The sequence below is a fragment of the Manihot esculenta genome, chromosome 6 (genome assembly GCF_001659605.2).
Source record: "Manihot esculenta cultivar AM560-2 chromosome 6, M.esculenta_v8, whole genome shotgun sequence".
NCBI classification, from domain to species: domain Eukaryota; kingdom Viridiplantae; phylum Streptophyta; class Magnoliopsida; order Malpighiales; family Euphorbiaceae; genus Manihot; species Manihot esculenta.
In genome coordinates this window covers 29,898,620-30,008,012 of record NC_035166.2, presented here as the reverse complement: position 1 = coordinate 30,008,012, position 109,393 = coordinate 29,898,620, and the positions used below count along the sequence as shown (strand labels likewise).

Below are 109,393 nucleotides of genomic sequence, written 5' to 3'. Positions count from 1 at the left end.
TCTCCTGATTGATACTTAGGAGCATCTAACTTTAGGTAATCTGTCATCTTTACCTTGCTCCTCACAGATGGGCCAGGTTGAGGTGTTTGGATAACTGGGGCTTCTGGTTGTACCACTGGTGGTGGTGGGGGAGGTGCAGAACTTTCTGGTGTAGAGTATGCTGGACTGGGGTAAAAAGGTGAGGGTGGATACATGGGATATGGTGGATATGGGGGGTAATACGGTGGATAAGGCATATATGTGGGATATGGGTGAAAACTAGGATAATCCGATGTACCTCCCATCGAATATCCTGGGCCCTGTGGGTAGGGCTGATAGTGGGGTGGATAACCATACCCCGAGGCCTGACCGCCTCCCTGTGATGATCCCACATCCTCCTCTGTAGTGCCAACACCTAACCCTCCATCCCTTCTTGGATCCACATCCATCTCTTCCCTTGTATCACTAGATCTTCTTCTCTGTTCTGTCTCCCTCCTGCTTTCATCAAAAGACCTTCTAGGGTCCCTTGATGATCTTTCTCTGCCTGCCCTTTGGGACATAGCTCTTGGCAAAGCAGGGGGACGCCCTTCCATACCCTCATTCTCGGGCGGAGCTCCAGTCAATCTAGCTGATCGACGGGTTCCTCTCATCTTAGCTTCTGAAAACATAACATGAACTTTAGCATCATAGGATCCATGTAACAACATGAACACTCAACTCATAGCATAGCATATCATAGCATATCATTAAATGCACATGCATAAAATCATGGCATTACACATCAAGACAGGACTCAACATCCTATCCTAGTGGACATGATCTTCCTATTGTGCTTGCCCTCTAAAACAACCTCTTTCCGATGTGAGATATCTTTAATCCCTGAGCATCTTAGCTCAGCACACCGTACTCTAGAGGCCCTATGCTCTGATACCAATCTGTAACAGCCCGCTTACCGGACCATCACCGGCACTAGGATCCAGATCGGCTTAAGGCCGCCGGGACCCGTAGTAAGCCTACTGTCAACTCTGTGTACCTGATAAAACCCATACATGATCATACTTAAGCTTAAAACTGTTACTTACTCTTCTCTTTTTTTTTTCTTTTCTTTGCTTGCCTATCTTTTCTTTTCTTGAAACTTTTCTCATCAACTAAGCCTGGACTATGCATGCTCTGTCTGTATGCACTCGAAGAGTGATACCTGCTATGGTACCATACAGTAACTACAGAGATAGAAAGACTACCATGCACCAAGCCTAGCGCATCATAACAACATTATCTCAATCATAAAATGATCATGTGCAAAGGGATAAACATACACTAGGGCCAAGCACAATTCTATAACTCAATACATAACTTGCTATTACATCATTTCTATACATTACATAAACTCTGTACTGTACATCATTATCATGTCCACTATTCTATACTATTACATATGCCTTTACCCTTGCTTTCTCTTTCTCTTTCTCTTCTCTGAGGCCCTGAAAAATGGGGTTAGGGAGAGGGATGAGCTGCTAAAGCCCAGTGAGCGGAATTTATAAAATAAATCACATTTAAAACATGCTATCATATGATGCATCACTGCACAAACATTTCACATCTCGGATTGGACATGATCCCAAAACTCCCTCTGTCAGTGCCCGGCCCCCAAAGGAGCTCACACAGGTCTTTCACTAACTACTCATGGTACCCGACCCTATAAGGGCTCTCACAGGACTCATCCAAGGTAAATGCCCGGCCCCAAAAGAGCTCACACAGGACATACAATAATGACAGACTTATGGGCTATTGAGATCGCCTCGGTCCAATCCACATATACAAGTAATAATGCAATGCATCAACTTGGTGAATACTAATGCAAAGCATCCTACATAAACATGGCATTAATGATGCATGAATCATGCTAAAACAGTTCTTAACGTTTAAAATAAAGTTCTGTTCCACTCACCTCTGTCAACTGCTGAGCAGTCTCTGTGTAACTCTAACTCTGTGGGCCTCCTTGGTCTCTCGGGTCCGTACCTACACAGGTGGACTCAAATGAGGACCAAACGTACTTAAACATAACTCCTACTATCTCCCCAAAACCCCTCTAAAACATCATAGGCATGCATGGAAAAATGGGCAAAAGAAGGCTGGACTGGGCACTTTCGGCGGCACTTTCGGCGGCCGAAACCCCTCTCCAGAGACGAAACTCAGGCATGTTCGGCGGCACCTTCGGCGGCCGAAAGTCTCGTCCAGAGACGAAACTCATGCACTTTCGGCGGCCGAACTCCCTCTTTCGGCGGCCGAAAGCCCCTTTCTCACCCAAAAGCCAAGCTTTCGGGGGCAAAGTTTGGCAGCCGAAACTGCCTCCACAAGGGGTTCGGCGGCCGAACCTTACTTCGGCGGCCGAACCTGGATTCTCCAGAAAGGCAGAATCCGAGCACAACTCATGCTCTCAGCCTCCAAATCCTATCAAACACCCATAACATGCATACCAACACTTCTCAACTAACATATAACATAACTCATGCATATAGAGGCCTAAAAACTAGTTCAAGCCCCAAAAACAACAACAAAACGCATATGATCAACATATGCTCAAACTCATGCTTATACCCCAAAACATGCCATAAAACTCTCTTAAACCTTCTAAAACTTGCTTTAAACATAAGGGGAGGTGAGGATCCATGCTTACCTCTTGAAGACCTAGAGGATTGATGATCCAAGCTTGGAGATGGGGAAAAACTCAATCAAAATCTCCAAGTGCTCAACTTTGCTTCCTTTTGCTCAAATCTCTAAAACAAAGCTCAAATCAAGTTAAAACATGCAAGATTTGAGGAAAACATGAGAAATCACACCAAGGAGAGCTTGAACCTACCTTTGACCCGTTAAACAGAGTGTTTAACACTCCAGTCTCGGGCAAAGGGGCTTTTGTAGTGGCCAACCGACTCTTCCTTCGGCGGCCTAACGTGCATGCGAAACCATGCAACTTTCGGCGGCCGAACTTCACTTTCGGCGGCCGAACTTCACCTTCGGCGGCCGAACCTGGCTTTTGTCCCCTTGGCCTTTTCATTTCAAAACTCAATTTTCTTAACTCAAAACATGCAAACATGATAAAAACACTTAAAAACATCTTAAAAACCTTTCTTATACCCTTAGGGCAAGCTCCGACATCCTCGAATCCCGACTTCCAACGGAAAATCCGCAGGAACGTAGGAATTCCGATACCGGGGTCTAGCCGGGTATTACACTATCAACCCCGGCTCTTCACCAAATTACTCCCCTGAACGTGTGCAAAGCCGAATTGCTCGTGGCGGTCCAGGACGAAGACTTCATACAATAGCCCAAGCCCATGAAAGCAGAAGCAAACAGAAGAGACCCGAACAAATATTGCCAATACCACAAGACTTATGGCCATGACACAAATGACTGTTACTAGCTGATAAATGAGATAAAAAGACTCATCAAATCAAATGGGAAAATGAAGACCTCAATAAGGTGGGTGATCGATCTCAAAAACAAGACCACCGGCATCATAAAATCGGTTGAGGAGATAGAGATAATATTGAAGGCCCACCCTAGCAAGGCTATAAGCCAAAAGAAATGAAACAAAGGCACAATTCCAACCTCAAGAAAAGACCTCGGCGTTTACAAGGTCCAAATAAAAATAAAGCTAAGGCATGGTGCCTAGCTCACAAAAGAGCTTGGCACCCCTAAAAGCCTAAAAGGAAATAAAAGAAAACTTGATTCCAGCCTCACAAAAGAGCTCGACACCCCTAAAGCCTAAAAGGAAATAAAGAAAGCTCGATTTCGACTTCAAAAAAGAGTGGAGTTCATAAGGAAATAAGGCTAAAGTCTGATTCTAACCTCACAAAAGAGCTCAGCTCGCAAGACAAATGCAATACTCGATTCAACTCTAGCGTCGAAATTCCAACGTTCTGATTGAATCTTCGTTGAAATCTGAAATCTCAAAACTGGAATCTTTAGAAGGGTAAAATAAGGTTTTTATGAAATGAATTTGAAGCTTTTCTTGGTGTATTTTTTTTTTAAAAAAAAAAACAAAGAGTTTTGTAAAGGTTTTAAGGTTCAGCCGCCGAAGGTGACTTTTCCAGCCACATAAAAGGCCTTCAGCTTGAAAACGTGAGAGCTCTTTCTCCATTTTTGAGCAGAGATAAGTCCATGCCTTTTTCCAAATGTTTTTGTTGAAATTACTTCAAATCTCTTGGAGAATTCATGAGTTTTTACTTTGTTTTTGAAGATTTGAGTTTGGATTTCAAGCTTTAACCTTTGGAGACCTCCAAAAATCGATTTCCCTCTTCTCCAAGTCTTGGTTGCTGTGTTTTTCGTGTTCTTCAAGAGGTGAGTTCAATCCTTACTTTTCTTATATTTTATAAAGGTTTTAAACCAGTATTACAAGGCGTTAGGGCGTGCATGATTGATTATTCTAAAGTTTTAAAGTTTGAGTTGGATGACTTTCTCTTGGAATTTTGTTGATGCATGTTGAGTTTAGAATAAGTTTTTAAGGTCTCTTATGCGTGTTAAGTGTGTATGGTAGTCTTTAGACTGTTGCATGTAAGTTTGGGTTTGTTTCTTGGCTGTGAGCATAGGGCAGAATCGGGTTCTGCCTTACTGGAGAGCCCAGGTTCGGCCGTCGAACCTGCCTATGGAGGCAGCCATTTGGCCGCCTAACCTATCCCGGAAGGATTGACCTTCAGATTTGTGAAGAGACCTTTGGCCGCCGAACTTGCCTGCAAAAGTCCCATGTCCAGCCTTTCTCTGTTTGTTTCTTACGAGTGTTCTTGTGTGTTCTTAGGGGTTTCTTGGGGGTTGTTTTAAGTGCTGTAAAAGTTATGTTTGGTCTCTTATTTAAGTCCATCTGTGTAGGATCGAACTTGGGTGTAATACCCAGCTAAACTCCAGCATCGGAATTCCCATTTTTCGATGAAAATCTCCATTGAAATCTAGAATTTCGAAGCCGGAATGTTTATAAGCATAAAATAGGATTTTCATAAGGTGAATATTTCAGTTTTGGCAAGGCTTAAAGGTTCGGCCGCCGAAGGTGGCTTCTCCGGCCGCCGAAGGTGGCTTCTCCGGCCGCCGAAGGTGGCTTCTCCAGCCACCTATAAAGGGCCTTCAGCATGAAAATCGAGAGAAACTCTTCTCTATTTTCAGGCAGAGGTAATCTCATGCGCTTCTTTGGTTCTTCTTGTCGTTTTACTTCAACTTCTAGAGAATTCATAAGTTTTTAACTATGATTTTGAAGATCCGAGTTGCATTTCAAGTTTTAAAACTTGGAGACCTCCGGAGATCGATTTTCCTCTTTCTCCAAGTTTGGGTTGTTGTCACCATAGTTGTCTCCAAGAGGTAAACCAAAACCCTTGCTTTTCTTTTGTTTTCGAAAGGTTTTCAGCTTGTGTTTTGAGGGTTTAATTGTTTTAGTTGCATGCTTGTCCTCATTGTTCGTTGAAGGGTTTGAGTTTAAATGTGCTTAATGCACGCTTCTTCTTGTGTTTATGTTGTTGCATGTTGGGTTAGAGGCAGTCTTTGAGGTCTCTTAGGTATGTTAAATAGGTTTGGTTGTTGTGAGGTCCTTGCATGTGAGTTTTGTGGTGTTTTGGGAGGCTGAATGCTAGGGCAGAATCGGGTTCTGCCTAAACTGGAGAACCTAGATTCGGCCGCCGAAGCTAGGTTCGACCGCCAAAGCAAGGTTCGGCCGCCGAACCTGTAGGTAGAGGCAACCTTTTGGCCGCTTAAACTGCCCTTGAGAGTATTGACTTTCGGATCTGTGAAGGGTTTTAGGCCGTTGAACCTGCCCCTGGAAGTTATTGACTTTCGGATCTGTGAAGGGTTTAGGTCGCCGAACCTGCCCCCGAAAGTTGTTGACTTTCGAATTTGTGAGGGACCTTCGGTCGCCGAACTCGTCGCCGAAAGTCCCGTGCCCAGCCTTCCCTTTCTTGATTTATATGCATGTTTTGGTATGTTTTAGGGGGTTCTTGGGGAGTTGTTTAGAGTCTTGTAAAAGTTATGTTTGGTCTCTCATTTGAGTCCATCTATGTAGGGTCGGACCTGGGAGACCGTAGAGGCCTGCAGTGAGATAACTGCGTCAGTTTTAGGTGAGTGTCAGCCAGAGATGAGTAGAACTGAAGTAATCTATTTTTTTAAAGTAATAAAGCCTTTTAAGCATGCTCATGCATCACGAATGCTATGCATATGTATTAGGTTGTTTACATTAGAATTCACAAATATGATGCATTGCATAATTTACTGTTGTGGATGGATGTTGGATGACCCACTAGCCCTCGAGTATGATATGTTGTGATGTATACAGAAGTCCAGGTCGAGACCCATTCTATGCCCCTGGCAATATGTAAGAGAGAGTCCAAGTCGAGGCCCATTCTACGCCCCTGACGCTATAAATTTATTATGTTATGTTATGTTTAAGAGGAAGTCCTGAGGAGCACCCATCGTGGGCTGGGCATTATTGGAATTTGTAGAGGGTTACTGGTGACAAATCTATCTTGATGTGAATTGTTTGTGTTGTGACGCATTTCATTCGATCATATGTTTATTGAACTGTTTTTATATTCTACTCACTAGGCTCTTGTAGCTTATCCTTTTCCCCTAATCCCAGGTTTGCAGAATCAGAGTTAGCTCAGGAAACTCGGCTGAGTTGCTAGTACAGTCTGTTGTAATAGTATAGATGTGGACATGTATTGTTTTATGATTTTAGAATTGTGCTTTGCCCTAGTTTTTATCCTTGTAATCTCTGTTTACATGATCCTTATGTAAAAGTTTTAAGTATGAGTTTATGTTTGAACTAAGCTTGAGATATATGATGTTTACCATACTGGAGCATTTGATGAGGGCTCTAGTACGGGTTTTATGTTTTCAGTTTTGATACATGCACAGGTAGAGCCTTGGTTCATGGAATGTTTATGTTTATGTTTTGATGTGATCATGTATGGGATTTTATCAGGTGTAACATGATGTCTAGTAAGCTTGCTATGGGTTCCAGCGATCTTAAGTCGATTTGAACCCTAGCGCCGGTAGCGGTCCAGTTTCTCAGTCGTTACATTGAGAGACTATAGAGGCTTGCAGTAAGATAATTGCTTCAGTATTAGGCGTGCATCAGTCAGAGGTGAGTAGAACTAAACTGATCTATTATTTTAAAAAAATTAAACTTTTTAAGCATGTTCATGCACCACGAATGTCATGTATATACGATTAGGTTGTTTTGCATTAGAGTTCACGAATATAATACATTGCATAAATTATTTATATTGTGGATGGACGTTGGATGACCTACTAGCTCTCGAGTATAGTATGATATGTTATGACGGATATGGAAAGACTAGGGTTGCCCATTCTACGCTCCTAGCACTATGGACATATTATGTTATGTTTAAGAGAAAGTTCTGAGGAGCACCCGTTGTGAGCTGAGCACTGTTGGAACCTATAGAGGGTTACTGGTGACAAGTCCATCTTGATGTGAATTGTTTGTGTTGTGACGCATTCATAGATCATATGTTTTATTGAACTGTTTTTATGTTATGCTCACTAGGCTCTTATAGCTTATCCCCTTTCCCCTAACCCTAAGTTTGCAGGGTCGGAGTTAACTCGGGAAGTCGGCTGAGTTGCTGGTATAGCCTGTTGTAATAGTATAGCTGTGGACATGTATTAATTTGTGGATTAGAATTGTGCTTTGCCCGTGTTTCTCCTTGTAATCCCTGCTTCATGATCTTTTTATGTAAAAGTTTTTAAGTATAAGTTATATTCGAACCGAGCTTAAGACATGTTATGTTGACCATACTGGAGCATTTGATGAGGGCTGTAGTATGGATTTTATGTTTTTAGTTATGATGCATGTACAGGTCGAGTTTTGGTTCATGCAATAATTATGTTTTTGTTATTCGTGTGATCATGTATGGGATTGTATCAGGTGTAACAGAATGTATAGTAGGCTTGCTACGGACTCTGACGACCTTAAGTCGATTTGAACTCTAGCGCCGGTAGCTGTCCGATTTTTGGATCATTGCAACAAATAAGGCTAAAAGTCTTATTTTGACCTCATAAAAGAGCTCAGCTCACAAATAACAATAAATAAGAATAAGGCATAACACCGACTTAGAAAAAAAGCTCGAACACCTTTAAGGTTTAAAGAGAAGTAAAACCAAGGCATAATCAAAATCAAATTAAGACCTGTTATTAACTCCGAGAAGAATTTGCGAATGCCAGAATATGAGTAAGTAAAAGGTACAACTTAGGAGAAAAATAGAGATAATAACAAACAAAAGTCCGGCCAGCTAAAGGCTCTAGAGGAACAAAAGCCATGAGACATTCAGGTATTTGATAAATAAAGTATAAAATATAATAAGTTAGGTGCTTTACAAATAAAATGTCAAATGACTAACTAGCTTGGCACAGACAACAAACATAAAAATAATCTAAGTATGAAAAAATAAATAAAATTTAAATAGACAGGAAAAGAAAGGCGAACAGATGGAAAATAATTAAAAAATTTAAAATTTTATTAATCCAACTAGTTATTAGAGTGGATTACAGAAGTAGTAGAGGAAGGGAGAGCAGAACTAACTAAATCATTTACATGGTTATTATTTACAGAATCACCCCTTGCAATCTAGAGGACAAAGGAGGAGAGTTATTGGGAAAGGGGTTGTCATCCTCTCCGTAGCGGACCTCCTCACCATCAGAGTTGAGTTCAGGGGCTTACAGGTCCACCGACGGAGCAAAAGGGGCATCCCGAGCTGCTTTAAGGCCCTGGTTGAAGGCTGAAGCGAACATGCGGAAGGCCTTTTTGTATGCCCTCTCCTTTAGCTCTGCTGAGGACTTATACTCCTCTAGCCACGCTTCACAGGCCTGTTGGATTTTGTCGTTCAATTCTGTAGAGTCTTTATACTCCTGTAATCGCTCTTTGCAAGCCTGCTACACCCTGTCCTCTACAGCTCGGGCATCCCTCAGCAATGAAGTACACCTCTCCTCCAAGGCAAAAACCTTTTGGGGAGTTGCTGTTGCTGAAGTCGTGACTCCTCTGCCGCCAAGGTCATGCCCCTCAGCTCCTTAATATATTTGTTGAGCTCTTGTTGGAAGATGGCGGCACAAGCCAAAGCCTCATCACGCTGGGCCCCGGCCTCATTGCACTGACGGCGGGTCTCCTCCAAGGCGGACAATTGAGCAAAGGCTTTATCTCGCTGAGACTCCACTGCAGAAGGTTGTTGGGAAGCCCTGGTGACCTCTTCCCTCATCTCCCTCAGCTGCTTGGTGAGGTCCTCTATTTGCCCTTGGAACTCGATAATGTGCCCGTGGGCCTCACCAGTGGCACTATATTTTCATCCCGGTGTTCTTCAACGATACGCTGTTCCACTGAACTCTAGAAGGATCGATTCCGGGCATTGATCTCCATAAACACGCCAAAGCCTGCCACAGAAAAGCAAAAGCGAGGTTAATAAAGCTAAAAGATTAAAAATACTCTCAAAAGGCAGATAACTTACCATGAAGAACATCTCCCTCAAGCTGTCCCCAAGGTCCTCTAGAGAGAGCGAGCTGAAGGCTGCCTGTTGCTTGGTGGAGTAGGCTAGATGGCTGATGAGGCCTAGGAACCAGGGATCAAAAGCGTCTGAGACCCCTTAAGCATCCTCTCGCACATCATCCTGGCTGCAGAGTCCAACATGGACTCAGCAGTCACCTCAATGGCATTCAACAACTCGTTGTCTAGGGCAGATGACAAGTGGTCCATCGCCTTTTTTCCTTTATCGGCAGGGAGAGATGGGGTTGTCTCGGCAGGTCCCGAGGTCCGGCCGAGCTTAGCAGCCTTGCCCTCAATCGCAGGTTTAGAAGTCCGGGCCCACTTGACAACATTGCCCCTAATCACGACAGCTCCCACGACCTGGATAGGTGGGACATCCAGGGGAGTAGTTCTGGTGCCCTCTTCTGAGCTACTCTCAACTGACTCGCTAAGCGTGATGGGCTCCTTAGGGGTTTCCTTAGGAGTAGGAGGTGTCTTGGCAGAAGACGATGCTTTAGAGGGGACTGACGTCCTCGAGGCGACGGAGCGAGAGCCCCCTGCCATAGGCACCAAAGCCAGAGAAAGCACAGGGGCAGGGGCAGAATGACGAGCTGCAGAAGTAGGACCTGCGGCCTAGAAGACCTCCTGCGTCACATCAGCTACAGTCTTATTGGCCTTAAAGGCGGCTAGAGTTGCCTTCATACTCTCCCGAGATAGAGTGAAATTCTTCGGGAGCTTTGTGGAGTGCATTAACACCGTAGAAGCTGAAAAGAAAATGCAAATTTAGTTAGAGTTCGAAACAACAAAAGGAAAGCATAAAGAGAAAGAAAATCAGAAAAGAATACCAGCTTCCCGGTAGTCCCGTAGGTTGGACATAAACATGCACTTCTCAATGTCATACTTCTTCTTTACAGATGTCAGTCGGAGAAGGCAAACTTGATCCACTAGGCTTAACCTAGAAAAGTCATTGCAGCCTTAAAAGACCTCCCCCCAGGAAATGTCGACATCCCAATCGATCCCAGAACTCTCTTTTAGCTCGACGACAATGAAAGCCTTAGTCCAACCTTTTATTGAGTCCTTATACCCAACAAATATAGACAACTCAGCCTGAGGACCAAAATAGTAGAATTCATGGGTAGACCTAACGAGTTGAAAAAATGTGTAGAATAACTCAATAGAAGGGAAAAACCCCAGTATAGGCAAACAGACTCGAAACAGCACATGAACAAGATGGAATTAGGGGAAAACATCCGAAGAGTCACCCTAAAATGACGGAAGACCTCAATGAAGAAAGGGGTAAAATAAAAGGTTAGCCCAAAATCACGCTGTTTGACAAAAAAGACCAAATTGCGTCCTTGCTGGGTGTCTATCAGACCCGCTGACGGTGGATAAGGGAGAACAATACTCTCATTAGGAAGGGGTGCTCTAATCCTATAGATGATGGTGTCAAAATATTCGCTGGAGAAGTAATGAGAAAGAGAGGAATGGATGATGGAGACACTAGACTCACTACTTAAGAAATTTCAGTAGAAGCCATGAGAAGAGTAAGACGTACATCAAATCAGAAAGGCAGGAATCACAAGGAAGAGAAAGGCCAAGATAGTAGAAGTAGCACAAGAGGCAGAGCAGCGAGTGAAATCAAAAGGGAAAGTTTGAAATGGGTAAAGGCGAAAAGGAGACGTTTTGACAAGAACTCTCCTAGAGCCGCGCAATAATAATTAGAGTTTCAAGATTTGCCCCTCATTAATCATGGAATAATTAATGAGCAGGTAAAGGGGTACTTGATGATGACTGGGTCCTGGACATTCCGACTCAAGCTAGCCCCGCACTTGAAAGGCAAAGTATCAACTATATTAAGGCCCAACAGTCAGACATACCTCATGTATAAGCCCAAAACTCTCGTTGATGAGCCGGACTGGGCTCGAGTCTACGCGGGGGAGGCCTGATCCCGTTTATCTCTTTGGCCCCGTGAAATAACAAATTTCGTAACGCTCAAGATCGTGTCCACACGATGTCGGATGGAATAAATGGCCGCTTGATGATAGGAAAAATTATAGTACATCCATACATATGGTTAGCATGACTGTGGCAGGAGAATACAAACGCAAAACAGTGATTATGCGTTATTAAACGATAAAAAAATAAAAAAACAAAAAAAAAACACACAAAATCAAACTTATCAAAATACACGAGAAATTTATCTCTTACTGAATCTCAAGACATCAGAATTGTATAATTTAAAATATAAAATTTAGTTGAATTTTATATTTCTCATATTTTTATTTTTTGAACAACTTTAAAAGTAAAACACAAAAATAATTTTATTTTATTAAAATTTTTTATATTTATTAAATTTATAACTAACAAAAATATAAATTTATTAAAAATATATTAGTAAGTTTAAGATAAAGATAAATTTTTATGCGCCAAAGTTTTATATAATAAAATAAATAGTATTACTAGTAAGAAAAAAAATTTTTAATATTATAAAATTATAAAAAATAAAATATATTATATAATTGTCTAGACATAAAATAATAAATAAATGAAAATTAGTTTCATATTTTTCTTTTATAATTAATAAAGTTTAATTAAATATAAGGAGATAAATTATTGAGAGAAAATTATTTGATATAGGTATTTTAGTTAAAAAAGATATTATTATGTAAATTTTGTAAAATTTATTTTAAATTCTATGAAATTTATAAGGAATTGGTTTTAGTTATAATTAATTACATAAAATTAAATTCTAATTTTATTTAATCCAAACGCCACAAAATATAAAATTAAATCAAATTTCATAAAAATTTAAGAATTGAAATTAAACCAAAAGTTAACATGTCATTTTTTTTTATTTACCATGCAATTATTATTATTGCATTGAACAAAGTTTTGCGAGGAAAATTATAGCCATACACATGAAGGCAAAAGACAAATGCAACCCATGTATAAATTTAGCTCTCCGAGAAGCTTTTGGAAGCTTGAATCAAGAAAATATATTGGTAACTGACCGAGAAAATCACAGGCTCAAAAACCACCAATGAAGCTCACCATCGTACACAGAATCCACTGAAAAACAGAAGAAGAAAAAAAAAAACCGTTCAGCCACCAACACTAGAAAGCATGAGGGAAAATCCTAACAGAGAAAGAAACAACCAGTTTCTAGAAAACAACCAAAGCAAATTCATAAGAAAGCCACACCAACAAAACATAAACCACGAATCAAACTTTAGTCAGGAACCATGAGCAGTGTGAGAGGAAACAAGCGCCATAGGTCATAGTCTTGTATAGCTGTGGAGGGGTCGAATCACGCTCTTTTAAGCTCAGTGCCTATTCCACCAATCATCTACAATCACACGTTGGCGGTTATATGACCTAAAACACCAACAACACATATCCAGAGAAAGAAAACCCCACCAATCCTTGGACCTGCAAAACCACATACCCCGCTCTAATGGTGAAGGGAGCCAAACAAAACTCTTCAGCTTTGCCGAAGAAGAAAATGGAAACTCATTAACATATAAATGTTGCTATTTTATATAAGATTAATATAATTAGTTCATATGTATTCCTAATAATTTATATGAAATTATACTATAATTAACCATAAAAGTATAAAAAACTATTGAATAATTATATTTTTAGTTTCACTTTTTTTTTTTTTATTAAAAACGAACAGAATATCATCAAATATCAAAATAAAATCATAAATACTGAAAGGATATAACTCATTTTATGAAGATCATATATAAATAAAGTATAAGGAAATTAGTTGATTTTAATAAAATACAATTAAAATAAATAGAAATATTATAACACGGGAAATTGGCTTTAAAGTAGTGAAACAACTCCTTAGATTTTTTCACCAGCCTAATAAATACATAACTTCTTGTAAATAATGAACATAAATATTCAAATACATTAATCTTTTCAAATTAATTTTAAGTAAAGTCATTTAAAATTCAATTGAAATAAATCTTTTCTATATTATGGAGTTAATTTACATTCAGAACTCTAATCAATTCTAAATTTCATATTTTAAATTCTCTCATCCAAACACTATAAATTTTGAAAGGTAAGGTTGGTTAAAGACCTTAGCCTAATAGCCTGAGACTGAGAGTAATATACAGTTTAGGATTAATAAGCAACCCAATACAACAATAGTAAGCCCAAATAGATAGTCTAGCAAACAGAGCAGACAGAATCCCCCTATTAGCCCAATCTACTACACGGCAAAGGAATAGAACCAACATCGTTGGTTAGGTAGGGAAGGGCTCTCCTTTAGAAGCTGCTGGATAGGCTCAGTGAGAATGGCAAATTAGAAAAACAAGTCACAGAGAAACATTGGCACTCCAAAACTCATTGTTCATATGGGATGACTATAAGATAGTGATACTTGTCAGTAAGGCACCTGGGAAAAAGAGTGAAATTAAACCCCATCAAAAGGCTCAAGGTTTAATCCAATTCTGCATGAACACTTTAGACGGTGAAAATGGCAACTTAGAAAAATAGAACACATATATAACTGGATTGCAAAGCAATAACATTCCAACCATCCAACTCAAGAGCAAACCCCCTGAACATGCTCAAGGGAAAACATTTATTTACTCAATTCTACAGCCTAAGCTCAGAGCTCTATACCATAACTCTAATCCACTCTGGCTGTGAAACCAGCCATATTACAGAACTAAAGTTGCGCAAAAAAGGCAAATGAGAAACTCAGCTCAAGCATCATCAAGAGCAAGGACTCCAGGAAGAGTTTTCCCCTCGAGAAGCTCTAAGCTGGCACCACCTCCAGTTGATATGTGACTCATCTTGTCAGCAAGCCCAACCTTCTCCACGGCAGCAACCGAGTCACCACCTCCAATGATTGTTGTTACTCCCTTGCCGCTGAGCTCAGCAAGCTTCTTCGCAATTGCCTGCAAAAGGAAAAGATAAATTTCAAGTTCATTGCTGACACACCAGTGCTATAATTTCATGTTCAAGTCAAAATGAGATACCTCAGTTCCCACAGCAAACTTATCAAACTCGAAGACACCCATTGGTCCATTCCAAATAATTGTTTTGGTGGTATCTAATGCTTCACAGAATGTCTTGATGGCATCAGGTCCAACATCCAAACCCATCCAACCATCTGGTATTGCGGAAGCTGGCACTACCTGCAAAAACATCACACTGAACTTTCTGAAGATGTATTTACAAAGGTTAATGTTGTATCTTCTAATTCTGTCTTGGGGGCTTTGCCAAGAAAAAAAAAATGTCTTGTGTGTGTATATGTGCAAATGTGAATGCAAGAGAAGTACGAGGGAGCGTTTGTGTGCATGTGTCTAAAGAAAATAAATTTTGAAATAGATTCTCATAACAAATTCAAGAAAGTTTCTCTTGCTCAACGTAAACTGGGTGAGAAATCACTCAAAACAGCCAGTGAAAAAGCATACCTTGCTGTTGGCCTCAGCTGCAAACTTGTCAGCAATCACCACATCAGTGGGCAGCAGTAAAGACACTCCCTTAGTCTTGGCCTTTTCAATAAGAGAAGTTGCAAGATCAAGTTTGTCTTCCTCGACAAGTGATGACCCAACTGAGTACCCTTGAGCCTTATAAAAAGTAAATATCATTCCTCCACCCAATACAAGGATGTCAACCTTTGCCAAGAGTGATTCTATCACTCCAATCTTCGTTGATACCTTTGAACCACCAACAATTGCAGCAAATGGCTTCTTAGGATTTGCTACAGCTCCAACAAGATAGTCAAGTTCCTAATAGCAAAAAGCACATCAGCATTCTTTCATTAAAGAGAACTTCAAATGAAATGAACAGGCATCTAATATACCTTCTGCATTAGAAAACCAGCAACAGAAGGTTTTAAGTATTTAGCCACACCCTCTGTTGATGCATGGGCTCTGTGAGCAGTGCCGAATGCATCATTCACATAGACATCTGCAAGAGCAGCTAGTTTCTTGGCAAATTCAGGATCATTCTTCTCCTCCTCCTTGTGGAACCTCACATTCTCAAGAAGCAAGACACCTCCTTCTGAGAGCTCAGCCACCAGTTTCTCAACTTCTTCGCCAATACAATCATTAGCTATTTTAACCTATTATAGAAAGATGAAAAAAACTAACCAACTAAAGCAATCCAAGAAAAGCAGGATAAGAGAGAGTAGAAGATGGGGGAGAAAAGGGGAAGTACATGTTATATACACATGTGTACATGAAGACAAACCTGGACACCAAGAAGTTCAGATAGCCTAGGTACAAGAGGCTTCAAGCTGTACTTAGGTGTAACACCCTTAGGGCGTCCCTGAAAACCACAATGAGAGAGAATAATTATGAAAGTGCTTATTTCAAAAAATTGGCACAGAAGAAAAATCATATCTATCACACATGAATTTATTCTACTACACACAGATATATGATTGAAATGCATCATGCTGTTAAGCAAATCATCAAAATATATCATAGGTCATTTTCATATTAAAAAGCTATGAACTTGATTATCCGCTCGTTTCTTTGGCCTGCAATACTTCAGCATTTTTACCCATCCTTTGACGCTTAATCCTTGTACACAGCTTCAACTTTCAAAACAGTAATGCATGTTCCACAGTAATGGATATCTTTTATCAATTCCAATTACTGTCAAACAATTTTATGCATTCCATACCACCTCATATACACATCTTGGCAATATACACTTCAAGAATAAGGCACAGGCGCCGGTCTGAGTCTGTCTGACACCTTTATTTTAATTATTTTTTTTATTTAATGTTAAACAAGCACATCCTTGACGAAGAAAAGTTAATACAAAATTTTCAAAGTGAAAATGAATATTCCATAAAAATAGACTGCAGAGGTCATGAATAATCTTTTCTTTTTATGATAATTATCACGAAGGTATATCTAATGGGCCTACATGCTCACACTGAAGGAGAAGAGAAGAAGGAATATCTCACAACAAACTCTATTAGAAGTTGAGCAAAAGGAAATACAACCTTAATTTTCCAATTCATGAATGTTGACTATGTAAATTCAATCAACAACCACAACATTAAAAAAAAAAAAAAAAAAAAACAAGAATCCAAACTGGAAGATACAAAATTCACTTGCAGCAGCAAAACCCAAAATGATGATGCAAATTACAACGAAACAAAGAAACTGATAATTCCAACATTCCAAGAAAAGCTCTCCACGGGAAGGTCAAAATAGTTAAGCACTACACCAACCACATTAACTTTGTGATGCCTTATTTTCTTCAACCCTAATGTGGTAATACCATCCCAATTACTGCTATAACTACACCAAAGAAAATCAATTTATGCGTCTCTATGAATGCAAGTACCATCTCCCAGTAATCAAATATAATACAAAACAAGCCACAAAAAATCTATTCTCAAAGCTGCATTATTCTAATTCACAAATAATGGCACCAAGAAAAAATTACTGCCAAAAAATATAAGCCCAATAAAGAGCCAATAACAGTATATTCAAACAGCTAAATGTAAAAACAAGCTGAAAGCTGATCAAATGGGTAAACAGGTAATGCTGAAAAATAAAGCCGAGATCAAGAACTTGTAACAGCATATTTATGAGATATCAGAATCACGTGATACAGATGCACATCTGCAGACATAAAAAACCAAAAAGGCAGATACAGATGACGCAAGTATATAAAACAGAAAAATTGAAGGATCGGGCAAACGAGCAATGAAAGCATCAGAAGAATCTGCTGGGTAGAAATGAGAGATCTAAAAGGGAGAGATAAATCCAGAAAAATATTCCAACAAACGGTAAAGATGAGGGATTGCAAGCATATACCAAGTGGGTGCAAAGAATAACTTTGGAGCCATGATCCTTCAAGTACTTGATGGTGGGGACAGCAGCTCGGATCCTGGTATCATCAGTGATATTGGAGTTATCATCCAAAGGGACGTTGAGATCCACCCTCACAAACACCCTCTTCCCCTTCAAATCTGCTTCCTTTAGACTGCTGACGCTCTTCTTTGTAGCCATATCTGAACACAACAACAATCACTGAAAAAAAAAGGAAAAGAAAACCAGATCAGTAAAACGCAAATACAAAAATAAACAAGCGATATCTACAAAAGTAGATGCGAGAGAGAGGAGCATACAACGAGAAGCAAGTAAAGATCAACGACAGCTTTCAGGTGAGATAAATTGAAGGCGAGAGGAAATGGAGAAGGTTTTAAAAGGATTTATAGAGAAAGATAAAAGTGGGTTTATTGGGTTGTGGTTTTTCTTGAGAAACTCACTGGCCGAAGATGTGTGTAATGAGACTGAGTGGGTTGGGTTTGTCTCTGTGGTCCAGCCTAAAACCTTGGGCTGCCAGTTGACGGGTTTTCATGTTTTTGAAACATTAATAAACCCGTCACATCCAAGAATTTTGCATGATTTTTTTTTTCAGAAGAGAATTTTCCATTATTTTATAATTTCAAAGTAAAAAAAATTACAATATTTGTGAATTAAAATTCACAGTTAGTCGTGAGATTGTGATTGAATTAATTGAAAAGTATAATTTATAAATCACTTGATATTTTTAATAGAAAATAAAATTATAAGTTTATTAATAACAATATTATTGTTATTATAATATATTTTAATAAAATGTAAGTATTATTAGAATTAAATGAAATCCATACTTTGGCATAAATTGATTGGAGAGGCCTCATCTATGTCATATGCTTATTATGAATAATCCTTCAATTCCAAAGGATGATTTCATAATTAATATTTAATCAGTCTCTCTCTTTTTATTACGTTTTTCCCTTATATATATATAAAAGAATGCACCTAATTTGAGATGTATTATTCCAAATCATAAATAATAATAACTTATTTTCCTTAACACACATGGCTTTCCACAAACCTCACAATCCAGGGGCTTACTTGCAACCACAAAAATTGAAACAGACATAACATTTAGACCACATAAGACTAGATTTTTTCAAAGATGTATGCATCTACAAAAAGTTTTTTATTGCTGTCAAAGAAACAAAAAACTAGAAAAAGCTGTCAAGGATCAGGAAGGAACACTCATGGCCTCACATAAATTATGTGACCTGGAAACTAGAGTCATTCTGTGATGATTTTTGTGTGCATGTCACTTGGGGGTCCCTTCTCTCTCTCTCTCTCTATGTGTGTGTGTGTGTGTGTATATATATATATGTTCACAGTACATTTTAACTGCATAATTAAAATTTTGGGCATACATTCTGCTAACTGAAATTGCTTCAAGCATGGGACTTGCAATGAAATTTCAGAAAAAGAATAAAGGTAGGGATTGTATTTACATTCTTGTATTTCTCAATCAAAATAAACTTCATTTTTTGGAAGCTATGAATAAAACAATGGATAACAATTAATAAAATGGAACTTTATTTAAAAATCTGGCTGCCTCTCTTTGCTCTTGCTGTTTGTTTTTGGCAATTTTAAAATGAAGAAACAAAAGGGAGAGATGGAATGACACCTCTGGCATTGAAGGCAAAGAGAAAAATTTACAACATGAACTCATATCTCTCCACAACAGTTCTTTCTCGTTTATGAAGAACAATAAAGAGCACTAAATGCAGGGATGGGGAAAAAATCAGACTAATCTTACACAGCAACTGGTATGGCTTCATCAAGAGCAAGGACACCTGGAAGCTCTTTGCCTTCCAACAACTCCAAACTGGCACCACCACCGGTTGATATGTGGCTCATTACATCAGCAACTCCTACTTTTTCTACAGCTGCAACAGAATCTCCACCTCCGATAATTGTTGTGACACCCTTGCCACTAAGCTGCGCTAGCTTCTTTGCAATAGCCTGAAACCAGAGGTGCAAATATTCATCAGAAAATTCAGGTAGTAATCCATAAGTTGTAGGATATGAAAGTGTTTTGACATGTATTTTATTGTGGAGTCGAAATGGATTTAGCCATTCACTTCATTAAGTTGCATCTTGCACCATTTGTTTTCATGGTATGGTTAAAATAAGCAAAAGATCTAACAAGCGATAGGTGAAGTTTAAAATAAGGCAGATTTATATGTTGAACAGTTGAAGCTACTGGCCTAGGTAATTCTTTGAATTGAAGTCTTCAACAGACACAATTACGCAGAGTGGAGCCAAAAATGGTATCCAAGCTTCGCTTATTGGAACAAAAAATAGATCAAGGTATGTGATTTTGGCATACCTCTGTTCCAACTGCGAACTTGTCAAATTCAAACACTCCCATTGGTCCATTCCAGATGACAGTTTTGGTAGTTTCCAAAGCACCACTGAATGTCTTCACAGATTCTGGTCCAATATCCAATCCCATCCAGCCATCAGGAATGGCTGATGATGGCACAACCTGGAATTGAGCAAAACAGTATTTCACTCCTTAGTCCTTACTTGCAAAGTGTAGTGAGTAGACTTCACAACTATGGTAATTGGAATTCAGTGCATCTATTAAGATTAATCAGGCTTAATCTACAAAAAAGCATAAAAAATAATTTCAAGCTAAGAACAATCTCTGAGGAACTTTCAAGTAGGGGTTTAGACTACAAACCTTACTGTTTGCATCAGGAGAAAATTTGTCTGCAATTACCACATCACTGGGTAACAAAAGAGACACTCCTTTTGACTTGGCCTTCTCAAGGAGTGATGTTGCCAGACCAAGCTTATCTTCCTCAACCAGAGATGAGCCTACCGAGAGGCCTTGTGCCTTGTAAAATGTGAAAATCATTCCTCCACCCAAAAGCAGGATATCGCACTTCTCAAGGAGTGATTCAATAACTCCAATCTTGGATGAGACCTTTGAACCACCTACAATGGCAGCAAATGGCCTCTTTGGATTTGAAACTGCCCCAACAAGGTAGTCCAGCTCCTAAAGCAATACAAAAGAAATAAATACGACGTGATAAGAGGTTTACTAGTAGCTAAGGCATACAGATTAAAAGTTAATTTCTTAATATGATACAGGCAAGTCTACTTTTCAAGTTGAACCTCAGATGCACAAAACATTGGGTGAATGTATTAGTTCTCTTTAAACAAGTCAAACTTGAGCATTTCACTTGCATATTTGAATTCCGATGAGTTATCAAAATTTAATAATTTAGGCTTCTAAAGATGGCAGTGCAAGTGTCAAAAGACCGAGAAAATGAAGAGTGAATATATTATCGACAATTGCACCATGTGAAGGACTAAAACAGTGAACAAGTAAGCACTTTAGATGATAATGTCCAAAATAAGGCAATCACCACCATGGACGACCCTTATGTAACGGGTTTTGGGGGGGCCATTACCCGTTATCCCGTTATACAACGGCCCCTCCTGATTTGCAGACGTAACGGCCATTACTAATAATTAAAATTCTTTTATATCCTTTATCTCTTGTTCCCTATTCTCATTTTCATTAGTTTCTACACTTTTCAGCAGCTTCAAAGACTATATTTTTTAAGTTTTCTCTTGCCTTTCTCTTTCAAATTTCAATCTTCCCTGCATATTTCTCATATAAACTTAGATTCATTATAAACTACTCTATTTCCAAGCTTATTTCTTCTAAAAAGTTAGTTAAATTTTATCTATTTTAGTTTTTAATTGTTGTTTTTTTTTCCTTTTTTTTTGTAAGTTTTTGTGGATTAAAGTGTTAGTTTTGAGTTAAAATTGTACTTTGAACTGTTAGTTTACTCGATCTATAATCTGATTATGTTGATTTTTCTTATTTTAAAATATATGATGTTTAATTTAAGTTAAATAATCTATATTTTATATATTTATGTTTATTATGTATTTGTATACATTGTTCTGAATTAAATCTAATCAATATTATTTTATTTATGAACTTTGCAAATTATTTTAAAAAATTTGCTTGGCGCCAGGCCGTTACCTTACGGCCGGTACAGGTCTGTTTCCGTTGCCCGCGACCACTACGGTGAGTAGAGGTCGCGACAGTGATTTAAAACCATGATCACCACCTCATTCTGCAGAGATTAAATTCATATAGAGGTCACTTAAAATTTTGGAAGGTTTCAGTTGAGATACTGCAAAAAACCCCAAAAAAAACCCCACCTTCTGCAAGAGGAACCCAGCGACAGATGGTTTTAAGAATTTTGTCACTCCTTCAGTTGAGGCATGTGCTCTATGTGCAGTCCCAAAGGCATCATTGACATAGAGATCTGCTAAAGAAGCAAGCTTCTTCGCAAATTCAGGTTCATTCTTTTCTTCCTCCTTATAAAACCTCACATTCTCAAGGAGAAGAACGCCACCTTCAGGAAGCGAAGCGACCAATTTTTCTACTTCTGGGCCTATGCAATCATCAGCCTTCACAACCTGCCCAAGAAACATAAATTGGTATTCTCAACTACTCGGTACAGATTTCCGTTTTGCTTTATTCAGATCATATTTATAAAAAAAAAAATAAAAGGAAAAATTATTGAAGACAAACCTGAATTCCAAGGAGTTCAGATAGGCGGGGTACAAGAGGAGCTAAGCTGAATTTTGGAGTAACACCTTTTGGCCGTCCCTGGAAATCCATTAAAAGTGCAGGTCAGACTCATTGAAGCCTACACAGAACTTTAATAAATAGCTTCCAAAACAAAAGAGAATTCAAGTGAATTATGAAGCTACATGTAAAATAGTATAAATCAATGCTCAGAGTAACACGGACTCAATGAGACAAAATAGAAAAAAAAATGGGTAAAAAAACTAGAAAATACCGTTGGAGAAACAAAATCACTATGAAAAACGCAGAAAACCTGGAAATCATTATAGATATTGCACATACCAAATGACTAGAAAGGATGACTTTAGCTCCTTTTTGAATCAAATGCTTAATTGTAGGGATTGCAGCTCTAACTCTAGTATCATCAGTGATGTTCTGGTTGTCATCCAAAGGCACATTCAGATCAGCCCTCACGAAGACCTTCTTCCCCTTCAAATCCGCAGCCGTCAGGTCTCCCACGCTCTTCTTCGCCATGAGGACCACTGCCCTCGAGGCCTTACCGGAACCAAAAGATTGAATTTTGGATGCAACATGACGAGTTAAAATAGGGTCAGCAGCAGCGAAGCCAAGGCGGCGAAGACTGGTGGAGCGGAGGCCAGCGGAGGAAACTGGAAGAAGAGAAGGGCGGGCGCGGGTGGAGGAGGATGAGGAAGAAGATGTGGTTTTGAGAAGGGAAAGGGTTGTGGGAGCTGCAGCAGAGGCCATTATTAGTGGGTTGCTCCGTTGTTTTAGAGAGTGATGAGTGAGCGAATACGGGGCTTTTTACCAATTTAATTTGTGAATTAGAAGTCATGTAGATTTGGGATTGGGCTGCTAAGTTACTGTTTAGAAGTGTTTTACGCTTCTGTTAAGTAAATGTCAGGGTTTGGTATCACTTTAAATAAAATTTGTTTTTTTTTTTTTAAATTGTGGTCTGATTTATTTTTTTTATATTTTTAATTATTAATATATTATAATAAAATATTTATATTATATTAATTTAATATATTATTATAATTAAATAATACTAATTATAAACTTGTTTACTGATATTACACATATATATATATATAAGTATTAAATTAAATAATTAATAAAAATAGATAAATAAGTTAATTAATTAATATAAATATTTAAAATTATAAAAATTAAATTTACTTTCTATTACGCTCCTATTTAAAATTATAAAATAAAATTATACTGTAATTAAATATCATATATGATTATTTCATCGTATATAATTCATAAAAAATTATAAATTTAATTAATTTATTTATATTAATTAATTAATTTATTTATTTTTATAAATTATAAACAACTTAATATATTTTTATATATTAAAAATATTTTTATAAAATATAAATGTGTACAAAATTATTAATAATATTTAATTATAAAATTACTGTATTAATTTATTAAAATAATAAAAAATTTTATTAAAAAGTAAATATATATTATATGATTGAATTATTTTTATATATTTAATCATAATATAATATTAATTTTATAATTCTGAAATTATATAATATCAATAATTTTTTATTTAAATATTAATAATAAAATTTATTAAATATTAATATATTAAAATTATAAAAGATATTTATTATTATAAAAATATAATATAAATAATATTATTATATTAATATAATATATTATATTATTATAATATTTTAATAATTAAAAAAATAAAAAAATAAAATTATTTTCTATACTCATTTAGAATGCCGTCAAATCATTATTTATTTTTTTTATTTTTAAGAATAGTATGGCAACTCACAGGCGCCCGTTTATGATTTAATGTTTTTATTTTCTTAATTATTAAAATATTATAATAATATGAATTAATTAATATATTATTTTTATATTATATTAATTTAATAATTTTATTTATATTATATTTTTTAATAATAATTTTTTTATAATATATTTTATTAATTTTATTAAAATGTTATTCTATTATACATAATTACTGAAAAATATTAATTTTATGACATTATATATAATTATAAAATAATATTAATTTTATAACATTGAAATTATATATATTTAATAATATTTTTAATTTAAATATTAATAATAAAATATATTAAATATTAATATATTTATATATTAATATTTAAAATTATAAAATAAAATATAATTCCGATTATTATTATTAATAAAATTTATTAAATATTATTATATTAAAATTATAAAAATATTTATTATTATAAAAATATAATAAAAATATTTTATTATAATATATTAATAATTAAAAAATTAAAAAAAATAAATTATGGTCTAGCACCATTTTAAATGATGCTGCACTATCATTTTTTTAAAAAAAATAAATAAGTGATACACGTACATTTTTAATTATTACTTATCATTTTAATCTCAAATTTATAAATATTTTTTCTTCGATCTCTAATTCACAAATTAAAAATCTCTCGAATCCTAAATTTATAAATATGTTTTTCTCAATCTCTAATTTACAAATTAAAAACTAAGAGCCCGCAAATACGTGTGGACTAAATCAAGAAGCTTACAAAAATGTAGACCATGAAGAACGAAAATAGGGAATGAAGGGCAATGTGAATGGATTTCGGATTTTCTCTTATCTTTGAGGAGAGGTTCAAGAGGTTCGATACTTTTGATATTTTTGCTACTCTCTCTGCGTTACTATTTAACCCTCTCTCTCCTATTTGCCCAATACCACCCAGCCCACATGATGTTTAACTGTCCAGTCCAAATCTTCAAAACCCACTCCAAGAGGAAAGGCTTCAGCTGGTGGTGATGATGCCTCCAATCCAATGCGCCTTTGGATAAAGCTCAAAACCCCCCAGACAAGCAGAAACATTTTGAAAAAACCCTACTTTCGGTTGAAAACCCTCCATGGCATGCTTTGAGATTCTGTAGAACATACCAATTCAAAATGAACCTTGCAGTCCCTCACAAACAGAATCCACTTCTCTGCCCTTCAACAATAATAGTTCAAACCAGTCAACGTCCTGTTTTGTTACAGTTTCCGCCAAGAAGCAAAAGCAGAATTTCCCAGCAAACATCCATTTTTCGAATCTATTCCTCTGCAAATCCAAATGGGTCTGATGGGTTGTCTTGGCCTAGTTTGACTCGGGCGTTTCGGCTGGGCTCTGAGCGGTTTTTGCTCAAACTCCGCGAGTCAGTGAAGAGGGAAACTGGGTTTCATTTGGAAGGGGTCAATGTGAAGATGGGTGAATTTGCGGAGCTTGTTAAGGATCAAGCCAAGAAGGGTGAGGCTGAGTTGAATCGCTTTAGGGCGGAATTGTTGCCAGAGTTTCTCAAATGGAACAGGTGGGAGCGTTGGAAGGTAATCTTATTTTCTTTTAATCCCTTCTCTGACATTGTAGGAAAACAAAATGGAAAAAAAATTTCTTCTTTATATTTCTCTTTTCATGTATTTGCGCAATAGGGATTTGGTTAATTAAGCTAAGTTGTATTGGCTTAGGTTACCTTATTTGAGCGGATATAGCAACTTCTGTAGGTTTCATGCAATGCATATTCTATTATAAATGTTTCTATTTGTGAGCCTCACAAACTAAACGAAACAACTCTTGAATTATAAGTCAGTCAGTGGTTTTATGTTGCTTTTCTTTTTTTGGCATTGTCTTTTCTTCTTTGCAAGATATTGAATTTGAAGCATAACCTGAAAAGGAGTAGGTTGCTTCAAATGCATTAAGGTATTCCTCTTGGGGATGGCTAGAATTTGATCTTAAATGCATGGTTTCTACCACTTTATGCCAAAATCAGTAGAGGAGAGTTCTGCTAGATGATCTATGCAAGCAATTATAAATAACAAAAATAAAATATTCACTTGGCAAGATCTTAAAAAAATTATATCATGCAGAAACTTGGAACTAAAACTTTTTTGCTCTTTTTCAAATTTTCTTTGGAATAAAATTCTGTTAGTTTGGTTATTGTGTACAGGAAACCCTGTAAATAGGTTGGGCATATTTTGATTTTTTTCTTTTTTTTTTGGGTTGTCATTGCATTAGATACTTTCATTGCATATCTAAACAATAATACAGTTATTCTTGTCCTCAGGACCTAAAGAATTGGGAGCCTAAACGAGTTGGTGTATTGGTTCTCTATGTTTTTGTTATGATGTTTTCTTGTCAAAGAATGTATATTGCTATTCGAGCTCCTTACCTGGATAGAGAAAGAAGAGAATTGACAGAGGCTTATATGGAGGCATTGATTCCTGAGCCATCTCCTATTAATATTAGAAGGTACATGCATTTCTTACTTTGTTGAAAGGGTAACAACATGAGTAGTTACTTTATGTCCTATTGGCACAAGAAGTTGTCCATTATCTTACTTCGTCTCTTCATCCTATAATATAGTCTGTGAGCTATGTTTGTTTCACAATTTGATAGGCTTGCCTCTTTCGGCTATTGTCAAACCACTTATTTTTATGAGTGTATGCGCTCTATATTTGATGCCAATTGAATTTTTAGTAAATTTGGAGCAACAATGAGTAATTGGTATTTCTTTTCTTGTTTGACTTTTGGCAAAATGATTTCCTTTTCCGGGGTGAAGTATTTTTCTAAGTACAGCATGGAAGCTTAAGTTTGTTATACCCTAAGGGTTTTCTAGTTTCTATGCAAGACTGCAAGGTGATTTACTCAGTGACTATATGTTAAGGTGAATAAATGTTATACTGTGGTTGATGTCATAGGTGCTTGAATGCTTTGAATTAATTCATGTCTTAATATTCCCGTTTTATCCTCAAAACTCTGAAGTAATTGTGCAATTCTATCAAAGGTTCTGTTAATATGAATAGGGGATGAGTTGACTAGAAGGAGATGAGCTGACTGTAATAGGCAGGAAGTGGCAGAGCAACTAACGAATTAGTATAAATAGGAGGGTTATCCTTGTACTGGATCATTCAAAAAGCTAATAATAAATACAAAATTCCACCTTTCTCTAGTCTTCTATTCCTTCTCTCCTTTCTTTCTCTATCTTCTCTCTAATTTCTGTGAGTAAGAACCTGGTTCATAACAGATTCTTAACACTATATTCCACTGTAGAATAAGAAGTTGAAACTTGGATTTAATTGTCTGAAGTCATTATTAAAAGTTTATTTGAAGATTGAGGTCCTGAGGTGGGATTAAGAGTGTCTGAAATGGGTGATTGATGGCGAACCAGTGATCCAATGATATTAATTTAGTGCGGTGGGCCATTTCCACACTGCAATTCATATCAATCATACGACAAGATGACTTGAGTGAGAACATGAAGGCATACATAATGAACTAGAGTTCTAAACTTCTAAAGCTAGTGTCTGTAGCACTTTGGCACATTGACTGCTTAAACTATATCTTGTGAATGCAGGTTTAAGAAGAGTATGTGGAGGAATTTAATGCCTAAAGGCTTGAAAATGAAGAAGTTTGTTGAAGGGCCTGATGGAACACTGGTTTGCGATTCTGCCTATGTTGGAGAAGATGCATGGGATGATGACCCATTGCCCCCTCAGGAGAGCGTGAAACAGGTTATTGACAAGGATGTGAGATTAAATCCAGAAGAAAAGAAAGAATTGAAAGAAGATTTGGGCATCTCAGGTTACTATGTAATTATATGCTTGTAACTGAATAATTATGATCTATACTTTGGTCTATTTTCAGTGCTTTTTGTTCTTTCTTTCTATACTTTTTGAGTGTTGGGTCAATCCAGCGTAAAATTATCTATGTTGAGCAACCATGAAGGATGAGAAAATTTTTGCTCAAAGTTGTATCATATGAGATTTGGAATGTTGCCAATTTGAAGTTATGTCTTTAAGCTGGTGTGTTGTTTACTGCTATCATTGCTTTTTTGAATTCAATGGAAGATATAGTTTGAAAAGTAATAGCTTGTTAGTGCAAGTGCTAAGAACTTCTCCCTCTGTAGCTTGGTTCAAGTTTGTGATGTTCCATGTAGACCATAGATGAGTAGAGTGATTGCTTTTAAGTATAAGAACTAGTAAGTCTTAAAGCCGAATTAGTTGGGGTCTGCTATATGCTACCTATAACACGCTTGAAGATGTAAAAGGATTTGATTTTATTATGATTATTGAGAATATGGCCCTAGATAGCATGTAGGATATGGGGTCAAGACTACATGGGGTGGGTTGTCTTTTAGTTGAACCATTTTGCAGCGGCATTATATTGTATTTGATGTTCACAGTGCTCTAATACTGTCTAGATATTACTTTTTTCATGCTCACTTGACAGATGCAATTCAAGAAAGTAAAGGAACTTGGCGTGAAAGGCTTCATGCGTGGAAAGGAATACTAAGAAATGATAAGTTAGCTGAGGAATTAGATGCATCAAATGCCAAATATGTCGTTGAATTTAACATGAAAGAGGTTGAAAATAGTCTTCGTAAGGATGTGGTGGACAAGGTCACAGACACACAGGGAGCTAGGGCCTTATGGATATCTAAGAGATGGTGGCGTTATCGTCCCAAACTTCCATATACTTATTTTCTTGAAAAGCTTGATTGCTCAGAGGTAAGCACTTTTATCCTTTGTTATCTTCAGTTTTGTGGCTCGATTCATGTTGGAAGTAGCAAAATTTCCATTTCTTATGAATTACTATAGCTTGAAGTTGAGTGCTTTTGCAAATACACGTGTTCACATGGATGAAAATGTTTCCTTTTTATTATTCTTTTAGTTTTTAATCTCTAGTATTTGCAATTTAGATTGAAAATTTGAGTTAATTTTCATAGAATGTATAGGTTAAACCTTTCTCTTTAGATGCTATATATCTACGAAGGAGACAGATGAAATTAGCCAATTACAATAGAATTATTACTTAATATGTTGAAAATTTTGCTAGGCAAGTGCAAAATTTTAGTTGAATGCAAAACTAATCTTCATATTGGCAAGCTATATAATCATTGATAGACTGGCTTGCTCTGATCTAGTGGACATTTTCCAATAGGTTGCTGCTGTTGTCTTTACGGAGGATCTGAAAAGGCTATATGTGACGATGAAAGAAGGTTTTCCACTAGAATATGTTGTAAGTCTAATATTTGATTGTTGTTGGTTGCTGATCTAGTTGTGGTCTTAGCTTATAGTCGCTGCTTGTTTGCATTGATAGGTTGATATTCCCCTTGATCCATACTTATTTGAGATAATCTCAAGTTCTGGAGTTGAAGTAGATCTCCTTCAAAAGCAGCAAATCCATTACATTTTGAAAGTTGTGATTGCATTGTTGCCTGGATTACTGATACTGTGGCTTATAAGGGAGTCTGTTATGTTATTACACGCCACTTCTAATTCTTTTCTTTACAAAAAGTACAATCAACTTTTTGATATGGTATATGCAGAAAATCTTATCGTGGTAGGTATTGCTATGTTTCCTCTCCATGCCTCATTCTTGTTCATGTCTAGACCATCCTCTGATTATAGATATGTGCTCATTCAGCCAGTTGGAGATGGTGGTGAAACAAAATCAATGTATAAGGAAGTGGTACTTGGAGGTGATGTCTGGGATCTTCTTGATGAAATAATGATTTATATGGGCAATCCCATGCAATACTATGAAAAAGGGGTGAAGTTTGTCCGGGTAATTGTTACTAACTTGATTAAGGAAGCAGATTTCTCTTAATTATAGAGTTATTTCGAATCTTTGGAGTGGTAATAGGACATGAGTTGGATCGTGGTTTTGTGTATGACAGGGTGTTCTTCTCTCGGGACCCCCTGGAACAGGGAAGACACTCTTTGCTCGGACACTTGCGAAGGAAAGTGGATTGCCTTTTGTTTTTGCCTCTGGTGCAGAGTTCACAGATAGTGAAAAAAGCGGTGCAGCAAGGATCAATGAGATGTTCTCCATTGCTAGAAGAAATGTAAGCATTCATTCATTTGTAGTTCACAAGTACAAATTTTTGCGTCTCTTGTAACTATCTCAAACCTACCCATGTTTATTGTAACTGTGACAAACGATTAGATAAATTAGCTGCTGGATATTACAAATAATTTACTGTACTTTGGGAAGGTAAAGATCGTAGTTGGTTACAAACTCTCCTTGCAGGCTCCTTGTTTTGTCTTTGTGGATGAGGTTGATGCTATTGCTGGAAGGCATGCAAGGAAGGACCCACGAAGAAGGGCAACATTTGAAGCTTTGATTGCACAGCTTGATGGGGAGTGAGTAACTGTATATTATGCATTTGTTCATTTTCCCCTTGGTGTGTGGAGTGTGGACCCTAACTTTGTCAAAATCATGTTTCGAATGAAGCTCAGTTATGTTGTCATCTTGTAATTTTGGATTGTCATATTGGGTTTTATTTCATATAGGAAGGAGAAAACGGGTGTAGATCGGTTTTCACTTAGACAAGCTGTGATATTCATTTGTGCCACCAATAGACCAGATGAATTGGACTTGGAATTTGTTCGTCTTGGACGCATCGATCGTCGATTGTACATTGGCTTGCCTGACGCAAAGCAGAGAGTGCAAATTTTTAGTGTGCATAGTGCAGGAAAGCAACTTGCCAATGATGTAGACTTTGGAAAGGTTTTTTTTTTCTTTTTCTTTTTTTGACCATTTACATTTTGTATATCTTATTTGGATTTTTATTGTATGGATAATGTTCAGAATTTGATTACTATCATCTCCTATGCTTTCTCTTGGCAGCTTGTCTTTCGTACTGTTGGCTTCTCTGGAGCAGATATTCGGAATCTTGTCAATGAAGCTGCAATCATGTCTGTAAGTTAGTCTTGTGAATGTAATTACAATGATGGCTATTTTTAGTTCGGTGAGGGGGAGGGGGGGGGGACAGAATAGGTCTACAGGTTGATATTTTATTCCCTTGATTTATCCAAAAATGTCTTGGAATAAAGTTATGGAAGAGTTATATTTTATTCTTCTCTTTCTTTTAAAGATTAGATATGAACCGGTATTTCTCTTTCCTTATTCTATCTTATATTTGGTTCTTCCTCTCTTTCATAATTCTAATTTGAGGACCCAAATTTGATAATTCTATTGATAATCTATATTAGTGACTAGAAAATGTAACGACTCGGCCACTACCGGTGCTAAGATTTAGACCAACTTAAAATCGGCGAAACTCATAGCAAGCCTACTATACATCCTGTTGTATCTGATATAATCCCAAATATGATCTGTGTAAACATTTTCATAACATGAACCGAAACTCAGCATGTACATACATACATAATTGAAAACATAAACTTATATTAGAGCTTTCATCAAATGCTCCATTATAGTCATTATACATATCAGAGTTTGGTTCAAATATAACTTAAATTTAAAACTTTTACATATAAAGATTAATCATTGGCGAAGGGCTCATAAAAAGAAATTCGGGCAAAACACGGCTCTAAACCACGATACATTGAATGCCCATAACTAAACTATTACACATTGTAATAATAGTTATACCAAAGAACATTGCTGACCCCTCGAACTAATTCTGGTTTCCCAAATCTGGAATTAGGGAAAAAAAACAAGCTACCAGAGTCTAGCGAGTAGAAATATAACATAAAACAGTTTAATAAATTATATGATCGTATGAATGCTTCATAACACAGACAATTCACGTCAAAATGAACTTATCACCGATAACTCTCCATAATTTCAATAGTGTCCGACTCACAACCAGTGCTCCTCAAGACTCTTTTAAATATAACGTAACATACATCTTAAACAAAATATAACATAACATATTCATAGTATATTCATAGTGTCAGAGACGTAGAATGAGTTTTAGCCTATACTTCCATATCCATTATACTATCATAACATGCTCGAGGTTAGTGGGTTATCCAACATCTATCCACAACAACAAGAATTATGTTATGCATCATATTCTTGAATTCTAATGCAAAATAATCTATTCATATAGACATGATATTTATGATACATTCATGGTCATGCATGACCATACTTAAAATATTTGATTTCTTTTAAAATAACATTTTAGTTTAGTTCTACTTACTTTTGGTTGACGTGGGCCTAATTCTGAAACAATGGCCTCTACGGTCTCTCAAGTCCAATCCTACACAGATGGATTTAAATGAGCAACCAAACATAACTTTTACGAATTTTAAAACTACTCAAAAAATCTTTAAAAGCATATAAAAAACTATGTAGAAAACGGGTCAAAAATAGTTGGACAAGGAACCTGCGGCCTAAGATCTCCTTACAGATCTGAAAGTCAAACTTTCAGAGGCAGGCTAGGCTGCCTAGAGGTTAGCATTCACAGACAGGTTCGGCGGCTGAACCTGGGTTCTGCAATGCAATCCAATTCTTCATCATATTCTGCTGCACTGGATTCTTCTACAATGCAATCCAATTTTTCATTCTATCAACAGTTCCCAAAACACAGTCAAACCAAAACATAAGTCTATAAATCTACTCAGTAACACATCCAAGGACTCAAAACAACATAGAAACAAGAGAAAACTCTACATGCAACCAACAATCAAGAATTAATCATAGATTCAAAATTTAACTCAAAACTCCCCAAAACTTTTACATGTAAGACTAAACACTTAAAAACAACCTACATTTCCTGCCTTAAACTTATAAGAGAAACAGAAAGGCAAGATTAAGCTTACCTCTTGGAGAAAGAATACCAACAGAAGATCTGAGGGAGGAGGAAGAAGCAAACTTGTGAATCCAGCCGAACCTTGCAAGAGTTTGAATTCCTGAGCCAAAAATTTTCAAACCAAAAGACAAAATATGAATTTTCCAAGGGTTTTAAGAGGATTTAAATGAAATTATTAAAATATTTCGTAAGCTCACTTCTGCCCGAAAATGGAGAAAACATCTCTCTATTTTCCTGTTAAGCTCAATTTATGGTAGGCTGGAAAAGCCACCTCTGGTGGCTGAACTTTAAAATCTTTGAAAATATTTTTTTAAACACATTTTTAAAATACTTAAAATTCATTTTACAAAATATCCATTTTATCATTCTAAAGTTTCCGGTTTCGAGATTCTGGATTTTAATGGAGATTCTGTCAAAAATTTGAAATTCTGACACCGGAGTTTAGTCGGGTATTACAGAAAGTATTTGGCATTGTTCTACATCACTGCCTAGCATGGTTTGGTAGCATCTTCTTGGGCTGCTACATATAACCAGCCTGAGTGTTTCTTCTGTTCATTCTTTAAATAGGAAGAGAAAGGATAGGATATGATAGTTGTCATACAAGAGTGTTAGTGGGCATTGCAATTAAATGTGTGAGATCACTACTTATAGGTTGTGAATAGTTTTCCTTGTTTGAGGTGGAACTGTAGGAGTGTCCTGTAGTTGCTCTCTGATGCACTGTAGCTGTTAGATGTGTTTAAGGTTACTTATTCCCCTTCCATTTTGGAAAGATGTGGTTAATTCTTGTTGCAGGTAAGGAAAGGGCATTCCAGAATCTACCAGGAAGACATTGTTGATGTTTTAGATAAACAATTGCTTGAGGGCATGGGTGTACTTCTTACAGAGGAAGAACAGCAGAAATGTGAAGAAAGTGTATGTCCGTTGTTCTATAGTGGTTGTTATGATGCAAGTTTGTGTTAAAAATTAATTGTGTACTGTTATCTTTATGTATCAGGTGTCATTCGAAAAGAAGAGACTTTTGGCTGTACATGAAGCTGGTCACATATTATTGGCTCACTTGTTTCCACAATTTGATTGGCATGCATTTTCTCAGCTCTTGCCTGGTGGCAAGGTGGATATTCTGTTTGTGGAGCTGGATTTGTGAACTGTAACATATGATGTTAAATTGTGACGATTTCACATTAACAGCTTTACTTTTGATCTCTTCCTTTTTTATGCAGGAAACTGCAATATCTGTTTTCTATCCAAGAGAAGATATGATAGACCAAGGCTATACAACCTTTGGCTACATGAAGATGCAATTGGTGGTAGCTCACGGTGGACGTTGTGCTGAACAGCTTGTATTTGGTGATGACATTACCGATGGAGGTGGTGACGATCTTGAAAAGATAACAAAGGTCACTATAGTACTTTGTCTAATTATTTGTATACAATGGTTTTGGCTTATGCATGAGCTTGATAATCTGCCAACTATCTACAAGAACCTTACTGTGGTTGATTGGCTAAGATGAAAATGAGAAACATAAGAAGGGAAAGCATATCAAGTAGTTATATTTGTTTTGGATGTTTTACATTCCCTGGAAAAATTTAGGTATCCCCTCTTGTTGTTGAAAGGCATGAGTTCCTTTTCTCACCTTAATTGTCTTTTCAGATTGCTAGAGAGATGGTTATCAGCCCTCAAAATGCAAGGTTGGGCCTGACTGCTCTAACAAAAAGAGTTGGACTCATGGATCGACCAGATAACCCAGAAGGCGGGTTGATAAAGTTTAAGGCATGGTCTTCATCTTTTACTGAGTTCCATGTTTAATTGTTCCATTGATTCTCGTTATTCTTTAACTGACTTAGTGCTCTTGCTCAACTGTTTTTTTTTCTTCTTCATGATATTAGTGGGATGATCCTTACGTGATTCCTGCAAACATGACACTTGAAGTATCCGAGCTATTTACTCGAGAGTTGACAAGGGTAAAATTTCACCTCCTATATTACATATTTGTATGATATGTAGCAACTACACAAGAAGAGTTTGAGAATCAGGATTCAGAATTTGCGCTTGGTGAATGTCTTAGTTGAATTTCCTGCATTGTGATTAATTCTCCCCCTTGTGGCCTAAAGAAACCTTCTACATCATTTACAATTAAGACTGTATTCTAAGTGCCCAAGGTGTATTCCCGTACATGAGTTAGAAAGAGCAAAGATAATTTTGGTATATGTTTCAAGCTTTCAGTTGATAACTTGTTAAGCTAATATTTTTCATGAAGATCTGATTAATTTATCAAGAAGATATAATGAATTTATTAATACTGCATTCATTAAGATCAATTACAGTTACAACTAAGTTCAGATGATGCTAAGAAACATATATAGGACTTGCTCTCATGCACACATGTGCACTGTTAATTACATAATGCATATTGATTTATTAATTTCTTCTGATAGTTGGGAGGGAAAAAAGAGAACTTTTAGAAAGGAATTGGCATGGACATCTATCTATCTACCATGTCAGCTGAACTTCTTGGGCTATCTTTGCTCTTTCTTTGCCGAAATAGTGAGATTGCAATTTTGGTGGCAGTATATCAAAGAGACAGAAGAACTTGCAATGAAAGGACTGAGCGACAACATACACATACTGGATGTGATTACGAAGGCGCTGTTGGAGAAATCAAGAATAACTGGATTGGTATACCATTTTATTTAGTTGCTCTCATAGATGTTTCAACAAATATTTGCTGTTTTAATAACATATAGTTTTCATGACTTTATGCTTTCTCCGCCCATATTAAATCGCTGATTGAGGCATCAAAATGGTTACTGTCCTTAATATGTTTTTTTATAATTCTCAGATGTAATTGTTAATTTATCTGTCATTCATGATTTGATATTAAATGTTTTCAGGAAGTTGAGGAGATAATGAAGGAGCTTTCTCCATTGATGTTTGAAGATTTTGTGAAGCCTTTCCAGATAAACTTGAAAGAGGTACGTCTCTTTTTATTCTGTTAGCTACTATGCAGGTCCTTTATTAATGGAAGGTGAAAGATAACCTTCCCTTTCTTGTCATTCACAACGATTTTAACAGGCAGTGGCGCTTAAATGTAAACTATTAACAAACTAAATGCATGAATTTTAACCAACGGTTAAAGTCCCTTTTCACTTAGACACGCATGCCTGCCTGTGTGTGTGTGCACAGAACAATGTTAGAAAAAATATACTATATCTGCCTTTAGGAGTATGTCCCAACCATAATTTTCTTCCTTCTACTAATCCGCTTGTAAACCTTAATGATCAATTATTATTTCTTTCCTTTTTGGGGGGACTAAATTCTTAGGAGGGTCCATTGCCTCACAATGACAAGTTGCGATATCAACCATTGGATGTATCTCCGGCCCCACTCCATCGATCTTGAGAAATTTGTGACGACAATCTTTGGATATGTGTACAGCACCAGACCACCAATGCTGAATGTTCCATAATCATAGTTCTCGGCATGCAAATTTTGTACCAAGATTTCAGGAAAGATGTCCAGACTCTGCAACATTGAAAGCTATGCAACAGTCTTCTAGACAGAGTCCATTGAAGGGTAAGGCATGAACCATGAGCTTGCCTTCCGAACAATGATTTCCAAGCAAGAAAGTTCATAACCAGGCTACAGAGTTTGTTATAAGGCGACAGTGCTTCAGTGGGGTTTGCTTCGAGTACTTAAACCATGGCTTTGAGTCCTGAATGCAAACCAAGAACATTCTTGTTGCTATTTTTGTCTGAATGATGCCAATTTTGTTCTTTGTTGATTAATGTTGCTGCAATATTATAATGTTCTCGAATTCTTTTACTGTCTATTGTTGCATGAATCTATAAAACCAAATCTGTACAACAGTTTCATGTGTTGAAATGCAAGGGATGTTAGAAGAATGACACTTCATCAAGTTGTATGATCAGAGATAATTTAAGACATCAATTATTTGATTTCTTCAATTTTTATTTATATTAATTAGTTTTTATTTTTTGACTGATAATTATTTAATAATTTTATTCATTTAAATCGGTAATTGTTTTTTATAATTTTAGAAGACATTAATTTTTATTTCAAAAAAATTACATTAATTTTTATAGGAAGAAATGGTTAAAAACAAAACATTATAACATTATCAATCCACCAATTTGATATATTATAAAATAGGTTTTAAAAGTGTGAAACCACAAAAAGTCTTCCTTCAAAAAATTGAAATTTCTCTCACATATAAGTTCAATAATTTTAAACCTTGAAAAAAACTATAGACAGCGTCTTAAAAGAGAGATTTTGACCAAAAAAAAAAAAAAAGAAGATTTAGGAAAATATACCATTAGATCATTAATTCTCTGGTTGGATGGTACAAAAAGTTCTCCACTCCATCCGATCAACAGAAATTAAATGGAACAGGAAGAAAACTTGGTTGGCAAAACCTTTCCTCTCGTCTTCGAATCTTCCAAAACTCTTCAAATCCCTAAAATCCTGAAAAGTGGAACCTGACCATAACTTGAAAACGCCCCCAAATCGAGAAGGAAAAATCCACCAAGCCCACGGCATCCCGATGATTTTAGCGGGTGGTGACATCCTGGGGGCAGCCCAGATTGGCTGTGGGGAAACAGCGGCGTTTGCGACTGCCGATCCTGCTCCACCTGGCGAGGGATCCATATGGGATCATGCATCACACTTCCCTTCTATCCAGATATCACCAAAACATCAAGGACGCTCAATCATAGAGATTTGTCAAAATAAGAACAAACACAAGCCCATACAAGATCCAGCTGCCTCATTTGATTTGACTAGAATAAACAACTCAGTTTTAGCATTACAAAGACTAACGCCAACCTTTCATTAAAGATACAGGACGCTACTAAAATTCATTGTCAATCACCAGCCCTATGCTAACAATCAACCTGCACATTATCCGGAATTTCATCAAGTATCACTTTGCTGCTGTTGAGCTTCTTGTTGTGGTGGTGGTGGTGGTTGAGTCTGTGGCCACGGCATGAATGCCACGGGTGGTCGAAGCTGCTGGGCTCCAAAGGCTGCTGCTTGATCAACTGGTTTTCCCATAATCATCCCTGGAGGTCCCACAGGAGGCTGTGGTGGGACATAGTAATACGGAATTTCAGCAGGAGAACCAACCATAGGAATAGTAGCCTTAGTGACCCCTAATCCCTCCTCTTTTAATTCATCTCTGGGAATAATATCAACCAAGAAATCAAAAACGTCAGTCCTTGATATTGCTGCTGCAATGTCATTCTTTTGTAATGTCCTCCGCTTGTTCTCTTCTGTGTGAATCCAGGAGCGCAGGGTCAGCTCCAAGATGAACATTTCACATGCTTTAGCAAATATAACGGGGGCCTCAGCTGAAATCATTCGGACATCTTCATCAGCTTTCATTATTTTTTTAATCCGAGCAAGTGGGAGGCTGTGATTCTTGAAGTCAGTTATCTGCTCAATTTCTTGCATTTGGTTGGCCCAGAACATTTGAAGCTGCTGCTGCTGCTGTTGATGGTGGAAGTGCTGGGCCTGTTGGTAGGTAAGCTGATGAGGGGAGTTGGAGAAAGTGGTTGGTGGCTGAGTAGGAGAAGGCACAGCTATAGCAGGTGTTCCTGAAGCCATCATTGCAGCAGTTTGGTAGGGGTTAGTAGTATAGGACATCTGACCTGCACCAGCTACCACTCCCATTACAGGCTGCTGTTGCTGTTGTGTTTGCTCCGACTGATCCATGATCTATTCTACAAGTTACTTGTACCCGTGTTTGAACTATAACCTCATCAGACTGTAAGAAACATGAAACAATAAATGCTCGAAAATTAATCTTGACGCGAGGTTAAAATATCTGGGAAAAAAAGTTTAGGCTAAGACCAGTTAAACTACTAAGAAAAACAGATCAGAACAAATATAACAGTGTCTGACTACAGCACCAACTCATATGGAAATGTTGAAAACAGAATAAAGACTGGACTGGGATCAGGTCTTATAGATTCATTTCACGAACAGTCTCCTCTTGATGGAACAAAATGGATCTCCACTTCAACTTTTAATGGCAAGACAGCCAAAAGGTTAGAGATGCATGATACTAGACCGTAATTTCTTATGTTGTTTACTATAATTGCTGATATATTGATGAATTTAGCTATGCAAATAAATGCCATCTAAACAGGCATCCATTACGTACATAGGCCTCACAGTACTAAAGAAAATGAATTTCTAAACCACAAAGAACATAATTAGGAAAAAAAAAAGATATGAAAATAAGCCAGGAAAGTGAAAATTTAAGCCCATAAAAAATAGACCAATGCATACAGCCCATAAAAGATGGACCGAGTATTACTTTCAGACTATGAACATATCAGCCAAGACTACAGCTACGAAACTCAGGAGGAGTAACCTTTTCCCTTTTACATTCAAGCCATGTGGTATATTTTACTTGCAGTCACTTTCACATAAAGGATTGTAATGTTTAAAGAGGAAGCAATGAGATTGGAATCTATAGCACTATATTCTCGCAGAAATACAACGCCCTAACAAAAGGCTTCCCATTTTGATTTCCTTACTCTGTCCCTCCTATAAGCCACACCCATCAGCTCACAAGAAAATTGGCACATGCATGGATATAGCAGGCATAAAACATTCCCAGGCAAGTCCCGAGTAAAGAGAGAATAAAAAAAATTTAAAAAAATAAAAAAAATAAAAAAAAATAAAAATAAAAATAAAAATAAAAATAAAAATAAAAATAAAAAGAGGAAGAAGGAGAGGTCTGCACCATGGAATTCTAGACAGCAAAAGACCTAAGGTTTACGCTGTTAATCAGAATTTTCTTAGAAAATTTTACCACTAACTCGTGAAGAATCAAACATCATCACTACTTGAAGCAAAGAAAATAAAATTACGCATGTGATCCAATCAACAATTGAACTTATTTCATGAATAAAAAGCCCTATCTATTGCTTGGTATCTGAGAAAGAGCAATAAGAAGAAAAAGAAAACAATTTTATCTTAGCTTAAACAGCTGCGGGGAAGAAACACACATCCTATATCTTAAGAATTACATCAGTTTCTTTTCAACTTTTCTCACCAACCAAACAGAAGATTAAATAGCACACAACGCATTAAATTAAAAGTAGCAAAACAACAAAGAATTTAAAGGATAAAAAAATGAAGTACTAGACAAACAAAAGAAGTTACCCATTCATTTCCAACTGAATCTAAGCTGAGAGCACTCCAGTAGAAACCCTAAGAGAGAGAAGATTAGAAAATTTTCAGAGGGAGAAATGAAGGTTAAAAGGGAGGGACACAGGAGCTTTTGAATGTATACTCTTTGAAATTAGAGAGAGAGAGTTCCATGGGTATCTATTTATGCCACGTGTCGAGCAGTAAAAGTTCTGACTCAATGGAGCTTTTGTATATACACGTGGAAAAAAATTACTGGAAGTCGCATTAGTGGAAGGTGCTCACGTGAACCGCCGTGACATTGCAGAAAGAGACAGCCTCAAGTGCAGTGGTAATCTTCGTAATAAGGAAGAAGAGTGTGAGGGTGTTTTTGGGAAATACAGGGGAGTTAAGGCTTCGCTGGTTGAGCACGTGGGTAGGGCGTGCGGTGTCAGAGGTAAAAGCGAGGGCGATAACCCATTTGCTCTTACCATTCAAACTTGATTTTTAAAAAAATGTTTGATATTATTATCTGAATAATAAGAAATATTAAATATTAATTTGAATTTATAAAAATTATTTAATTTAGTTATGTTAATCATAATAGTAAAATATTTCTACTGTCAGTTGAAATAAATTCTAAAATTAAGCTTAATATTTTATTATTAAAATATATTATTGTTTAATATAAATTTGTTTTAAAAATTTTATTTAATATGTAAAACATTATAATTTTCTCAATAATTTCTTTGAATTTCAACATCTAATATGATATTTTAATTACTGAAATAATTATTATAGAATTATAAATAATAGGAGAAAAATATATCATCAAGTTCGGACACGTACTAAGTTAAATTTACACAAATATTTTTATGGTGGGAAGGTATTAGGTATGGATTGAGGGTCCCATTGCCACCTCACGTGAGAAACATGTGAAATCATTTTGCTGAGGCACGCGTTCGGTCAGTGGAGCTTTTTGGGTACTATTCGGCTATTCCAACCAGACCAGAGATCCAGCAATGAATAATACTTCCTGTTCTAGTAATTTAATAAGATTATAACAATAAATTTTATTTAATTATTCCTTAAAATATTGTTTACTTATATTATTTATAAAAATTAAATAATTCATGTTGCTAGTTATTTTTAATTTAAATAAATGTAAAACAAATATTTTTTTTAAATTAATAATTTAAATTTTAAGTAAGAAAAAAATTTTGTGAAAAGAATTGAATAGTTTGTATAAAGAGACGAATCATTATTTAGTTTTGTGATATTTTAAATTAATTATTTAAATTTTTTATTTTAAAAATATATTAATTATATTTAGAAAAGATCAATTAAACTAAAAAATTCCAAATTTTCGTGTGAATTCTTAATTATATTTATTTTTTAATTATTATATTAAATAATTAAAATTTTAAAATTAATTATAATTGTATATATATTTCAAAATCGATTTTGATTAAAACAAAATTTGTTTATTTTTATAGGTTCATAAAATTTTTTTGCCTACTAATTAAACAGTACATAATAATTTACTCTACCAAAAATTATTCTAATAATAATAATAATATGATATACATAAACGTTGCACTTTCTAAAAATTGTATTGTACTAATGAGATACTTTTAAAGTCGGAAAATAATTTTTAGCAGTTCATACAAAAAATTGATTGGAATTTCTCATAAAATGTTTTTTAAACTTAAATGAGAAGTCACAATTATTTCATGAATCTCATTATAAGTTTAGTTTAAGGTCTAGATAAAGTTTCAGCAAAATTATGGAGAAAAAACTGTGATAAAATGGAATTAACTGTTGGTTAAATTATGTAGTAATTAATTTAAATTAAAAAAAAAATCTCAAATGAACAAATTTCTTTTTATTTAAATTAATTTTAAAAAATAAATATAATTACCATTAATTTCAAATGTTTAATTATTTTATATAAAAATTAAAAAGGTGAATATAATTAAAAATTCGTGTAAAAATTTAAATTTTTTAATCTTTTTCTGAATTAATCAAAATATTTTTTGCACAAGTAATTAATGATTAAAAAGTAACTTTGTGAAGATAAAAAATAAACGAAAAGCGAGAAAGCCATGGTAGAGCCACCAAGTGGAGTGGTGTCTCATTCACCAATGGGAGTGGGGCCCATGTTGGTTGAGTTAAGCACCGGCCCCTCCAAAACTATGACTTGAGTTGAGCTAGCGGACAAGCCCTCCAACTTTCTATTGCATTTAATTTTTAATTAACCAACTAACATTGTTTTTTTTTTTTTTTTTACTGCATGACAAAACCATGGTTGTTCAATGCTTGCTGTCGGCTGTCGGCTGTCGGCTGTGGCAAAATGACTAATAATGACCATTCGATAAATTAAAAATGATGATCATCGATCTCCTAAATAAGTTAAAATTTCGATCACTTCCAAGATGGCATGTGCTGAAGCTGTGGGTCGTGGTGACTCACAATTGGCAAAATGCCACTGTTTCATTCACTGATGGCCCCGTGGGTGTCCCATTAATCGCTAGAGCGGAGAAAGTCCTTTACAAAACAACTCCTCACATTGCTTTGGTTTGGTTTTATGAATGCAAATGGAACACACCCTTCAATGGGCTTCTTCGATCAGAACTCTACCATCAAAACATAATGATCCCTTTTTTCTTGGGCGTTTGAATCCATCCATCACTAGTCTTCCAAGAAACAGCCAGCGAAGGATGAACATAGAGAAGCTTTACTTTGTCAGGGAGATTCGCCATATTGTAGATTGTGAACTGAAAAGGCAACTGGGAAGAATAGGTTTTCAAGTAGTTGGATTCATGAGCCAAGCTAGAACCATGCTCCCTGTTTATTGCTGTGATACATAAGACTAGCCAGCGAAAGTGGTTCTCTCCATGGTTGGAAAGGAAGGCATACGAAGCTGGCATCTACATAGCTTGTGTACAGCGTTCCTTCTTCTTCGTGATGGTTTTCATTAATACAGTTTTGTCGTAAACCTTCCATTGGAAGAACCAAACAAAGAATGCAAGTATGTGTATAATCATGTTACCCATGGCAGGACTACAATCTGGATTGTTCATGTAAGAGGCCTACCTTTCAGGAAAGGTCTCACACCTAAAGGTGTTCAACAACTATTGCCATGACGAATACATCAGCAACTGTAGTCTTTAATCACAAATTATAGTGGCTTCTTTTCTACTCTTTATTTTCTTTTAATTTAGCTACAGAATTACAAGAAATTTCAGGAAACCACTCCCAAAACCTCCTCATATGAGTGGTTTAATATGTAATGTGGGTTTAGTATCAGCATGATCATTCTACAGATAGTAATAAGATGAAGCTCTCTTAGCAGCATATACAAAGATAACCCTAACAAACCAAAAGGCCAGGCGAAGAATGCTGTTTTGAACTGTCAAATCCAATGACAAATTGATAATTCCATAAGCAAAACACTGTACATGTATTATAATTGAAGAGAACTTCCATTTTAAAAACATGAATGGAAGTGAATCTCTTCCCCTGCTAATATGATACAAGATGATTGATTCTTGAAATGACCTAATATCACGGCACATAGCTGAGAACTAGTCATGAAGAGGGCTGGATGGAGAACAAATATCACTGTAATCAACCCCCAACTAGTTTGGAATCTGAGGCAAAAGTTAAGGACTACTACTAATAATATGATACAAGTCGATTTCAGGTTTATAGTTTAATGAATCCACTTATCATGGAAAAGAGGAAGGAAGAAACTTCAAATCATGACTTTGATGGCTTGTGGCCATGTCCTTTGGTTTGGCTAGCTGCTGTAGACATTATGCGCAGACGTCTGGCAATTTCTGTGAAGGAAGGCCTGGCTGCAGGATTAGGGGCCCAACACTGCTCCATCAACCTTTTCCAGTCAGGATCACAGAAATTCGGAATGGCTGGTCTCAAAGTATTATTTACAATTCCACCTGCACACATGGAAAAGATTGACAGATTTAATGAAGGCACTGCATGCACAAATACCAGCTTGAACATAAAGTAACAACTATACAGGTTGATAGGAAAGAACAACAAAGGTTACATAGATTAGGGCATGTCTGGAAGCAAGAGTAGCCTATTGTTGTAATACTAACTCCACTCAAGCTTCCCTAATTAGTAAATCAAATTACTCTAAGATCCAACCCCATTTGCAAAATCATCGATGTTCATTTGTTACCCTTTATGACTTGATAATTGATTTTTTTTCAAGCAACATAGAATGTCTAATGATAGAGGAATGACAGGAAGAAGCAAAAGAGTGGTAGAAACTGCACCTATGATGGCACCATAGTGCATGTTGGCATATGGTTCCTCACCAGTGAGAATCTCCCATAGGACAATTCCAAAGGAGAAAACGTCAACCTGAGAATCAATGTAAAATAATAACTGAACATAAGTGCTCAAAAGCTAGAACGATTAAGGGGAGAGGAAATAGATTTGACAACCCTGTAAATGTAGGTTCACACGTTTTGCCCTTATAATAGATGATGCATGCAGGAATAACTTCCTAAAACCTACACCAGTTAGCTTTTACCAGAGTCTGTTGATAAACTAAAAGAAACTGAAAATTGAGATTATATTAATATGTTCATTGACTCACTGCTAAGGAACACATTTGATGCTTTCATCCAGTCGGTGCCAAACTTCCTAAAGGCTACATGAAACTATCTAGACCAACTAGAAAGTTATCTTATCTCCTGTGCCACTGCAGAAAATAAATTTTAAGTGACACCTTTACCTTTTCCGAGACCTTGTTGCTACTACCATGTAGCAGCTCTGGTGCCATCCATGGAAGAGTTCCACGCACACCTCCAGATACCAATGTATTTCGTTTAATTTTTGACAGTCCAAAATCACCAACCTGGAGCATCCATTCTGTTAGAAGTTAGAACAGTTGACAAAAATTACCAGAACTTTAACAAATATGCTATCAGAATTTACCTTGCAGATTGGTCGGTGGGGATCTTTTAGGTTCACAAGCAAGTTGTCACATTTCAAATCAAAATGCACAATGTTCTTTGAGTGCAGATACTCCATTCCAAATGCAGCATCCATAGCTATTAGGAGCCTCTTGCGACGATCCAGATACCTGCAAGTAAAGATTGGAAGAGATAAGCAAAGGAACGCAAGAAAATCAACTATCCAAAGTGAAACTGCAAATTAATGAGCCATTGCTAAAAATATTTATCATTGAGAGAGGGAAGATATGCAAGCTAAGTTAAAGACTCCATAATGCAACCTGTCCTTCTTGAGTAAGACATGCCTAAGAGAACCATCAACCATGAACTCTGCCACAGTAGCTAACGTCCCGCCAGGCCCATCTTTCACCACACCATAAAATGCAACTACATTTGGATGGTGAAGCTTTGACAGAATTTCAGCTTCCCGCCAAAATTCTATAGTCTGAGAATGGCAATGAATATAGATTATTTAACATTCTAAAAAAAGAAGAAAAAAGAAGAGAGAGAGGGAGAGATGGAAGTTAAGTTTAACCATTATACTTCAAGCAGAAGACTAAGAGACTAATATAATGGATTCCTAGATTGGTTTTCTTACTAATGATTTATTTTATGATAGGGAGAATTACTATTAGGTCCTTGAATTTTTTAAAAATTCATTAACTGTTCCTACAATATTTAAGCAATTAAAAAGTTCCTTACCATCTTAAAATACAGCTAGGTGACTCTCTGTTAGTATTTCCATTAGTCAGATGACTAAATAAATTATGATAATGAAACATGAAAAACTTTAGAGCAATTTGTTTAAAAGGTCACAGATTAAATTTAAAAGGTATCATGGTGTTTATCAATGCCTAATGGAATCTATTAACATATACTGATAGAAAACTAAGTATTTGCATTTAGAAGTCCTTTAAAAAAATCTTTTAATTGGACTTAAGAATTATAGGGACAAACAAATAAATTTCCAAAAACATCCAGGACCTGATAATAATCTCCTTTATGATAAGATGTTAAATGATTAGCTAATTAGCATGTAACTACTTTTAAAAAAGCAAACATAGAGAAACAATTACCAATCTCTCTTGCTCTGATGATCGACCAGTGAAACAAATCTTCTTAAGCCTCTTAATGGCAACATCTGATCCCCTCCATTTTCCATGATATACAGTTCCAAAAGTGCCAGAACCTAGTTCCCTCAGCTCTTCAAGATCTTCATTGTTTATGAACTGCTATATGTATCCATTAAAATGAATAATAAACAATAAAAACAATTAAACGGTGTCCAGATGTTTTAAAGACTTGAAAGTAAATTTAGTTAATCTCAAACTACTGGACAAGAAAAAAAAATACAAACATGCAAAGGAACAACAGATATGCTCAATCTTTCCCATATGCTGAAGAGGAAGTGCAAATACCATAGGATGATTGAATGTTATTACAGATGCTGGCAAAGTGTTAACTTTGTTTCCAGAGGCATCAACCAATTCAAATATAAAAAATTACATTTATATATACATCCTTGAGTAAATGCAGACAGAGTTATTTATTTAAGCAAGGATATAAACAAATTCTCCAAGTCCAGCCCACAAGTGTTACAGAAAAGATGCATTATATGCCATCATAAGAGGAAAGCTGAATCAAGAGAAGCAGCTCAATAATGGAACAGATCAAACATTAAATGTTGTGAATTAATAATGTTTCAGCACACAATAAAAAAATGCATCATTGATGACAGAGAAAAGGAGAGGAAGGAAGAGAGAGAGCACAAGTTTTGTATCAGCATAAACATATGCTTACATATACATGAAGCATACCTGCAATGCACTGATGTCAAAATCTACAAGAGATGGATTAATAGGAGGCAGGCCAATGTTCCTGTTTTCCAACTGCACAACCTAAAACATCAACAAAGTGAACTTCAAGGCTGTAGGCTGGAAATAAGTTACTAAACCATTTATCATTGAGAAAAGATACCTCATATGGTGATTCTGGAGATTTTAAGTTCTCCACCATAGCACCAAACTGCATATTTTTACTGCCTTTCACCTGGGAATAACCAAAATCCGAATGAACTGTGGAGTCAGCTCCTCCTGTTCCTGGTATGCTTTCTTTATTGCTGTCTTTACCAAAATTAAGCTGGGAGTGGGAATGTTTGTGGTCCATTGAAACTGGATCTTCTGTCAAATGTGCAAAAAGATGTGTCTTCTGATCTCCATCTTTTGCTTTTGCTAGTAAAGGAGTACTTAGAAGATCCTGATCGATAAGAGAAACATCTTTCTGAACGAACTCTTCTTGTGCCAATTTTTGAAAATATGACCAGTGCTTAGGCTCATGATTTTCCATGATCACACTGATGCCAGCTCCATCTTTGTGCATTGGAGTAACACCTACCCTCTCCTCAGTAAGTATCCCTCTGGGGAATATTTCAGAAAAAAAATCATGAGGGAATCTATCATTAATATCTATGCTGACGTCTGCCTGTTTTCTTGCTGAAATACCAACAGGGTGTATTCCTTGAGGAATATCATTAGCTGAGCTCTCTTTTTGAGAAAATGGCTGAGAATGTCCAAGATCATTACCTGCAAAATCTTTTCCTGTTATCTCACTAAGTTTAGGCCCCAGAGTATCAGTCAGAGGATCCTTGTGGTGCACAAGATAAGTTACTTGGGATGCTGCAGGATTTCCAGATCTTGATTCTCCAGTTTCTTCAATCAGGAGATTTTCCTGGTTACCTGCAGTGTCATCATGGTCAGCATTAAGCATAGCTTCTCTGTTTGCAGAATCTTTATCATCCACATCATTTGGAACTGCTAGCTTGAACCCACTCTGCAAAACATCATGAGAATCCAAAAGCATCTTATTCATCTCAGAAGCTGCATCTGCAAACACCTTGTACTTCTGGGGTTGGGCAAGCTCATTGTTGGTCTGTTGAGGATCTATATGCAATGGTTTTACAGTTGGCATGGAGTGTTCAGTATGGAGATCCGGATCACTTTGAATAAGGTTTTCAGCAGATTCTCTAATTGACTTATGCTCAGTAATATTGGAACTAGAATGAGAAATAAGAAACAGAGAACCAAGTGAATCATCAGATTTTGATAACCTATTCATCAGCTCTGCTTGTTCCCGGGGTATTCTTTCTGAACAATATATCCTCTGAGTAGGTAGGGATGGTTCATGATAGCTCAAGTCTATCAAATTAGAAACAGAATCAGAACCGCTCAAACCAAATGTACAAGATAGGGAACATTGATCATTTTCACTTGATTTAGATATCTGCACCTGATTAATGACATCTACAGAAGAAGAGGTCTTTTCAGATTCACATTGATTAGAATCATTTTTTGAGGGCAGAGAATGGAGATCTTCTTGTGCAGAAACACTGACTGATATTTCATCAACTGGAACAGCCTTTTCTAGGGGACGAGTTTTTTCAATACCAACCTCATGTTGAACTGAACCATCAAGTTTTCTCTTTTCTTCCTTTGCTAATGTCTGTGAATTCTGCTCATGAAGACTGCCATATGACTTCCCTCGATTCAAGCCTCCTTGATTCATAAGCCCATGAAGGGAGGTTGAATAGGGAATTTCTTCATTAGGGGAGTAATTAGAAGAATTGTTGGGATAGTGCGCCACAAATTGCTGGGAAACTCTATATTCCATCATTTGGCCATGAGAAAATTGTGGGTTGGTTTCATATGCACTGGATAAATTCTGATGAACCAGTTGAGCAGATTGGAAAGTGCTAGGCAAAGTTGAAGTACTGACCCCAATAGAGACAGCTGCTACTCTACTTGTCTCCCTGTCAACATTTAATACATCTAGCTCATTTAAATTATTTCTGGAAGAGCTTGCCAAACCATGTACAATTGAGCTTTTTCTTAATCCCAAGTCCATGCCATTAACTGCAACTACATACTGAATATCAGAATCACCCTCCAAACTGCCCAAGCCAAACTGAGCATCCTCCAAATCACTCATGGAGAACAGAAACATTCTAAGTTTTTGTGATGCTTCTCTACCTTCAACTTCATTCCATTCCTCCATCATATTCTGCAGATCCTCATCACATGAAACAGAAACCAATGCATCAAGATCCTCTCCAGGAAGCTGATATTTTATCACATGAGGTTGGGTATAAATTGCTAAGGTTTTCCGCTCAAGCTCTTCCCACGAAATATCCTTTGATATACATATAATGTGTGTTTCACCCCCAACATACCTGAGCTTTCCATCACTAGGACGAGGCAGTATCGTACCGCCAAAGCTGCAGAGCAGCTTCATCTTTGTAGATGAGCTATCAGAGGTAAAACCATGTAGAAATTGTTGAATGTCATGTTCTGATGAAGTTTGTGGAACTGAATGGACTGACCCATAGTCGCTTCTCCCTTCATATAAAGACAAGTTTGTTCTCTCAATTCCTTTTGAACCTTTCTCTGCTAAAGGGAGCGTTGAAGCATATGAACTTTCAGACCCTGTATGAGTAGTGCTTAAAATACTTTTTAGCTCCATATGATTTGATGCATGATTAGGATCAGCTAGAGCACTTGGGATGAGAGGCTTCTTAAGATTAACTCGATCACGCATAAATTCAAGAGCAAACTCCTCACCTGTCTGTATGGAGTAATTAAGTACAGGTTTAACTTCTGATACATTTAGGTCAGGAAGTCTCACATTAGCACTTCTGCTGCTTATAGGGTCTATTAAAAATGCTTGAGATGCAGCAAATCCTTCATGTCCTGATTCCCTGGCACTGTATCCAAATTGATTTTGCATATCCAATTGTTCCATTGTGATGTTTGAATTCCTCTCCATTTAAACCAACTTGATTGGAATTAACCCCAACACTGTGAAGCTTACATGGTAGATACATACAAACAGCCCAAGATAATATAAATTACACACTTCATATGTACAAAGAGCCCTCAGAGATATATCAATTACAAACTTTGTCCACAGAAAAAGTCAGTAATAAGAATGAGACATGGAGAATATGAATTTTGCCTGCAAAAATATCGAAACAGGAAACAAGCTTCAGTTGCATCTGAGGTCAAGTTGCTCTAAAGAGATCTCCAAAAGCTTCAGCAATCCTAAATTTGGAATTGTGTGACAACAATGACTCAAATGGAAGTCTAGAAGCTTGAAATAATATTATGCTGCAAATATGTTCAAATTGAGAAAGGGTATGAAAATTGGACAAGTAAGAAAAACAGTGTCTTAATATATTTAAACTGGAATATATTACAGCTGTATGAAGTCATCAAAATCTCAGGGAAAGGAGAGGAGGATGCTTTCAGCTTAAAATATAAAAGACCCTAAAAATGTCCAAAATATGAGCTTTAGAATCTGTTCAACAGCAACGACTAAACCTTACTGGCTTATTTCAAAATAGCTGGGGTCGGCAATATGAATGCGGTTGACGCTATTCAGCTGTTTGCTATAGAATCTCTTCAAGCAAAAAATAAGTCACACAAGCAAACCATCAAGACCATAAATCAATAGGCTCCTACAATACTACTGCCTAGTAAAATACACTCCAGAAAATTGGTAACAATATGACATCAGCACTTGACTAGATTATTAGACAGTGGCAGATAACTGAAAACATATGACAGCACCCACAGATACATGAGCTGGAATGAGTGTAATTTTACATGCAAATCATGGAGTATGCAACCAAAGCAAGGGCTTCGGGTGCATAGCATAGACCAAGTACAAAGCACAAAAGTAGAACTAGTTGAACGAAACATCTATTATGCTGTTGTGCCAAGCAAATTGATCACTTGACTTATCAGTTACTAAATCTTGCAGTTGATAGATTTTAGTGCACGGCACGCCATAATTTACCAAAAAATTTTGCACTACAGATGACATGGCAAACGAAGTTCTTAACTTTGTGGCCTAAAAACTCAGCGATAATGAAATGAATAACCACACCTACTGAGCATGATAGCTATAGCTAAAAAATTAGATCATCTATGGACAAATGGTTAAGACTTTAAACTGCAAGATCAAAAAGTAAAATGAAAGTCGCATAAAATAAGAAAAAATAGAATTAATTGTAGCAAACGTACAACTGAAGAAGACAGAAATTCTATATGTTGAAGCCAAAAAAAAAACAAAAGGTTGTGGTTGAAGAAGAAGGATTGCGTGAGGTACCTGCAGCAACGACTGTAAAACTGCGTAAACAGTCGAGCAATAACGAGATGATTTGGTTCTTTTTGTTTTTGGTTTCGGGTTTTCATTTTTTTTTTTTTTTTTTCTTCAAAGGTTGTTGGCTTTGGTTACTTATTCGAGTACTTTTATTCTCCTATTTAATAACAATAATAATAATAAAATAGAGAGGCCTTGCCTTTATCAGGCGTTCACGCACGCTTTCTGCGCTAATAAAATCGTCTGCTACTGCTTGTGCCAATACTCAAGCGAGGAAGAAAATAAAAAATAATTGCCAAATTACGATATTGTCTCTTTTTTAATACTTATTTACTTAAACACCACTGCTTGGCTGTTTGCTTGGTTTTTTTCTTCTTGTCTTTTTTTTTTTTTTTTTTCTGAAATTAATGATTAGTTGGAGACTCATTTGTCATTTCGCGGCTGCTTTTTGAGTTTTGTCCTAACTCATAATAATAAGGATGGTCCGTAGGGGGGCCACCTATTAGCCACAGTCCCCGGCTAAACCAGCACGATGGATATATACATATAAATTTCTACAGAAGCTACAATTATAATATAAATATTTCAAATACAATTAATTTTTTTAAACAAATTAATCTTTATTTTTATATTGTTATAATTAATATTTAAAACCTTACATTTTAAACAAGAAACAAAATATTCATAAATTTAATCCCTAGTGATAACCGCTGGATTTCACCACCTCGTTAGGAGGTCGGGCCCATGATGACAGCACTAATTCGAGGGTCGTTAAGCCTCTTAAATAGACCGGTCCAAATCATTCGGCCTTAAGACCGGACCTCCCCTGAGCCTCAGTCTCTTCAACTCCAGCCCGGTCATGAGGATGAAGAATAAACAGTCCATTCGCCTAGCAGGTCTGTCCGCATGCGCGCTAGGAGGGAATTAAATAGCCGTTCAACATGGAATAGATGTCTGACATTTTAGTACGTACGTATCCGTATGGCAGAGACAGGTGACCCAATAATGGTGAGACCTTTAGATGTTACTAGCAGATAAAAGAAAAGGATAAAAGGAGGAGAACACCCTCTCCTCAGAACAAGGTTATTAAACCATTGTAAAATCCTATTTTCTGGATCTCAGAACATCAATTGTCGCCGTCTGTGGAACGAAGGAGATCTTTTCATCGCCGGAGTTTCATTCTCAAAAAACACCCACTGAGATCTACAATGGCCAATCATAACGAAAACAACATTCCTAATACCCCCAATGACCTGAGCTCTGCCCAGGAGGGGCAACAGTTCTCTTTCTCTAGCCCCACAACCCCCAACAACCAACCACCAACCCCTTTTAATCCCTCGCCAAGCTTGGCGGGGAATGTGCCCGTAGCTACCTTATCTAACTAGGACCTACAAGCCATGGCCATCCATTTATAAAACACCGCCCACTGGCTGGGGCAGATGATTCAACAGAGGGGCCTCAGTACCCCAGTGAACGTGTTGCCTGTGGTAGAAGAGCCCCGAACCAACGAACCCCAACCTACCTTCAACCATCCTCAAACAAACAGCAAAGAAACCAGAGAAAGAGGCAGAAGAGCCAGTGAAGAAGAAACACCGGAAGCCAGAGTTCATGGAAGAAGGGTGAGGGAGTTGATAGAAAATGACGAGGCAGACAGTTACTCTGCTAGAACAACCAGGAGAACGAAGGACGATGAATGGAAAGAGGAATGTCACGTGGGGAAAAGACCTAGGCAAGAAGAAGAGAATGTAGATCAAAAGCTGTAGAAGATGAGAGAACAACTCATGGTCGAGTTGGGAGCAAAAGATCATAGTCAGACCCTCTTGCCTGCATCCTCGCCCTTCTCAAGATGGGTGTAGTAAGAGACCATCCCCAAAAAGTTCATGATGCCACCTATGGCAGCATACGACGGAGCTGGAAACCTAAGGGAGCATGTCCTTAACTACAAGACCTTCATGGAGCTGCAGATCCTATCGAATGCCTTGATGTGCAAGGTATTCCCTACGACGCTCATGGGGCCAACACGAGCGTGGTTCAATACCCTGGAAGCCAGAAGTATCAGGAGCTTTGGAGATTTAGCCAACGTCTTCATTAGCCGATTCATAGCCGGAGTGCCAGCTGACAGGAAAATTAGCTATTTGGAGACAGTCAGGCAAAGAAAAAATGAATCGTTAAGGGAGTATATAGCCCGTTTCAATACGGAGGCCCTGCAGATTCCCGAGCTGGACGAAAGCAGAGCAGTAGAAGCCATGCAGAAAGGGACAACCTCCCTAGAGTTTTTTGGCTCGTTAAGTAGAAAGCCCCCACCTCGCTGGCATAACTGATGAAGATGGCGGAAAAGTACATAAGGCAGGATGATGCCTTAATGACGAGTAGATTCGCCAAGGAAGTGGCAGACAGGGGGAAAGCTCCAAAGGAAAGGAGGCCGGAAAGGCAGGAAAAAAGGCAAAACAAAAGGCCTGAGGCGTACAGACAACCTTGGGACCGAAGGGACCAAAGACCACTTCCCCCTCGAATTCCAGACCAAAGATCATTTCCTCCACGAATTCCAGAGACCCTAACCCCTCTCAATGCCTCTCGAGCCGAAGTGCTCATGGCGGTCCAAAACAAAGAATTCCTCCAATGGCCGAAACAAATGAGGGCTGAACCAAGCCAGTGAGATCCTAACAAATACTGCCAGTACCATAGTACACACGGCCATGACACTAATAACTGCTATCAGCTGATCAGTAAGATTAAAAGGCTGATAAAAAGGGGGCACTTGTGAAACTTTGTGAAAAAACCAGAAGGAGAAAGGCCTCAGCAGAACCCTACTGCAGAAAGACCTCGGAGGCCAGGGACAGGACCAGTGAATAACGGTTCCAGTGGAACCATCAATATGATAGTCGGAGGGACTGGAGGTCAGATGAGCAGGAGAGGGAGAAAAAGAGAGCGAGATGGGGAGGGCTGCAGTACTGAAGTCATGCAAGTGGTAGAATATTCCCCAATGGTCATCTCTTTCTCCCCGGAAGATGCCCTCGGTGTTCAAATGTCGCACGATGATGCTCTTTGTAATACCCGGCTAAAGTCCGGCATCGGAATTCTTGCCGACCGGTGGAATCTCGGATTTACGCTTTTACAGAAAATGTATGATCATGTATGGGATTTTACAGGTACACAGACAGTATAGCAGGCTTGCTACGGGTCCCAACGACCTTAAGTCGACCTGGATCCTAGCGCCGATAGCGGTCTGGATTTCGGGTCGTTACACTCTTGTTGTTGAGGCCATCATTCATAATTACAGAGTTAGGAAAATCCAGGTAGACGATGGAAGCAAGGTGAACTTATTGTCGTACGGGATTTTCCAGTAAATGGGGATCCCTGAAGAGCAGTTGGTTCGAGATCAGACCCCGGTGAAGGGGATCGGAAGAGTCCCGATACTTGTGAAAGGAAAAGTGAAATTGGCTTTGACCCTTGGGGAAGCCCCTTTAGCTAGAACTCACTATGTAGTGTTCCTGGTAGTAAAGCTTCCCCTGAATTGTAACGCCATACTGGGAAGGCCAGTCCTGTACGACTTTGAGGTGGTGACCAGCATAAGGCACCTGGCTATGAAGTTCCCAACTGAAGCAGGAGTGGGAGTGGTCAGAGGATGCCAAGAAGAGGCGAGAGCAGTATACCTGGCCACAATATCAAAAGTGAGCTCGGCAGGGGAAAAATTTGACTCGGAAGTCCTGAAGGTCCGAGATGAGAAGAAAGAAGCCAGAACAGAGCCGGTTGGAGAGCTGGAAACCTTTCCCTTATCAGAAGTAGAAGCAGACAAGGTTTTCAGCCTCAACGCTGATCTGACTGAAGAACAGAAAACTGAAGCAAGGGCCCTAATCCAAGGTCACGCCTCAAGCTTCGCCTGGAAGCCATCGGACATGCCCGGGATAGACCCGAAGGTGATGACTCACAAGCTGAATGTTCTCCCGAAAGCCAGGCCGATAAAGCAGAAGAAGAGAGTAATGGGAAAAGAGAAGCAACAGACCACCAGGGAGGAGGTACAAAAGCTAGAGGAGGCAGGGTTTATTAGGGAAGTAATGTATCCGCAATGGCTAGCGAATCCTGTACTAGTGAAAAAAGCCAATGGTAAGTATAGGATGTGTATTGATTTCACTGACCTGAACCAAGCATGCCCTAAAGATTGTTACCCCCTCCCTGATATTAATAAAATGGTCGACTCTACGGCCGATTTTAATTACATGTCGTCTCTGGATGCAATGTCTGGCTACCATCAAATCCCAATGGACAAAAGATGGGACGTACTGTTACAAGGCCATGCCTTTTGGGCTAAAGAACGCTGGGGCAACATACCAGAGACTAATGAATAGAATTTTCAAAGACCAAATCGGTAGAAACGTTGAAGTGTATGTGAACGATATGGTGGTAAAAAGCCCAACTTTTCAGCTACACCTAGTAGACCTGAGGGAGGTGTTTGAGGTACTGGAGTGATACAGAATAAGGCTAAATCCAGCAAAATGCACTTTCTTCATCAGGGGAGGAAAATTCCTGGGATACATGGTGAGTGGAAAGGGCATTGAGCCCAATCCAGAGAAGGTGGAAGCTATATTGAAAATGCCTGAGTCGACCTGTGTAAGGGACGTCCAAAGACTTACTAGAAGGGTGGTGGCGCTCAACAGTTTCATGTCGAGGTCGGCAGAAAGATGCTTGCCATTCTTCAAAAAGTTGAGAAAAGTTTCGAACTTCGAATGGACCGAGGACTGTCAAAAAGCTTTCAAAGAACTCAAATGCTATCTTAGCTCACCATATGTGCTTAGTAGCCCACTGGAAGGAGAAGAGCTCCTAATCTACCTATCAGCTTCAAAGCAAGCTGTCAGTGCCGTACTGGTGAGAGTGGAAGAAGGAGAACAGAAGCCAGTATTCTACGTCAGCAAAGTGCTCAAAGATGCTGAGATAAGATATCTGAACATCGAAAAAATAGCTTACGCTTTATTGCTAGCAGTCAGAAAGTTCAGGGTTTACCTAGAAAGCCACCAAGGAGTAGTGATGACAGATCAGCCATTGAAGAGAATTCTTCACAGACTGAAAACCTCAGGTCGGATGCTTGCTTGGTCTATTGAGATTAGCCCCTACTACTTGGAGTACCGGCCTCGCACAACCATAAAGTCCCAAGCCCTCGCTGACTTCATAGCGGAATGCTCCTTCAATGAAAAACAAGCAGAACCTGGTGAGGCGTCGTCCTCGGGAACCTCAGGAGGAGGGAGAGAGTGGCAGTCCCCTCGAGAATTCAGCTGGAAGTTGTATGTGGACGGAGCATCCAGCACTGGGGGCAGCGGTGCAAGAATAATGCTGAAAGGGCCTGAAGGTTTCAAAGTTTGTTATGCTCTACGCCTAGGGTTCAAAGCCTCCAATAATGTATCAGAATATGAAGCACTAATAAACGGGATGTTAATTGCAATGGAAGTAGGGGCAACCGACCTCGAGATAAATAGCGATTTCCAGCTAGTAATTAGCCAGATAACAGGGGGCATATCAGGCAAGAGATCCGACTATGCAGAACTATTTGATGAAGGCAAAGGCCATAGAGGCCGAACTCAAGAATCAAGGGATCATGATAAGATACCAAAAAATACCTCGGGAAGAGAATGAAGAGGCAAACCTGCTTAGTCGATTGTCTAGGGAAGAGCTGGAACAATTCCCGGATGAGGTATATATACAGTATGTCAATACCCCGGCCTTTGACAAACCCAACACAGTGATGGAGATCGAAGAAGGAAGAAACTGGATGACCCCGTACCTTGAGTACTTGGAAAAGGGAAAACTCCCTGAAGATAAAGCAGAAGCAAAGAAAATTGCGGCTCGAGCTGCCAATTACCAAGCGGTGAGAGGAACCCTATACCGAAGAGGGAAGTCTAGCCCATGGCTCCTGTGTGTGAGTCCAGTAGAAGCTATAAAGGTGATGGAAGAAATACATCAAGGGGTCTGTGGAGCTCATGAAGGAGCAGAGACGTTGGCAAATAAAATTTTCAGGCAAGGATACTATTGGCCCGCTGTCAAAAGGGAGGCCGAGGAGTTCGTCCGAAAGTGTGACATATGCCAGAGGTTTGCCAAAGCCATCAACATCCCGGCCACACCTCAATCTAGCATATCCAGTCCATGGCCGTTCTCACAGTGGAGCATAGACATCCTGGGGCCTTTTTCCAAGACCACAGGACAAAAGAAGTTCGTAATAGTAGCTGTGGAGTACTTTTCAAAGTGGCCAGAGGCAGAAGCAATCCCCACTATTACAGCAAAAAAAATGATAGACTTCGTCTGGGGGAACATCATTTGCAGATTCGGGATACCGAGAGTGCTTATATCGGATAATGGCAAGCAGTTTGACTGCAAGACCTTTAAAGAATTCACAACGAACATGGGTATATGGCACAAGTTCTTCTCAGTGGCTCATCCCCAAACCAACAGTCAGAAAGAGGTCATGAACCGAGCTATCCTCCAGGGACTGAAGAAGCGGCTGGATGGGGCCAAGAAAAATTGGGCTGACGAGCTTAATAGTATCCTGTGGGCATTCCGAACCACACCCCGGACACCAACCAAGGAAACACCTTTCGCGCTGGTATTTGGAACCGAAGCTGTAGTACCAATCGAGCTGCAAATACCTACTCACAGGGTGCAGTACAACAGCGAAAGCACCAACGGTGATAAGCTGAGAAGTAACCTAGATGCCCTAAAAGAAGTTAGAGAAGAAGCTCAGATTCGCACCGCAGCATATCAACAGAAGGCAGCACGTTACTACAATAAAAGAGTCAGGGAAAGAAGTTTGAAGGTGGGAGACCTAGCGTTAAAAAACTTGGAAGCCACTGGAAAAAGAGCTGCCGTGGGAAAGCTGGCACCGACCTGGGAGGACCCATTCAGAATAATCAAAGTGGTCAAACCAGGGGTGTATCAGATCGAGGATATGCAAGGGAACCCAAAGCCTCATGCTTAGAATATCCAGCACTTGAAGAGGTACTTTCCTTAAAATTCCAACAAATGTAAAAGGAATGGTTGTATTTTGAAATGTGCAAATAAAATAAATATCATTATCAAATTATATTGTTTGCCGTTATTATTTTCGCCCTCCTTAAAAGGAAAAAGAAAAAGAAAATAGGTGCGAAAGTTCAAGACCTCAGTGAGGTAGGTGACCGGGCTCCCCAAGCGCCCCCGGCACCACAAAATCGGCTGAGACGATGAAGCGACAGTAAGGCCAAAAGTGCCTGAATCTTATTTAAGACCCTAGTGAGGTGAGTGACCGGGCTCAAAAATGACCCCGGCGCCACAAAACCGGCTGAGACGATGAAGCGACAGTAAGGCCAAAAGTGCCTGAATCTTGTTCAAGACCTCAGTGAGGTAGGTGACCGGGCTCCCCAAGCACCCCCGGCACCATAAAACCGGCTGAGACGATGAAGCGACAGTAAGGTCAAAAGTTCCTGAATCTTGTTCAAGACCTCAGTGAGGTGGGCGACCGGGCTCAAAAATGACCCCGGTGCCACAAAACCGACTGAGACGATGAAGCAACAGTAAGGCCAAAAGTGCCTGAATCTTGTTCAAGACCTCAGTGAGGTAGGTGACCGGGCTCCCTAAGCGCCTCCGGCACCACAAAACCGGCTGAGATGATGAAGCGACAGTAAGGCCAAAAGTGCCTGAATCTTGTTCAAGACCTCAGTGAGGTGGACGACCGGGCTCAAAAATGACATCGGTACCACAAAATCGGCTGAGACGATGAAGCGATAGTAAGGCCAAAAGTGCCTGAATCTTGTTCAAGACCTCAGTGAGGTAGGTGACCGGACTCCCCAAGCACCCCCGGCACCACAAAACCGGCTGAGACGATGAAGCGACAGTAAGACCAAAAGTGCCTGAATCTTGTTCAAGATCTCAGTGAGGTGGGCGATCGGGCTTAAAAATGACCCTAGTGCCACAAAACCGGCTAAGACGATGAAGCGACAGTAAGGACAAAAGTGTCTGAATCTTGTTCAAGACCTCAGTGAGGTGGACGACCGGGCTCAAAAATAACCCCGACGCCACAAAACCGGCTGAGACGATGAAATGAGGTGGGCGACCGGGCTCCCCAAGCACCCCCAGCACCACAAAACCGGTTGAGACGATGGAGCGACAGTGAGGCCAAAAGTGCCGAAATCTAGCTTAAGAGGATGAAGGCTGAATCCCGAACTAAAATACACAAATCTGAGCTCGGAGAAATCAAGTGAAAAGAGAGCCAAACTCAGGAAGCCCAATGGCAAAATAAAAGTTACAAGTTTCCTCTAACCCAAGGGGCAAATCAAAGGCACGAACAGACGAGCAATGCCACAACCTCAATTCCACTCAACACAGAACAGAAAACAAATCCAGGAAGACAAGTTCATCATTCTAAGAATGTACATTACCTAACCTGCTTTGATTATACAAAAACTATGCGTCTGAGCTTGCGAGATAAAAACAGGGGTGCTTTCCCAAGATCAGAAAAATTCATAAGTTAGAAGTTCAATCAATTGCTAAAGTTTCAGCCCGGATCAACTCAAGGGCGAGAAAATTGGTAACCGGGCTGGTCAGTTTAGTATGGCTGATTTCTTTGGAAAATTACAGAATAAACATCTGGCTTAAGAGTTTTTATCCTTAACAGATTGACAGATTAAGCAAATTGGGCCCTTAACAAATTAAGCAACTCGGTGAAGTCAGAAAAATAAACAAGAGCAGAAATAGTTCAAGTATGAACACAAATAAAAGTTATCATTAAACAAAAGGAAAATAGATTACAACGTAATCTAATCATCTATAACTATAGGAGGAAAAATTATCCGTAGAGGACTTACATTATTGATTACATCGTCATTTACATTATCTACACTACTATCCTTGGGGGCCCGGTATTTTCCCGTTCTGACCCCCATCGCCTACAAAAGGCACTATGGATCCAGCATCTTCCACAGGGGACTTGGCATCTTCTCCTTGAGGCCTGGCATCACTCTCTTCAGGCTCAGCGTTTTCCTGCTCATCTCCCTCCTCAAGCTCGACATCCTCTTCAAGGGGCCCAGTGGTAGTGTGAGAAGCTCCTTTGGGCAGAGGGTTATCATCCTCCCCATAACACACCTCCTCCCCATCAGAGTCCACTTCAAGGGCCCGGAGTAGTGCTAGTGGGGTGGAGGGGTCATCCCTGGCTTCCTTCAAGCCCCTATTGAACCCAGAGGCAAACATGCGGAATCCTCTGTGCCATATCTCATTTTTCAGCTCATCAGAAGCTTTGAACTCCGCAAGTCGCGCCTCACAGGCCTCTTCTATCTTTGCCTTCAACTCAGGGGAATCTTGATAAAGCCGAAGACGATCTTCACAGGCCTGCTCTATTTCCGCTTTCAGCTCCGAGGAGCCTTTATACTCTAATAGGCGCCTTTGGCAGGCCTGATCAACCTCTGCCCTCAGTTCAGCAGACCCCCTATATTCCTGCAGGCGCTCCTCACATGCCAACTGGACTCTGTCTTCAGCATGCTTGGCATCCTCGAGCAGGGCTGAACACCTCTTTTTTAGAGCCTCGACTTCCTGGCAGAGATACTGATTTTGAAGTTTGGATGCCTCTACTGCCAGAGTCAGGTCTTTAACATTGTCGGCATGCTTGCCCAGCTCCTGCTCGAGCACAACCATCCGAGCTAAGGCCTCATCTCTTTGAGCCATAACGGTGTCGTAGCGGGCCTTAACCCCCTCATAATTTGCCTTCAACGATTCATGCTGATGCTAGACCTCATCCCTCTGGCTCACAGCCTCGTCTCTTTCCTGCCAGATTTCCTCCAAGGAGGACAGCTGCTTTAAAACCTCATCGCGACGAATCTCCGCCGCAGCTGCCCTCTCATCAGCCCTTTTGAGGGCTCCTTGGGTGTAGGACAGTTCCGCCTGTAGGGACTTCAAATGCTCCCGGGACACCGCAAGATTACCCCGGGCATCACTGGTGGCAGCCAGATTCTCTTCAAGGCGCGCCTCCTGTAACGCCCCGGAAATCCGGACCGCTACCGGCGCTAGGATCCGGGTCGACTTAAGGCCGCCGGGACCCGTAGCAAGCCTGACCTATAACCTGTAAACCTGTATAATCCCATACATGATCAACAACATGCATAAAATTTAAAACTTTTCCTCATACATACTGTCATCAACTAACTCAACCTGTACATACTCTGATCATATACATAACATAGTCCCTCTGTGGGATCTCATCAAGCCTTAAAGGCAAAACAACCTGTGTTGAGTTAGTTTACATAAACATCATAACATAAGATCATGTATATACAAAAGGGATTAACAATACATTATGGTCAAGCACAACTCTATCCTCAATAACCTCATTACATAACATTCTGAATATTTTTACATTTCGTCATAATACAATTGTCATGTCCACACACTAACTATTACATACATATGACTTTTTCTTCTTGCCTTCTCTATCTATCCCGTACCTGCAAGCCTGGGGGTTAGGGGAGAGGGGTGAGCTAGATGCCCAGTGAGTAGAACTGTAAAAAGAATATTTAAAACATGCTATCATGAAATGCGCCACTGCACAATCAAATCACACCACGGATGGACTGATTCAAAAATCCCTCAACTCCATGCCCGGCCCTATTATGGGCACCACAGGACTTCGTATTGCCCGACCCTATTATGGGCACCACAGGACTTCGTACTCGGAGTTATTGCCCGGCCCTATTATGGGCACCACAGGTCTTCGTATTGCCCGGCCCTATTATGGGCACCACAGGTCTTCGTATATAGAAGGCTAATGAATCATCCTAATGTCCATCCACTATCATCTATCACAACAATATAATGCGGCATAGTCGTGAATTCTAATGCAAACAACCTATAATATGATCATGATGCATGAAGCATGATAAAAGCATTTCATTTCTTCATTTAAAAAGGGTTAAGTTTAGTTCCACTCACCTCTGGCTGACTCTGACAAACTCTGTAGCAGCTGGCTCACTGCTGGGGTCCTTGGTTCCTCGGGTCCGAACCTACACAGGTGGACTCCAATGAGGGACCAAACATACTTAAACATAACTCTAATATATTCCCCAAAAACCCCCTAAAACATCCTGAAAATATCACATAGAGATATGCATGAAGTGGCTGAACAGGGCACTTTCGGCGGCACCTTCGGCGGCCGAAAGTCCTGGATAGAGACGAAACTCAGGTAGGTTCGGCGGCACCTTCGGCGGCCGAAAGTCCCAGACAGAGACGAAAGTCTCTTTTCGGGGGCAACTTCGGCAGCCGAAAGGCCTGCCTTCCCAGCCATGTTCGGCGGCCGAAAGTGCCTTCGGCTGCCGAACCTGGTTTCTGCCAAAGGGCAGAAACTCGGTCCCTTTGTGCATTTTTGCCTCCAACTCACCAATCATGCACATACCTCACTTAAAACATGCATACAAGATCCTAGGGGCCTCAAAACATCAAATGCCCCAACTACAACACTTCAAGCATACAAAAATCAACATACATTGCTCAAATCATCAAAATAACCCATAAGCTCAACATATAACCTAACATGCATTTCTACCCTTAGATCTAGCATAAAACTTACTTAAAACACATAAGGAGCTTAAGATCGGCTCTTACCTCTTGAAGATCGAGGGTTGAGGAGATCTAAACTTGGAGATCCACGAAAATGAGCTCCTGAGTTCCCAAAGCTCCAAAACTTGGTTTAAATGTTCAAAACTTGCAATGTGAGTTTAAAACTTAAGAAAAATGGTGGAGATTTGGAGGAAGAGCACAAGAGTTGCAAAGGGAAGGTCGGAAGCTTGCTGTGGCCGAAAATGGGAGAAAGCTCGTCCATTTCGGCTAAGTGCCCCATTTATAGGTGGCTGGCCAGGCCACGTTCGGGGGCCGAATGTGCCTCCGCATCCATGCAAATGTTCGGCGGCCGAACTTGACTTTCGGCGGCCGAACCTGAACTTCCCTAACTCATGCTTTCGGGGGCCTAACGTGCCTCCAAAACGCATGCATGTTCGGCGGCCGAACTTGACTTTCGGCGGCCGAACCTGGGTTTCCCTCCAATGCTATTTTCATGCAAAAACTCATTTAATTTCATACTTAAAACCATTAAACATGAAAACATTTTTATAAAACATGATTTTACCCCTACTAGAGGTCTCCGACATCCGAGATTCCACCGGACGGTAGGAATTCCGATACCGGAGTCTAGCCGGGTATTACATTCTCCCCCCTTTAAGAACATTCGTCCCCGAATGTTCCTCAACTAGTACATGCATAGTAAAATAACATAACATACATATAACACATGGGGACTAACCTTAAAAGAGGTGGGGATATTGCTGGAGCATGGACTCCCGTGTCTCCCAAGTGCATTCTTCCAAGTTGTGGTGGTTCCACAGGACTTTCACCATCGGGATTTCCTTGTTTCTTAACTTTCTGATCTGGGTGTCTATGATCCGTACTGGCTGTTCAACATAGGTGAGATCCTCTTGGACCTCCACATCAGGCTCACTAAGAACCTTGCTCGGATCTGACACAAACTTCCTCAACATTGAAACATGGAAAACCGGATGGACTCTTTCCATCGAAGCAGGTAAATCCAGCTTGTACGACACATTCCCAATCTTTTGCAAGATTTCAAAGGGTCCGATGTATCGTGGGGCTAGTTTACCCTTCTTCCCGAAGCGAACCACTCCCTTCATTGGAGACACCTTGAGCAATACCAGATCCCCCTCCTGAAACTCTAACTGTCTTCTGCGGACGTCTGCATAGCTCTTCTGTCTGCTTGCAGCAGTCTTGATTCTTTCTCTGATTAAGGGTATCACCCTGCTGGTGATCTCTACTAGCTCAGGCCCTGCCAAGGCCTTTTCTCCAACTTCCTCCCAGCAAACAGGTGACCTGCACTTCCTTCCATATAAAGCTTCATATGGAGCCATCCCGATGCTAGCATGATGACTGTTATTGTAGGCAAACTCCACCAAAGGTAGATGCTGCCTCCAAGAACCGCCAAAGTCTAGCACACACATTCTGAGCATATCCTCGATAGTCTGGATGGTCCTTTCTGACTGTCCATCAGTCTGGGGGTGGAAGGCAGTACTGAAATCCAACCTAGTACCCATAGCATTCTGCAGACTCCGCCAAAATCTGGAGGTGAACTGGGGCCCTCTATTTGACACGATGGAAACATGAACCCCATGCAGCCTGACGATCTCATCTACATACACCTGCGCCAACTTGTCCACAGAGTAGCCACTCCTGACAGGAATGAAGTGAGCAGATTTGGTGAGTCTGTCCACAATCACCCATATGGAGTCCACTCTGTTGGACGTCGCCGGTAACCCCACTACGAAGTCCATAGCTATATTCTCCCATTTCCATTCTGGGATAGGTAGCGGGTTAAGCATTCCAGCCGGCTTCTGATGTTCCAGCTTCACCCTCTGACACACTTCGCAGGCTGACACGAACTGTGCCACTTCTTTCTTCATCGCTGGCCACCAATAAACCTTTTTCAAATCTTGATACATCTTGGTGGCTCCGGGGTGAATGCTGTATCTTGCATTATGAGCCTCCCTCATAATGTCTCCTTTTAGCCCAATGTCATCTGGTACACATAGTCTGCTCCCATAGCGGAGGATCCCCTTACTGTCGAATCTGAACTCGCTATCATTGCCGGACTGAACAGTCCTGGCAATCTTCACTAACTCCGGGTCCTCATGCTGTTTCTGAGCCACCTGCTCCAGAAACACGGGTGCTACTCTCATCTGGGCCACCAAGGCACCTGTACCAGACAACTCCAACTGTAGACCTTCCTCAATGAGCTTGTAAAACTCCTTCACCACTGGTCTCCTCTCTGCCGCGATGTGGGATAGACTGCCTAGTGACTTCCGGCTTAGGGCGTCTGCCACGACATTCGCCTTACCCGGATGATACTGAATCTTGCAATCATAGTCACTCAGCAGCTCCACCCACCTCCTCTGCCTCAGATTCAGATCCCTCTGACTCAAGATGTACTGCAGGCTCTTATGATCTGTAAAGATCTCACATTTCACCCCATAGAGGTAATGCCTCCACATCTTGAGTGCAAAGATTACTGCTGCCATCTCAAGGTCATGTGTGGGGTAATTCAACTCATGCTTCTTCAGCTGCCTAGAAGCATAAGCGATCACCCTCTCATTCTGCATCAGTACACAACCCAGTCCCACACGGGACGCATCACAAAAGACTGTAAAGTCCTCATCACTAGATGGCAGAGCTAACACTGGTGCTGAAGTCAACCTCTTCTTAAGCTCTTCGAAACTCTCCTCGCACTGGTCGGTCCACAGAAACTTCTGATTCTTCCTGGTTAGTCTGGTCAGAGGAGCTGCTATCTTTGAGAAGTCCTGAACGAACCTCCTGTAGTAACCTGCCAAACCCAAGAAACTCCTGATCTCCGTCACTGAAGTGGGTCTAGGCCAGTTAGCCACAGTTTCTGTCTTCTTGGGATCTACCTCAATTCCATTCTCTGACACTACATGCCCCAAGAACGAAATGCTCCTCAGCCAGAACTCACATTTAGAGAACTTGGCATACAAGCCATGTTCCCTCAAAGTCTGCAAGACCAACCGCAGATGATGGGCATGCTCCTCTGCATTCCTGGAATACACCAAGATATCATCTATGAAGACAATAACAAAGTGATCCAGGTACTGGCTAAACACTCTGTTCATGAGATCCATGAATGCTGCAGGGGCGTTAGTTAACCCGAACGGCATCACAAGGAACTCATAATGCCCATATCTGGTCCTGAAAGCCGTCTTTGGCACATCCTCATCCCTTATCCTTAGCTGATGGTACCCCGATCTTAGATCTATTTTGGAGAAACAACCCGCTCCGGCTAGCTGGTCGAATAGATCATCGATCCTAGGCAATGGGTACCTATTTTTTGTAGTGACTTTGTTCAACTGCCTGTAGTTGATACAAAGTCTAAGGGATCCATCCTTCTTCCTCACAAACAAGACCGGAGCACCCCAAGGTGAGGTACTCTGTCGGATGAAACCCTTTTCTACCAGCTCTTGCAATTGCTCTTTCAACTCTTTTAACTCGGCTGGGGCCATCCTGTAGGGAGGGATAGAGATCGGTCTAGTTCCAGGCATTAACTCTATCTCGAACTCTATCTCCCTAGCAGGTGGTAAACCTGGATGCTCATCAGGAAAGACATCCTGAAACTCTCTGACAACTGGCACCGAGGCCGGCTCCCTGACCTGACTGTCTAGCTCTCTCACATGAGCTAAATACCCCTGACATCCCTTCCTAAGCAACCTACGAGCCTGAAGAGCTGATATCAGACCTCTAGGTGTGCCCCTCTTGTCTCCTTTGAAGACGACCTCTGACCCGTTCTGATCTCTGAACCTGACTACCTTGTCCCTGCAGTCCAAGGTAGCACCATGGGTAGATAGCCAATCCATCCCTAGAATGACGTCAAAGTCTGTCAAATCTAGAACCACAAGGTCGGCGGAGAGGCATCTTCCCTCAATAAAAACTGGACTGTACTGGCAGACTGACACTGCCACTGACGGGTCACACTTGGGTCCACTGACCCATAGGGGACACTCTAACCCAGAGACTATCAGACCTAACCTCTCAACGGCTCTCGGAGCAATAAATGAATGAGATGCACCCGGGTCCATTAATGCATACACATCAGAACACCCAATGACGAGATTACTTGACACCACGGTGTTGGATGTGTTAGCCTCCTGCTGTGTCATGGTGAAGATCCTGGCTGGAGCTGATGGACCTTCACCTCGGGAACCAGAAGAAGAGGCTACCCCTCTCCCTCTACCTCTGCCACTGCCCTGAGTTGTGGCTGGAACTGCTGGCTGTGCCACACTACCAGAAGCTGTCTGCTGGGGCTGGCCCATAAAAGGCGCTCTAGGACAATCCCGAGCTATGTGTCCCTCCTGTCCACATCTGAAACATGCATTAGTCCCAGCTCGACACACTCCCCTGTGCGGTCTTCCACATCTCTGGCATTCTGTACCATCTGAGCCTGAGCTCGAGCCACCGCCAAATCCCAGACCGGATTTCAACTTGTTCCAAAACTTATTCTTCTTCGGCTTCTTGGTGGTGCTATCCCACCTCTTCTTACCTGAGCTCTGAGAAGAGAAACCTGGTCCTCCTCTGCTTGGGGTCTTAACCCCTGAAGACTGGGTCACTGACCCCTCAACTATAGCACTTGCCTCCATTCTTCGAGCCATATCCACCACAGTGTGGAAACTTTCTCTCTCAGCTGACTGAACCAACGAGGAGTACCTGGAATGCAGCTTCATAACATATTTCTTGGCTTTCTTCGTATCTGAGTCTAGAGCTTGCCCTGAAAAAGGCAATAGCTCCAAGAATTTATCCGTGAACTCCTCTACACTCATGTGCTCTGACTGCCTCAGTTGCTCAAACTCAATCATTTTCAGTTCTCTAGAACTGTCTGGAAAAGCCCATCCAGCGAACTCATTCGCAAATTCTTCCCATGTCATACCGTCTAGTCTCGGGTCCACATAACACTTGAACCATTCCCGTGCCTTCTTGCACTTTAAAGTGAACCCTGCCATCTGAATGGCCCTGCTGTCACTTGCCCCTAGCTCATCAGTTATTGTCTTCACTACTCTCAGATACTCAAAGGGGTCATCCCCTGACTTGTATTTGGGAGCATCTAGCTTGAGGTAATCTGTCATCTTTACCTTGCTCCCATCGACTGAGCTAGGTCTAGGAGGTTGAGTAACTGGGGCTGCTGGTTCTGTAGGTGGTGGAGGTGGAGGTGCAGCATTCCCCGAGGTGGGGTTTGCTGGGTTTGGATAGAAGGGTGAGGGTGGATAAGCTGGGTACTGTGTATAGGGTGGATAGAAAGGTGGATAAGGCATGTAGGTAGGGTAGGGGTTAAAGCTGGAGTAATCTGATGTGCCTCCCATCGGATACCCTGAACCCTGTGGGAAGGGTGGATAATGGGGTGGAAAACCATACCCCGAGGCCTGGACGCCTCCCTGAGACTCCCCTGTCCCTTCTTCCTGCATGCTCACATCCAGGTTCCCATCCCTCCTCTTATCCTCTTCCATAACCTCCCTCACATCTGAAGAACTTCCTCCTCTATCAGTCCCCCTTCTGCTGGCATCAAAAGACCTTCTAGGGTCCCTTGACACTCTATCTCTGTTGGCTCTACAAGACATTGCCCTAGGCAATGTAGGAGGACGGGCGCTCGTGCCCTCATCCTCAGGTGGCACTCCAGTCAATCGCGCAGATCGACGAGTTCCTCTCATCCTCTTCTCTGAAAAACAGCTCATAACAAGCAAACATTAGCATCATATGGTTCATGTGGGCACACATGAACCCTCATCACATACATCACATAGCATATCATATCATTAACGCACATGCATAAAGTCATGGCATTTCACATCATCATGCAAGACAGGACTCAACATCCTATCCTAGTGGACATGACCTTCCTATTGTGCTTGACCTTCTATAACCTCTATGAGCCCGACACTCTAGGTCCGACCATATGAACCTAGGGCTCTGATACCATTCTGTAACGCCCCGGAAATCCGGACCGCTACCGGCGCTAGGATCCGGGTCGACTTAAGGCCGCCGGGACCCGTAGCAAGCCTGACCTATAACCTGTAAACCTGTATAATCCCATACATGATCAACAACATGCATAAAATTTAAAACTTTTCCTCATACATACTGTCATCAACTAACTCAACCTGTACATACTCTGATCATATACATAACATAGTCCCTCTGTGGGATCTCATCAAGCCTTAAAGGCAAAACAACCTGTGTTGAGTTAGTTTACATAAACATCATAACATAAGATCATGTATATACTAAAGGGATTAACAATACATTATGGTCAAGCACAACTCTATCCTCAATAACCTCATTACATAACATTCTGAATATTTTTACATTTCGTCATAATACAATTGTCATGTCCACACACTAACTATTACATACATATGACTTTTTCTTCTTGCCTTCTCTATCTATCCCGTACCTGCAAGCCTGGGGGTTAGGGGAGAGGGGTGAGCTAGATGCCCAGTGAGTAGAACTGTAAAAAGAATATTTAAAACATGCTATCATGAAATGCGCCACTGCACAATCAAATCACACCACGGATGGACTGATTCAAAAATCCTTCAACTCCATGCCCGGCCCTATTATGGGCACCACAGGACTTCGTATTGCCCGGCCCTATTATGGGCACCACAGGACTTCGTACTCGGAGTTATTGCCCAGCCCTATTATGGGCACCACAGGTCTTCGTATTGCCCGGCCCTATTATGGGCACCACAGGTCTTCGTATATAGAAGGCTAATGAATCATCCTAATGTCCATCCACTATCATCTATCACAACAATATAATGCGGCATAGTCGTGAATTCTAATGCAAACAACCTATAATATGATCATGATGCATGAAGCATGATAAAAGCATTTCATTTCTTCATTTAAAAAGGGTTAAGTTTAGTTCCACTCACCTCTGGCTGACTCTGACAAACTCTGTAGCAACTGGCTCACTGCTGGGGTCCTTGGTTCCTCGGGTCCGAACCTACACAGGTGGACTCCAATGAGGGACCAAACATACTTAAACATAACTCTAATATATTCCCCAAAAACCCCCTAAAACATCCTGAAAATATCACATAGAGATATGCATGAAGTGGCTGAATAGGGCACTTTCGGCGGCACCTTCGGCGGCCGAAAGTCCTGGACAGAGACGAAACTCAGGTAGGTTCGGCGGCACCTTCGGCGGCCGAAAGTCCCAGACAGAGACGAAAGTCTCTTTTCGGGGGCAACTTCGGCAGCCGAAAGGCCTGGCTCCCCAGCCATGTTCGGCGGCCGAAAGTGCCTTCGGCTGCCGAACCTGGTTTCTGCCAAAGGGCAGAAACTCGGTCCCTTTGTGCATTTTTGCCTCCAACTCACCAATCATGCACATACCTCACTTAAAACATGCATACAAGATCCTAGGGGCCTCAAAACATCAAATGCCCCAACTACAACACTTAAAGCATACAAAAATCAACATACATTGCTCAAATCATCAAAATAACCCATAAGCTCAACATATAACCTAACATGCATTTCTACCCTTAGATCTAGCATAAAACTTACTTAAAACACATAAGGAGCTTAAGATCGGCTCTTACCTCTTGAAGATCGAGGGTTGAGGAGATCTAAACTTGGAGATCCACGAAAATGAGCTCCTGAGTTCCCAAAGCTCCAAAACTTGGTTTAAATGTTCAAAACTTGCAATGTGAGTTTAAAACTTAAGAAAAATGGTGGAGATTTGGAGGAAGAGCACAAGAGTTGCAAAGGGAAGGTCGGAAGCTTGCTGTGGCCGAAAATGGGAGAAAGCTCGCCCATTTCGGCTAAGTGCCCCATTTATAGGTGGCTGGCCAGGCCACGTTCGGGGGCCGAATGTGCCTCCGCATCCATGCAAATGTTTGGTGGCTGAACTTGACTTTCGGCGGCCGAACCTGAACTTCCCTAACTCATGCTTTCGGGGGCCTAACATGCCTCCAAAACGCATGCATGTTCGGCGGCCGAACTTGACTTTCGGCAGCCGAACCTGGGTTTCCCTCCAATGCTATTTTCATGCAAAAACTCATTTAATTTCATACTTAAAACCATTAAACATGAAAACATTTTTATAAAACATGATTTTACCCCTTCTAGAGGTCTCCGACATCCGAGATTCCACCGGACGGTAGGAATTCCGATACCGGAGTCTAGCCGGGTATTACACCTCCTCAATCCGACGATCCACAGAGTCCTGGAGAGACTGGTCATGGGCGTCCACCTCCATGAAGAGACCCGTCACCTAGCACGAAGAAAAACTATTAAGATAAGGAGATAATGGCAATCAAAATGAAAACAAAAATCAAGAAGAACAACCTACCATAAGAAGCATCTCCCTGATTATATCTCCGAGCTCCCCTCGAGTCCGAGATCGAAACGCTACTTGCTCTCTAGTAGAACTGGCCAAAAGACCAGTGAGAGCAAGCAAACGAGGGTCTGAAGCCTCAGTGGCCCCGCCAAACATATGCTCCCTTAGTATCTCTGCGACAATGCTTGCTGGGGATTGATGAATAATGTCTTCTGCGTTCAAAATCTCGTTGTCTGGGGCAGAGAGCAGGGGCACCACTGAGGTCTTCTCCTTCTCGAGAGGAGACAGAGCTGGGGCAGGCTGCCTAGAAGCTCGAGACCTCTTGGAGGCAGGAACCGGGGCAGGAGCAGCAGAAGGGGGAGCTCGCTTGCCAGTGACCTCCTTAGCAACGCCCTCGGGGACGGCAAAGGACTCCCTTTGGGGGGGAACGTCACCAACTGACCCGGACTGAGCCTCCCCTGTAGGAATGCCCTTAACAGCAGGGGCGACCTCTATGGCAGCTATCTAAGCACCTTCACCTATGGGGATGACCACTTTCTCACCCTCGAGAGTCCTTCCATCAACTGGAGAGACCTCCGACCTCTCTTCAAGGGCATCCCCAAAAGAAGAAGCAACATCCGCCCTCAAGAGCCCGAGGTCCTCAACTGGCCTGACAGTAACCTCCGGTGCCACTTCCATCCTCGTGATAGTGACTCGTTGGGACCCGCCGACCTGAGAAGACCGAGGAAGCGAGCTAGACCTGCCGCGACTGGAAGGCTTGGAGGTCCTAACGCCCTGGGAGCTCGGCTTAGAAGCTCGAGAAGAGGTTGGAGCTAGGGGAACAGATCGGCCCGCCGACCTGGACGAAATGACCTGGGCCACGTCCTGGGTAGCTTCAGACATGGACCGCCCAGCTCAGAAGGCGTCCAGGGCGGCCTTCATACTTTCCCGGGACAGAGTAAAGTTCTTGGGAGCCTTAATTTTATCCATCTCCACTTGAGAAGCTGCAAAAACCCAAAATCAACACAAGTTAAAAATCCTTCAAGAAAAATTAAGAGAGGAGAAACAAGGCAATTAAACAAAGTATAATACCCGCGTCCTTGCAGTCCTGGAGACTGGACACGAACATGCATTTTTCGACATCATACTTCTTCTCAACAGAAGTCAGTCGAAGGTACCCGACCTGCTCAGAAAGACTTAGCTGGAGTAGGTCGTTGCAGCCTAGAGGGACATCCTCCTAGGAGAGCTCCACCTCCCAAGACAACCCGGAGTCCTTCTTCAGCTCTACCACTGTGAACCCCCTTTACCCAGCCTTTTATCTAGTCCTTGTGACCCGAAAAGATGGACAGCCCTCCTTGAGGGGCAAAATAGTAAAAACTTTGGCTCGCCCTAACCAGCCGAAAGAAGGCGACAAACAAACGCGCTGTGGGTGTAAACCCCCAGCTCAGGCAAACAGACTCAAATGAACACATGAACAGAATGAAATTGGGAGCCAACATCCTAGGGGTTATCCCAAAATACCGGAAGACCTCAATGAAAAAGGGAGAAAAGGGAAAGGTTAGGCCATACTCCCTCTGTTTGACAAAAAAGACCAGACTGCGGTCCTTCTGGGGGTCAACCAAACCGGAAGGGGGAGGATCTGGAAGGACAATCCTCTCATTCCGATAGGGAGCCCGGATATGGAAGAGAGGGGTATCCAGATGCTCCCAAGAAAAGAAGTTTTTCAAGGTGGATGGGGTAATACTAGACTCTAGATTAATGACATCAGGGAGTTTAGGGCTATCCATGGAGGAATGAAGAGCGTACCTTAAAAACGGCGGAAGCTAAGAAATAGAGCTAGCGATACACGCAGAGAGCAGGGAAGAACAAGAGTTTTGGAGAGACCGAGAAAATTCAAATTTTGAAATAGTAAAGTGGAGAAGTGACGTTTTAAGAGAAACTGTCCTTGGGGCGCGCAGTCATAATGAGTTCTCAATATTTACCCCCTCATCATTCATGTAATAACTGATGAGAAGGTAAAGGGGCAATTGATGACCGCTGGGTTTCACCACCCCGTTACGAGGCCGGGCCCATGATGACAGCACTAATCCGAGGGTCGTTCAACCTCTTAAATGGGCCGGCCCAGATCATTCGATCTTAAGACCGGACCTCCCCTGAGCCTCAGTCTCTTCAACTCCAGCCTGGTCATGAGGAGGAAGAATAATCAGCCCATTCGCCTAGCAGGTCTGTCCACAAGCGCGCAAGGAGGGAATTAAATAGTCGTTCAATATGGAACAGACGTCTGACATTTTAGTATGTACGTATCCGTATGACAGAGACAGATGACCCAATAATGGCGAGACCCTTAGACGCCACTAACAAACAAAAGAAAATGATAAAAGGAGGAGAACACCCTCTTCTCAAAACAAGGTTATTAAACCATTGTAAAACCCTATTTTCTGGATCTCAGAACATCACTTAGAAAATATTTCCCTTTTTATTTATTTTTATCAATTTAATTATTAATTAAAAAACTAAAAAATATTATTACTTAGAAATTAAAATTTCAATAGTGATATAAAAATGAACTTTGAAGAGTTTACAAAAGTTCACAGGTAAATATAATAATTTTCTTATAAAATATTAAAATATTTTTTAATTTATATAACAATAAAATTAAAAAATGGAAAAAGATGAAGGCGTATATTTAAATTTAAGAATTTTTTTAAAAAATATTTTAAGTATAACACAATCTAAATAATAAAAAGTAAGTTAGCATGAAACATAAAAGGTTGAAGACAACCATTTAAAGAAGAATTTTTTTAGTACAATTGGTTTCAAAGGGAGACGTCTAAAACTCCGGTACTAATTAACCAAATATTTGTTTAATAATATAGATATGAGAAATACATTGTTGCAGAGGGCAGTAAGATCAATCCGACCAAAACTTGAACCAAGTGCAAGCAGCAGTTGGATTTTTGTTCCAGGACAAAAAGGCATAAAATTGTCATCTGGGTTGAAGAGGTTCCGACTTCTAACATCCCATATGGACTTAATGACAATCAAGCAAATAGAATATAGACCATATCACCCAATTTCCAACAGATTTTCATTTATGTGATTTGATGAAATCAACAATGATGATGACCTAAGGAAATAACCAATTATGGTGCTTTATATAGGTATCAAAAACCCCTTACAAAATAAACAAATTTTAAAAAAGAAATAAACTATAAACCTAATATCATGAGAAAATAAAACACCCAAAATAATTTAAGTTTAGAATTTCTTCCTCGAATAACAAAAACTCGTTAGCATTAAAAACTATAAACCTAGAATTTTGAGGGAAAAAAACCAAATAATTAAGTTTTCAAATTCTGCCACCAAATATTAGTCCTATAAATTTGGGCTGCCAGTCTTTCATTACAATTACTTTGATGTTTTGTTATTGTGTCCCTTGTTTTGGCCAGCAGCTGTTGACATTACTCGCAATCGACCAGCAATTTCAGTGAAGGATGGCCTGACTGCAGGATTAGGGGCCCAACACTGCTCCATCAGCCTTTTCCATTCAGGATCACAGGTGCTTGGAATGGCTGGCCTCAATGTGTTATTTACAATTCCCCCTGCGTATCAGGAAAAAGTTTACGGACTCACTATACACAAAAAAAAAAGATGCTTATGCATATCAAATTTCCTGTATATTAAAAAATCCTGTTTCATGCATTCAATTTGACAAGGTTGTTAATAAACACGTTAAATCATTTAGCTACACAAATTTAGCAGTATTAAGCGGCCAATTAAGAACTAATGGATATTCAAAATCATTGCAGGTTGCTCATTGGTGCAAGGTTTTGATTTGTTTCGCATGCAAACAACTCCAGAATAATATCATAGTCCTAGGATACAGGCTGAGAGAAGATAAAGAAGAGAAGAGTATCACACCTATGATGGCACCATAATGCATGTTGGCATATGGCTCCTCGCCAGTGAGGATCTCCCACAAGACAATTCCAAAGGAGAAAACATCAACCTAAGAAACCATAAATATATCAGAGTCACAGAATCTAAGAGAAATGATGACCAATATAAACCAAGCTTCATATCAGACTGACACCTTTACCTTTTCTGAGACCTTATTGCTGCTGCCATTTAGCAGTTCTGGTGCCATCCATGGTAGAGTTCCCCGTACACCTCCAGAAACCAAGGTATTTCGTTTAATTTTTGACAGGCCGAAATCACCAACCTGGAGATCCATTCAATGGTTTTACATAAACTGCCAGATCTTTAACGAGATTATCCTAAAGAAATTACCTTGCAGATTGGTCGCTGGGGATCTTTCAAGTTCACAAGTAAGTTGTCACATTTCAAATCAAAATGCACAATGTTCTTTGAGTGTAAATACTCCATTCCAAATGCAGCATCCATGGCTATTAGAAGCCGCTTCCGACGATCTAGATACCTGCAAGTTAAGATTGGACGAGATGATCAAGTGAAAATGAGCAAACCAACTGCCTGCACATGAAACTGGAAATAAGCAAGCCGGATGAAGACAGCACGAAAATCCACAAATTCATTTCAGTGTTGCACTTCAGATTTTAGGTTTATCTTTTACAACAAATGTTTCATGCTGCCAATTACCTTATTAGAAGAATTTTAAAACTTTAGAGCTAAGACAAAGGAAATCAAAACTTTTGCACGTTTTCCAATTCGATGAAACCTTTTAATTTTATCCTAATTTGAGAAATTGCTTTTGGTTTCTGCCAACATCCCAAAGATAAAATATAATCTCAACCCCCTCCCCCCATCCCCAACTTCACTCTCTTCCTCTTTCTCTGTCTCTCTCCTCCCACCCCTGGGAAATCAGCCATGCTACACTTACAGACTTGTTGCTGGATTGCCATTCCTTGAAAAATTGATGCTTGATGTTTGCCACAGTGATAGGATATTTAGCCAGCAGTAGAAATACTTAATTCCAAGTGCCCAAGGCTTAAATCTTCAAAGGTAGCAGACTCTCATGGAATCTATACTCTATAGGGGAATATGTGTTCAGCAAGATAGGATATGTGCTTTGCAGCAGACTGGAATCATTGTCCACCAAGAACTCTGCTGACATGACTTATTCTGGTTTAACAGCAATGTCCCTTACTCCTTGGCCTTGACTAAGTTTAAGGTCTAGGGTTGAAAGAGGACCACTGGAATAGGGATGAATAGATTGGCATCCAATCCATTCTCTAAAGACATTGACTGATTCAAAAATCTATTGCTGCAAGCGCCTCAATACTGCATGCTCCTCAAGGGCTCTGGAAGCAGTTCAAGCATCAAGAAGGAATGACTGCACAAAGAATTGTATGGGAAAAATGTGGAACATGTTGAAAGGATAAGGCTACTAGTTGAGGTGAATCTCCAAAGCTTAACCATTTCCAATCAGAAAAGAGAGAAGGCATGAATGCCAAAACCAGCTGCTGTTTTCCCAGGATGGGAGCGCAAAGGGTGATGGGGAGAGACACACACACACACACACAGGTGGGGAAAGAGAGAGAATGAGGAAAGGGAGGAAATCTCTCTTTTTTTGTTTTTTCAAAAAAAGAAAGTCATACCAATTAGTAATAGAATATTATCTTTATTCAATTTAAAAAGGTTTGGCAGAATTAGAAAATTAAAAAATATTTAACATGAGCCAGAAGATGCCAAACGGAGATTCAAAACTATGAGGTCAGCATTTACCTATCCTTCTTAAGTAAAACATGCCTAAGAGAACCATCAACCATGTATTCTGTCACAGTAGCTAGTGTCCCTCCAGGTCCATCTTGCACCACACCATAAAATGCTACCACATTTGGATGGTGAAGCTTTGAAAGGATTTCAGCTTCCCGCCAAAACTCTAATGTCTGTGGATGGAAAATGTATATCTATTACTTGGTATCATGAGAAAAGAGAAGATGTAAAATGGATTGGCTTTAGCTAAGTAGCAAATATTTACTTTTAGAAATAAAAATTATAAAATGTGAATGCATCTCAAGATTTGAGCAACAAATACCAATCTCTCTTCCTCTGATGAGCGACCAGTGAAGCAGATCTTCTTTAGCCTCTTAATGGCAACATCTGAACCCCTCCATTTTCCATGATACACAGTACCAAAAGTACCAGAACCCAATTCAATGAGCTCTTCAAGGTCATCATTCTTTATGACCTGCTATGCATATCCAAATAAAAGCACCGAGTAGACATTTCAAACTTCTCTGGATTAACATTTTAAGCACCCCTAAAGATAGTTGCATACAAACATGAGAGAGAGAGGAAGAGGGGGAGGGAAAAGAGGGAAGGAGAAAGGGGGCGGGGGCACTCAATTTTGTATGAAAGAACACCTTAGCATATACAGGAAGCACACCTGCAAAGTATTGATGTCAAAATCTACCAGAGATGGATCAAGAGGAGGTAGGCCAGCACTCCTTTTTTCCAACTTAGAACCCTACAAGCATCAGTGTAAAGTGAACTTCAATTACAAGGACAGGAAATGAGTTCTCAAATCAAATTATCATCAGGACTCAGGAGTGATACCTCATAGAATGATTCTGGTGATTTTAGGTTCTCCTTCATAGCATCAAATTGCACACTTCCACTGTTCTTCACTGGAGAATGAACAAAATCTGAAAGCACTGTAGAGTCAGCTCCTACCACTCCTGGTAAATTTTTCTTAATGTCTTCACCAAAATTGACTTGGGAATAATCATGGTCCATTGACATTGCATCAGTTGTCAAAGTTGTTAAATGATAAGAATCTCCTTCTTCAACTTTTGCAGGTGCAGATTGAGTACCATGATCTGGATTAGCATCAGCAGCTTCTTTTTGAACAAACCCTTCCTGTGCCAACTTCTGAAAATATGACCAATGCTTGGGCTCATGATTTTCCATGTTCACACTCACACCTGCTCCGTCTTTGTGAATTGGGTTAACACCAGAGGTATCTTCAGTAGGTATCCCTCCAGAGAATATTTCAGCAAGGAAACCACGAGGGAATCTGTCATTAATATCTATGCTGATGTCTGCCTGCTTTGCTGCTGGAACACCAACAGGGGTCACTCCTTTTGAAACATCTTTTGTTGAGCAATCTGTGCCAGAAAATGGCTGAGAATGTCCAAGATTGTTATTACTTGTGGACTCCTTGCTGGTTGTCTCAAAATATTTACGCTCTGAAAGATTCGATGCTGGATCCTTCTGAGGCATGACAGCAGTTACTTGGCGCACAGCTGAATGGCCAGATCCAGCTTCTCCCAGTTCCTCAGCCAGGTGTTTCATATTATTACCTGCGGTATAATCAGTATTAAAGTCACCCGCAAGGACACTGTTCTTCTCCGACATGTAATCGGAATCAGATAGCTTTTTGTTCATCTGAGAGACTGCATCAGCAAACTCCTTGTACTTCTGAAGTTGGGAAAGACCATCATTGATGGTTTGAGTGTCTGAATACGATGGTTTTGAAGTTGACATGGAGATCTCCGTATGGAGAGCAAAATTACTCTGATGGAACTTCTCAACAGATTCTGCAATTGAAGTAAGCAACTGAGAACCAAGTGAGTCATCAGACTTTGATAACCTATTCAGCAAGTCTGCTTGCTCCCGCGGTATTCTCTCTGAATAGTAAACTCTCTGAGGAGGTGCTGATGGTTCAAGGTAACTCAAGTCAATCAGATTGGAAGCAGAATCAGCATAGACTTGACCAAACGTACCATCAGATGTGGAACATAGATCATCTTCAGAAGATTTAGGAACCTGGACTGCATTCACAGCATCAACAGAAGAAGATACCTTTTCAGGTTCCTGGTACTTTCCCTCATTTTTTGAGGAGAGAGAATGAGGATCTCCTTGCAGTGCAACCCCGACTGGCACTTCATCAACTGGAACATGGTAAATTTTCTCCAGAGGACGACTTTTTTCAGGATCAATATCTTGCTGAACTGAAACATCAGGTTTTGGCTTCTCCTCCTTTACTAATATCTGAGATTTATGCACCTGAAAGCTAGTACCTGAATGTCCCTCATGCAAACCTCCCTGTTGATTTGAAAGCCCATGGAGAGGTGCTGACTGAGGAGTTTCTTCAAAAGGGGGGTAATTTGAAGAATTGCGACGATCATGCAGCAGGAAATGCTGAGGTTCTCTATGTTCGAACTGGCCATGATAAATCTGTGGATGTGGATGGGTTTGAATCGGTGGACCAGTAAGTGGCAAAGTACTGATACCAACAGAGACAGTTGCAGCTCCACTCATCCCTCTGTCAATATTTAGTCTATCTAACTGTTCTAAATTATTTCCTGAAGAGCTTGCCAAACCATGCAGGGTCGAGTTTTTCCTGGATCCCACGTCCATGCCATTAACAGCAACTACATACTGAATCTCAGAATCACCCTCTGCACTACCCAAGCCAAACTGAGCATCATCTAAGTCACTCATGGAGAATAAAAACATTCTAAGCTTTTGTGATCCTTCTCTATCTTCAACTTCACTCCATTCCTCCATCATATTCACCAAATCCTCATCAGATGAAACAGAAACCAAGGCATCAAGATCCTCTCCAGGGAGTTGATATTTTATAACTTGCACTTGGTCATAGATTGATAAAGTTTTCTGCTTAAGCTCCTGCCATGAAATGTCCCTCGTGATGCGTATAATGCGTGTTTCACCTCCAACATATCTGAGCTTTCCATCACTAGGACGAGGCAGAATTTTACCACCAAAGCTGCAGAGAACTTTCATCTTTCCAGACAAGTTGTCAGAGGCTCCTGATGAGGCATAACCAAGGATATGTCCTCGATTCTCATAACCCAATGAAGTTCGTGGTACTGACTGAACTGACCCGTAGTTGCTTCTCCCCTCATGCAAGGATGAGCTTGTTCTTTCAAATTCTTTTGGACCTTTCTCTGCTACGGTGAGCATTGATATATCTGACCCACTTTCAGACCCTGTATGACTAATACCTAAAATGCCTTTTAGTTCCATATACCCTGTTGCATAATTGGGATCACCAGCAGCATTGGGGATAAGGGGCTTCTTGTGATTAACTCGGTCACGCATAAATTCAAAAGCAAACTCCTCACCTGTTATGGAATAATTATGTACAGGTTTAACCTCTGATACATTAAGGTTGGGAGGAAGTCTTACATTACTATTTCTGCTGCTAGCAGGGTCTAGCATAAATGCTTGAGATGCAGGTGGGAATCCCTGCTGTCCAGATTCCCTGGAACTGTATTGAAATTGTTTCTGTTTGTCTGACTGTTCCATTGCAGCATTGTTCAGGTTTCTTTCCATTTAAAACCACTTCATTGGAATTAACCCCAATTCCATGATGATTAAATGAATCATGAATTTGAACAGCCCATCAAATACCCAAATTACAAACTTTGCCAACAGGCAAGATCGGTAACCACAATGAGATGCAGAAGATGAATTTGCCAAAAATTACTGAAACAGGGAAGAAGCTTTCCAGGTCCAGTTACCTTTAAGAGACCTTCAATAGCATCAACAGCAACTGTAAATATGATAAAGTGTGACTGCAGTCAGAGCTCAAACCAATCAAGAATCTATAAAGCATAATATGCTGCAGGGATGACAAAACTCAGGAAAGAATGTTGCTAAGAGGATGCAACTACAATAGTAAGAAAACCAAGAAGTAAAGACACATTCCAGTTGCTTCTAGTCATGAAATGATGAAAAATTCAGATTTTTTAACTTAATCACAGAAGCCTTCAAAAAATCCCAAGTAAAAGCTACAAAATTTGTTTAAGGAAAAATAAAGTGGTCGAAGACAAGCCATCAGAACCAAAAACCAAGGGGTTCCCACCCCAACTACTACCTAATAAAGCTGGTTTCCAGCAAGTTAAAAAATGATATGACATATCACCATTTACTTTGACCAGATAACCAGACAGTAGAGGCATGATTAACTATGGAAATCTGAAGTTCAATAAACCAACAAATATTAGATAAGATGTACATTTTGGTCCTTATTTTTCTCTTTTTCTGAGAAAGAGAAAGAGGGAAGATCATTCAGAAAGCTAAGTTGCTCAGATAGTCATACACAAAGTCTAATACTCCAGCACCATGATTCTATAACTGGACAGAGACTACATATTATCAATCGATTTTCCTTCTTCATTGGTTCTAGCATAAAAGTAAAGAACCTATCCGAGGTGAAACTTTGAGTATTTTTACATGAAAAATTTTGGCATGGACTGATCCATTCGATGGCTTTTTAATACAGGCACATCTTAAGAAAGAAAACTCAACAAAATAGTTTATCAAATTTATACTGTTATTTTCTGCTAAATCTTACAATCCAAGCATTTTAATGAGTCATGACATTTTACCAAATTGAACAGTTAGCAAAAATGACACACATAAAATAAAGCACGGCCACAAACTAAAGGTAACATGAAGCCACGCATACTGATTGGCCAATGCATTTTGAACAGTATGTTCCTAAACTCTTAATACAGAATCGAAGAAGTGTACACTACACCTGCTTATTCTACATTGGCATTGCAACTGAGGTCAGAGATACAGAAATACTCGGATTTTATCCTCTAAGATCGCAATTACAAATATACAAAAGAAACAAATTCCTCTGATTGTTTCCAAGCAACAGAATCACCTATACTTGAGAAATCTATCAGAAAATAAGCAAAAGGGTAACATATACATATGCACATGCTTCGTTGACTTACCAGAACTAAATAAACCATAAGGCTCCTAAAAAGAAATCCATAATCAGAAAAACAAAGTACATCTCACAGATCAATTGCTGATCAACAAAAAATCCACATCACGAACTAGGAGAAATAAGAAAGAAAAATAGATAAATAAATAAATAGGTAACAAAGATATACCTGAAATAAAGAGAAGCGCTATGTATTAGCTAGTATGAATTTCTGGTTCAATAAGGATGGCGTGAACGTGAACCACCGAAAGCAATCATTATATCTAAACAAGAATCACTGTTTAAGCTGTAACCACAGCAAGATAAATCTACCTCTCCATTTTCCCTCTCATTTTCTCTCATTTTCCCCCAATTTCTACCTCTTTCATAGTTGATTATTCTTCTCTTTCTCTTCTAAACTTCTTCTGATGCGAATTTGAAAGTTTTTTAGGACAATACAAGCGACTCCTCCTTCGCTCTCTCTCTGTGTCCAACAGCCCCTCTCTCTCTCTGCTAATAAATTCTTCTGCTGATAGTCAAGCGAAAAGGAAGTGTTTAAGTTACTAGATTATCCTATGTATTCAATCTATTTACTTGGATGCCACCATTGCTTCTGTTCTGTTTATTTATTTTTTTTAACGTGATTTTCTGATGGCCGGATCTGGTGTCTCTTGTACGACATGGCACCCAGTTTAACTGATTAAATTGCCATTAAATTTCAATTTATATTACTAAAATTCACTAATTATTTCAATAAACTATTGTTTACTTTGATATTTTATATATATTGAGATACCTAAAACACCTTGATTGTATTAGATAATTACAACATTTTCTTTATTTTAATTAGTTTAAAAATAATATATTATTTATTATTATTTTAAAATCTTTAATTTGATTGGTTAAGTGTATTGTTTATTTGAATATAAAATTTCATTTTATAAATACATAAAAAATTTATAATTTTTATTTCAAATTTAGAATCATGAAATAAAAATTTTGTTTAATTTTAATTAAATGGATTTCGTATTTAACTTGGAATTTTAAATTTCATAATGGATATAATTTTATTATAATTTTTTAATTCAATTACAATGGTGCGTTTGAGTTACAAAATATTACAAGTAAAGCTAACTTAAATACTTTTAGTCAAGTTTTTTTATTATAATTTAAATATTTAATTTTTTTACAAATAAAAAATTCAAATATTTATCATTTTTTACATTTATATCCGATGCTATTAGAATAAAATTGTATTGTGATTCACATTCACTAAACCTGCAATAGAGAGAATTTAGCAATTACGGCAGTCATTCCGATATTAAATAAGTAAATTGGAGAGTAGAAGGAGAATATTGTAATACTTAAATATAAAAGAATTGTATATTTTTGTCTTTATGATCATTGACTTTTATATAATAAGAGTGTGAAGTTAATTATAGTATTTTCGAAAAATTCGACAATAATGTGGCCAACTCGTTGATAAGGAATTTCACCAGCTAATTGATCAGGGATCCCGTGATTACAAGCGTAAAAGAGATTTAAGACCGACCTGAAACGTCTGAATCTTCTTTTTTCTCGATGGGACTGAGTATCATCTAATCAGACTCTTACCACGCGGTCCTGTCTTCGTGTCCCAGTACATGGCTTTCTTTGGGTGATTATATTGTAATATCCGAAATCCCCATTGGTATTTGATTCTTTAAATTTGAAGGTGATAGTTGTCTTTACAATTTGGGGCATATGGCTTGTTTGGATTAGCCTTCCATACTCGTATTGCCTTGCCTGCTCCTATCCATAAATGAAAATTGCCTTGTGGCTATAAATTAAAGATAACAAATCAAACTTAACACCCGGTCATGATAAATAACTTGAGAATTTTATTAACCAGGATTGACACCCGATCGTTAGCCTTGCGGATACCCTCCTAGTGGTCTCGCCATGAAATATGTCACGGTCTAGAGTGTAAATCATATCAACTATCCCAAGTGGAATCGTGCGGTCTTAGTTTAGTTCATTGAACTAAGTTAACTTCTATCTGGGTTGAGCGTGCTCTATCCTTGCTTTCTTGTTACTTGCCTTGTCGACCAATCTGGTCCAAGATCTTGTCTATCTTCTGTCCAAAATTGATCCGGGCAATATGGTAACGCCTTGGTAAATTTTTGAGCTTTCTCTTGCCTGAACTAGCCCTGGCGAGCTTTCGGACATTTTCTAACCCTGATGAGCTTTCAAGCATTTTTTAGACCTAGTGAGCTTCTGGTCACTTTCTAGCCCTGACGAGCTTCTGATCACTTTCCAGCTCTGGCATACTTTCGGACATTATATAGCCTTGGCGGGCGTCCGAGCACATTTTAGCCCTGACGAGCTTTTAGGCATCTTATTGCCTTGGCATGCTTTCGGGCATTATCTGGCTCTAGAGGGCTTCCGAGCACTTTTCAACCCTAGCGAGATTTTGGGCATCTTCTTGCCTTGACCAGCTTTGACGATCTTCCGCCATTTATAAGAGCAGTGATAAATACCTTGTAGCCTGGGCATGAAATGCCTTAGAAATTTATTGTAAAGCAGGACTACCACCCAGTTGGTCAGCCTGGCTCATACTCACCTTATTTAATGGGATTAATACTTGGATTATGGCCTGATGGATTCCCGCCCTATGGCCTGACATGAGATGCCTTGTTATGTGGAACTGACACCCGAATGGTCTGACAGACTCTTGCCCTGTGGCCTGACTTAAGATACCTTCGTTTAGTGGGTCCAACATTCAAATTATGGCATGACAGATTACTACTTTATGGCCTGGCATGAGTTTGTTTAGTGGGTCCAACGCCCGGATGGCCTTGTGGCCTTTTAGGGGGACTAACACACGGATGGTCCTATGGCCTTTTAGTAGAATTAACACCCGGATGGCCTGACGGATTTCCACCTTATAGTCTGACATGAGATGTCTTATTATGCGGGACTAACACTCGGATGATCTTGAGGCCTTTTAGTAGAACTAACACCTGGATGGTCTTATGGCATTTTAGTGGGATTAATACCTAGATGGCCTTTACGAATTCTTGCATTGTGGTTTGGTATAAGATGCCTTGTTATGCAAAACTAACATCCGGATGGCCTTGTGGCCTTTTAGTGAGAATAACACCCGAATGGCCTTATGGCCTTGCTTTTGTCTTCATGTTTTCCTCCAACATTCCTGATAAAAAAGGTTTGAAGAACACATCATAATTTTGTTATTATATTTCTGTAAATGCCAAATATTCTTTCAAGACTAATTAAAAGACTTGGTTATCTGACTCGACCAATTTCAAAACTTCAGGGTTTGACTCAGGGATGAATATCTTGTGACATTCTACTTTTGTAGGTATGTATTGGCACCCAGTCCTGACCACATGAATAACCCTTTCGATTTCCTGCTAGGGGTTCTTTCGTGAGTTGTTGCCTCGGGTTCAGATCTCCTCTCCTTCCTACTTTTTCTGGCGAACTTTCAAAGCGTAATGTCCCTTATTAACCTCTTAATTTCATCTTTCAGTTGCTGGCACTCCTTCATCGTATGTTTGTGGTTTTCGTGAAAGTGGCAGTATCTGGTCTTGTCTTGCCTTTTGGCTTTCTTAGAGTTGAGCTTGGCGGGCCACCTAATCTTCTTGTCGTTTTTTCTAATCCACATTAGAATATATGTTCATGAGTCATTTAAGGGGTATAATTTGTATACTTACCTCGATCGTTCGTTTCTCGTGAGACTGAATAACTTTTATGGTCTCCATCATATCCTCGTTTCTCTGGCTTTTGGTCTCGCTTTTGGCTCCTCTTTTTGTCCTCTTCCTATCTTTTCCAGATACCTTGGAGCAGCCCGTACTAGCTTCTACCCGATATCCTTCGAAGCATCGTATGATGACTCCTCTTCCTTGAGTTTGTCTTTCCTTTTTGACCGTGTCTGGATTGTCCCTATCCGAGTCCTTGAGATATCAACGGAGGCTTCCTCCCTTTCCTATAAGGCATGAGTGACGCCTCCTCCCGAGCATTGCATTACTCAAAAGTAACGTGCAACATTCTGACGTACTGGAGTATTTGCTCAATGCTCAGATTGTTTTGCTTGGTTAATCATAGAAGGTGTGTTTTATCCACTGTCAGGAATGGAAGAAATGATAGCATCCTTATTAGTAGCAACCTTAGCAGTAACTCATGAATTGCCGACTATTTCGAGAGAGAAAAGAGAGATTTTTTTTAAGAGAAAAATGAATAAGAGACAAATTTTAATCCCAATGAATATAAAGAATTCAATAAATTTTTCGGCAATGAAACTAAATGATATGGTCGGAATGAAACTGAATTGTGATTTGCTAAATTTGCAAAAGAGAGAATGTGAGGTGATTGGCGTGTACAACAACCACTTTGACACTCAAGTCAGTAAATTAGAGAGTAGGACGAGAATATTATAATGTTTATAACTTAAGAGTAATCGTATAAAAATTGCGTACTTTTATTTCTGTAATCATTGATTTTTATATCGTATGACAATAAAATTAATTATAATATTTTTTGAAAATCTGATACTGATGTGGTTGATAATGGATATCGCCAGCTAATTGGTCGAGTATTCCATGATTGCAAGCGTAAATGGGGTTTGTTGAATTATAACCGCTAATAATAACTACCTGTGAAGATCTGACCTTTTCAGAAGAGGGCGACGAGTCTTAACAAAAAGCCAAACTAAGGCCGACCTAAAGCGTTTGAATCTTTTTTTCCCCTTGATGGGATCGAGCATCATCTGATCAAATTATTGCCACGTAATCCTGTTTTCGAGTGCTAGCACATGACTTTCTTTGTGTGATTATTGAGTAATATCAATATCCTACCTTAACATTTTGTACAATAAAATTAAATTTTTTTTTATATTTACTTCAATTCTAGCCATATGTCTTAATTAATTTTGTTTAAAAAATTTATAATTCATGTGTCATATCATATAGAATTATTCCTAAAAAAATCTATTGTATGAAAAAAATCTTAACGATCATATTAATCCATATTTATATTTTAAATTTTAGATTTTTAACAATAAAATTAAACCTTTTTTAATTTGTCATTATTATAATCAACAGAATTAAATTAAATTTAAAAAAATTAATGACAATTTATAATATAGTCTTTAAACCTTTATATTAATAAATATATAGCATTTTAATTTAAATTTTATATTAAAAATATATCTATTTTATATTTAACCCATGTAATATTAAATAAAATTTTATTATAAATAAAATTTTCACTATATAAAATACTGATGATCTGAGATCCAAACAAATAGAGTTTTTACAATGGGCTCTCTAAAACTTTAGAAAAAACTTAAACCTAGAAGAGAGTATTCCTCCTTTTATAGGTTTCTTTTTGTCTGCTAGTGACGTGCCAAAAGAACGAGTACCAGTAGACCATATGTCCCTGCCACGCTGATACAGACGTACGTGGAAATCAAATCTCTGCCCCATGCGTAACGGCCTCTGATTCTCCCTGGGCACGGATGGGCGGATCTGCAAGATGAACGGATGGGTCTTCCTCTGGGTTCCTGGTTGGGCCGGCCAGGCTGGACCGGGTGAAGGGAACAAGATTGGGCTGAAGAGGGGCTCCCCTAAGGAACTGGAGAAGGGGCCATCCCGGTTGAGGTGCGTCAGGAGGGAGCCCGGCCTTACCATTTGAATAAACCAGACCTTATTCATACTAAGGGCTCTAAGATGTCTGAGTAATGGGCCGATATCGTGGCCCTCGTCTCTGATTCGGACGAAGAAATCTCGCGGTCATCAAATACCATACATAAATATTATATACTAAAAGTATTTCATTAAAATTTATATTCACCACTATAAATTATTATATACGTATTCTTAACATATAAAAAATTATATTTTATATTAATAATATAAAATAAAATAAAATATTATATATTTTAGTATGTAAAGTCGTGTTTATATGATTTTTATATAAAATTTAGATATGTTAATCATATTTTTTAAAGTTATTTGAGATAATTAATGTTTTTATTTTGCTCACCTTTATATAAATAAATTTATCATGTATATTAGCTTATTTGCTGATCTAAAAAAATTGTATTTCATATCAATAATATTAAATAAAATAAAATATTATATATTTTATACTATAATTTTTTGCATTTTAAATATTTATTAAACTATAATATGTGTATAAAAATGAGAATGAAAAATAATAATAAAATTAAAAAAAATTATTGTTGAAATAAAAATATATATTTTAAGAATTATTTTATTAATTAAATTAAATTTCAGGGATTATATTGTAATTTTTTAATAATTTTTAAATTTAATTTAATTCTTTTATCATAATTAAGATAAAATAAAAATTTTAATTTTATTATTTAATATTTAAAATTTTGAATATAAATATAAATTATCGTAAATATTATAATTTTTTTATTTAATAAATCTTTTAAAAAATAATTTTATATGGTATAATATATGGAATAAAATTTTTTTAATTAAAATTGATTAAGGTAAAATATTATAATTAAATTAATTTTATTTCTAATAATTGTAAGATTAGGATATAAATGTAAAAAGTGATAAGTGGATTTAATTTTTTTTACTTTTTAATTCATGTTTTTAGGTAAACTTAATCTGATTTTTTTAAAAAATAAAGATAAATTTTATAATTAAACTGAGTAATATTTATCATATTATCAAAATTTTTATAATAATTTTATATTATTTTAACAAGATTAAATATTTAGATAATAATTATTAGAATAACACATTTAATTATTAAATAATATGAAAAATATTATAAAAATAATAAATTCGCAATTTTAAAGTGGATATTGAAATAATGGGTTCAATTCTGGTTAATTGATATTAAAGGATTATTTAAATAATATTTTTTTTATAAAATGTTGCTTTTTTATTATAGATGAATTGATAATTAAATAATTATTTCACTTAAATACTTTTAATTCTTTTATACATTTACAATTACATTTAAATTTTAAAGTGGATGAAAATTTTTATTACTTATAGAATTATTAAAAATTCTCAAATTCTAAAATCTATAATATATATTTTATATAAAAATGTGCAAAAGGGAAAAATTGGATTAAAAAATTAAATAATATAATAATTTATTAAATACAATAGATCATAATAACTCTATAAAAACTGAATTTTAAAATCCAAATACTTTACTTAAAAGGTAAATTTAATACCATACAATTAAACTTATTGATATAGAAGTTTTTATTTTTCAAATGATTTTGTCAAACTAAATTTGAAAATATCGCAATTACATGAATGACTTTAATATTATGAAATTAAAATTAACAAAATTTTTTTAATAAATTCAATACTTACTAATTAAATCTTATTAAATAAAAGTATCCTATTTATTGATCTTGTATACAACACAGTACATTATACATTTCCACGTTATTATCAATTTTTTTTAATAATATAATTAATCTTTCAAATAAAGATGCATCCTCCACCATCTTCTCCATTTTTCTTAAATCACTTTTGATTGCTACTAACATAATTTTAAAAAAAATATATATTTAATCCATATAGTTTAAGTTAATTTATTAATTTTAAAAAATATACTAAAATATTTTTAAAGTTTTAAAAAATTATATTAATTACTTAATTTATTAATTTTAATAATTAAATATTAAAAAATTTAAAATATTCTTGATTAGAGTGATTAATTAATTTAAATTTTATAAAAATTGATAATTTAGTTTTAGATAATATTTAAATTAAAATTATATAAATAATTTAAAACAATTAGCTGTTTTTTAATAAAATAATTAAAAAATTTTATTTTTATTGAATAATTTTAAAATGAAAATAAATTAATTAATTTTATAATAAATGAGAGATTTTATAATAATTTATCATTTTGTTAATTACCTTTTGATAATCCCAGGTGGCGGTGTAATTGCCACATAATTATTATTAAAGCCCTAGAAAATCACTTTTTATTGAGCAATTTGTCATATAAAAAGGAATTTGGAAATATGCCCATGTGACGCCAAATTCACAACGTTTCTAAATCATATACGACTCTACGTCATTGCCATTTAAAAAAAAAAAACTCAAAAGCCGATTTTTTAAAATTATTTCGTTTTATTTCTAAGTCCACTTTCTCATTTGGCATTTTCTAATTTTTCTGAAATTTTATATTTTCTTAGATCTTGAGCCTCTTCTTTTTGGGAGACTGGTCCCTTTCCTTAAAGTTCAAGGGCTCCGTCCATAATCCCCCGTGATTGTCTCTTTCAAATCGGGCATTTGTTAATTAATCTCGTAGATCGGTCATTAAAAAAATTAGAGTAAACTATAATTTAATCCCTCTGATTTAGTGAAATATAATAGTTTGTTCCTCTATTTTAAAAAATCATCAATTTAGTCACTATAATTTTTAAAAACTATGTCATTGGTCCCTCCCGTTAAATTTTTAATTAAATCACCATTAATTTTAGTTAAAAGACTAAAATACCCATATCAACTTCTTCTCCAATATTTTCGACGACTTTATACATTTTCTTTCTTTTTCTCTCTTCAGAAAGAAAAAAAAAAAACTCTTTTCCCCTTTTTATTCTGTGATTTTTAACGCATCACATCTTTGCTATGGTGTTGAAGATCTAAGTTTTGTATATTCCGCTTATTAACTTGTAGGTACTTTTTGTTCTTAACCTTATAGTGATGTTTGAACTGAGTTGGATCAGGCAGAGGGTTTGATGTGAACCGATTATGATTATCAGCAGAGGAAGCAAAAGGAGTAGCAATGTCATCACCAAATAGTGTTGTGTCGTCATTTCAGATGGATTTTGGGATTAGAAGCATAAGCTATAAAAGAGAAATGGAAGCCATTGATGCCGAGAGAGCGAGTTCTTGTTCCTTTCAGATTCAGAAAATCCTCACAGTGGCCCTAATGCCACACTTGTAATTCTTATTCAGATATTTTCCCTCCCATCCACTGTTGGTATCGGGTGAGCAACTGGTGACCGACTGAAGAAGAAGATAATGGGTTTTGGGTTTTTGGGGTGTGAGTATAAAGAAGAAGAAGGGTTTTTAGGGTGTGGGCGTAAAGAAGAAGAAGAAGAAAATAATGGGTTTTTAGGGTGTGGGTGAATAAGAAGAAGAAGATAATAGATTTTTGGGGTGTGGGTGTAAAGACGAAGAAGGGTTTTTGGGGTGTGAGTGTAAAGAAAAAGAAGAGAATGATATTAATAATAGGTATTTTAGTCTTTTAATTAAGACTAACGGTAACTTTAACTGAAAATCTAACGGAGATCAATGACATAGTTTTTAAAAATTACAGTGGCTAAATTGACGATTTTTTAAAATAGAGAGACGAAATATTGTATTTCACTAAACTAGAGGGACTCAATTATAGTTTACTCAAAAAATTATTATTAAGTTCTCATATAATTTTTATTTTTATTTTTAAAATTATATTAAAAAATTTACTATTTAATCATTTCATTAATTTTTTGAAATGAATCATTTCATTAATTTTAATTATTAAATATTTTATTATTTAATTATTATAATTAAAAAATTATTAATTAATTATTTAATTTTATAAAAAATTATTAATTAATTATTTCAATTAAAATATTTTATAATATTTAATAGTTAAAAAAATTAATAAGTAACGTTTTTTTAAATTAAAAGATTAATTAATAAATTTTTTATAATATAAAAATTAAATAATAGCTAATTAAACTCAATTTATTTAAATATTAATTTTTTTATTAAATAGATATAAATTGAGATGTATTTAAATGATCTAAGCAAATTTAATATTAATATGTAAAACAGGCTACAAAAATAGTACAAAAAATAGTTCAAAATAGGATTCATTGGGGCAGGAAACTTTATGCGGCTGGCCACGAGAAGTCTCTCCATGAACGTTCCGTGTTAGGCAAGGCTAGGGGTGAGTATTCGGTCGGTTTGGTTTAAAATCGAACTGAATCGAATAAATTGAAAATTAAAATTTTAGTATTTATAAAGATCGAATCGAATTGATTTTGATTAAAAATCAAATCGAATTGAATCGGTTTAATTCGATTCGATTCGGTTCGGTTTGATCGGTTTTGATTTTTAATAACTTTTTTTATTTTTTACACTTTATTTTTATTTTAAAATTTAATTAAAATATTTTAATTTTAATATAATTTAATTTCTCTATATTATTAAAAAAACATATTATTATCACTAATCGGTTCGGTTTGATTTTTTTGATTTTTTTCTGATCAAAATCGAATCGAATCGAACTAACCAAAATTTCTGAAATTAAAAACCGAACCGAATCAAAATATATAGAAAATCGAATCCAATTTTCAATTCGATTTGATTCGATCGATTTTTTCAACCAAATACTGCTCACCCTTAGCCAAAGCATAGACCTTCTATTCACAAATAAAGAAAACGATAATTACAAAAATAAAAAATAATATATAAATAATTTCAAATTATTTAATATATAATATAATGTAAATTTCAAAAATTAAAATATTGTTTATTAGATGTAATATATTTTCTTAATATTTTGATATGATTAATCATATTTTATTTACGAACTTTTATTTCAATTTTAATATGTAATTTTATAAATAAAAATAAAAATATAATGAGAACAAAAATCATATGTTCATATCTCTTAATATAATAATAAAAACTATTCCATTCATTCAACAAAAATATATTTATTTTTCGTTTTATCTATCCAAAAATATGTACCACTTTATTTTTTAAGTTGATAATTTATTTATTATTTTCTTAATACACTACAATTTAATATATATTAAAAAATAAAATTTATTATTTAATTATAAAATAATATGAGTGGAGGTTGTATTTAAAAAAGTATATAAAGTTTATTTTTTAACTATATTAACCATATTTTATTAATTGAATATAAAATTTTCATTAAATAATAGTTATTCCTCCCCACAAAGTCAACTTCAAATTATATACCATTTTTAGAATTTCTGGTTGTTTACTAACTTATTAACAAACTTATTATGAATATGAAATTATTTAGTTATATAAATAATTTTATTTTTTATATAATGATACGAGTATAATATAAATTTAAATAATAAAAAATATTTTTTTAACTATATTAATTATATTTTAAAATTATAGTAAAATAAAAATAAATATATTTTTTGTGAAGAATGAGGAAACTCACTAGTACAGAAATTTTATTATCAACGATAAATCTAGAATAATAAAATACGAAGTAAATTATTTTAATTAAAATAGCTAATAACTAAACTAAATAACATATAAATAAATAAGAGAATAAGCTCGGCTTTATTGCAAAACAATTTTTTTTATTTATTGTATAAAATTCAATCTAGCCCAGACAAATAGTAACATAAATAATTAATTTAATAATTATAAAATTCATTTACACATAAACTTTAAGTTTATATTAAATATATTTAATAAGCAATTATTCACAATGAAGTTAATAATAATTCACCGGCTAACCTTAGCGCCAAATCCTTCTTGTGGGGCTGCAGCTTGGGACGAAAGAGATACAATTGTTAAAAAATGGAGCCAAACTAAACGCAAACGGCTCACCAAGGTAAAGGAAAATGTTAGGGTTGAGATGTTTCCCGCAATCAAATTACTTGAAACGATTCTACAGAAGGATTACCATCAACTGCCTGAGCAACAGCATTCAACCTCTCCCAACCTCTAATCTCACTCTTTGCTTCTCATCTAATCTCTCCTCTTTCTCTATATCCATTTCTAATATTCACCAATATCGAAAATTATATGCTACTGTTACACATACTTCCAATTCCAATGTTACTACATCCTCAACTGAATCTCCCCTAACAGGTGCCCCTTTTAATCTATTTACGTGTTTATAATTATAAATGGGTTTCGTCAATTTTGCTTAAAAGTTTCAGACTTTGGTGAATGACGGTCTAACTCCAATTACAGGTTTGGAGGATGATTTAGTGGGTTATGTTTTGGGCAAGAAGAAGGCAACTGAAGTAGCCCATTTGTAGGTACTTCATCCTCAGCTTAATTTGTTGTTCCTCCTAATTTTGGCAATAACAAGTCATAATATCTATTTCCATGGCGTGATTCTTCTTTATGCATCTATTTTGTTATTACTATGATTTGGTAATTCAATTTCAGGGTATGGAAGCATGTAGTCCAGAAAGGGGACACGGTTATAGATGCTACTTGCGGGAACGGCTACGACACCTTAGCCATGCTTAAAATGGTGGCTGATGAATCAGGCACTGCTCGTGTTTACGGAATGGACATCCAGAGAGATGCTTTAGAGAACACTTCTTCATTGCTTGATGAAAATGTCACTCCCAAGGAGGTAATTCTATTTTCCAAGCCCCCCTCCTCTTTCTTTACAGTTAATCACTACGGTTTGGCGTACTGGGTGCTTGATTCTGGCATTTGTAGTTGCATCTTGTATGACCAAAATTACTTGAATTGAACATCTGATTTATTTATTTATTTATTTCTTTTATTGGCCTTTTGAAACAGATGAGATTAATTAATCTTATTTTCCACTAACAGTTTCTTTTGATTGTGGTCATTTGTCCCTGATGAAACTAAAATTTTTACAGAAACAGCTTGTAAAGCTCTTTTCCATCTGTCACAGTAGAATAGAAGAAATTATTCCAGAAAATAGCCCTGTAAGGTACACTTTGTGCTGAAATTTGTACTTCTTTTTGGCTCTTTCTAGTTTGTGTTGCCGTAAAGATACACCTTTTTCACATGTCACCTGTTAGAATTTTCTTTTACTACAGCCTTATTGCTGATTTTGATTGAAGAAACCTAATGCCATTTGTTCTATTAGGCTTGTTGCATTCAACCTGGGCTACCTTCCAGGAGGTGACAAAGCTCTAACAACAGTTCCAGAAACAACCATGATGGCAATAGAGTCTGCAAAGAGGGTCTTAGTGCCTGGAGGACTCATCAGTTTAGTTGTGTATGTGGGACATCCTGGTGGAAGGTAAATTTTTTTCTCTGCATGATTCTTGGTGTCACAACTATGTGTTCGCACAGCTATTTCTTTGCCGTGGTGCTTGAAACAAACACTAAGCAGTTAGTTGATTTCTGATTTTGTTTTATAAGTTTTTATTTATGCTGTACTCAGCCAGGAGAATTCCATCTTTTTTTCATGTCCATGTATTGGAATTTTGCTAATCACGCATTTGGTGTGTTTTTTCCTGATACTATTAGTGATAAAAACAATAAGAGTCGAGGCACATATATGAGTACAGTTTTTTTTTTGTAATTTATTTTTTTAAATAATTGCTTGGTAATTTTTTGGGATCTACTTTCATCATGTTTAATGTGTCTTTTTGCCGTTCCAGATAAAATTGCCTGCATGCATTATATAATTTATAATATACTTTTGCTATTCTTTCTGTTCTCTGACGGAGTTTGGTATAGCCTACACCATATATCTGCAACATTGTTCTTATTCCCTTCGTTTAGAAATAATTTAACAAAAATTCAATTCAATTGACTTTTTTTCCTAGCAACTTTCTTATTTCGAATGAAAAAAAATTTAATCCTTTTTAGCTTAAAGAATTTTCATTGTAGAAGAAATTGAAATCTTACCTGATTTTGCAAGAATTCATTGAAATTATTTTCTTGCAAAATAAATTGTACCCAACGAAGGGATTATATGTCTTAGTACATCATTTCTTTTTCCTTATTCTGTTATTAATACCAATTTCTGTGGGGAGAATCATATAAGTTTAACTGGTTAATGATATCTTTTGGTTGCTCCATCCAGGGAAGAATTGGAGACGGTTGAAAGTTTTGCTTCTGGATTATCAGTTGACGAGTGGATATGTTGCAAGTTCCAGATGTTGAATCGACCTTTAGCACCAGTACTTGTATTCTTGTTCAAGAAGTAAAGTCACGGTCACAATGATGATACTGGTAGTCGATATTTTTGTAACCTAGGACCTTTTTGTCTTTGTTGTATTGTGAAACAGTGACCAATTTTTTTTTCTTCCCTTGATTCTTGACAAGTGTTCGGACTCATAAACACTCGAAACATCTTTAATTATGGATATCTTGAGGGAGAGGGTTGAATGACAATGATTGAATAGTTGAATTTTCTGTTGTTTTGTTTTACTTTATTATCCTGCCCCCTTATATGCTGATTTGAAGATATATCTTGTAGCATTATGGAGTGCATGCAACATATTATTGAGGAGGAGGGGATGTCTCAAAAAAAAAAAAAAAAAAAAAGAGAGATTAATTTAAAAAAAAATATATATATATATATATTATATAGAAGAAAGAATTAGTCCTGTGATGGCGGCAAAAAAAAAAACGATCGCGATGGGACTCGAACCCACAATCTCCCGCTCCGGAGGCGAGCGCCTTATCCATTAGGCCACGCGATCAATTTGAGGTGATTTGCATTAAACAAAATATAAAATTTATTTCTTTAAAGTTTATTTTGAACTATTTAACAAGCAAAATTCAAAAATGTTTTCTACTGAGGACTTCTAGACATCCAATTTTCACTTTCAATTACAAAAACAATTAAACATGCCATGAAACAAAACAAACTATTTCTTGGGAAAAAATATAGTGAAAATGCCCTTAAAATGACTAAACTCTATCTTGGAGATTCAGCTAAGGAACCACTAAATTCATATCAAAGGGCAGGTTTAAATGAGTACTGATGCTTCTCAACACAAACATTCCCTTCCACTGTTCCTATTATTTTCCTAAATTCAAACTGAAAGACATGCTAGTTGCCTCAAGAGGAAAAAAAAAAAAAATCCCATGTATCTTGCTATCATACTAACATCAACTACAAAAGGAAAATTAGAAAATCGCGATCCTAGTTCAGTGGGAGCATCAAAGGGATGATGCCTGATGACAAAGTCTTGGTCTTGTATTGGTACAAAATTCGATTCTTATACTTAAATTGAGAATTAATATTTGATTTATCTATTAATTCTAGATCCGATACTCTACTGACTATTTCCTTATGCGATATAAGATTTTTATTCTATATCTTCTAAATCTGACTGATTTTGCTCAATTTTGAATGCTTCATTTTCAATTGTAATCACAGGCTTTTTAGGTTCTTTATTTGTGAAAGAATTAAGAATTTTTCCATCCTGCCAACTTATCCTCCTTTTCCAACGATTATGGTATGTGAACCCTCATCAGTCGGTACAAATTCTTCTTTGTAGTTCACTCATCCTTTCTTTATTCATTCTATGAAGCTGATCCCCTTCTGTACTTGCCTCGGTTTGTAGTTCCAAATGCTTGTGCCACGCCTCAATCTCGAGCTCCACAAGTTAATAGCAGAGGAATGCTTGATAAGCGAGAATAAAAACAGACAGAGGTGCGCATCGGGGCAAAGGATTGCTGCTTGAGAAAGGAAGGGTAAGATCACGGAGAAGTCGGGAGGATGACTCCTGGAGGAATAAGATGAACACAGCCGAGATGCTTCGATGTGCCTAGTTGGAATTTCACGACTCCTGGGGTCATCACTTAAGCCTTTTTTGAAATTTTGTTAATGAAGTAAAAATCTAGGCCGGGCTGACTTCAACGTAAATTTTTTTGGACAGGGAAGAAAAGCAGCAACGTACAGAAAAGAATTGCAAATCCTGGCATCACCAGTCGCAATTCAGGAGAGGCCATGCATGAAGGATAAGTGCGTGGCCCCAGAGAGCTTGTTAAGAGTTTTTGACAAATCATCAGGGCGTCAATTCTGAACCTTCCATCTCTGATCTCGATCTGCTGTTGATCACCCAACAAGGTCTATAAGAAACAAGAAAAGTTATATTGTATTTTGGCATTCCCTAATCTCTATATTTCCTTGCCATTGTGTTTTTATTTGGACAATCAACTATTATCTAGTTTACTCCTAAGACGTAAGAAGTGCTCATTCTTTCTCTTCTTTATCCCTCGGTTCCATTTTAGTTTCAACAAAATCTGCATATTAACAAGTTTCTCACAGCTGAAAATTTCCATAATTTCCGCGGGATAGCTCTTACAATTCCTCCTGTTGATGGTCACCGAGGTTCAATCCCGACGAGTTTTGATTGCAACTGCACCGATCAGTATGAGATATATTGGTGGATAGCATGATTCTCCATTCCCATACAAACTCCAAAATAGAAAAATTTGCTTAAAATCATTCATCCATAATTCCATAGAACTGCTCTGCAAATGAAACAGCAATCAAACATAAATCTGCCCACCGGTCATGTAACCTGAATGTTACCAACACGATCGTAGCCCGTGAATCCTACAAATTGATTTAAAAAAACTCCTGGTTCAGAAGAAGAATCATGCTAGTTTTTCATTTTCGTCAACGAACACAAATAAATCAATTGCATAAACGATGATGCAGAACCGTTACGAAACTTATGAAACCATGCTTCAATTCCTTCCTAAAAAGTTCTTATTTCATTTTCCTCCATCAGACACCCAGTATAAAGTTTTGCAATGTGATGCCAACGGTTTTTGATAAAAGGGTAATGGAATTTTCAAAGTGTAACTGCAACTCAAAAATGATCTTAGAAAAATGACACTAGTTGTTCAACTGCTTTAGATACAAACTCTTTCAACACACCACGTACATTGCTTCCAAGCTTCCAGATTTATGAAGTGTTAACAGGTGTCTCAGGATGAGCTCCCCATTCAGTCCATGATCCATCATAGACTGCAACATCTTGCTTCCCAAGTCGGTGCAGACCCTGAGGACAAAAGTATGAAGGTTATTTTCATACAATAAAATTTTGCACTGGTTCAGAACAAAATTCCAGTCCTCTTAATCACGTTCCTCCACTCAATTGGTCGAACAATGCATAGAGTTTGGAAACAACCGACAATTCTGTCCATTTTCATTCAGTAGATTGTACGCGTATCTCCCGCATAAATGAGTTAAAGATATTACCATCCACAGTCTTCTGTGTTTTTTTTTTTTTGGTTCAGATGTGGAAGCACATACATCCAGCAGGACAAGTAAAAGGTATTATCACTCATGCCACCCTTCCATGCATTTTCTGTTGATGTATGCGTACACATGCATGAAACTATTCATGGCACTAGATTCCCATTCCCGAGAGTCAAACTACATCCTAAAGCGGAGATGTATCATTAGTGCATAACAAGAAGAGGTTAAATACCAAAGCAAGTATGCAAGCAGTTACACCAGTCCCACATGAAGTCACAACTGGCCTGTCCAGAGAGATGCCTGCAGAAAGACATATAATTAGCTCACCAAACTATCAGAAAATAACAAAAGCCATATGTCAACCCACAAATTTAGGGGAAACTAAATAAAGTTTAATGTCTACAGCACCAACTCAGGGTTTCAGCTGATATGAAACAGGATCATCTGGGCTAACAAAATTGTTTATTAAATATTGAATGCAAGGCACAAAAGAAATTGAACAAAGTTTGTTAAAACTTATATTTTTTGTTATATAAATAAAACCAGATGCAAAGTAACAAAATTAAACAATTGTTCACCAGTGGTGTCAGCTACTTGGCCACATGTTTAATGTGAGTGAGGTTGTGTGTTCAAATGATTCAGATCCCATTTCAAAAATTTGAGATTTTCCCATTCCCAAAGAAGCTAGATATAACAGCTAAAAATGTCAACTATAATGTTCTCCACCATTATTTACTTCTCGCAAATCAATGGCTTTAAGAAAGCTTTTTCTGTGCAACACTTAACAATTATGCAATTATGTCTACCCTCAAAATCTTAACAAATAGATCACTTGCCATTCTGAAATTATGCAGCCAACATAAATGCTATAAATTGGATATAGAATTCAATTAGTAACTGGTGCAAAAATATAATTACGAAAAATGAAAAAGAAATAAATTGAAAAAAATCTAAGGAAATGAAGGGAAGAAAAAGGTCTTCACCCTCTTGATCAAATCGTTTCTTAAGTTCATCAGCGGGTAAGAGTGTCTGCGAAGCATCTAACAACTGCAATGAAACAACATTCATAATGATGAAGGAAAAGTCAAAATAAGAAACTTGTTTAGAGATTATAATATCAAAAAATGCCACACTTATCCCCATGATTCATAATCTACTCAGAATAAGTTGATATTTTACATGGGGAAAAGGAATGCACTTGCTGCCGGGTACATGACCACTTCTTATTCCCTTTCGAGGCTCCGGCACAGCCCCATCAAATCTGCAAGAAGAGTAGATCTCCATCAAACTGCTTCCTATTCTCTCTCTCTATAAATCTTATCTCAAATAGCATGTTCCAATATCCAAGGAACACCATCTTCAGTATTCATGGTAAATCCGTCCATAAGTATGATAAAACAGTAAATTACAATTGGTAAATGTAATCCCCAATAGTGGTAGCCTATGTTACTCCTCCATAAATGTCCTCAGTCACACTATTATATTTAATATGTGTTGCTTAGCATTTTGACACTTACGATAAAACATCCCTTGGAAGCCCATCCTACGGTTTCTAAAACTATAAACACAATAAGTAATCTTTTCTCTTTCTCCATATTTTCAAAAAAACTACCATGTGGGTAGCACAAGACAAGCAGGATTTTAGTTTTAAAATTGCTGACACTTGTAATATTGATGATGCAACTACTTTCACTATGGGCAGCAAAAATTAGAACAAGCAAGCATATTTTTGTAAAGAATACCTGGCCTTTGAGCGGGCATCTATGTGTTGGTGAGACTTGTCCTCAATGTTTTGTTTAACCTGGAAAATGTCCAGAGTAAACATGCGCACAAATAGTCCAGAAATTAGAAACATTCTATTAGAACAATTATTATTGAACTAAACCTGCTCAAGAGTCCAAACAAGTTGTGGTTGAAACTTCGTCTGAAATGTGATTGGTCCAACCTACAGTAGAGATATGCGTAACATTGAAATCTTCAATGGACATAAATTTATATTCCATCACCGAAGAGAGTTTCATGTCATGATAACATAAATTTAACCCTTTGCAACTATAGAAATAATAAAAAAAGAAAATTGTTAGCACAAGGCTAAGAAGAGAAATGGGGATGAGAAAAGGAAAAAGAATTGGGGATGAAAAGGGAACAGATTCAGATGAGACGAGAATTCAGAAAGGCGATGAGGAAAGAATTAGAGAAGAGATAAGGAAAGAATTAGAGAAGAGATGAGGAAAGAGAGGGAGATGAGAAGATAGGGAGATATTATTGATTATTCTTGAATGCCATTTACAGATAAGAGCTCTCCCCTTTATACATGTACATGAGTAACTACCTTCTAACTAACATTTATTTCCCTCCAAATTCCTCATTCACTTACAACTGACAACAGTTGCAGCAATTACAACTTTTTCCTCCAAAAGCCTATCTTACTAATTCTTTCTATCTGTGACAATACCTTCCCCTTGAGCACATTCTTGTCCCCAAGAATGTAAAAATGCTGGAAATTGAAAGGAATTTCAAGAACCTCTCATTAGCCGAAAGAATGTGAGAATCCAAAAAAGCATCTTCTGCTAGCAAATTAATTCCATAAAAGACCGATCCTCCAAGTTGCATCTTGTTCTAGCAGCTGATACCCAATTGTTAAGGATTGAAATCCTTTCTTTCGCTGCCTTCTCCATCTTTCAAACAAATTTTCTTTAGGAATTACAGATGCAGCTCCTTCCAAGATTAATTTCTTCATTAGCATTCTTGATTTCTCCCATTTATCCTCCATGGAAATTAGGAACTCACAAGAATAGAAATCACAATCAAGATCCTCTTGAATTAATAAGTTCAAATTATCCTCATCGCTCCAAGAAATTGCAATGCCCATCATGGCTACCGTATTACAATAGTAATTCTCCATGAAGTGAAAGGTAATCCAGTAAGGTTCTTCTTTATCTGTTGAACTCCAGCAACAAGAATCTCATCCTGCTTAGTTATATATTGAAGGCCATGACAAAATTGTTGGTCTGTCTTCACAACACTGAAATGCTCAATAGATGTTGAAGTTTCCTTCTTCAATGTCTTCTTGATTGTTAGCAGCTAGTTCTTCAATTTGAATTGAATATGATTGATATGAGACAATCTCCTCTGCAATGCCAATAATATCAAACTCTTCATCTTCTTCACTGCCAACATTGTCAACCTCTTTATGACCTATTTCGAAACCCCGATTGTTCTCATTATTTGAACCATTAGCATCATTCCCAAATTTCTGCTGAATTTCACTCCTATGAGAACTAAACATGTCATTAAGGGAAAGAAAATCGTGACCCATCTAAATATGAACCTTGTCATTCTTATCGGAACCATCACCAACTTGGCTTTCATTTGGCTTGTAAGAATTTCCAAAAAGGAAATCTTCATCAGTTCTCGGTTCACTAACATCAGGCTTTTCAGATTTTCTCAATTCATGATCTGGTTTCTTGCACAACTCTTCTTGCAATCTCTCAACACATTCAAGAAGCTTTTGTAAGATCTTTATTTGCCAATCTTCTTGTTCCATGGACTGATTGTATTTTGTATCCAAGAAAAATTGGGAAAGAAATGAGAACCTTAAGATTGCAGAAAAAAAATATTTTAATTTCAATAAAAACCCTAGATTGAAATTTCAAGCACTTCAAGAAACAGGTTTCTTGAAATGAACAAAGTGAAAACTTAAAGAAAAGAACAAAGGAATAACCAAAAACTAACAAAGGAAGAAGGAAATCTAATTCAAGAAAGTAAGAAAAAAGAAAGAAAGAAAGGAGAAACAAGATTTGTCAAGGAAAGAAGGCAAAAGGGGAAAGAAAAATGGAGAAATTTCAGGTAAAAGAAAGAAAGAAAATCCAGGGAAAGAAAGGAGAACAACAAAGGAAGGAGGGGAAGAAATATCTGGGAAGAAGGAAGAATAAATTTAGAGAGGAGAAGAAGAAGAATAGAGAAATAACATTGCAAAGAACCTGGAATTTCAGGAAGCTTTAAACCTTCATCTGATACCAATTGTTAGCACAAGGCTAAGAATAAAAATGGGGATGAGAAAAGGAAGAAGAATTGGGGATGAAAAGGGAACAGATTCAGATGAGAAGAGAATTCAGAAAGGAGATGAGGAAAGAATTAGAGAAGGGAGGTGAGAACAAAGAGGGAGATGAGAAGATAGGGAGAGATATTATTGATTATTCTTGAATGCCATTTACAGGTATGAGCTATCTCCTTTATACATGTACATGAGTAACAACCTTCTAACTAACATTTATTTCCCTCCAAATTCCTCATTCAGTTACAACTGACAACAATTACAGCAGTTATAACTTTTCCCTCCAAAAGCCTATCTTACTACTTATTCTTTCTATATGTGACAAAAACCTTTCTTTTGCTCACTTGCTCACACACGCACACTCGCACAGGTAGATTCAAAAAGTAGCTATTTTGGTTTGCAATTAAAGAGTTGTTCACATAAGAAATAACATATAAAAACCAGTGAACAGATTGAATGAAGAAAACTCAATAAGCAGTTGCTACCTACAGTATTTCTGAAAATCATACTGCAGTGGTCAGTCTAGCCATTTTGCTTGTTCTTTCACCATTTGAAAGGTTTAAAATGACTATTATGGGATGAATCCCATATCAATGGAGTAATCAAGCACTTTAACCCCCAAATGACAATCATCATTTAATTAAAAAGCATATGTGACAGTAAACCATGGGCTATGTTATTAACCCTATCGATTACAGAATTTTTATACCTCCTCCACAGGTGAATAAGATGTAATTTTTAAATTAATGATATGGGATCTTTAACATAAACTGAGAACTTACTGCCTGGCCTTGATATACTTTCTCTATTGCCTCACTGGCAGCACTAGCTTTCAAGATGGAATCACCAGAAGCACTAGATTCAACATCATAACCAGATGCACGCCATCTTGGCAGACCACCATCTAACACCCAGACTTTGTCATGCCCAAATACTCGAAACATCCTTTTCATTTCATTAAAAAAAGAAACAGGAAAAAGATTAGACTAGTTGCATACATTCGCATTATGCATGTTCCACAAAAGTTGACATATTTTCAATTCCACAACTCACCACCAGACACGAGCGGCACTAAACAGTCCCTTGCCATCATAAATAACCACACCATCCTTATTTTCAATTCCAAGAGCAGAAACAGCAGCTGCAAAAGCTTCCTCCGAAGGCAACATATGTGGCAACTGATAAAAGTTTGCAATTCTCACATAATCAAGAAACAAAATGAGAAGAACCAACAATGTACATAGCAGAACGATACATGACGACCAAGCTAGAAGTTTTCGTTGTCGCTCTATAAGGCAGATGACTGTAAGTGTTTTGTCCAAAGCATATTCAAAACACTTGCAACAAAAAAAGTAATGTTGCATTCATCCAAAAAATAATAGTGAAGCACCACGCTAATAATAGCAGTATTGGGGATTTTTTTGTAAACCAAGGCAAAGGGAAAGAATTAAGGGATGACAAATACATATAACTAAGAAGCATTACACAAAGTTATCTTATATAACCACTTCTGAGGAGAAGCAAATATAATATTTACATGCTCATAAGAAATGACAGAGAGTATCTCACATTTGTTGTTCGATCTGATATCCCATCCACATCAAAGAAAAGAGCACCAGGAATGTGAGCCACCTGTTAGGTAAAGAAGATATTAAATGACTAAGAACAAATTGGATATGAACTTTGAAGTGGATTTGACAGTAGAATATGAAGATCCTATAAATTTAAGGAATAGATAAAAAGTTTTCTAAATGAAAAAATTGAAGATAAAATAATTGTTCAAGACTGTTTAGATTGTATCCAAACCAATTAAATCAGACTCCTCAAAAATAAAACCGTAGTCAGTACCTGATACTCTTGAATTGGATTCCTTTGTTCATCTGGCATGTACCATGACGCATCCAACACCTGAATGATAATCAGGAATACAGTGACAAATTTGTGCAGTAAGTAAAATAGGTGCAACTGAAGTTCATTTACACTAAATTAGAATTTATAAAATGATCAATTAGATGAAACATACTATAGGTCAATAACTATGACTATGCATGTAACTAGAACATGAACTTAACTAGAAGTAGACATCATATCAGCATTTGGCCAAAAGATCTAAAACAGTGAACTTGATGATAAGTGGAGTCCCATTCACCCGAATGCAAGGCCTTTAGATTTCAGTGCTATCAGAGAATTCAATATGTGCATTTTGAATTTTATGACTCAGGTCTGGAATACAAGATATAGAATAGCTGCCAGTGTTGTGGTTTCATTCAGCAAACATTTGCAGGAAATGATGAAATCACGAAAAGGAAAAACAGAATTCATCCAGGCAGTCACTCCTAAAAGGTTACCATGTAAACAAACTTACTCAGTTTTCCAAAATCTTTACAGGGCTTGAGATACATAATGTAACTCCCTTTTCTTTTGTAGGATAGAGCACCATCAGTGTCCGCTAAAAATTGTAATTTTTTCCCTTTCTTAAGAAAGAGGGCAGGGGAAGAGGTAGAGAACAAAAAGGAGACAAGACACAAGGGCAAGAGATTCGGCTGACATATACTTTATAGCAATACATACATGCCTTGTGCAGGTAACCACACACTTACAAAAAAGCCTACATTAACAAAAGCTAGTGGATTTTTTTCCTTAATGTTGTTTTGCAATTTCAAAAAAAATTTTAACTGATATAAGCTTAACAAAGTCCCATAATCCTAAGAATTAATAGCTTGCATAATCATGTATCATAAAAGAAGTCACTTGTTTCTAAACAATCAAATGGGAGAAAAATGGAGTTTCAAGAGGAACATGGCAAAACTAGCAATAGAATATATGATTCTTGACTCGAATCTTGCAAGTTGAATCAATTTCCCAACAAATCGATTAGAATCTATGGAGTGAATCTTAAATATACCTAAATTATACAATTCTTGATTCGAATCTTGCGATTCTCGATTCGAATCCTGCGATTCTCGATTCGAATCCATATCCTAGTGGTTCAAATATATAAGGTAAATTGCAAATGTATCGAAAGAATCAATAGTGAATCCATGTGACCTTAGAGCTTTTTTTCAAATCATTCCTAAATAAAATTTATTTTTTCAAATTATGCAGGATCCGAAAATATTTTCGGATCCTGTGTGTCAAACCTGAGTGTTCGGCAGTATGACTGCCGAACACTCTTGTTCGACACTTTTGGTGTCGAACAGAGTGGAACAGCCACGCGGAGCCTTTGTTCGACACCATTGCGGACACTGGTGTTCAATGGTGTCGAACACCAGTCGCCCTTGCCACGGGAGCAGTCAAACTGCTCCCGTGGCACAGGAGGTGTTCTGCACTCCACGCCTGATGGGTCTGCCAGACACGGTAGAGTCTGTCAAAAAGAAGAGTTCGGCACTTATAGTGCCGAACCCTTCTCTGCCACGCCCCGCGTGCACAGCGCGGTACGGGAGCCTTAACTCTTCCTTCCGACTCCATTTTCGGCTTTCTCCGCCATCTCCACTTCCAGTTTCTTCTCCTTCTTTCCTTTCTTCTTCCATTTCCAGTTTCTTCTCCTTCTTTCCTTTCTTCTTCAAATTTCTTCTTCTTCTCCATAAGTTCTCAACAGAAATTTTCAAGGTTCAACGTCTGCATCTGCGAGCGAGAAATTATTTTTGAATTAATTTTTTTTTATGTAAAAATAAAATAAAATTATAAAATGAAATCTGATATAAAATTTTAACTATTAATTCAAAAAAAAATTAATTCAAAAATAATTTAAATAAATACCTCGCTCGCAGATGCAGACGTTGAACCTTAAAAATTTCTGTTGAGAACTTATGGAGAAGAAGAAGAAATTTGAAGAAGAAAGGAAAGAAGGAGAAGAAACTGGAAATGGAAGAAGAAAGGAAAGAAGGAGAAGAAACTGGAAGTGGAGATGGCAGAGAAAGCCGAAAATGGAGACGGAAGGAAGAGTTAAGGCTCCCGTACCGCGCTGTGCATGCACAGCGCCACGCGGGGCGTGGCAGAGAAGGGTTCGGGATCCGACAGGCGTGGAGTGCAGAACACGCCTCCTGTGCCACGGGAGCAGTTTGACTGCTCCCGTGGCAAGAGCGACTGGTGTTCGACACCATTGATGTCGAACACCAGTGTCCGCGTGGCCGTTCGACACCAATGGTGTCGAACAAAGGCTCCGCGTGGCTGTTCGACATCAATGTTGTCGAAGAAGAGTGTTCGGCAGTATGACTGCCGAACACTCAGGTTTGACACACAGGATCCGAAAATATTTTCGGATCCTGCATGATTTGAAAAAATAAATTTTATTTAGGTATGATTTGAAAAAAAGCTCTGTGACCTTATATTTTAAAATTTAAGATCTCATTCATTTTTATAAGGAAAAGTGTATATAAAATCTTTCCTTAACTACTTTTCCTGTACCACTCATTCTCGTCTCTTTCTTCTTTTTCTTTTTAGTTAAATTTACTTGAGTAATTATAATTGTCAAGTTATGATAATTTATAATAACTTGCTATCTTTTTTTATTATTTTTAATTATTTGATCAAATTTAAACAAAAGTTTCAGCATATTTATAATGATAACTACTCTCTACAATTCCAAAGTTCATAATTTATAACATAAATGATAAAGCTATATAAGATAGAAATACATATTATTCTATTATAAAGAATATTTCTAAGCGTATAAATGATAATTATATATTTATCAAAATATGTCATTATAAGAATTTCTTCACTTATTTTTAGAACATATATTATTTTTAGATAATTTTTAGATTTTTTTATAGCATCTTACAATTAGATTCGATTCTCAATTGATAAAATGAAGATTCCAATTCTTGATTCTCAATTCAACAACTATGGATTATACCTTCATATCCGGCTTCCTGAGATTTTCATGGAGCCAATCAACAGATACAACAGGTTCATTTGTAGACAAAGAATGTGTAGAAAAATTAGCTTTTGAACCAACAACAGAGGAAGCCATGACTCGAGGAACCCAGCCAGACGTCTTATATGATGTATAGACAGGATCAGCCAGCAGATGAAATGATCTTTTCTGCAGAAACATAAAATATATACTAAAGATCAAAAGGAAGCTTGGAATAATTAATACGGCTACAAATAAGTGCTATAGTTATCTCTTTTTTTAGAGATAAAGTGCTATAATTATCAGTGCTGATAAAAAGTTGAAGCTTTTTCAAAACGATAGCTAATTCAGAAAGCAGTAAAAACGTTTGAAAAAAATAAGTCCTGTAAAACATAAACAAACAACAATAGTTGTTAATGCAGAATCCTTTAAGCCAAGAGAGGCAGATCACAAGCAGCTATGCTCCCCCCCACCCAAAAAAAAAAAAAAAAAATAGCAGACATTCTATAGTAATTTGGAAACAACAAAGAAGCGGCCAATAACCCACCACCAATTCTGAAGCTCACACATATATCAATAAGCATAAGTACATGAAACATCACTACTCAAATTTAGCTAGCAAGAAAATTGAAAATGCAGTAGCGCACACAGTCTAAAGCAATCAACTTACAGTACGCACGATTTCAACTCAGGTAACTCAAGGTTGATTGCAGCAACAAGCCATAAATTTTACCATCACAAGCTCAAACTTCATAAAACAAAATAATCGATACTTGAAAACGGAATAATCGAAATCAATACCCAAAAAAGCACAACAATCCAACACAAGTAGAAAACCCAAAGTCACATGTTGAAACGGAAAACAGAAGAAAGGGAGTAAAATCCATATATAGAATCAAATACTAGAGACAAACATAGGGTAATCATTTTAGAAAAATGGAGTTCTGTGGCACTCACATTAAAGAGAGGAGTAAAGATTTGAGTTTTGTGTGAGGAGTGCGAGGAGCGAAACAAACGATGACCCAATAGAGCCCTGGTGAAAGCGGATGATGCCATTTACTCAAAGACCATAGAAAATAGATGTGAAGCCAAAGGGCAATCAATTTTCTGCCCGTTTATGATGCTGATTGACGACATCGACGGCGGCAGCTTATTTTGCTGCTTGGTGAATAGCGCTTTTTTACTTCGAAACGTTTCGGGATATCCGGTCTCATCGGATGATTTTTTTTTCTTTTGAAATGAATTTGAAATCTTCGGAGATTTTATTTATATTTAAATTTAAATTTAATTAATATTTTTAATATTTAAATTGGTATTAAATTCAATTTAGATCTATTATAATAAATTTAATTTATTTAAAAATTTAATTATTATTATTGTTATTTAATTAGTATAATCACATCTAATTTTATATATTTTAATTAAAATAAATTATATTTTAATTTTTAAATTTTAATATAATTAATATATCTGTCTCTTATTTTTTAAAATTAAACCTTTAGATTTTTAAATTTTAAATTTATCCAATCTAAAATTTTTTCATCCATAATTTTATTAATAAATTGTTATAAATAAATTTTTTCGGCATTTTCAATTTGAGATAAGAATCATGAAACGGAGATGAGCAAAAACATGCAAATGAGTTGGCGTTTTTTATTTGAGTATTGAAACAGAAAATCTAAAATTTCAAGTTGAACCAAAAGTCCATCTTCACTCCAACAGTTTTCGGTCTTCACCATTATCTAGTCCAAAAATGAATAATGTTGATCGTTATACACGGCCACACAACATTTCTTGAAATCTTATATTTTAAGCGTATTTTTTTAACACCGGTAAAAATGAAATTTCATTATCTCTTGATAATATATAAACCTTCAAATTAAAATGGAGAGAGATCAAATGGAAAAGAAGAAGTAAAGAGTAGATATGTCTTGTCAATTTCAATTATCACTCTTCCGACATTTGTAGTTACACTAAAAGTTCATAGAAGAATAAGAATTCCAAAATGATATAAAGGAAAAATACAACTCTCAATACCTTCCATAAATATAAAGGAAAATTCTTTAGAGTGCATATGCTTTGATACATGGAGGATTTTAATATCACCGAATTGCGAATTTTTAAGAATCTAACTCCCTTCAACAAATACTTTGATTCTTGCAACCTATTAT

General features: G+C 37.7%; 9 protein-coding genes, 1 long non-coding RNA gene and 1 other non-coding gene across 31 annotated transcripts; 3 read left to right on the top strand and 8 right to left on the bottom strand.

Moving 5' to 3' along the window:
• Window positions 1-13,984: 13,984 nt before the first annotated feature.
• LOC110617619 (phosphoglycerate kinase, cytosolic) lies at window positions 13,985-17,833 on the bottom strand. Its single transcript, XM_021760533.2, has 7 exons — window positions 17,607-17,833; window positions 17,293-17,508; window positions 15,704-15,781; window positions 15,315-15,575; window positions 14,923-15,240; window positions 14,485-14,643; window positions 13,985-14,403 (listed from the first exon to the last, which is right to left on the bottom strand). The coding sequence occupies exons 2-7, from the start codon at window positions 17,485-17,487 to the stop codon at window positions 14,209-14,211; spliced, it is 1,206 nt and encodes a 401-aa protein (XP_021616225.1). The 5' UTR covers window positions 17,488-17,508; window positions 17,607-17,833; the 3' UTR covers window positions 13,985-14,208.
• Window positions 17,834-18,545: 712 nt separating this feature from the next.
• LOC122723806 lies at window positions 18,546-19,165 on the top strand. Its single transcript, XR_006350978.1, has 2 exons — window positions 18,546-18,768; window positions 18,935-19,165. It is a non-coding gene; the product is annotated as an uncharacterized LOC122723806 (long non-coding RNA).
• Window positions 18,848-22,711, bottom strand: LOC110618002 (phosphoglycerate kinase, chloroplastic). Its single transcript, XM_021760993.2, has 6 exons — window positions 22,241-22,711; window positions 21,902-21,979; window positions 21,526-21,786; window positions 20,024-20,341; window positions 19,667-19,825; window positions 18,848-19,299 (listed from the first exon to the last, which is right to left on the bottom strand). Exons 1-6 carry the CDS (start codon window positions 22,661-22,663, stop codon window positions 19,090-19,092), a joined length of 1,449 nt encoding a protein of 482 aa, XP_021616685.1. The 5' UTR covers window positions 22,664-22,711; the 3' UTR covers window positions 18,848-19,089.
• Window positions 22,712-24,611: 1,900 nt separating this feature from the next.
• Window positions 24,612-36,469, top strand: LOC110618059 (ATP-dependent zinc metalloprotease FTSH 12, chloroplastic). Of its 7 annotated transcripts, none has more exons than XM_043957652.1 (19): window positions 24,612-25,249; window positions 25,984-26,184; window positions 27,290-27,516; window positions 28,165-28,442; window positions 28,876-28,953; window positions 29,035-29,277; window positions 29,362-29,502; window positions 29,615-29,782; window positions 29,968-30,080; window positions 30,231-30,447; window positions 30,568-30,639; window positions 33,296-33,415; window positions 33,498-33,614; window positions 33,724-33,900; window positions 34,155-34,274; window positions 34,391-34,465; window positions 35,073-35,180; window positions 35,396-35,476; window positions 35,826-36,469. In XM_043957652.1, the coding sequence occupies exons 1-19, from the start codon at window positions 24,852-24,854 to the stop codon at window positions 35,901-35,903; spliced, it is 3,012 nt and encodes a 1,003-aa protein (XP_043813587.1). In that variant the 5' UTR covers window positions 24,612-24,851; the 3' UTR covers window positions 35,904-36,469. The 7 variants fall into 7 exon arrangements, with proteins under 7 accessions (XP_043813587.1, XP_021616775.1, XP_021616774.1 ...); XM_021761081.2 differs by having other exon boundaries at window positions 24,614-25,265; window positions 26,000-26,184; XM_043957654.1 differs by having other exon boundaries at window positions 25,114-25,249; window positions 26,000-26,184.
• Window positions 36,470-37,270: 801 nt separating this feature from the next.
• On the bottom strand, window positions 37,271-39,843 carry LOC110618125 (nuclear transcription factor Y subunit C-2). Its single transcript, XM_021761183.2, has 2 exons — window positions 39,696-39,843; window positions 37,271-38,286 (listed from the first exon to the last, which is right to left on the bottom strand). Exon 2 carries the CDS (start codon window positions 38,232-38,234, stop codon window positions 37,437-37,439), a length of 798 nt encoding a protein of 265 aa, XP_021616875.1. The 5' UTR covers window positions 38,235-38,286; window positions 39,696-39,843; the 3' UTR covers window positions 37,271-37,436.
• Window positions 39,844-43,062: 3,219 nt separating this feature from the next.
• LOC110616777 lies at window positions 43,063-51,006 on the bottom strand. Of its 10 annotated transcripts, none has more exons than XM_021759263.2 (9): window positions 50,725-50,989; window positions 46,625-49,654; window positions 46,465-46,545; window positions 45,724-45,879; window positions 44,929-45,092; window positions 44,631-44,778; window positions 44,428-44,550; window positions 43,964-44,051; window positions 43,063-43,618 (listed from the first exon to the last, which is right to left on the bottom strand). In XM_021759263.2, the coding sequence occupies exons 2-9, from the start codon at window positions 49,463-49,465 to the stop codon at window positions 43,422-43,424; spliced, it is 3,798 nt and encodes a 1,265-aa protein (XP_021614955.1). In that variant the 5' UTR covers window positions 49,466-49,654; window positions 50,725-50,989; the 3' UTR covers window positions 43,063-43,421. The 10 variants fall into 10 exon arrangements, 8 of the variants coding, with proteins under 8 accessions (XP_021614955.1, XP_043813362.1, XP_043813363.1 ...); XM_043957427.1 differs by having other exon boundaries at window positions 46,625-49,806; window positions 50,810-50,989; XM_043957428.1 differs by having other exon boundaries at window positions 46,625-49,740; window positions 50,810-50,989.
• Window positions 51,007-59,592: 8,586 nt separating this feature from the next.
• Window positions 59,593-73,219, bottom strand: LOC122723901. Its single transcript, XM_043957872.1, has 3 exons — window positions 70,719-73,219; window positions 70,566-70,640; window positions 59,593-60,778 (listed from the first exon to the last, which is right to left on the bottom strand). Exon 3 carries the CDS (start codon window positions 60,476-60,478, stop codon window positions 59,663-59,665), a length of 816 nt encoding a protein of 271 aa, XP_043813807.1. The 5' UTR covers window positions 60,479-60,778; window positions 70,566-70,640; window positions 70,719-73,219; the 3' UTR covers window positions 59,593-59,662.
• A 689-nt stretch (window positions 73,220-73,908) lies between these two features.
• On the bottom strand, window positions 73,909-81,870 carry LOC110618020. 4 transcript variants are annotated; one of them, XM_021761022.2, is made up of 10 exons: window positions 81,545-81,869; window positions 77,974-80,187; window positions 77,223-77,931; window positions 77,053-77,133; window positions 76,702-76,857; window positions 76,389-76,552; window positions 74,976-75,123; window positions 74,785-74,907; window positions 74,607-74,694; window positions 73,909-74,287 (listed from the first exon to the last, which is right to left on the bottom strand). In XM_021761022.2, the coding sequence occupies exons 2-10, from the start codon at window positions 79,965-79,967 to the stop codon at window positions 74,094-74,096; spliced, it is 3,657 nt and encodes a 1,218-aa protein (XP_021616714.1). In that variant the 5' UTR covers window positions 79,968-80,187; window positions 81,545-81,869; the 3' UTR covers window positions 73,909-74,093. The 4 variants fall into 4 exon arrangements, with proteins under 4 accessions (XP_021616714.1, XP_021616711.1, XP_021616712.1 ...); XM_021761019.2 differs by having other exon boundaries at window positions 77,223-80,187; window positions 81,545-81,870; XM_021761020.2 differs by having other exon boundaries at window positions 77,223-80,166; window positions 81,545-81,870.
• An 11,029-nt stretch (window positions 81,871-92,899) lies between these two features.
• LOC110616850 (putative rRNA methylase YtqB) lies at window positions 92,900-95,498 on the top strand. 2 transcript variants are annotated; one of them, XM_021759351.2, is made up of 6 exons: window positions 92,900-93,230; window positions 93,336-93,399; window positions 93,537-93,729; window positions 93,992-94,059; window positions 94,219-94,374; window positions 95,167-95,498. In XM_021759351.2, exons 1-6 carry the CDS (start codon window positions 92,981-92,983, stop codon window positions 95,288-95,290), a joined length of 855 nt encoding a protein of 284 aa, XP_021615043.1. In that variant the 5' UTR covers window positions 92,900-92,980; the 3' UTR covers window positions 95,291-95,498. The 2 variants fall into 2 exon arrangements, with proteins under 2 accessions (XP_021615043.1, XP_021615042.1); XM_021759350.2 differs by having other exon boundaries at window positions 92,903-93,230; window positions 93,986-94,059.
• A 217-nt stretch (window positions 95,499-95,715) lies between these two features.
• Window positions 95,716-95,788, bottom strand: TRNAR-CCG. Its single transcript has one exon. It is a non-coding gene; the product is annotated as a tRNA-Arg (tRNA).
• A 1,694-nt stretch (window positions 95,789-97,482) lies between these two features.
• LOC110617681 (thiosulfate/3-mercaptopyruvate sulfurtransferase 1, mitochondrial) lies at window positions 97,483-108,416 on the bottom strand. 2 transcript variants are annotated; one of them, XM_043957539.1, is made up of 13 exons: window positions 108,180-108,265; window positions 107,223-107,411; window positions 104,213-104,272; window positions 103,934-103,996; window positions 103,418-103,542; window positions 103,147-103,309; window positions 100,193-100,252; window positions 100,050-100,108; window positions 99,487-99,568; window positions 99,291-99,354; window positions 98,540-98,607; window positions 97,991-98,107; window positions 97,483-97,656 (listed from the first exon to the last, which is right to left on the bottom strand). In XM_043957539.1, the coding sequence occupies exons 2-12, from the start codon at window positions 107,337-107,339 to the stop codon at window positions 98,012-98,014; spliced, it is 957 nt and encodes a 318-aa protein (XP_043813474.1). In that variant the 5' UTR covers window positions 107,340-107,411; window positions 108,180-108,265; the 3' UTR covers window positions 97,483-97,656; window positions 97,991-98,011. The 2 variants fall into 2 exon arrangements, with proteins under 2 accessions (XP_043813474.1, XP_021616328.1); XM_021760636.2 differs by lacking the exon at window positions 97,483-97,656 and having other exon boundaries at window positions 97,685-98,107; window positions 108,180-108,416.
• Window positions 108,417-109,393: the final 977 nt, after the last annotated feature.

Bases quoted from the DNA above. Each gene is read 5' to 3' on its own strand.
- LOC110617619 (XM_021760533.2), bottom strand. From the start codon at position 17,487: ATGGCTACAAAGAAGAGCGTCAGCAGTCTAAAGGAAGCAGATTTGAAG. The intron at 15,782-17,292 runs GTATATGCTTGC...TGTGGTTTTCAG, and splicing joins TTATTCTTTGCACCCACTTG to GGACGCCCTAAGGGTGTTAC. The intron at 14,404-14,484 runs GTATCTCATTTT...TTCCTTTTGCAG, and splicing joins AGTTTGCTGTGGGAACTGAG to GCAATTGCGAAGAAGCTTGC.
- LOC110618002 (XM_021760993.2), bottom strand. From the start codon at position 22,663: ATGGCCTCTGCTGCAGCTCCCACAACCCTTTCCCTTCTCAAAACCACA. The intron at 21,980-22,240 runs GTATGTGCAATA...ATGGATTTCCAG, and splicing joins TCATCCTTTCTAGTCATTTG to GGACGGCCAAAAGGTGTTAC. The intron at 20,342-21,525 runs GTGGGGTTTTTT...GTATTGCTTTAG, and splicing joins CTGGGTTCCTCTTGCAGAAG to GAGCTGGACTACCTTGTTGG.
- LOC110618059 (XM_043957652.1), top strand. From the start codon at position 24,852: ATGAACCTTGCAGTCCCTCACAAACAGAATCCACTTCTCTGCCCTTCA. The intron at 29,503-29,614 runs GTAATTGTTACT...TGTGTATGACAG, and splicing joins AAGGGGTGAAGTTTGTCCGG to GGTGTTCTTCTCTCGGGACC. The intron at 29,783-29,967 runs GTAAGCATTCAT...CTCTCCTTGCAG, and splicing joins TCTCCATTGCTAGAAGAAAT to GCTCCTTGTTTTGTCTTTGT.
- LOC110618125 (XM_021761183.2), bottom strand. From the start codon at position 38,234: ATGGATCAGTCGGAGCAAACACAACAGCAACAGCAGCCTGTAATGGGA.
- LOC110616777 (XM_021759263.2), bottom strand. From the start codon at position 49,465: ATGGAGAGGAATTCAAACATCACAATGGAACAATTGGATATGCAAAAT. The intron at 45,880-46,464 runs GTATGCTTCATG...GGATACATATAG, and splicing joins TTGACATCAGTGCATTGCAG to CAGTTCATAAACAATGAAGA. The intron at 44,779-44,928 runs GTTGCATTATGG...CTTTACTTGCAG, and splicing joins GTCTTACTCAAGAAGGACAG to GTATCTGGATCGTCGCAAGA.
- LOC122723901 (XM_043957872.1), bottom strand. From the start codon at position 60,478: ATGGCTCAAAGAGATGAGGCCTTAGCTCGGATGGTTGTGCTCGAGCAG.
- LOC110618020 (XM_021761019.2), bottom strand. From the start codon at position 79,967: ATGGAAAGAAACCTGAACAATGCTGCAATGGAACAGTCAGACAAACAG. The intron at 77,134-77,222 runs GTATCACTCCTG...TGATGCTTGTAG, and splicing joins CACCAGAATCATTCTATGAG to GGTTCTAAGTTGGAAAAAAG. The intron at 74,695-74,784 runs GTAAAGGTGTCA...ATGGTTTCTTAG, and splicing joins GCAATAAGGTCTCAGAAAAG to GTTGATGTTTTCTCCTTTGG.
- LOC110616850 (XM_021759350.2), top strand. From the start codon at position 92,981: ATGTTAGGGTTGAGATGTTTCCCGCAATCAAATTACTTGAAACGATTC. The intron at 94,060-94,218 runs GTACACTTTGTG...TTGTTCTATTAG, and splicing joins CCAGAAAATAGCCCTGTAAG to GCTTGTTGCATTCAACCTGG. The intron at 94,375-95,166 runs GTAAATTTTTTT...TGCTCCATCCAG, and splicing joins GTGGGACATCCTGGTGGAAG to GGAAGAATTGGAGACGGTTG.
- LOC110617681 (XM_021760636.2), bottom strand. From the start codon at position 108,278: ATGGCATCATCCGCTTTCACCAGGGCTCTATTGGGTCATCGTTTGTTT. The intron at 104,273-107,222 runs GTATAATCCATA...ATTATCATTCAG, and splicing joins TCAGGAAGCCGGATATGAAG to GTGTTGGATGCGTCATGGTA. The intron at 100,253-103,146 runs GTAAGTTCTCAG...TCTCTACTGTAG, and splicing joins AAGTATATCAAGGCCAGGCA to GTTGGACCAATCACATTTCA.